The sequence below is a fragment of the Epinephelus moara genome, chromosome 24 (genome assembly GCF_006386435.1).
Source record: "Epinephelus moara isolate mb chromosome 24, YSFRI_EMoa_1.0, whole genome shotgun sequence".
Lineage (NCBI taxonomy): Eukaryota > Metazoa > Chordata > Actinopteri > Perciformes > Serranidae > Epinephelus > Epinephelus moara.
Window position 1 is genome coordinate 31889946 of NC_065529.1, and position 105645 is coordinate 31995590.

The window sequence follows — 105645 nt, forward strand, 5'->3', positions numbered from 1 at the left end:
TATAACCGGAAGTTATGGGTTCTTGAGGCAAATTTGTTCCTCATGAGGAGAGGCATCTCTGTGCAAAGTTTCATGTCTCTACGACATATGGGGCATGAGATATGCCCATTCAAAGTTTGCAATTTCAATCAGTTGCTATAGCGCCCCCCTTTGGCCAATTGATGTAATATTGCTTCATTCGCATCCTCCCATGACCCTCTACCACTGTACCAAATTTCACATGGATTGACCAAGTCAGTGAGGAGAAAACACAGAGTTTTCGAAATTTTATAGTAAGACAACCAAACCTCAAAACGTGGATTTTGAGTACAATTTCATTTATTGGTGTATACTCCTTTAAAGGATGCCAATCGGGTCCTTTGCTCCTTGTTAGTTTTGTATTGGCATCATTCATTTAACCAGTCATTCAGACTGTAATGTGGCTNTCCTCCCATGACCCTCTACCACTGTACCAAATTTCACATGGATTGACCAAGTCAGTGAGGAGAAAACACAGAGTTTTCGAAATTTTATAGTAAGACAACCAAACCTCAAAACGTGGATTTTGAGTACAATTTCATTTATTGGTGTATACTCCTTTAAAGGATGCCAATCGGGTCCTTTGCTCCTTGTTAGTTTTGTATTGGCATCATTCATTTAACCAGTCATTCAGACTGTAATGTGGCTTCTTGGTTACATTATACTTTTTGGAATAAAACCACTCAAGCTGTTTGGCTCTTGTAGTTAAACAGCCTGTTGAGGTGTAAATTTATGGAGATAGTAGGGCACGGGCAGTAAGTGCTGTGCTTATCTAATTGTCTTTACAAAATGTCTGCCACAGTGAGGAGGAAGAAAAAAAAAACAGCACAGATATGAAAATGTAAAAGAAAACATACTTACATACTGTATACACACAGAGAAGATATTTAACTTCCTGTCACGTCTAAATTAGCTAAGAGGCTAACTGCTTTCCCTGACATAAATGCAATGGGTGATCTTTAGCCCCACCAGGCCACAGGGATAAAAGCTCTCCTTAACGCTGGTTATTAGTCAGTCGGTATTGACACAGCCAGTGCTACAAATCTGCATTCACTATTAGTCTGGTCTCCAGGGAGCGAGCATAAGCCTTCTGTTTATCTAGGTACTCCTCGCAGAGACAATATGGATGCATAAACATTTTAATTAAAATGCATGAAAGCTGCCCAGTGAAACCAGCATATGTTTCTACCATACAGTAAAATATGAATATATATGAGTGTTCAAAGACTCTCAAGAACACAACATATAAATTATTTATGGATTTAGTTGATTTTTTAGAGAACTACAACTTGGTCAATGGGTCTTAATTTGTAATGCCAGTGATTATGTTTACAATCTGACACCTCAGGGCTGTTTGTTTCTGAGATGCCATCTAAAGATAATATGTTTAAAAGGAACAAGTCCTCCAAACTAAACAACAAATGTTATTTTTCATTGTAAAACAGCTTACATGAGGGGTTTTTTGATCTGACTTCACTGTAGGCAGGATGTTCTCTGAGTGCCTTACAAAAACATTGCAAATGTTAAAATAATTATTCACATGACCGCTTCGAATTTTGAATTTGACTTTTATTGTCCCCAAAGGGAAATTCTTCCTCACAGCAATGTACTTGTCCTGATCTACCACTGCTGCAGTAAAAGTTTGGTTGGGTTGGGCACAAAAATTACTTGGTTAAGGTCAGGAAAAGATTCTGTTTTTGATTACCGAAGGTCAAAGTTTAGGATCGGTCGGGCCATGACGTAGGCGTGGATGTTTCCAGTCGTCTCTCTGTCAGCTCCACTGAATTTGTGCCAGTTTTATGCTCTTATTTTGCAAGTGTTGCTTTTTGTCTCACTCAGGGGTCTTTAAACTCTCCTCCTGCCAACTTCTGCAAGCTAGCCAGACTGAGCTTTTCAAATAAAATCATGGAGGAAAAGATGGAGTAGATAATCACCAGTCAAACTAGCATCCTGCTAGCCATTGTGCAGGCATTAGAAAATAGACAGGATGACCTCCAGCTCCAGACCATCAGCTTCCGACAGGATATCAGGAACTGTAATATCCTTTGTTTGGCCACAACTCCGCTAAATCCTGGACAGCATTATTTAACCCAGAGGCTAGTTTTCTGTATGCCAATCTCATGTGCAGTGGACTCAAGCGAAAGAAGATGTGTGCTTTATTGTGAATAAGGCCTGGTGTAAGGGCTCATTTATGCTCCCTTTACGTACAAAAATGTATACGTCCGTTTCAAATGATGTTACCGTCACTGCCCACATACTTCCACGCGCCCTTTACGTTGGCATGGATGTTAACCAATATATCCACCAGGAGGCAGCCCAGAGTCAAAAGTTTATGACAACAACAAACTCAAAAACAAACATGGCGACTGTGGAGGAGATATTGATAATGTACCTCTTGCATAAAAGACAAAAACAGAGGCAGCGTTGTAGGAGGCAATGGTCGGTGATGCCGTTAAATACATCGCGACTGAAGGACGGAGAATTCTTTTCTCTAGTACTGCCAATGAGAGAAATTGAATTGTTATTTCTTCTTCGTGTCTCACTAGAGCTACGTATCGGGTAGTGACAGCAACACTGCCCCCACGGTTCCCGGTGGTACTGCTCCGTTTGGCCCACATCCGGAAGCTTTATGGAAACGTGCAGAAATACGGACGAAATGAACACGGAGCACGGACAGAAGGCTCCGTCCGTATCCGGATCCGTATTTAACGTTGAGCATAAATGGGCCCTAACAGTGAATGTGAGATGCCGTCCCTTTCCTGCTGTGGATCACTGCTATACGCTGTTCAGAGGTGGCCGTAGAGTGACGCTGCTTGTGTTGAGGAGGAGCGACCATGCAGCCGTCTTGTTGGAGTCGGCATGTGTGGATGGTTAAATCATTCCACAACCAGAAACCATGGATTACCAGAACCATCAGGAAACATGGGCAATTATAAAGCCAACAATGTAAGAAGACGCAAAAAAAAAAAAAGGATTTAACTACAGTGCACAAGTTAAAGGGGCTGATGGGACCACATTTCACTGGAGCTACGTTGTGTATTCATGTGGCAAATAAATGATTTGTTGATAAATGATTATTAGCGCTTAATTAATGATTAATGATTTCCAGTGGTGACTGAGACATAACTCACACGGCCACTAGAGGTCCTTGTTAAGCCAAGTTTACACAACACAGTCTTAAAAAGTGTCAGATTGCTGTGCTATTCACACTACTCAACTTGCTTTCTCGAAATCAGGAGTCGTTGTTTTCACACTACATGACTGACCAGTGACGGGGGGTCACATGCTACAAGATCTTTTACCAGGAGGAATCCCCAGTGAGTATGTCTGATTTCTAAACTATGTTTTATCACAAATATGCACGAGATGTGAGAGGACATGTGCGAGACAGGATGTTTTGTTTTCATTGGCACACAACTTCGATCCATGATGCAAATGCAAAGCATACAGGAAACAAACGCCCCCTCCTGGGGGTATGTATGTAAGTATGTCTGTTTTCCCCTCAACCTATATTTTGTGCTCTCGTCGGCTGTAGCTTGCTGACAAAGTCCCAAACAGGTCCGGATGTTTAACCTGCTGGATGCATCAGTGAGCTTCTAAGCTTTGGTCTTTGAACAGGTCACACACAGGGCTTGTGTGCTGTTTTGCGAACGTTGAGCCAACGCTGATTTGCCTCTGATCTCTGATCTTTTGCTGGGCAGCTCCAAAGAAAAAAATCAGGTCATGTCGTGTGAGCTAGGCATTAGATAACGTGAATTAGATCATATTAGCCAACCGATAAATGCTTTCATTTTTCTTATCAGGACAGACCCATTTGAACCCCCAAAACTAGAAGATTACAAATTTTACCTTGGAGTTGTTTCTGTATCATCCCATGGGCTGAAAATGCCACTGGTCTTGTAACAGCTGAGATGTACAAGACATCAGAAGGTCGAAACCATGAGGACCCTATAAAGTCAACATGACATCACCACCAGCTGTAATAAGGTCAGTTCTCAGCCTGTGTGTGTGTGTGTGTGTGTGTGTGTGTGTGTGTGTGTGTGTGTGTGTGAACAAGCAGCAGAGAACCATAATGGCACCGATAATTCCTAATAACGGCCATAAAATCATAACTACATCCAGAAGAAATCACGAGCACCCTTTAAACAGCGTGACCTGTTTACTGTTTATAGTGAATGTGCTGCACTGCATGTGGGTGTGTTGTGAAAAAGTGTTTTTAGAGTGCATATTTCTGGCAAATAACCTTTAAGAATGAAGTGCTTCATTCCCAAACCACAGTTTTATAGTAAACTCGGTCAGCAGACACGAAGAACTGCATATCACCGAAAAATGCTGAATTCTGTGTGAAAACACTTTTTGTTTTCCCGTCGTTTATAATTAGATGACGGGGAAAAGAAACAGAGCATGCAGGTGCTTGTAAATTCATGTGTGTGTGTGTGTTTGTGTGTGATGTTGATGGAGGTATACTCAGCTCCACCTCCCCACCTGCTCTCACTGTGTACTCCTGTCTCTGCAGGTGATGGAGAAAATTAAAGGCTTTTTTTAAACTCATGCATGAATGCAACCACACAGAGATGCACAAACCTAAAGGGGACCTGTTATGCTCATTTTCTGGTTCATACTTGTATTTTGATTTTCTCCCACAACATGTTTACATGCTTTAATGTTCAAAAACACTATATTTTCCTCATACTGTCTGTGTTCACTCCCCGTCTGAGCCTGTTTACACCTGGTATTAATGCATCTTGGGTAATCTTTTTACAAGTGGACAGCGCTAAATACAAGTGCAAACAAACACCAAGATGCATTATTATCTGATCACTTAAACCACTCACATTTGAAAACATCTCATTCAGTGTTTCCCAGAGAATTAGAATCTATGTGTAGCAGTAGATGATAGGGGGAGGGGGGGTTGTACATGGTATGCCAACAGCACTCTTAACGAATGGTCCAGCTCCAAAGATGAATGTGTAGGAAACCCTGAACACTAATGTGTCCTGATGCATCCCCATCAAGAACGACATCATCAATGCAGGACGTGTTGGCTGTTTTGGTGACAGGGTGCTGACACTCTATAATGTCCTCATTTTACAAGTTGGACTGAGTGTTGTGTAACTGTCCAATGTTTTGCCCTATGTAAGGAGACATGTTGAATTCTGCTGACGTGAAATCTCAGCTGCACCAACACAAGCACTTACATGACTAGCAGGCAGCTAGCGAGAGTGTGGATGTAATAACTGTGCGACTGGCCTTTTGACCTTTGAGGTGATGTGAAGTGATATAGGCAGTAATGTAATCCACACAAGTGGTCAGCAGGAAACACATGATGGACACAAGTGTGAACGGCGATGTCTCAGTTGTATAGAGTCTATACCTAGAGCATATACTTAGCTGGAGGAAAAACAGTTCTCCACAGTCATTAGTCAGTGCTAGCTAGCGAGTTCTTTTGGCTTGTTTTAGACAATGTAGAAAGATGATGCGAGTGGTGCATTCAGTAAATTCGTAACGCTGTCAGAATGTACAGTTCCGTTATTCAGAGCACCGCGCTCTAAGAAAGTCAGAGCACTCTCTCGGCACTCTGTCTGGGGAGATGGAGCAGCAGCCGAATGGAGCAAATGTGTGATCGACCAAGAGGGCTCTTATTTTAGTGTAGAGCAGCAAACTGAATTTACGAAGGCGTCATGTCACTCACCCTCGGGGACTCAGATTGTTACTTGAATAAGTAAACGCTGACCAACGGGACCAGACTGGACGACCCATGTGCTCTCACTCAGTGGATGGATGATTTGACAGGATTGCTGAAGGTGGGATGGTCGGCTTTGTGGTTGATTACTATGCCAATTTTACAACACTTGAAGTTTCCTCCAGTTTGTTTTGCTATCGAAGCTAACGTTAGCTAATGCACTAAAAAGTTAGCGTTACAGAGAAATCCAATATTCTTCTTAACACTCTTAATACACATAACGTTATTCATTCCTACAACAGTAAATACTTCTTACCTAACCTGATATGAAGTGTGTGCTGCACATGTGAGCATTTTTGATGATCGCCTCCGCCCAGTTCTTTCGTCTTATCACATTTAATCCGAGTTGTCTTTGTTTTTGTTGACAGTTTGTAGTGGCTGCTATGCACTAAAAATTATGTTTTGAGCCATGACTCCTTCTATTCTGGCTCAACAACACACCAAGACGACATTTTAAGACTCTTATGTAGCCTTCAGCCCTGGAGTCATGTTTTGTCTCCAGTTAACAAACTGACGTCATTGTGACGGGCTGTCTGAGACACTTCATTTAGTGCCTGTCCCCCTCCCGAAAAAGCCCGGTCTGCTATAATTGGTCAGCGTTTCCAGGTCTTCCATATCTCTGCACAGGCACTGCAAATGAGGAATGACTGTAACGGAGAAAAGCAGCACTTTCCAATAAAAGCTTGTAAACACAACTGGACATGTTCCAGCAGGAATATGATGTGAAATCGGGGAGAAATTAACAACATCCGCAAACAAGACTGTGTTTCCTTGACTTTAGTATGGAGTGTCACCAGTTGCAGTGGCATGCCTGGAGGAGATGACCATAAAAAGAAATCTGGCATGAGCTGACGCCAGCTTGTCTCAAAAGTCAGAAAAAACAAACAAAAAAACACTGGAGGTTCTTGCTCACTTTTACATATATTTACCACATTTTTTAAAACTTTGTCCATGTTTAATATGAATATCTGACTCTGCAACATCATATATATATATATATATATATATATAAAAAATAAGTAAAAGCAAAACAGGTTCCCATTAATGTTCCTGTTTAAATTCAATGCAGGTTGTTGTCATCATACTAAAAATAATTTAAGTTGATTAAAACAGCAATTTCTGCTGTGCAACCACAGGAAGCCAAAATAACCCCAACAGAAACATGGTGCATTTTCTCACATTTTTTGTTTTGATGCTTCTCAGACAGTTTGTGAGAAAACGACACAGTAGGAATAACTGATTAAAGGAACGTTTACACCCCCCACCATTTCTGTGAGGCAGTTTCAAATGTTTCTACTTGTTGGCTTATCAGTATGCTCTTAAATACCAACCAGTTAGAGCTTGAGCTTTTAACTGCAGGGCGATTGGATGACATTCACCATCAACCCCTGGTCGGCGGCGAACTGTGCGTCAACCTGCAGTCAAACCAACAACCCCCCCTTGCCATGAGTCATAACAAAAGCCAACAGTCCAAAATAATCTCCTCTGATGGGTACTTATGCAATATAGGTGATAAATATGCTCACTGGTACTCGGGCACAAGCTGCAGAGAACATACTCAATAGATAAACAGAGAGATAAAGAAACGCAGAGCATAAAAAGTCAGCGAGAGAGATGCAGAGAGATATAGAGAGCAAAAGAAAGAGAGCAGATGTGGCCTTTGGGCTGAAACTGCTGAATCACCACGTCTCTTCTCATTACTTCATCACATCAGGAACCCGGAGCACTTTCTCTGGAGCCACACACACACATACACACAGACTGTCACGATAAAAGGCAGGGAGAGGGAGGCAAGGAGAAAATAGGCGGAGAATAACACACAGAGACAAACAGGAAAGAGCATCACTTAGACAGCTGATAAAGGGAGATTCCCAGATATTCTCCCTCCATCTTCCTTCATCCTCCCCTCTGTGCCGATATCACCTTGAAAGGCCCTGGAGGACACCGTCTCTTCCCTCAGCAACCTCTTTGGCTCGGGTCTGTTACATAAGGACGACATGAGGCCACACATGCACACACATTCTGAATTGCCTCCAAAATGCATTCACTCTTTCATCTCGCCACTTTATTGCCAGAGTCCCATTGTGGTCTGTTTTTGTGGCACAGTCAGAGTACGCCATCATAGCATCACAGTCGATATTTGAGCGCAAAAAGAATGAGCAGACGCAGAAAGAGTCCTGATACCTGTAGTTGTACTTATGTAACTACCTGCTACTGCTTGCCAAAGGGGATGCCAGTGTTATTTGGAGTTATGGCATGTTGTTAGCTGCCTGTCTAGTTTACCTGTCGATTTCAAGATGCAAAGTTTACATCAATTTAGAGAGTAAAGTTCAAATTTGCCAATAGAAGAAGTTTAATTTCAGGGAAAGACAAATGAAGGCACACAGGACTAAAAGAAGACAGACAGAGCAAGAGAAAATAAAAGCCTCATCTCTTCTTATTGCTATCATCCACTACAAACATATCATCAGAACCACTGTGAGAGTGTGTATTATGGTGTTTTAGGTAATTGAAACTGACAGGTGGAAATGACCAATAATGACTGCACGTCCTTCCCATTTAGCCTTTCAATCAATCTGTTCGTCAAATTTGTAATTCATTAGTGAGAGTGTAAAATGGCCGTGTTTGTATCAGATTCTTGGATGACAAGTGGTCTGGTACTCAGTAGTATTACATTGCTTCATTCATAGAAACTTCTTCTATACCAAATGTGATTCCCAGCAGCCTGGTCTCTTTCCCAGGGCATCAAAAGCTGCTTGGTCAGCGGCCGTCTGCATCAGGAACGGATGCACAATGGACTCTTTAGCATCTGAATGAGATGCACCGGGCTTTCAGACAACTCTAATGTAAACCCATCTGTGTCATTATCATGGATGTATTAAGAGACTTGGACACAGCACTGGTGGCAGGGCTCTGTTCACTCCTATGAAGGTTGCTCAGTGACATGCCTAAATCGCTCTGTGTATGAAATTACCCGGATGATCAGCTTTGCTTCTGCATCATTGGGCCAACAGAGCAGGCGCACTGGAGACTTAAGACCGCCAACTGGGCCGAGCACGGCCAAGCAGCCAACTTACGCCAGCTAAGTTGCTGACCTCCAGTTTAGGGCTCCACTAACTTGAATGGGGATAAAATAATTTCATCTTGCAGCTGTTTTAGACTTCTCAAATGTTATTGGACCGAATGGATTAAATCTTGATAGTGAAAGGGTTGTGACACTCAAAAAATTCTTCCACTAATTTATGGACGTCTTTTCACATTGTAAGTCTGTAGGTAAATAGGTCTTTTTGGGCCCAATGGCATCACATGATGGATCCTGAAGTTGCAGTACTATGTTTGGCCACTATGAAAACTGGCTTCAAATCCCAGTGCACTTCCTGGGGGCCTGGTCATTATAGGACGTTTAGAATAACAGCCGTAGTATAAAGAGTGTGACAGTCTGCAGAATGGGTGGGAGAGGAGATGGATTGGTCCAACAAGCACAGGACTTTAACTCAGGAGACCGGTATTTATGTCCCATGAAAAACTGAGAATCAGCGTTGAGTGATTTTGACATGTCAGCCATTTGTCAGTCGTTAGCCACGTAAGTTGTTTGTCAAATCTTAGTCACTGTTTAGTCACTCGTTAGTAACTCGCTAGTCACTTGTTCGTCACGTGAGTTGTTAGTCAGACGTTAGTCAGTCGTTAGTTAGTTGTAGTTGAGGGAGTCATAAGTCACTCATTTGTCACATGAGTTGTTTGCATAGACTGTAAAAATAATGGATATTGCTATTGTGACCTCACCCATTGCTTTGTCGGCTCCCATTTTGAAGCCTCAAGTTCAGCATTTCAGCCACCCCATCTTGATGTTTTAGTGTCAAAATTGAGCATATTTGTGTGAGAGGCTGGTGCTGTGGAGGAGCGAGAGGTGGATGTAACAAACCCCCTAAGTATGCATTACTTTAGGCCTTAATAAAAATGTAAATAGGTGAGAAAGGGAAATTAGCAATAGAGACCACAATAATTTTTTGTACCAGGCTGTAAACATGTTTATTTTTGCTGTACAGTTGGGCATTTTGACATGGGGGTCTATAGGGATTGACGTGCATTCAGAGCCAGCCTCAAGTGGCCACTCAAGGAACTGCAGTCTTTTGCACTTTTATGTTGTTAGTCACATGAGACGGCTCATGTGACTCATGTCAAACATGATCTTTTCCAAACCCTTAACAAAGAGTTTTGTTGCCTAAACCTACCCATCAACCCCCTGTTGGAGTTCTTAAATCATGCAAGAAAGTTGTATTGAGTGTAATGTAGTAACAAAGTAGCTGTAAAGTAGTAAAGTGATGGCATCAAACCTCAGAAACCACAATGTGCACTAATTTGTAGTCGAACTTTTCAATTTCCTTCAAACTGAAGGACAGACGTTCATGATGATGAGTAAAAGTCTGGCTTCAGCCTGATGCTATCCATCAAAAACTCTAAAACATAATCTGTGTGTGCTGAAGTCAAACAGACAAATAGGTCCTCTCATTTCTGATTGATCAGAACAGCCTAGATGTGAACGACACACAGAATCTTTACAAGGGGGGACTTTTTGTTTTTCGAGGATATATTACAGAGAGTCTCAGGCTCCGCTCTTTGCTGAGTAGAAAATCAATAACATTTAGCAGAAGGCCTCTCTGGCCTAGATGCTTTAAGGGAAGCTCTGTCTGCAAGCGCTACCCCCCCCCCCCTTCCAAAGAATCAACATTAATATTTATGTTGAGCTCTTTGGATGAAATATTGTTTACAAACAAGATGGGAGGACTTCTGGAAGCTGCGAATTCATTGCATTACATTTCTTTTATGTGAAGCTTGCATCTGTGTATATATACCTAAAAATGTATTTCTACATTGGCTTCAAATTATATTTTACAGCAGGCTCACTTAATACCCGCAGTATATATGCATATTGTGCATATCTCACAAATGTAGAGCAATCACATCCCCTCTTTGTGAAGCCACAGTACATCATGTAAGTCAAACCACATCATCAGTGGTGGTTACAAATCACTCTAAATGATTGTCGTATGCTAAGAGAGGCTTCAGCAACGACAGGCTGCAGTGATTTTAGAAGGCAACAATCTGGTTGTAAAATCAGCTGCTGTGTAAGAATAAACTCTCAGACGTTTATTTGTTTTCTATGTACAGTTGGCACTGGTTCATGTGTTCAGCAGGTGCAAAGAGGTAGTAAACACAAATCTTTTTCCATTCAGATTTTACAGCTTAAAATCAGAGTCTGAAAAAGCGTTTCATATCCTCATACATATATGCGATCTTGATGTACATTCACTGTTAAGGCGACATGCATTCACATACAGTGTCTGACATTCAGACATCACCGCATCATGATGGTGGCAGCCATCCAATCATAAGCCACCAAAAACACTCACAGTGAGAGATGCAGGATTAGCATAATGTAGAGCTGACAGTCACATTCAGCAAGTACAGTGTGGTGGAACCTCAGCAGTCATGCATGTATCCACACATGCATAATGCTGGAGAGATAATCCTGTGCTGGGAATAATATCCACTGCACTAAACACTGAAAAGCATTCAGGCTGTTTTATATACAAGTGTCTGTAACTCTGACGCTGGTTCATCAATGGTATATGGCACCAGTTTATTTAGAAGAAAATGCCATCAGTACAGACAGGATTATAGATAGTAGTGTTGTGGCAATTGGAATACTAAAGAGAATGGAATGTGGGCCAAACTGGGTAATGGGGCATCGCATTCACAAGCTGTATTTGCAGTTTACACTGTTCAGACACTTAAATCTCGGGATCAGACACCTACAGTGACAAAATTCCAACGAGGGACGTATTCATATACTTTCTGTGCACTGAAGCATATTCAAATTTTCAAATAGAGTACAGCCAGCCTTCCCACCAAAGTTGACAAACCAATCTCAACTCAAGCTCTGTGTAAGCCCAGTTCAAAGATTTGTGATGAGACAAAACCGTAGAATGTCGCAGGAAAAGTTGCATTCGTGTGAATTGGCCTGCTACGGCTTGACTCAAGCCGGCTGCTGATGTCACCTGCCAGCGACTGGTTTTAGAATGCAAGGCACGTCCCTTGTTTCAACAGCTGATTAGCTTGTAGCGAAGTCAGCTGGTCGAGTCAGTTGCGAACTGTCCGCAGGCGGCTTGTACGCTTGCTGTGGCATTCTCTGACTACAGCCCTCCGTCCCCGCCAGTCCGTCCCATTTACATCCCTGCAGCTGTTAACACATATGTTCTCACGGTGTGTTGGTGTTGTTTGGTTGGCTGCATGTGTGCATGTCGCAGAGACATACTCAGAAATACAAAGTATGCTTTAGCCTTTTTCAGACCAAAGATTCGCAACGAGATGAAACTGTTTTAGAACGTAGCAGAGAAAAGTTGCAGTGGTGTGAACTGGCCTTCTGAGCTCGGCTCAAGCTGGCTGATGGTGTCACCTGCGACTCCGCCGGCAGCTAGTTTTAGAAAGTAAAGCTCATCACCTGTTCCTACAGCCAGTTGGCTTGCAGTGAAGTCCGCTGTACAAGTCAAAATGACCACAGACGGCATGTTCGCAGGTGCTCCGTCCCTGCCTAGCCCTTGGCTTCCATTCTCATGGGGTGCTGGTGTTGGGCGGTGGGTTGCTGCTGCAGGCTGTACTACTCTCGCTGACTAACCTCTTGGTGCTACTTACTTATCGTGGCGTATTTATTATGAATACAGTCCATCTGATGCTCGTTTGTTTTTGTTTTTCGCAGTTTCATCACTACTACAAATGCAACTGTAGCCAGTATCTCACTATCACTATCTTCATTCATATTTTAGGAAGTTACATATTATATTCAGCCACAAAATAAGCCTGAAAAGCATAGTGATGATACACTGTCTCATCTTGTTGCATTGGTGTGAACCGGCAGGTTTTTACAACGTTGCAGAACGGCGTGTTGCAGGTAGTTGCCTGTTTCAACTCCTCTCGTCTGCAATCTTTGGTCTTGACTTGGCTTTGGAGTCGTTAACTTGCACCTGAAAAGCCGGAAGTTAGAATGGAAGTGCAGAGAGTTGTTGCTATGGAGACGGTACACCATCTCGTCTAGTTGCATTGGTATAAACTGGCAGGTTTCACCATTGCATGCAGTTTTAGCAAGGTTTAGCTCGTCTCATAGCGAATCTTTGGTCTGAACTGGGCCTTACTCACATATTCCGGAGCTTTTAGCCAGATCACGCAGTCTTCCTCCACAGATGGAGTTTACTCAGTTGTCACTGAACTTTTCACACCCCTTTTATGGCGTAATGGCTTAAAAGCATCTCCACTCTTGACTCTGGAAACAGTTTGTCATTGTTGTTGACCATATCACATGGTTTTTGTCTGCAACAGTAAACACACTCAGTTTTATGTGGGCTAGTACACAATAATGGCCACATGACAACACTCCAGAACGTCCATTAAACTGAAAAGGTCAAAAGTGTCGCCACTTTGTCACATAGCCATCCAACACAGGGCTGACAGGATGAAACTACATCGAGATAATGACAGCAATGAACGGCTGTAAAATCCATCATCAACATCCACACAGAAAAGCTTTATAGCCTGAAAATGTGATTTTGCTGAAACAGAAAGCAGCGAGTGGGATGGCAAACATTATTACACAGCCGAGGGGTTACATTTCACTTGTGTTTGTGATGTTTTATTCAGAGCTACATGCTCCTTTATGACAGCGTATGATATACGAGTTGATGGCATAAGGATAATACCCTGGTAGCCAACTTGTGCAGTCAAGTGATGGAAACACTTACTCATAGCTCTCAAACACACAGATATTAGCATAAGCATGCGCGCACATGGCGTCATAAAGGTTCACATAAACACACAAAAACAGAGGCAGGTGACGGAGCTGGGTGGTGGGATGTGTGAATCCGAACCCCAGAGAAAAGCTGTCCTGTCTGTTTAGATTAATGGAGCTGTTTCTATTTTGGGAGCAGCTTTAGTGAGAGGAGAGGAAACATTTGAATACAAAGACAGAACACAAACAAAAAAGGGAGTAGGGATTCATTTCAGGATTCGCGCAAGATTAAATCAACCTCAATTACATGTGTCAGTCAGCTTTAGGCCAACGCACCCACACTTGAGTTTGCTTTTCAAATTAACAGTAAATCATATTCCTTCTGGCTGACTTTAACCCAAATATTTTTTACACTAAATCTGAAGAGCTTCCCAAAAAATGATTAGAAACAGCTTGCCAGCCAACACAACCACCCAACTTCCCATCATCATTTGGCCAACACTCAACCCATCACTAAAGTCATTTGCATCTTACCACTCATGCTGGGGCTCATCAATGACCAACAGGATCTTGAACTTCTTAGAGAGCGACGGAGAGGGAGCCGACTGCTCCACGAACCCGGCGGCGGACGCAGCCGTCTGTTTGACCACGTTGGTGATGGAGCTGAAGGAGCTGAAGAAGCCAGAGGAGCCGCTGGAGGAGGAGGTGGACTGGGCCTGTTGAGGCTGCTGAGCCGGCTGGTTCAGACGCCGCTCCTGTGCTGCGGGGGAGCTGGCGGGCGCCTGGGCTGGCGCTGGAGCTTTGGTCGGGGACAGGGCAGGGGCAGGCGCCGTAGCTGGGGGTGCACCTTGCTGGGAAGGAGAGGTGGCAGTTGGGGGAGGAGGAGCAGGTGGGTCAGGCCTCTGGAGGTCTGTCATGTAGCCATTGGGCAGGTTGGACATGAAGCTGCTGTCGGAGAGACGGCGTCGGAGGAAGTTCATGACTGCGGTTGAAAGGTCGGTCGGTTAGTTGCCCTCCAAGTGTGTCTCTTGATTTCTTCTTGAATGAACTAAAAGCAGAGGTGGCTGCACAGGGAGACACACTGATCAGAGGTTAGATGAATGACAGAGAGCAAATCGGTCCAAATGATGGAGGAGTGCGTGACGGAGAGCTGCTCCAGAGTTGGAGAAATGGAAAGCAGGAAGGAAGGAAAAGGATGGATGAAGCGATGGATACAGCTCTGGTCCAGTCTTCAACAGACAGCTCTCCAAAGCGCAGCTAAGCCAGCAAAACAGCGTGCGTGCATGTGATGTTCCTCCTCCTGAGCCTCACGCCTCCTCACTAATGCGTGTGTGTGTGACGCGTGAGAGTGTGTGTCCGAGAAAGAGAGAGACAGAGAGGTGTGGTGTCGCCCCCTTTGGTGAGGTGCAGGTGCTCTCCCCCCTCTGCTCTGCCGTCCTGCCTCCTGAGCTGCTGCGAGCTGAATGTGCTCAAGAGATGCTGCTCTCTCTTCTTATCTCACCCTTTCACTCTGCCCTCACTCCCTCGCTCGGCACGCTCACTGGCTGACTCCCCCTCCCCACCCCCCTCGCCTCCTCCTCCCTCCTGTCATCATCCTCCTACATCATAGGCTACGTGTGCGTGTGTCGTGCTGCAGCCTTGTAGCGCTGCGTGCCGTGTGCAGCCACTGGAAGGGGTTTCCTGCGAGCGCGCATAAGGTGGAGTTCAGAGATGGAAACACCATCCACCCTGCTCTGCAAGCCCCTCCTCCTTCTCCCGCCATCCTTCCATCCATCTTTCCACCCTCATTCTCAACCTGTCTTCCTTTCATCCTTTTTCCTGCCACTGTGGGCTCGTGTATGTCACAGTGCTGACACATTTTCTCGTGGATTCATTCTCATAGAGCTGAAAAAATCCCCCCCCCCCCCCACTCCCCTCTGAGAATGTGCTCATACCAATATTTTGCTATTGAAAGCATGTGGCATAACTGAGGGCACGGCTGATTTGTAATTCAAACCGCTCTGGGTAGAGGACGGCAGGAAAATAGAGACAGGATGAGAGGCAAAGGACAGAGATTAATTGCTCTCTCATGGTTTCTATTGACTTATTTAATCAGTCAGATGATTCCCTCCAGTAAAACGTGTTGCTCCTCAGTAATGTGCGCTCTTCTGCTGCATAAAGAAACAGCACATGGAGGTGATGATGGCGTTACTTAAAGGGACAGTCCACCCCAAAATCAAAAATACATATTGGTCCTCTCACCTGTAGTGCTATTTATCAATCTAGGCTGTTTTGGTGTGATTTGCTGAGTGCTGGAGATATTCGCCGTTGTTATGATAGCTTTATTGGTAGTTTAATGAATATCTTCTGCGGTTTAGGCAGGTGGTAAGAGGCAGGGTCAGCACTGATGTCACACTTGGGGGTTGGTGGTAATGACTCATTAGCCACAATTAGCCACACCTGGAGGGAGAGCTGGAGAGGCTTTTGGGCTGAGCGGGCAGCCACAAGGGAGACGCTGGAAGCAAGACACTCTGAAGACAAAAGAGACTGAGAAAGGGTTTGACACCACGAATAATCCATGTAAATACACATTCACTCCGAACAACCATGAAGAAGAGCGAGCTTGCCAGCCGACTGGTCTGACAGAACGGCGAGGAGTGAGAGCAGTGGCCTGGCAGGGAGTCAACCACACACACCCCCAGATAGGAGAGGTCACACTCACCCAAGGAAGTCAAGGCACACTTCTCAAGTCTGATGCAACACGTAGAGAGAGGCACTAAGTAATGGGCTTGCTAGACTTAGTTGATGACGTTTTACCAGCCAGGTTTAGCATAGCAGCGTAACAGCTGTAGATGTGCCTGCTGCCTATTCAATATATTGCAACTAGATGGCACTCGGCTTGTGGTGCTCAAAGCGCCAAAAATACATTTGAAAAACTCAACATCAATGCCTCTTTCCAGAAATCATGACGCAGTTATTCAAGATAATCCACGGACCTTGTTGTGAGCAGTTTCATGTTGGAACTATTTTCTTTCTACCAAACTACACCTGCCAACCTTATCACTGTGCAGAAGGAAGCGTGCATCTACTCATGGACAAGAGGCTAATGCTTCTGACGGTGTAAGATGAAAACATTATTGGTGTCCTCCTCTGCTGAGCTGTAATGTTAGTTAGCTCAGTGGTGCTAGGAGAGCTAGCAGTAGCCTAGATGCATGCTTCCCTCTGCATGGAGTTTGTCATATGCAATTTGTTTTGTTTTTTTGGCACTTTGAGCACAGCAAGCCGAGTGCCATCTGGTTCCATTATATTTGACAGAAGGCAGACGTCTCTACAGCCGATACCTCCAACACTCGGCAACTCACACCAAAACAATCTAGCCTGATAAATCGCTCTACAGGTAAGAGGAAACGTGCATGTTTGATTTTGGAGTGAACTGTTCCTTTAAAGAAAATGTAGCATAAGCATGTAAAGTCTATGAAAGTCAAATGCAAATAATATATTTTTTTTACATCTGTTTAGCCAGCAAATCCACAGTTTCAGCAAACCTTAACTTCGAAACAAAACACTCCAAACAACTGACGACGCATCACAAACTCAAATACATACGCTCCTCTCAGTTAAGGAGATACAGTTTATTTTCTACACCCCTTAATGCGTCACGCTTTTTGTTTTGGTGTCTCTCCCACTTCTTATTCCCTAACAAACATCTCCTCCCTATGCCTGGCTTCATTATACAGTCACTATTTCAGGGCATGAGAGGAGTATTCTTCCTAAATGCCAGCAGCAGGCTGCGTCCGCACTGTGTGCAGCTCCAAGCTTTGCTTCAGAAAAAAAAAAACAGCCGACGATGACAGTACAAAAGAGGGAGAAAGGAGATTATTCAAGCGGGAAGAAAATCCCACACACGTCTGAAGCACATGAAGTAGAAAAGAAAGACTGCAGTGGAAGAAAATACAGACTCACAGAACTTCCATATTGACTTTGAAGGTCAATTATTCCTTAAAGGATGTTGAGTTTTCACTAATTTAGAAATATTCTCTGAGCATTTATCAGATCTGACACTCACTCAGTATCGAGCTTTGAGATTTCTAGAAGCGAGCAGCTTTCAGTACAGATTGGGTTTGCACTGATGCTATCTCAATTGATGGAAATGTATTCCTTGACCTTTATGCCATCAAAGGGCTGCTTTTCAGCTACACTCTAAACCACTCACACGGCCACATCTCTTTTGAACCACAGCTATTTTTGAGTGACTCATGATTTGGGGTATTTTACACAGGCAAGGAGCGAGTGCCGTATAGATTACTGCACAATATTGCACCGCATTCCATCAGCCACCAGCACGCACTTTCATTCGCACCTTATGTTTAGTGTTTAACGACTGAACTGCTACAGAGATGTGGACTGTGCTTTTAAATTTATTGAAGACAAATGCCTCGAGGGTGCATCCAAATTTATGGCACGCAGGATGACACAAAATGTGGGGAAGCCACTTTTCTTGTCATAAAAAACATCCAAAGAGACATAAATTGTTCTTCAGACTCAAGTCACACAGCGCTGCTGTCGAATACAGTGTTGTAAAATAATGAATAAATCGACCTGTGTTCAGTCCTCAAAAGGTTTCTTTTTTCTTCTTTTTTCTGCATAACATGCAGGATGCACATTTGTAGTCACGATGTGTCGAGCCCAGTGAGGAAGGGGGGGCCGTGTTTAGTCAACCAGAAGAGAGCTGAGTGAGTCACAGAGCTGCAGTGTGAACTGTAGCGACATCCTAAGCTCATCCTGGCCTACATGTTTCATGACACACATACACAACACATAGCACATTTCCAAACAGCTATTATATAATACGTGTGTGCATGAATTCACGCAGGCGACGGAGCCAAAGATTAAAGAGCGGCAATTTGTGCATTAGAAGACACACTCTGGAATTTACGGCATAAATAATCTCCTTCTAACAAAGTGGTACCCTGACTGAGAAAGATTACGGCCTCCCGACCTTCCTCACCTCCCCACTTTTGAGTTTGTGTTGATAAGTATTGTGTAGCTACGGTATAGCTGAGAGGAGAGTGTGATATGTTCTGCCTTGTGCTGCTGCGTTGGAGGAAACACAGAAAGAATACACAAACAGCAGATCCACAATGCTGGGAGCATCACTCATCTGTCAACACAGGCACGCATATACAACAGAGACTGAGATACACATGTGCGCACACACACACACACACACACACACACACACACACACACAGATGCTGACAAACAAACACATTCTCTTCCCCTTTTTAGTGTTGTTATTAAGACCAGCATGTAGCTGAGTGAAAGGGTGGGTAAATTAATTCATTATTTAGCAGAAATGAATGAAATGAATCATTATTAAGTCATTTAGTAATGAAAATACTAATGTGATCGTTTTTATCAGCAGATGAGATGAGAAATTTAGAATATAAAGCACTTTTTTTGATGGAGGTAGAGCATTTGGTGTGTGTGCGTGCATGCATGTGTGTGTGTGTGCACAGGCCTGGTTAAATGCTGCTTTGAGGGATTTTCTGCAGATATCCGAGCGTGTGTGGGTGAGTATGCCAGGGTCAAACCTCCTGTGGCTTCACTGACTCAATTTAGATAATCCATGAGAAATCAGTGCATTTGGGCTCTGTGCACATCTGGCATCGACAGTAGGTGCTCATGACACGGTGTAATACACACTAAAACCTCAGTGGGGGCACGTGTATGAATGCAAATTCCCAAATTTTAATGAATAATTCAAGTCGATTTCAACTCAATCCAAGTTTTATTCAATTGATACATAACTTTTTAATGACTAACTGTAATGGGGCAACTAACACTGAAGCATAAAAGTGAATAAATGGAAGTTTTATTGCTGGGAGCAACCTCAGATGCACCGGCAGGTTAATTGAAAACACAGGGGGCTCAACCCAGGAAACAACAGCGTCATTATGCGCCTGTGCTATTATAAAGTTACAGTCTGAGTCTTTCTTAACACAAAGCCTTACAATGGTCAACCTTCACAGAGGCCTAACTGTGCCTCCTGCATTAGACGTGAGTCTTGATGCTATGACTCAGTTGAAAAACAAGTAAAAAAACATGGATTGAAATGTCTGTCCTAGCCTCTGAAGCTACTTCAGAGAATAATGCGGATTCAGCCGGGCTATTATAAAAGATAGCTCTCTGAATGAACTTTAACAGCTCTGTGTGGATGGATGGAGCTACAAGATTAAAACACCCACACACACGACTCAGATATCTGCAGCAAATCCCCCCAAAACACCATTTAACCAGGCGTGTCCGCACCACACCTGCATGCACATGTACACACACACATACAGCAGAAGTTACTCTGCAGAGTGTGTTGCAGCGGGGAAGAGAGATGATGTTGATATTTCTGCGATAGGCCGAGTTGTGTTGTGCATTTTTAGGCACAACCCAAAATTCAAGATTCAAAACTGCCATGGCAACGACTAGAAGAGGAATTGGCTTGGGAGGGATAACAATAAAAAGCACAACAGGAATGATAAATCAGCATACTGATGAGCCGTTTTCATACCACAAGCAAAGAGAGGCAGAAGCAAAGATTTAGTAACACCTCCATGCATCACAAACATTTCTCAGCTAACCTGGAGTGGAATATTATATGAATGCAGAATATCTATAAATAATTGCCGGTGTTTGGGGCCCCTGACCTTGTCACCTACCATGATACACAAACCTCAGCACAGCAGGGATTTGGGGAGCAGTGATAATGACTGTCCCCCCTGGAGAACAGACCTACAGGTGGATGCTGTGGTGGAGGTGGACGTGGAGGCGGAGCAGCGGCAAAGCTTTCCGGTCAGTGGTGCAGCAGCGGGCGAGGTAGAGCTGAAATACAACAGCATACTGTGAAAAGGTTTGTTGGACTTAAACATGACTGAAAATATAAAGATGCCCAGGCATTACACACTCACTGTATGCAACAGTGGAACATTAAAGAGCATTTCCATGAGTCCACTGATTAAATAAAATGGCATATGAAAAAAGACAAAATTGTTTACAGACTACTTAAAGGTCCAGTGTGTAGGATACAGGCGCATTTATTAGCAGAAATAGCATCTAATATTTATAACTATACTTTCATTAAAATTTTGCGTTTATAATCACCTGAAACAAAGAATTGTCAGCCATGTTATTCTACAGAAGCCCAGAATGGACAAACCAAACACGGCTCTAGACAGGGCCATCCATGTTTTCATTTCAGCCGCTGTAGTTCTCCTACACTCTTTGTACACAGGAGAAGTTTCAGTTGGTGTCAATCTGTAGCACCACCACTAAATGCCAATTAATCTAACATATTAGACCTTTACAGTACACAGTATTTTACCCAAATATTTGCATTAGAGGTCCAGTGCTTATCCAGTTTTTAAGAGTTAAGAGTTTAATACCTTTTTACATGTGACACCACAATAATGGCATTTATCTGTCTCAAAGTAGTGCTGGGACAAGCATCAATATTACACTGTAATCATGATATGAGACTGGATATTGTCTGGGCTTGGGCAATATGATGAGATCATCATTCAAAACAATGCTGGTTGGCCGTAATTATGATCCCCACACGTCCACAATAACAGAGCAATATTCAAAGGCTGTTATAATTTTTGCGCTGTTTCACCTGACTGAATGAGGTATTTGGTCCAAAATACTGTCATATTTGATTTTCTCCATATCGCCCAGCCTATTCTCAAAGTTTTCTCATCACTAATCAACAGGAGCTACATTGATCTTAAAATGCTTGAGGAGAAAATATGTATAATACTACAGAGATGAGACCATGTAACAATAATGCCACTGACCAAATTGAGCATCCAACTGGGCTGTGTTTCATGCTGTTATTCAGCAGTCTGATGGTCTGTGGGTAGAAGCTAGTGGTCAGTCTTCCGTATAGAGTTGAACAGGGTTCGGCAGGACATTCAGGGTTACAGCTATGATTACGTAATATAGTAAACAAGGAAGTTAGCTCTTTAAGCTAATGAGTGCTAACTATGCTAATAACAGATGGGAAATGTTTTTGCCAACACCAGATAATAAACAAAAGCCATAGACTGTTTAGTTTAAGGTGTTGTGAGCTGTAAATTTACCACCTCTACACAGAAAGCAGAAGATAACGTTACCTATGGGCCTGAATGCCACCAGAGAGCAGTGTGGAAGCGCTCACTCTGCAGCTACATCTGGGGACCTGCTCGACCTCAGTCAACTGAAGGGTCTCTGACTGATGATTCGAATCTTTGACTTTCAGAGGGCAGCCTTAAAATGTATTGCATAGTCAGAATAAAGGTGTTCAAGCCATTGACCTGACATGCACTAAAGTATGCACTCAATATGCATATCTATCTTCAGAGCTGTCAACTATGGATAAAGGGTCTTAGTGTTGACAAAGACATTCAGGTGACTGATAGGAGAAAACAAGCAGCTGCCTGCTGGAGGAGATGGAAAATTCATTGGGTCTGATAGGTGTGTGTGTGTGTGTGTGTGTGTGTGTGTGTGTGTGTGTGTGTGATGAACCAATGTACTTGGAGCAATGCAGCCTGGAATCACATCAGCTATTGATTTTATGGCAATTTCTATTATGTGCCTCTGTCTTATTGTTACATTGATTTTTTTTCCCACTACAACGTTTACCCATAAAATGCATTTAAACATAACAAACCTTACTCACCGAAGACATTTTGACTTATTACAGTAGGAAAAGCGCAGGTGTAAATAATGAAATTAATGATGGCTGAATTCCATTTAGCTAATGTGATTTCAGTTTCCTGGTATGGTGCATGCTGGCTCACTGGGTAAGTTTACATGTACACTAACATTCTCCTATTAATACGAATATGACAATATTCAAACTTTGATAAGTCATGTAAAAGCATGCTCTGTTTGTATAATCCAAATTAGGCCTTTTTCCAAATGTAGCATTACACCCATTAAGACATGTGGGATACGCTGGCACATTCGGAATATGCATCTTCATAGCTTCTTTGCATATGACATCATACATCGGTGCACTCTCCAGATGTAGGGCAGGCAACTGGAGGCAAAGACTACAAACTCTGCCAAAAACAAGATGGCAGGACCCAACTGTACACAAAATTGTATATTCCACCAGACTCTTGTACTCAACATGAGTTTCAATTTTCTGACAATACCTGCTGCCTTCAGGTTCATCCAACCCTTTAATGTAGTCACTTCCCTCTATATGCAATTCATGCAGTATAGCCTATGGATTCATCAGTTCCTGCTTCCATCTGAATTTTGCACGTCATAATAGTCACGTAATTGAAAACACACTGTGTTTGTTTGTTGATGTTTTTTACCACAGTTTGTGACACATGGCCTCCAGCCTATCTATGGTCAGCTCTGAGTGATGTCATGGAGACGTTATACACAAACTAACTTGCCAACAGTTTACAAGGCTTTTGAAGAAAAGTATCGCAACACCCGACTTTTCAAGGTGGTTAAAGAATGAAAGAGGGAGGCTGAGTTTGTACGGTCCATCTATGGCAGAAAAATGAAGCCAAGATGGAAGAGCCAAAAACTGCAGTTCTTTGAACGGCCACTTGAGGCTGGCTCCAGAAGTGAGTCAGTCCCTGTGGACCCCCGTGTTAAAATGTCCAACTTTACAGCAGAAATAAACATAATTACAGCCTGGTACAAAAAAAAACATTTTTTTTGTCTCTATAACTAATGTCCTCGTTCACCACAACTGTACGGGGGTAGCATTTTTATATAACTATCTGTTTACATTTTTTTTTACAGCTTAAATTCATGCATTGTTGAGGGAAGGCTGCTTTGAGTGGCAGGCTGTCTGCTGATAGTGTCCTTATCTTCTCAGTCAGATCCACCCCTCACTACTCCATAGCACCAGCCTCTCCCAAATAAGATCACTTCTGACTCCAAAAAACCAAGATGGCGATGACCAAAATGCCGAACTTGAGGCTTCAAAACAGGAGTCCACAAACCAATGGGTGACGTCACGGTAACTATGTCTGTTATTTTTACAGTCCAACAAATCTGCCCCCACTAGGAAACTTTGAAAAACTCGTATTTTAATGCAAAGAAGCAAAAAGGCACAAGCAGTTCCAGTCGATCCACTGTACTATATTGCGACGTGATAACCACATGTTAGGGCACATTAATCAGAATATGCACAGCTGCATGTAACAAGGTTGTAAGAGCCAATTTTCCTTGTGTTTTTGTTTCCTGTAATACTACTAATGAACACAGTGTGGCAGTCACCTACACACAGGGTCTTATTTAGATGGGCAGGGAAATGCAGCCAGGTGTGTTGCATGCCTGGGAGACACACGATTTTTTTTACTGTGGTCACGGTGTCAGGGAGAAAGATAGTGAGGTGGTTATCAATGCGTTTAAGCTACCTAACTCTGTTTGACCATCTCTGGATAAAAAGTTGTGTTGAATGTAAGTTAATAAAAGCAAGAAAAGTAAGAGAAACATGTGGACTCAATGAATGAACAGAACAGCTGATGCCTACACACGCGTCAGTTAGAACTCATTGACATGCAACAACGCAGTGACTTCGTAGAAAGCCACTTTAGGAGTATAAGTGAAATATTCATTTTCATTAGCCATGTTACCAGCTTAGTAGGACTATTGTCTTTTTTTGTAACAAGGGCAAAAAACAGAATATTTTGTCTGTGTAAACGACCACGTAGTGACTGCCTCTCTTACTTGAACAGAACAGAGCCATCGTTAGTGTGATTGTAACACCTATGCTTCACCTGCCACAGGTAAAAATGTCTGCTGTGAGGAAGGTCTATCAGTTAAACATCAGTCTCATAAAAATCAGCTGAAGCTAGTTAAATCTAAATTTGGTAGGATATTTAAGTATACTATTATGATTGTCACTAATTTTACCTCGAGTGTGCATTTTGGTTCAGCTCCTGACTCCAGCAGCATGAATATCTTTGGCTCACTCTCTGCTCAGTGACACTATAACCCTTCGGTGGAGTGAGATAAAAGTGGCTGCTTCTGTTTGTGTCTTCTTGTGCCTGGAACAGCTGTGCATCTACAGAGGCGTGTGTCTCTGTGTGACTGTTTGTGTGGTTAATGGTGCATTTTCTTTTGATGTTCCTTCACCAGGCATGGGCAGCAATGGCAGTCTCCATGGCAACAGGCATGCAAAAGCTGAAAAGATTCCCCTAGTATGTGCATGTGTGCGTGTGTGTTTGTATCTGTGTTTGTAGTCATACATGACAGATGTGTGTGTGTGCAAGCTGGTGTATTATTTCTGTCAGGTGAGCTTTAGCGTGCCTCAGAGGATTTATACCGTTCACTATAATTTATTCCTCTTCCTGTAGTTGTATTATAATACACCTGCTGAAATTCCTGTGAACTAAGAGATCTACTATTTATGTTTCAACAGCAGCAGTAAACTTGAGTCTGGGTCTTCGCCAAGCCATACAATTGAAGCTGCTGACATCCAAATTAACTGCTCCTGAGGCGGCCACTCAAACTCAAGGAGAGGTACTGTAAACTGTAAATCATGTGCCACTCCAGACCAATCCAGGGGACAGACACATCGGCCAAATCACTTCAAATTAGAAAATCAATTTGCAATCACCACGAACATTGATTGGATTTAATTACTTGTTCTGGAGCCAAACAAAAAGTTACAAAGGCAATCTTCTCTTTCACTCCAGTCCCCTCACTTTTCATTTTCACACTGGCCCACACAAACACTGTGTGATGGGAAGGATTATCACAGGAGTTAGCTATGTATATTTACAAGCCTTTGTTCCTGTTTACTTGCTTGCAACCACATTGATGTTGCTTTATAAGCTTTACAAAAGAAGACAAATAGACTCAGCTTGAAAGAAAACGCTGTGAAACCATGATCAATAGTTTTATTCTTCTTCTTTATCTCACTGTGTTAAGCCCTCTAACCCCTATGGTTAAGTACTGGTAACACTGAGCATGAAAGGTGTTGAAAACTGAAGCTATTTTAGTCTTCATTTTCACATAGTTGACTATGTTGTGTGCAGAGCCAGATGGTGCATAAGTGAACTAAGCTGCTGCCTAGGGCCCCTCCTGGCTAAAAGAGGGCCCCCAAGAGCGCTTGAAATGTCCCACAAGCAAGAACTGCAAGACCATGTCCAGAGGAAGCTACAATACCTGCTGCTTTTTGGAGGATTTGTCGAAAAAAGCAACAATTTTGATGAGAGGATGTAACGGAGGTATCTGTTCTCTGCTCTCCAAGTGTGAGGTCAGCAAATAACAGTAACCATAATAATAACAGTCATGTTAGGTTGATGTGTTAGCCTGCAGTGCATCTCTCTCTCGTCCGTCTTGCTAACCTAGCTGGGCAGTGCATGTCTTGGTCTGTCTGTGTCCTGCTTACCTGTCACCTTCAGACTGTGGTCTGTGACTCTGTGACCAGCTGCTGGTGCATATTCCAGCCGTCATTGGGTGAGAGGCGGGGGACACCCTGGACAGGACACCAGATTATCACAGGGCTGACACAGGAAGACAGACAACCATTCACGGTTCCATACATACTTACGGCAATGTAGAGTAATCAGTTAACCTAACGTACATGTCTTTGGACTGTGGGAGGAACCACAGAACCTGGAACCCCGCTTACCACTGCACCATAGTGTCACCCTCTGTGGAGACCAGTGCAGACAATATATGAGATTAATGGTGCTCCTCATAGGTGCTCTCTCCGCTGAGGTTATAAGACTAAACAACCAGATCAAACGAAAAAGGCCCTGAGAAGGACCTTTCATGGGGTGGGGGGTAACAGACAAATGCTGTAGTTTCTGCAGTCTATTTAAAGACAGTGTTGCTGCTAAGAGGTTCCACTTTATGATACGATACGATGCAATACAATGTGATACAGCTTTATTGTCAGTTTATTCTGAAATCTATTTTGCGCCCTCAGAGAACTCTGCTCCAAAAGTTCACCAACAAATTAGACATACAATTACACAAACAACACATACCCATAGATACACACCACACAGTCATGACCATGGAACACATCAAATAATGTCCTCAGATTCAGATCTTGATTAGCGGCACACTGATTTTGGTTTAACAGAATAGACTGATGCATAAACAAATTTTTCAGCCTGTTGTGTTTCAAAGGTGGGACTCTGAATCACCTGTTGAAGGGCAGCAGTTGGTAGTGTCTGTTTAGAGCATGCGAGGGGTCAGTGGAAATGCTGTTAGCAAGTCTGAGCGTAGTTAGTTGAGTTGATTGTGTAGTTTAATTTTAAGTTGTGCTTAAACTACAATGCACAAGTTGGTTTGGTGCCATGTGTAGTGGTAGGCGTTACAATAATCTGTGCCAAATCCTGCTTAGAGCTCCCAAAAGTCGAGGGCCGACCCTGATTGTGTGGTTTCTTTATAGCATCTGTAATCAATATTTTTTCCAATAACAATGTGTCAATGGCAGCTTGAAGAGGATAGGTGAAGGGAAAGGGGTGGTGCATGGTGATGAACTGACAGAGAATAGACCTTTTCCACAGCAGACATTTTGACTTGTCATAGCAGGAAAAGCACAGGTGAAATTGGGGACATTAACAATGGCTCAGTTCCAGTAAGTGTCCGGTGAGACAGCGTGGATAATACAAGGGCCTCCCTCAGTGGAATGCAGCTATTATTATTGTTATTGAATACACCTGTGCTTTTTCCATCATGACAGGTCCAAACGTCTGCTGTGGAAAATGTCCATTATCACCTGAATCTGTGGCTCCCCTTGACATCGAGCTTTGGCGAGTTTCAGCTCATTGTTTACAGAAGCTGTTTTGCTGTGTCGCTTCCACCATTCTCATAGTGCCATTTTCTGCCACATCACGCAGCTGTTTCCAGTGAAAAAGCAAAAAGCAAAAAACAAAACACTATACACTACCTGCTCAACACCAAACAGCAGCCAGACTCAATAGGAACCCAGATGGTGAACACAGTGGAGCACTTCACAGCCAAAGAGCCACATATTTCCTTCAGGAGCTGGCAGACTGAAAACAAAGCTAAACACGAGTTAATACTGGACTTGACTCAAAAATATTGTTGCTCTTTATTTGCTGGAGGTCTAAATAAGAGACTCAGTAGACAAAACGTTTTTGTAGGTGCACTAGCACTGTGATGGTCTGGTGACCTGTCCAAGGTGTGCCCTGTCCTTCGCCCAGTGTCAGCTGGGATAGGCTCCAGCCCCCCTGCAACCTCTAACAGGATAAGTGGTTACGGTAAATGAATGAATGAATGAATAAAACTGCACTAAAGAATATTTTTACATTAACAATGTAAAAAAAATTCCATGTGTCATGGGATCATCACCCAGCTCTGCAGTTCCCTCCAGCTCTACAGAGGATTTTAGTGCCTTACAACTCATTGGTTTGGTTCTACAGTCGAAGTTGTAGCTCGTGTACGTAGTTGCTAAAAAGTCTGATAATTTCTTTGAGAAGGGAAGAGCAACAGCGAAGAGCAAACCAGAGCTAACAGAGGAGTGAATATTGTGAGAGTGAATATAACCTAACCTGCATGCCTTTGGACTGTGGCAGGAAGCCGGAGTAGTGCAAGCATATTTTAGTGTACTGTTTAGTTGTAAAATGGGAATGTTTCCTCTCGCTGGTGGGCAGTGTTTGGTGTTTTCAATATGGTGGCTGGGTCACAAACGTTCCTATTTTACAACAAAACAGTGCACTAGAAGGACTCCCCCACCCCAGAATTCGATGCCCCCATCCTGGGTCCAAACTAGGAACCCTCTTGCTGTGAGGCGACGATGCTAACCACTGCACCACCATGCCACAAAAGGAAGAAGTGTATACTTATAAAATCTTACCCCCTTCTCACTATTCATCTCTCATTTAAAAATGAAGATGTCAACAGCTATCCCAAATGTACTTAACAACCATTAATATAGATAAATAAACAACAATCGTAGATATTAAATATACAAACCCCATCTTAACTTTATTGACATCCTAAATAACATCCAGAGCCAAGATGAATAAATAAACCAGCCCATCAGCATAACCCATCTTTGTCTGTATACTTCCTAAAAAACCCTTCAGCCTTTGTCATATTTGATGAAACTGTCACTGAATCCTGACAGTAGTACATGAGACAGATAATTTGTGAAAAGCAATCACATTCGTCTGTCTGCCTTTAATGGCATTTGCATGACTCCATCGCACATAAACAAAAACAACCAGTAAGAGCTGAGGATCACTGCTCGTGAATTGTGGTCAAACTGTCAAATAAGTCAGCGCTGATCAAATATGAATCAAGATTTCTTGCCTCAAATGTTTTCAGGAACATATTTTAGTGTACTGTTTAGCTGTAAAATGAAAACGTTTGTGACCTGGCCGCCATATTTAAAACAGTTGAGTATAAACCAATCAATGCCCACCAGCTGGAGGACAACATTCTTATTTTACAGCTAAACAGTACACTAAAATATGTTTCTCAAAATATCTGAGGTGAGAAATATCCAATCCAATGACATAATCTTGAGTCATATTTGATCAGCGCTGCCTAATTTGAAAGGTTGACTGCAGTTCACTAGCAGTGATTGACATGACTGACAGCTGTTTCCTGTTGTTGCCATTAGGAGCACTGGGAGGAGGCAGAAGAATATGTTTTATTTTCACAGTTTCAGCAAATAAGACAAAAAGTTCTTTATATATATGTAAAAGTTACCAACTGTAGCTTTAAACTTTAAGTGAATAAAAAGTTTTACCTTGAGAATACACAACAGAAAGACTCCTATGAGGATGATGATATAGATTCACAGAGCCACACTGACTATAAAACGCAGGGAGGAAGAAATAACTGGAGGCAAGCAGAAAGCATATTGGACTTAAGTACTTCTCCAGGGTTAAGCATTAATTCAACACGTACATGATGTAGCATAGGATGAACAAATCCAAAACTACCTTTTTATTCCTACTGCTGCTTCACAGTCCCTGAATTACGGTCCTTTCACAGAGTGAGTGAGCTTGTTAGTCAGGATTCAGTGACCTTATAAATATTCATCTGGCTGAAAAAGATGGCTCATGGCAATTACTAAGAAGATAATATTTGTTCTACTCTTGACAATCCCATAATGAGCTGCAGACGTATCGCTGGCTGTCATGGGTTCACATTCAATATTAATTCATTCAAATAGATGTGAGAATCGGGCCCATAAGAGTAGCGACTAATGCAGGGGAAAAGACGGATGATGGCCTCAGAAGCTTTCTGGCTTTTACTGCTGCAATAGTAATTTCACAGGATTCCCACTGTCACGATTAATTCTACTTTCACGGATGTGCGTTGTGTCTTTTCATTTTAAGCAGGTATTTGGTTGTTAAGAAAAGAGAGACTTTTTAAGCTGTCAAAATATGAATATACAGGTTTAAAGATCAAGTGTGTAGGATTAAATATAAGTCTGTTTTCTTTGGTGTATAATCACCTGAAAATAAGATTGTATTTGTTACTTTAGAATGAGCCATTTATATCTACATAAGGGGCGGGCTCTTGTCCACAGAGTACGCCATGTTGCACCGCCATGTTTCTACAGTAGCCCAGAATGGACAAACCAAACACTGGCTCTGGAAAGGGCCACTTTTTTTTTCTTTTTTTTTATTTGCGAAAAAATCCCCTCAGCAACAAGGCATAGAAAAAACACAGCTTTTTATTTTATTTTATTTTATTTGTATTTATTTATGTATTTTTTTTTTTTTTTTTTTTTTACATAAAACTGCTTTAATCATTGTGTTTAGTGGTTTTAGTCATAGGGTCTGTTTGTTTTGGAGAGTAAGAGATATCTGCAGATAATTAGGCTCCTGGTAAAAACCTCCTGAATGTCTGGATCTTAAGTTACCAGAGAAAAAAGGTGAGAACACATTAGCAGGTGCTGGGCTAGCAGCCTGTCTCTAACATGCTGCATAGTGTTGGAAAAACACTGATTTGTAATGTGACACTGCTTAATTAAGTGTTATTACCGGTTTTAATCACCTGGTCTGTTTGTTTTGAAGAACAAGAGGCCTCTGCGGATAATTCAGCTCCAGGTGAAAACCTACTGCCCAATGAACACTGAAGGAATTCTAACGGGAAGAAGTTTTAATGGGTTGAAATCTGCAGCTCTCACTGCCAGATCCCACTAAATCCCCCCCCCCCTAAATCTCACACACTGTTCCTTTAAATGCAGTATTTGCTGTTATTTGCTCTCACAGGTTTTATTTAATATTACCAGCTGCAGTTAAAGCCCCAAACACTGACGCCAAATGTGGCTGGATCCTGACAGGAGTGATCATCATCATTAAGTCAGGATGATTAGATTCTCATAGATTTTTTTCCCAAGATGTGTAATGCAATAGGGAACTTAAACACCTGAGAAAATGAAACTTGAGGATAGAGGAAACCTAATTGAATCTAAATAATGACCTGCCCTGACTTTTACGGAGTCATCCTGTTCTCTCACAAAAACAAAACAAAATCTGACTCTTTAGCACTTAATAGCACTTTTATGCCGCTAAATGTAAGTCAAACATAGGCATATCTGTGTGTATTTCAATAACCTCTGAACAATGCATGCAATCAGTCAAAAGAGCAGAAAATAAACAGTGACATGTTTACCAGACAGAGGGAAATAAAGGCATTAGTCAAAAGCTTCATGTTGACTTCATATGATTGATGTCTTTTAAAATAATTTCCCCTTTGATAGGACTTTCACGCTGCATAATACAGGAGAAGCTGATTGTTGCAGTTGCAAGGTGACTGATCTGATCTGGGTGTACACAACCATCCATATTAATCAGCATTACCTCATCGCCAACCAGCTAAACTTGGTCAAAAACCACCCTCTGCTGGCTACATTTAGAGCTGTTTGAACTTGAAAAAGTACTAAAACGATGCAGTGTGTTGCCCAGTTTATATTTCACGACTGCATTTAATCATAAATGTAGTTCCGTGCAAAATAACGCACAAATTAGTGCTTATTTTAGACGTTAAACGGCTCAGTTTGCGTACCTTCCATCTCTGACTCCATTTCCCGTGAGCCTCCAGCCCGCAGCGCAGTCCGTGACGTCAACTTTAGTCGACTGTCAAACACACCACAGAAACAAACTGACCTGATGGACGTATTAAAACGCTGAAAGTGTCAATTTTAGTGCTATTCAGTAGCGGTGGTCGTGTTTGGTGGCACTCAGCCACTCAGTCTGACATGTATCTGTTATTTTATGCGGCCGAAACTTCAGTTTATATTTTATTTGGTTAGTTATTCCGCTCATAAACCAGCTCGTGTTATTGCTGGAAAGCTGTCTTAGCTAGTTCAAAATGACTCTTCCAGCTGTGTTCAACACTGGTGTGCTCTACAGACGGATTCTGGCTCAGTTTCCTCAGGACATCAGTTTAGCTTTTGCTTATGGGTCTGGCGTTTTCAAACAACACGGGACCAACCAAGGTCAAATGGAGGTAGGTGACACCTGTCCTGCCAGTTCACTAAGTCACATTGGATATTGTTGTGTAGTCTTTTTCAGCCACACCAATGCTCCATTTTCCTTGAAGAAAGACACTTATCACTTATAATTTTAGCTGTTCAGCGCCTCACTTACAAACTAATTGCATGTTGTTGTAGGCCAGGCACTATCTTAATACCAGGGTGTCTACAGGTCCTTTAAAAGCCTTAAAATGTATCAAATTCAGTGTAACAACAGCCTTAAAAGTCATTGAATAGTCTTAAATTTGAATTTGTAAGGTCTTAACTTCTACAAACATTTTATCTAATATCATTTATACATTTTTTAATGTCTTTATGTGAAAATGAGTGAAGGCTTTCTTTGTAAAAGTCCACATTTATAATGTTATCTTTAAATAACTATTATACTGTCATTTTTACTTCATACTTGCACTTACCTGTTGGCAACATGTAGATTGACTTAACTCTCTGTAATAACCATATTCCTACATAACACTTACTTCTGCTCAAGACCACATATGTACTAATTACCTGCAATGCTTAAATAAGTAAAACATGTTTTGTCCAAAAAAATCTGTCCTGAATTTAGTTAAAAGTTGTCTTGAACAGGTTTTATGAAGCATTAAATTGAACTGTCTGATACCAGTAGACACCCTGAGTACATGAAGGGATGGCAATGTGGTTAAAGTCAATATCACTATATAAATATCAATATTTAAAATCAGTCTCATTCTATGAATAACAATATTTGAATCAATATCACTGTATTATCCTGACTTTTTGAAATCAATCTTACTATGTTATTATGAATATTTCTCTGATATAGGCCTAAATTCATTGTGCATCACAGTATTACAAATATCTATCGTCCAAACACCTATTCCATAAATCTAACATAAAATAATCTAAATTGTTTAAAATGTCATGAGCTCTGCTCCACTGTTACGCATTATGTCAGACACACCTCTTCACATATGTGTAACAATAATTCATTTAATTAGTTTAATTTGTTTTGTCTTCTTTTGTAACAGTTTGCTCAGTTTTCTTAATTTGAGCAACAGAATCTAATTAACACAGTGTCATTATGTCATCACAATTCGATTCCAGTGAAATAACAATATTGAGTGTTAGAATTTGAAGCTGTATCTGTTTTCCTTCGATAAGAAAATGTGATGCTGTTGTGTTTGCCTTTGATACATGTAGAAGAACATGCTTGACTTTGTGTTTGCGGTGGACGACCCAGTGACATGGCACACCATGAATCTGCTGCAGAATCGCAAACACTACTCCATCCTCAAGCTGCTCGGGCCCACGATGATCAGCTCCGTACAAAACGATCACGGGGCTTCGGTGTATTATAACACGCTGGTGCCTGTGGATGGGAGGGTAAATGACTCTAGTTTCTATATTTCAGCATCTTTTCTAAACCAACCAACTCAGTCCACCATGACTGCTTTTTCTTTGAGGAACTAGTCCAGTTCTCACTTAATACTGAAATCTTCACAAGTGTTTCTTCAGTAGTCACAGTTTGCAGTGCCTGTTTCTCACAGGAATTCACTGTTGTTATTGTTCTGATTTTAGTGTTTGTTTTGACAAACAATAATTGTTTTAAGTGGAGATAAAGTACGATTAGCTGCTGAGTTTGAGGCATAAAACTTATGGATAACAGTAATTCACTTCATCTCTTGCTCTTATTTATTCAACTTTATTTAAGCTTGTTGTATTATTTTATCTGACTAGACTTTATTAATTATGTAATTTAACGACCTTCTCCTCTTCTTCTCAGATAATCAAATATGGTGTGATCAGCACAGAGTCTCTCATAGATGACCTGATGCACTGGAACACCATGTATGTTGCTGGACGCCTTCACAAACCAGTCAGTATCACAATCATTACATTTATTTATTGTTTGATCAGACTGTTATGGATCAATCCTAACAACCAAGCTGTATAAAACTTATTATTTTATTGTGCAATCATCAGGGTTCTCATGGTCAAGGAAAACGTGGAAAAGTCACATTGTCCAGGCCTGGAAAAGTTATGGAATTAGTAAAAATTATTGAAAGTTTTTGAAAAGTCATGGAATTTATTTGTTTGTGTAATGAAATTATTACAGTTATCATCCATGGATAACCCTACACATAATGTAGCACAACAGCAAATGTATATTCTGTAGCTGTTTACCTAACATGGCTGTAACATGTATCGATATGTGACGTTTTTTTTACCATCACATGTTTCTTCATTTTCCCTCCCTACTCAAGTATGCCAGCTGAAATTATGTTTGAATAGAGTTTGAATCTGATATTAAAAAAAACACAGGGAAAGTAGTCATGGAACAGTTTTAAAATCCTGTCCATAAAAATGTGTGGGAACGCTGAATCATTTATTGGACAAAATAATTTTTGTCAAACCAGTCAGATGTTTTCTTATATTCCTATGTTTTCCATAATCACTACCTATTCAGTTAAATCTTCAGGTTTTGCTCATGTGCACAAATGTTTCCATATTCATGTGTGTTCGCACATTTTTTTATGTGTTCCCACCCATCGCAGGTGAAGATGTTGGTGCAGAATGAGAACGGAAAGCTCCGCGCTGCTCTGGTTTCCAACCTGAAGAGTGCTGTGATAGCCTCCTTCCTCATGCTGCCAGAGAGCTTCACTGAGGAAGACCTCTTCCTGCAGATAGCTGGTCTTTCTTATGCCGGTAACCACAGAAGAAGATTGAACATGTACACATTTCTAAGATGCAGGCACGCTGAGACACAAATCTACCAAATCAGATTATAGACACAAAAAATAATTTTCCTTTCTATTCTTTCTCTCCCACATAGTGCACACACACACAAATACTGTTTGTAATAACAGTCGGGCCTATGTGGTTCAAAACCTTTAAATGCAAGTACAGTGTGATCCAACATGCTGGACGTTATTGGTAACCCATCTCTTAGCAGCTGAGTTAGTTTTCTGATAGATGAATGAAAGTAATTAGACTGATGGTGAAAGTTCCTCACGACACAAAACTTATCTGGTTAATATATACAAATGTGACGTGAAATTGAAGCAGATAAATGAATGCTGACCCTACGACTGTCAGCATGCAAACAGTATGCTAATCTGGGGAGAGTTATCACAAAGGTCTCTGTTTCCTCTCTTGGGATCAATAAAGACGTATCTTATCTCAGTTCCTACAGCAAGAGATTAAACACTTTAAAGTCAATATATTACACTTAAGGGAAAACATTTTGTCTGTGCCTCTTCAGGGGATTTTAGAATGGTGATCGGAGAAGATAAATCCAAGGTGGTCAATATCGTCAAAGACAACGTTCAGCACTTCCGGATCCTGTACAGTAACATCCTACGAGACTGCCCTCAAGTGGTCTACAAACCACACCACGGGAAACTGGAGGTAAAATACAAAATATGGCTCCGAACACACACACACACACACACACACACACTTTTATAATCTCACGTAATATGTGAGCAACAGAGAGTACATTGTGCGCTCCATCTACAGTTTTTCCTCGTTTAACACTTACATTTTATTACCTGCCAAAAGTATGAGTCAAAAATCCATGGGTGTCAAGGTGACGAATTAATCTCGAGTTTCATTACTGAGAAGCAAAGTTTGTGGCGTTACAAGGCGTCTGCTGCAAAATCTGAAAAACATCTAAAATTAAAATGTATAATGTGATACCTTGAAACTCTTACATAAAAACGTCTCAGTGCCAGGTGTGTGTGGGACATGTGTGGGGAACAGAGAGTGCAGGTCAGGCTGTGTATCCAGTGTGTGTATACATGACAGTGGTGAGATGAAGGGAAGATGATATGTTACATAAGAAAGTTACGTTATCAAGGTGTAACTGGAGCAGACAGGTTATATGGAGACAAACCTCAGACACAATGTCCAATAAAACCCTACCTACGTCTCTCTCCTCCCAAACAAAGACGTGTTGAATCTCACTCATTTGTCCCTCCCAGCTCCCTTACAGTCAAGATGGCGGTGGAGATAACAAATACAGGGATTAATTCATCCTTTATTTTGCCTAACTTTAGTGGATCATAACAATTCAGATGTGGAATTAGTTAGAAGATGCTCCAGTTCAAAATGAGACTTAAATTTTCTATGGATGTTAGGTTTTTAGCCACGTCAAAGGGGAAAATGTGGCTTGCAACACACGGTAAGGCTTGTTCTTAGGCTAAGTGATTGCGGGACATGCCTTTTGCAATGTGATTTTGTTGCCTAGAGGACGAGAGTAGTCAGTAAAACAGGTAAACTGTGAATTACTGCAACAAGAGGTCCTTGAGCCTACAGTCATAAATTTGAACAAAACATATTAGGCTGTTGGGTCCAGTAGTTTGTGAAATAAGCTGCGGTCAGGCAGACAGACAGCTACACACGAACAACCGAGCACATGATTCTCTCCAGGCTTACACCCATTGGAGATAAATAACAGGAACACAGCTTTGACCTGAACAGCACAGAGTGTACTCACAGCCTCGGTAGTAAACATTAAAGGGGGTGTGACTCACCTGGCACTTTGCCCCGTTACCTACGTTACATACATTATCAACCAATACAACCTGGAAAATGTGTCTGAAAATGTTTGCACATGAAATGGCATGAATACATATTCCTCTCCATTTTTATAATTGTAAAGTTTTATCTTATATTTTTTTTTATTATTAAATGTTTACACCAACAAGAAACGACTCATCACACTATCCTGGAGTAACAGGAATAAGTGGTTAGGAGTGTTTAAGTGTGTGAGTAACACATTTTGCAGTGAATAATGCTTTTGGAAAGTGTGCGCTGTGAGCCCTGCATATGGGAAATTAGGGGTGTATGAATGATTCAGCCCCCCCCCATATGTAAAAAGATCTTAAATTACTAAAACCACTACAAACAACCAAAGGTCATTGAAAACATGTACGTCTTAAGATTCGTCTTAAACGTGTCAGTGGAGGGGGAGCATTTGATTGTGGTAGCTGCTACAAGGCTTTGGAATAGGCTTCAACTCTCAAAGTATGATCTCCCTTACCCACCAGCCTTGATCGTGGGACAGTTAAAAGACATTGTTCTGAAGATCTTCGAGGTCAGGAGTTGGAGTAGGGACAGAGAAGTTCAGCAAAATACTGGGGTGCCAGCCCATGTATGGCTTTAAAAACAAATAAAAGAACCTTAAAGGGATAGCGCACCCAAAAATGAAAATTCAGCCATTATCTACTCACCCATATGCCGAGGGAGGCTCAGGTGAAGTTTTAGAGTCCTCACATCCCTTGCGGAGATCGGCGGGTGGAGCGGGTAGCACACCTAATGGTAGACGGCGCCCCAGACTAACGTCCAAGAACACAAAATTGAATCCACATAGTACCTCCATACTGCTGATCCGTAGTGATCCAAGTGTGCTGCAGCTGCGACATAAAAAGTTGTTTCGAAAAACGTCATATGAACTCTGTTTTTAGCCTCACTGTAGCCTGTAGCTCTGATTGTTTCTCTGTGCTCTGCGTTCACGTGTGCGCGCCTGCGCGAGACCAGCGAAAGCATGAGCTTTGCTCACTCGTGTTTACATCACGTGACACGTGCACCGCCGGGAGAGACAACGGTAACCACAGTAGCTAAAAGATAATTTGCACTACGGTCTTTTAGCAAAGGACAGCCCAACATGTCTGAAGACTTTGCAATTGAGGAGGACCAGCATTTCTTTGTTGAGCCGCATTTGTTTGAGCCCGAGTATACGGACGGAACTCAGGGTACTGGACGAAGCAGCAGCCGCAGCTCATGAGCCTAACCCTCAGCCAGCCGCAGAATACCGGAGTCGAGCACTGGAAACCTGGTGGTGTAGTTGTTTCAAATGCAAAGCAATGCCAACGGATGAGGAAAGTCTTTGCTGCTCAGACTGGGAATTGGTGATGAGGCTAAAAACAGAGTTCATATGACGTTTTTCGAAACAACCTTTTATGTCGCGGCTGCAGCACACTTGGATCACTATGGATCAGCAGTATGGAGATACTTTGTGAATTCAATTTTGTGTTCTTGGACGTTAGTCTGGGGCGCCGTATGCCATTAGGTGTGCTGCCTGTTCCCCCCGTCGATCTCCGCAAGGGATGTGAGGACTCTAAAACTTCACCAGGGCCTCCCTCGGCATATGGGTGAGTAGATAATGGCTGAATTTTCATTTTTGGGTGCACTATCCCTTTTAAGATCAGTCCCGTATTTAATAGTATTTGATTTCTATGTTGGACTACATTGTGTCTGACCACTCACATGTGACATGGACGTGGCTGTTGGCTCTGCTGCTGGTATTCAGTCCACTGTGTGCATCTCTGTCTACATTTTTCTTGTTTCTGCAGGTTGACAAAAGCCCAGAGGGACAGTTTACTCAGCTGATGGCATTGCCTCGGACCCTCCAGCAAAGGATCACGAAGCTGGTGGATCCTCCGGGGAAAAACCGAGACGTGGAGGAGATCCTGCTGCAGGTTGCTCAGGACCCAGACTGCGGAGCTGTCGTGCAGCAAGGTTTGGGATACAGAATGAGTGGAGGGATGTCGAATAGAGGGAGAGGCAGGCAGGGAGAGGGATAGATAGATGGATGGGAAAAAGTCATTGCTCTCTGATGTTTCATTAAAACTCACACAATGCGATTTGAGATACATGTTAGTTGTTCAGATCAAAGGTGATATCGTGTGTGGTGAATATTAAATGAAGTAGGATTATGTGACAAAATGAATAATGATAGGAATCCACTGAATCAATATATTAACAAAGATTATATATTATTAAAACGTGCTCGGAATAAATGTGCTGTGATAATGGACAGGAAAACAAAACAAGTAGTAAATCAAATAAACATGTCATCCTTTGGAAACTAAGGCCCATTAGTTCCAAGATGCATCATCACTCCTGGGTTCATTTAAATCTGTACTGTAGCAGATCAGGTCGTCATTTTGAGCAGTAAATGTAATTTTAATTATGGGAGCACATTCCTTAAAACGTATTCCCGATTGTCCCAGTGCTGTCTGAGATACAGCTTCACATCTGAATAAACAAATCTAACATTATGTAATCATGGTAATCTGTCACTAGATTGAACAGTGTCATTTTTTAGGACATTATGAGTGTGTAGCTGTTTCACGTCATGTTGAAAGAATTAAGCTGATTCAGAGTAAAGATCAAGTAAATGGCAAACAATTTATCCTTAATTGATTCTTGTGTTGACTTTGTCTCTTCATATGGTCTGTAGCCATACGTAGCATATCATACAATCATATTTCAGAGTGATTAGATATTAGTTGTTGTATAACTGCATGTTTGAGCATGTTCTTGTTCCTCCTCAGGTATTGCATCAATTGTGAAAACCTCCAGTATAACACAGAGTATCAAAGGCATTGCAACAGCTGGTAGGCATCCTCTTCTTCTTTGTTTGATGTTTGGGGAAAAATCCTAAATTATACATTGTCATGTTTTGTTTGTAAAGGCTGATTCGTCTCCAGATCCCTTTACTTATTTGCTTTCTTGCAGATAAATACATAAAAAGAGTGACTATTTCTGTATGCTGTCTTTGGAGATATAACCTGCCAGCACCTCTAAAGCTTTCTAATTTACACATTATATTGCATTTGTAAAAGAAACAAGGTGCAAAAATCACAATATATGGCTTCATGCTGTATTAGCGTTAGGTGCTGGAAGGTGAATTTTGTTATCTTTGGACAGTCAGGCTAGTAGTTTCCCCCTGTTTCTAGTCTTTGTGCTAAACTGACTGATTGCTGGGTGTCGCTTCATACTGTACAGATATGAGAGTGGTATCAATCTTCTCATGTAACTCATGGCAGGACAGCCAAGTAGCTTATTCACCAAAATGTCAAACTATTGCTTTTACACGGCCTTACCTTCTAATTAGAAAAGAAATGGAAATGATACAATGGATAAATTGGACACGTATGAGGGTGTCTGCAGGTCCTTAAAAAAGTTTTAAATGTCTTAAAATCAATTTTATAAATATTAGGCCTTAAAGTTATTTAAATACTCCTTAAATTTTGTGAAATCTTAATTGCAACAAACATTCTGTGTAATATAATTTATCCTTCTTCTATTTTTTTGTCAAAGTGAGTCAAGCTCTTTGTCCACATTTCTGATGTTACGAATCTTTAAACCTACCACAGAGCATTATATTGTTGTCATATTTTTACATTGTTTTTTCACTTACCTGGTGGCAAAACTCAACCTGATAAGCATATTCCTAAATAAAACCTACATCTGCAGGGAACTACATATATATACTGCTTACCTTTCTACTTACCTGCAATGCTTGAATAAGAAAAATATGATTTGTCCAAAAATCAGTCTCATATTTGGTTAAAAATTATCTTGAAAAGGTCTTCAGAAGCATCAGATTAAGTTCAGTCAGGAACACTTTAGTCAAAGAAAACTTATTTGCGTTTGCAGTATTATATTTGGTGGCATGGCTCTGTTCTGGGGCCTCTCTACTTTTCCTCGGGCCTACGCAGAAAGCCTCTTCCACGTGCCTATGTGGAAAGCATAAGGCAGAGAGAGCACACCTCTCTGCCCTTCCACGTGCAAACGAGGAAAGCCAGAGGCAAAGAGAGCAAATCTCCCTGCCCTTCCATGCGCCTACATGTAAAGCCTAAGGCAGGTAGAGCAGCAGCAAAGACCCCTTTGGAACAGAACAGAGCAGCATCAATGACAAACAGAAATGACACTGATAAGTCAGACACAGCATGAAAAGGAGGAGCTGGGGTGGAGGCAGGTTGCAGAGTGGCTTGCAGAGGAAGCAGCAACAGTAGGCAGGCCAGAGCAGTGACGTGCCTGAACTAACGCTATGCTCAATATGTCTGATATTTGCAGACACCCTCTCTATAGTGTTTAATTAAATTTCCCAAGAACTAGTTTAATATAGAAATAGTGTTCTTCTAATGTGGTTGTTAAAGTTAATGTCCTGTGTGTCCTTCTCAGGAATGTGGAAGACGGTGTCGTACAGCTCCAAGAAACTGATAAAGATGTGGAGGGGCTGGAGGAGGAAGCCGTCAGTCTCACAGATGTCCTGATCCTGATCCCGGTCTTTCTCTTTGAACTCTCAGCCAGATAATCCACGTCCATCCTCTGATTTTTACCCCGACAAACTGTGGCTGGAAGAACCACACATTCACCTCTCCTTTGGTTCTATCACTGCGTCGCCTCTATGAACGGGATCGCTGAGCAGGTGTAAGTCCGTGTCTTGAATAGCGTAGAATCGTCTATACAGCTGCCCGTTATCATGCAGTTCATAAAAGCTGAAGAAAAAAGGGTGACATTTTACGAGCGTGACTGAATTACGGCTGACATTCAATGGTACTAAAGACCTTTCTGCGAGATGACTACAGTGACTGGCGGGGAGCTGCTGAATCGGCTATCTCTGGAGCCACAGCACTAAATCAGCGTTAGCACAGCGTACATCAAGTACCACAAGTATAATGAAGAAAATACTTTGGTGTCTTCTGCCACGTTTTGAATTGAGCGTTGTGAGAGGGTTTCGTTGAACTCTTTCAGATGTGGACCACTGTTACATGTCACACTTGTTATCCTCCTCTCACATTGCCAAAGATCAAGAATATTTCATCTCTTTGCTCTTCAACACCATCTCAAAAAGGTTGTGTGATATTTATGTCTGTATTCATGAAATAGAAAATAGGATCACATTTATTTTATCATGAAAATGTTCCTCACTGTTACATTTTATCTCTTTGCTGCCCTGCTGTTATGAACTGGTCATAGTCACAACCGGAGGTCACCAATACTGGCTGTGGTCTAATTCAGTTCAAAGAAATGGGTTTAATAAATATTTTAATACAACAGCATCTATTATGATTCTGTTTTCAGTAGCATGGTTTTATTTTTACCTCATGTTAAGTCCTAAATGTGAGGAAATGATCAGAAAAGTCTGTGCTGTTAAACATTGTCGCCATCTGAAGTTAAAACTCAAACTTTTCCTCCAAGTTACATCACTACTGCTTCACTCAATCATACACACTGCTGTTCAAAAGTTTGGAAAGTTTGATCAGCCAGTCAGAAATGCTTTTTGGTTGTAGAAAGTTCTCTTTACAAGTAGATATTTTGTTATTTTGTGTAAAGAGTTTTCAATCAAAGTAATGCTTTGTATGTGGAGAACAAAACGCTGCACAAGGTTCAAGCAGACTGACAATTGAGGGAGAGACATGAAGGGGAAAAAAATCAAAGGTTTTAAAAAGAAGGATGCAAAATCTCACAAAACCTTTTCAGGCTCCAAAAAAAAAAAAAGAAAAGAAAAGGTTAATGTACCTCTGTTCAGTTCGACACCATGGAAACAACCATAACAATGGAGCGCACACACCAGAGAGGTTTAAAGGATTTTATTTTGAGATTTGCCTCAAATATAAAGACATTAAATCAGTGCTCGGCAGTTTGTACAGCTTTCATTTATGATCACAGTGTGCTGACCACACACGTCTTTCACTGACATGATTCAGTTTAACATTTGTGCAGTCCACAGTCAATCCAACACTTCTCCTTTAGTGCATTTCAGAGGGAAGTGTTCTGACAGCTGTAGTTATAAGTTACTTTGCAGGATAAAATTTTATACACAAAACTGACAATAATTTTGTTAAACATGTATTGAGGTAGATTAAACTACCAATCAGTATATAACGTAGCAAAAATGAGCTTTTCTGAAACCAGCTACAGCAGGAAATACTCCATACACAGTGATGCATCAGTAACAAGCCAGCTGAACAGGGACGGAGATCACTGCCTGCATTATAAGTATTTCTTCTCAGCGATGGATGAAGCACTCAGATGTTTAACTGATTGTGAAGCTGTGAAGCACAAACCAGTTGGAGAGGAAGGCTGCGCACAGAATCAGCATGAACTGATCAACAGAAAATTACGGTCAGTCTGTTACCAGATGCGACAGCTGGGCTGGTGTTGTTTTCACCTTGTGAATATGTGTGTGTGTCGTGGTAAAATGTGGTCCTGGTGACACTTATCATAGTGGGAACTACCACAGAAGCTGTTTTGAGTATTCTGCCACATGTTTACATGTCTCTCTGTGGACAGTTTTTTTCACCACCATTGCGTCACAACCATGCAAGATGCTGTCACGATACTTCAGAGGTGTGTAGTTGAGATCATAATGAAGGCCCAGTTTGAAGATGGGTGTGGTCAGAGCAAGGATGCTATAAGTAGGGGGGTAGGAAGTAGGGAAGGGGCCATTTGCCGCCACTTTACATCCTGGCCCACCTTCGTTTTAGGGTTGCAGATTGGCATTGCGGCTCTTCTGATCACACTGCAAATGGTCTCTAGTTACATCAGCAATTTTTGAATGCATTTCATAAAAAAAATTGACAAGTGTGTCTACAAACAGTAACTGACAATACTGCATCTTTTACCTTGAAGCATGTTTAAGGAAAAATGTGGTACTTAAACTGGGGCGACCTCACCTAGTAGTTTGTGTTCTCCATGTAGGCTGAATCCTTGCAGCAGCATTTGTTTAAATTCAGTCTGCGGCCCTTTGCTGCGTGTCATCCCCCTTCTCTCTGCCCCCCCCCCTGTCCTGCCACCCTCAAGCTGTCCTATAATTAAAAGGCAAAAAGACCAAAAAAGTTGAGATTGTTGCAGTCTGAAATGCCTGATTTCACTGCAGCTTTTCTACAAAAATGTAATGCATGTTGTAATGTATAGTTATATGGTTTTGGGTTTTTTTTGCAATGAAATTGTGGGGCAAGGGAAAATTGCAAGAATAGTTGTGATGCTGTCACGTGCAGTATGTAGATCTTATTATTATGGTAATCAGTGTTTCCCACAGAATTAGAATCTATTTGTGATGGCGGGGGGTGGATGGAAGGGGGCAGCTAAACGACCCACTGCATTAGCTGCTCACAACACAACGTGATCTCATCAACATTTGTCATATTTTGCTGCTTGAGCCGAAGCAGTGTTTAACACCTGTCACCGAGCTGTTAATCTCACACTGAAATGGCTCAACTCTGTCATTCGACCTGTTAATAACCATTGGTAACATTAGCCATGTGATGCTAACAGTTAGCTCTGTCATTGCGTGTATGTGTGTGACTCTGTCCCACATGTGGAGCTCACACTCCCACAGCAGCAGTTTCATGATAAACAGAGAAAGAGAGGGGGATGCTGAGTAATTCAATACACTGCATGCAGCACAACAGTGAAATGAGATTTTATCCCTTTTAAAAAGTCAAATTTGCAGTGATTGGACAAAATTGCAAGGTCATGCAGAATTGATTGGCATCGGCTGAATTTGTGTTAAATGTTGCAGTGGCAACATCCTTGAGGGACAGACTAACTAACTTAAAATGTAAACTCATATCCCCATTACCAGACCAGGAATCTAAGTCTTCTTCGTGGCTCTTATTCAACTGGACGCAGGTACACAAAATTGTTATATTTATTAGCCCAGATGCCAGGGTAAACAGGCTCAGTGAATGTGTTGTGGAAGGTGTAGAGGTGACTCAATGTGTTAGAAGAGACTCTGTAGAAAGACATAGTGCCAGCAGGCCAGTCCAGAAACACCCCAATTACATTGCAGCAGCTTGAGGGAAAAGCAATTTCCCACACCATACCATCATGCCACGCCCTGAGTGAGCGTATTTTAGATGATAAATATTGGCCAAAAGTCCACGATATGGTATTAGATCCAAAGACGCTCTCTGGACCGCTTCCTTTTCTTTCAATTCTCTTGTACGAAGCAGCGACATAAGAAGATTCAATGGAACCAGCGCTCAACTCTACCTCCCAGTAATGGCGCTTATTTAACTTCTCTTTGCACAGCGCCTGAGGGTATTTACTGAACCTCTCTGGGTGATCAGGATATGTCTGCCACGCTCCACACGTTGCCTTCTTGTTGCCCTCGGACAGAGTGATGTAGTTGTTTGCAGTGTTCGGGTCCAGGGTGAGATCGCAGGCATCTGATGGAGAGACCATAGCAAAATATGGTATTAGTCATTCTGACGGTCGAACAGGTTTCTGTAATCTGTACAGTGTATTTGTGGCTATGTTCACATTAAAGGCCTCAGTGCTCCATTCTGATCATTTCCCCAGATCTGCCTCGACGGTTCACATTCATGTTTAAAGTGACCCAGATGTGACATCAGTGTGAACAGATCTCTGCCCTAATGACCGATGACACCGTTCTGCATAAAAAATAGCCATGTGCTTCAGTATGAGAGAGTGTGTAGGGCCTTTTCGGAGAAATGGCCCTTTGGAACAATGTGGGTTTGTTTTGGGGTTAATAGGCTGTGGTACAAGTGGGCTTTTGGTCCAAACCTGGAGGTCTCGACCCCCACTAGGGATCACCAAAGCTTCATGGGGGGGGTAGCGGTACCTTCTTGATTTTAAGGGGTGTAAGGAAAGTTTTTAAAAAATATACAGTAGGCTTATATCTCAGCATTTTATTCATTTCTAAGAAAAAGACTAAATGAAATTAAGGTGGCCGTTTCAACATACCACAGTTCCTAGGCCACTTAGTTCATGAGGTGTCTCAGTTCTGACTCGTGTTTCTGTTCCTTTTCTGGGGATCCACAGTACTCACATGAGGCAGGGATGCATAGCCAGTGACTGAATATGTATCAGATTTAGGACCACACATGAGAGTGGCCTGGATTTAATTGGAAAAAAATTGGGTTTCTGTGACCACGCTGCTTTGAAAAAAATCAGATCTGTGTCACATGAGAGCAACATTTGCTTATAATGTGAACATAGCCTATGACTCAAAGGAGCATGAAAATGACTTACACCAGATCAGATCTCTTCTGTCTGTGATGGTCTCCACATCAGGGAGGTCAGGCTTTGAAAAATCCTCAGTGTCCAGAATGCCGTCCTTGTAGTGGTAGATTGTTGCTCCTGTGTATTTCTTATTTTCTATGGCTGCAACAAGGAAACAGAATCTGCTGTTTTTCCTCAGTGCTTTGGCGAGGTCCCTGAAAGCTTCGGCTTTTTTTCTCATTTTCATCACAACACCATCTGAGGAGTACCACTGCTCTTCAGAGTTCAGAATGTCACCCCTTTTCATGGAGGTGAAAACAAAGCACAGAACGTGCTCTACACCTGGAGCCAGAATCTCTCTGTCCAGCTCGGACTGATTCAGGACGACCTTTGCTCCCTCCATGGTGTCCACACAGGATCTGATGACGTTAATCTCTCTCTCTTTGCGATCCAGCCACTTGCTTAGTTTGTCATGACTGAACAGTGACTTGTCTCTGTCTTCAAAGAGCTGTTCAACTGAGCTCTCATCTTCTTTACCCTCACGGATAGAGGGAAGTTTCTCCGCCATTGTGTTCTGGAGTTTACATACGTAATCGCCACACAGTTTTTGGAAAGTGCTTAACTCTTCCTGAATGTGTTGAAACTTCTCCACCACTCTGTCTTCCTGAGAATCATTGCATCTGATTCCTATTTCCCTCAAATCTTCCAGGGCGTCCTGAGCCTTCCTCACCAGTCCAACGCTGATCCCACTCGTCAGCTCAGCAGCCTCAGAGTCCAAATTCTTCAACGGCATCAGCCAGACCTTCACTGGAACCGCATTCTCTCCATTTTGTCCCAGTAGCTTTGGCAGTTGTGCGTAGGTCTTCACTGCCTCTTCAAATGTTGCAGGATTGCTTTCAAGAATGAAGTCTCCGTAGAATTTACAGGAGAAGGTCTGGGTCAGGGCTTTTTCTGCTTCAGTCAGCTTGATGTCAACTTTTCCCTGAATATTAAAATCAGGAATCTTCTGTATCACAGCTTTCATTTTGACCTCTTTGTCCCTGACGCTGCTGGCTTCTAGCTTCTCACTGTCAAATACAAAGAAAGCATTTGCTCCATAAAGGATGCCCGTGACTACATGTGTTGCCAAGCCCTTCTTAATGACATTTATCTGTTGTGGGTTCATAACTGAAAGGTGCGTCAGTGACAGCTCTTTGAAGTGGGTGGTAGCTTTGTACTGAAACGTCACTCTGCTCTGATTCTTAAATTTCTTCTTGTCATTCAGATACTCAGCAGATCCCTCGACTTCAAACATTCCACACATGAAACTGGCCTTCAGAGAAGCATCGACCTTCAGCAGAGAGGACTTGGATTCAATGGAGTCAGATGCAGAAATGGCAAAGGCACTGCTGCGCTGAGGACTTTCAGTTATCCTCTCCTGTAGAACTTTACCGTCCCACAGTCTAAAACCTGCGGACAGTGGAAAAAACATTTGATAAAGCAAGAAAACAATTTTGTTAAAGCAGCAGTATGCGACATGCAGAGCACATCTATGATTGAGGGGCTGTCTGCACACTGCTCTCAACACAGAGGTGGCTGAGCTTGCGCCTAGCAGCTAATGATGCTAGCAACGGTAACAGTGCTGACAGAGCTAACAGAAAAAAGAAGAAGAAAAAATTGCAAAAATAGCTGTGGTGCTATCCTGGCTTCAGCATTCAGTGTTTCCTAGAATTAGACTATAACTGTGATCAGCAGCTGTTGCTACCATTCGACGCAGCGCTGAAGGTGAGCCACACTCCTGCTCTCTTTGCCTGGTTAGCACGAGCTAACACAGCAGCGGCGGCTAACATCCGTCTCCGAGCCATTTAACGACACCATCACCGAAACAGCTAGATTTTGTCATTAAAGCCATTAATAACCATTAGGTAACGTGAGCTGTGTGATGCCGAACAGTCAGTCCTGTCACTGTGTGTGTGTGTGTGTGTGTGTGTGTGTGTGACTCTGTCCCAGGTGGGAAGCTCAAACTGCCACAGCAGTCAATACACTGTGTGCAGCTCTACAATGAAATGAGATTTCATGCAGTAAAAATAGTGAAATTTGCGACACAATTGCATGTAACATGTAACAGGTAAGCGCAGCCACAACAACAAACAGAGAAGCTCGGATTACAACACACACAGAAGGAGTGTGACTATTCTCTGCGCAGGATGTCCTTACTCTACTATAACTTAACATAGAAATATTTGTTGCTGGTATTATTAATGTTCTGGATGTCGCATAGAGCTCCTTTCATATAAAGTCACAGGGAAATAAACATAATCATTAAGTGTGGGGTAAAAAAATGATACAGCATTGTATCGCAATATTTTTTTAGTAATACCGTATCGTCACACAATGCCACGTATCGATTTTTTATTACGTAAATTATTAATATGACGAATACAGATAAACTTTAGGTAGCCTACTTGAATAATAAAATCAATTGCTTTATCTTAGTTTTCCTTTGGGGACATTATTTGCAGATGAAAACACGTTATAAATCTCAATACATCAGTAAATATTTTATCGCAATACTCAGCATATCACAACACGTTTAAAATCGCAATAATATTGTATCGAGACTAAAGTATTGTGATATTGTATCGTGTCAGGGAGCCCTGATAATCATTTACATTTCTGGAATGTTGCAGCTTATCCTGCCAGCAGCGTATATATTTATTGCAAAGAAATACAGGATACAGGGCGTATGGAAACCTAATATGACAGGAGGATAACTGTGCAACATTGGAACAATAAGACTTCCTGTATGTACCTTTAGACCTCTGATTACAATGGGATCATTTGAAAACATTTCACAATAGTTGGGTATCATAGTATTTTTGAAAACACAGTGAGTAATCAACTCGAGTAAAATATAATCGCATCATTCTCTCTGCCATGGTCTCAGCCGATGCTCTGTGTGTGCGTGTGTGTGTGTGTGTTGCTGGGTAGAGGAGCTCGGCCCCAAACTCATGCAAATAATGACATCAAGCCAGGGAGCATAGAAGAGAGGAAGAGCAGCCAGACTGCACACACAATAAACAATTGCACCGAAATGTTTTGAGCTCTTCTCACTCCCTGTTTAAACGTTTCTCCAGTAGGGCCTACTAAATCAACTCACCCTAAAAATATGTTTTCACTGATAAAGAATCGACCCCTACTCACAGTCTAGTTTCACAGGGTAACCCTAAACTGGGGCTGTTGTGAAATGGCTCAATGGACGTAATTATGACCTGAAATTCTGCAACAATAATGACTTTAGTTTTCCCTTTTGCTTCAGGATAATACATCGGTCACCAATATATCATGGATCCCTAAAATGGTCACAACTACATTACAGAATTAAGAAGTATTTGCTAATTGTTATTAAAGTGTGCATGAAAGTTAAACAGGTGAGGTTAAAATAGTGTTACTGCTTTATTAAATGATTTCCTGTAAGCAGAGCTGTGACAGGTAGATATAGTTAGACATGTTCTTTAATAACACTGTAGTCTCAGTCGAGACTTACCTGGGATCAGTTCATCTTTACGCGCGTCATAGAGCATTCCTAGGGTGAAAGGTCGACCCAGGGCCGCAGCCGCCATCATATCTGAGGCCATTTCTCCAACCTGTTGAGAAAAAGTAACCACACAGCCTTCAGGACTTCATTTAAACTTTCTTAAGTAGTAAAAGTGCAGTCAACTTTCCTCCTCAACACAATCACACCGTCTGTGGTTAGGAGGTATGTGCTCAGATAAGTCGGCACAGCTTAGCACAACAGGTATGTGCCAATGTGCCCGCCCACAAACTGGCACGCATGCAAGGTAGAGAAGTTAAACGGGCGTGTGCCTGCAGGACTGCAGTCATGCAGATAGATCCAGGTTTAAGTAAGTTTTGAGTGAGCAGACTTTGAAACTGCTGATGAGTTTAATGGAACACTTTTGTGTGCGTGTTGCTCAAAAAGATAAAAAAAAAACCTAGAGAAACTATACTGTGACTTTTTTATTACATATAATGGAGAATGTGAAGTTGACCCCATGTCATGTTAAAGTTTGTCTGATGGGGCGCCATTTTGTGAGGATTGTGCTTACTCACAAGAGTCCTCCCATGCCACACCTTAACACACCTGACTCAACCATGCTTCAATTCTGCTAGAGTTTGTTCTAGATATTGATACTGTCCATGATATCTATGCTGAGATCTGCAATAGAGTACTATAATAAATGCATGAATTACTCTGATCACATACTCCAGTCAAAAAATAGAAGTATGGATCCTACATATTGTTTTATAAATGAGACCCCTGGATACAGTATTGATGGGACATCGTGTTTGTTCCTATGAAAATGAAACGTTGTGACACTGAAAAAAAAATTAGCCACTGACTCACAGATGTCTCTTTCCCAACGTTAGTCAATGAGAAAGAGTGATTTGGGGCCCAATGGCATCACGTGACGGACTCAGGTGTTGCAGTACCACTGTTGTTTAACCATTTCAAAAATTGGCTTCATAACCTGGCTCACTCACTGCGGTGTTTGTCTTGTCTGTTCTGGGCTACTGTAGAAACACGGCGGTACAACATGGTGATCTCAGCAGACGCGGACCCGCTCCCTATGTAGATGTAAACGTCTCATTCTAAGGTAACGAAAAACACAACAATTCTTATTTTCAGGAGCTCATACACTGAAGAATTATATTAATTACATTATTATATTCCATTTCTGGTGGCACGGTGCTGCAGTGGTTAGCACTGCTGCCTCACAGCAAGAGGGTTGAGGGAGCCCTTCTGTGTGGAGTTTGCATGTTCTCCCCGTGACAGCATGGGTTTTCTCCGGGTACTCCAGCTTCCTCCCACAGTCCAAAGACATGCAGGTTAACTGGTGACTCTAAATTGTCTGTAGGTGTGAACGTGAGTGTGAATGGTTGTCTCTATGTGTCAGCCCTGTGATAGTCTGGCGACCTGTCCAGGGTGTACCCCGCCTCTCGCCCAGTGTCAGCTGGGATAGGCTCCAGCCACGAGGAGCTACAGCCAATCACATGACAACAGCCACTATATATTCTACCACATTTCAGTATAATACACATTTTTTTAGTTCACCATACTCAACAATGTTGAAATACAAAAGTATTGAACAGATTAGTTATCGATAGATAGCAAAAGTTAAGGCACCAGCTCTAAATAAACATCATGAACAACTTTACCTATATATCCCATAATTCAATAAAGATGTACAATTAAAAAATTATAAATTAATTTTCAGATATTTTTTGAATGTATCCCCCTAAATCCTACACACTGTACCTTTAACTTGCTGAGGTCAGATGGACCCCAAGGATAAAAGCTCATACATTTTTAAAACAACAGGAGTGTGAGAGTGAAAGTGCAAGTCATGCTTAACTGTTAACTGTTTCTTAATGTATAATAAACACACAAAGCACTCAGAAATGACTGTAAATCTGTGTGCAACCACATTATAGTGTGTTATTGCTCATTTATTAAATATTCAGTAATATACAATATGTTTAATATAGATCTTAATAACGATTAATGTGCATTCAGACAAACAAACAAACAGAGAAGCTAATTGTTTACAGCCATGATCAAAGGTGCACATAAAGTGGTTGTTAAGGGCGGGAGCTGTGCTTACTCACCTCCTAAATGTTTCATCAGCTCTCACACGCACACACACACAGACACACACACTCCTCCCTGTGCAGTAAACACGGTGACAGCAGCCTAACCTTCAGAGGATGTGATGCAATGCGTCATTATCATAATATATGCTGATATCATCGCTGCGGCCCTCCACCAATCAGCGCGCTTTACTTTCACCACCTGCTAGGAACTGAATTCCATCATTCCAGGCATTCCTGCCCTCCTCCCTCCTCCCTCCCTCCTCCTCCTCCTCCCTCCTCCTCCTCTTCCTCGTTTAGCCTACAACCAAGTTTGTCCCGACAGCTCTGCTACTATTGTCTCTGCCTGTACAGCTCCGTGTGACCGCGGCTTGTGTCCCGTGTCTCTGTGGAATATACTGCTTTGTTTTTGTTTGTTTGTTTGTTTTTTCTGTGTGGATATTATCACACTGGAAGATACCAAAGTGGCGCTTGAAGGAGGTATGTGTGCTGTAAACATGAAGTTGTGTCTGACTGACATTGTTTCGGGGGTTGTAGGATGAGAGTGCGCTCTTTCTGCACATTCAGAGAGTTGTGGAATATTCAGCTTGTAAATAAAGACTGGGGTGTAAACACACAGGGCAGAGCTGGAATAATATCTGCCTCGTAATGTGACGGGTGAACATTTCATTCACGATATGAAGCGGGTCTGGCGGGTTCCCAAACTTTGTCACGTCAAGAAACCCCTTTAAGCCACATGTTGTCCTCCTGCAGGGATCTGGGGACATTTACGGTGTCTCTTGTACTGTGAGTGTAGGACACATTGAAGTTAAAGCTGTATTTCGCCTTTTATTCTGTCTGGACACCTCTTAAAGGACCGATAAGGAAGCACTGAGTCACGCTGATATAAATACAGCACTGGTGGGAATAACAAGAGACGCACTTGCTCCTATTTCTAATAATAAAAACAATAATCGGCGTCATTTTTACGCACGTTTTCAGTAAAAGTTTGTCACCTTTCTTCACGCGCACCACGTAGACAGAGCGGTGTTGTTGTGACGAGTTGCAGGACAACAACCCTGAAAGTGTTTGCAGCTTAGTTTGAGGCTGCAGGAAGAGTTTTTAATGATAATCTTCCGCAAACGCTGTTTTCCTGAAGAAATGAGGGAAAGGTATCTCAGGAATGCAGAAAGAGGGAAGAGAAGCGCGCTGGAGCGTTTTTCTCCACAAATACCTCTCATAGCACAGCTACACTGAAGGCTCAGCACTGAGGGACAAAAATCCACCAAAAAATGCGGACATTTTTGGAAGGATGGGGTCCAAAACATCACACTAAGGTCATTATTTATGTAACAAACTGTAGGACAGTAACAGTAAATATGTAGGTTGTTTATACCCTGTCAAAGGAGCAACGCTGACCTTAACCCTCATCAAGAAATTCATACAGTTCCACATTCAAACATAACTTTAGTGTAAGTAAAGAAGTATCATCGGCAGTACTCATGCAGAATGGTCCCTGCAAGTCTGTATTTGAACTGCATTGATTAGTCAATTAATCAATTAGTTGATAATCAGAAAATTAATCAACAATTATTTTACTAATTGTTTAAAGATTAAATGATAATAATGATTAAACTTGAAGTATTTTTAAGCTAAAATGACAAATATGTACTGCTCCCCGAATCTTGTTAAGACACATTCCCACTCTGACCTCGTCATACATTAAGGTTTTGGTCCAGACTTTCCACGTCCACATACGCTGTGAAAGGTGCCCTGGGTGCGTGGGTTGTTGACGTTCTGGGACACCTTGTCAAGTTCTACCTGTTACATGCATTGTCTTCATTCAAAATACACTTCTTTTCACGCACTACGTCGGTACAACACTGCAAATTGCCATTTTTTTTTTACTTCAACAATAAACACGTGGTTAGGTTTAGGCAACAAAAACACGTAGTTAGGTTTAGGCAACAAAAACACCTGGTTAGGTTTAGGCAACGAAAGCACGTGGTTAGGTTTAGGCAACAAAAACACCTGGTTAGGTTTAGGCAACGAAAGCAAGTGGTTAGGTTTAGGCAACAAAAACATCTGGTTAGGTTTAGGCAGCAAAAACACCTGGTTAGGTTTTGGCAACGAAAGCACGTGGTTAGGTTTAGGCAACAAAAACACCTGGTTAGGTTTAGGCAACAAAAGCACCTGGTTAGGTTTAGGCACTTTTGCCGCCTTAACTTTCACTCCCCTCCAGTGTGTGTTTATACACTGGCATCCTGAAATCAAAAGAGGCATGACGGGTGTGACATGTGTGCATGTAACATACACATCGGTAGCGCTTTCTAAACAACAACAATGGCAGAACATGCCAGTCACAATCATTTACCTTCTCTGTTATATGGTAGCTGATCTCATCCTCTGCTCGGAGGGTGAGGAGCTCCCGAATCCCATTTTTGCCCAATTTACCACCGCTGTTCTCCTTCTATGAGTTAGCTGCTAACTGCTAACAGCTAACAGCTTTTTAAATCTCCCGTTGTGGGTCACCAACATAATAAAACGCCTGCTCCACCCATGGTTACATCTTTCCGGCTTTATGTTTGACACAGACCTTGTTTTGGGGGGGCTCAGAGGCGAGACAACTCTGTCCTCTCTTTCCGCCATCGTACCTTATGTACAGAACGGCAAGGTGGCATAACAGCAAGATATTCCTGCCTTCAACAGGCAGTGTAAAATTGGCTATTGGCTCGAGATAGGGCCATTTGCTTTTTCACACTTTGGCCTCGGCCGATGTAGTTCTCCTACACATACAGGAGATGTTTAAATTCTGCAACGTCACCACTAGATGTCACTAAATCCCACAAACTATCCCATGAAGACAACACTTAAAACTGCTGCGCTGAGAAGTTTGGCATATTTTGTGAAACGGTTGTGGAGAAAAACATAATTATTGTACACCTATGCCACCAAAAAAATGTAATTTTGGTGTCTTCATTAAAACTCAGGTATCATATTGGTTTGGGTGCTGACAAACATCAAACTGCTTAATAAGAATTAGGGATGGGATGATTCGAGATTTTAATGCGGAAAGTGATAACAAGCAGTCATAAGAAGTTGATCATGATGAAATTCCAGTATTGGAATGATCACGAATATTGTGTCCAGCAGCAGCAGTCAACAGTAAAAGAGACTCTGCAAAAACAGGCTGCATACACGACAACCTAAAAAAACGAACACAAAATCAAACATCGGCATATTTCATATCAAAAGATGCTGACATTTGAAATAAAAGTTTTTTGTTTTCTACTAAGAAAGGTATCTGTCTTCTCCGTGATGCAAAAAAAAAAAAGTTTCTTAACAAAATGTAAAGTAAAGTGATTCCTGTATGTTTCCTGTGTGCCTTTTTGAGAGTTTCATTTTGATGATTATGGGCCTAATATCATGAATTGCAATTATTTTGGCCAGGAATAATTGTGACGTGAGATTTCTATAACATCCCATGCCTAATAGGATAATAGTAATTTCCTTTGTGATTGTAATGGCAGGCCTGTGGAGCTCTTAATGACGTGACATCTATCAAATGTGAACTCCTCTTTTGTATAAAATGCTCCGTGGAGACAAAAAGCCACACAGCTCTCATGTTCAGCACAGCGTCCTCCCCTCTTGTCCCGCAGGTATCCAAGCATGGAGACACCACTGGATGTTCTGTCAAGAGCAGCATCATTTGTTCATGCGAATGAAGAAGAAAGTAAGTTTCCTCTTGTGTTTGTGTGTCAGAAGAAATTTTGCTCCCTCTGTCTCTGTCCTGCTGTCAAAAGTTGTCCTGTGGAGGAACCATCTGTATGATTACAGTCGCGCTGCATATTGATGAAGTGCAACATAATGTTCAGGCATAAGCCTCGGCCCTGTTTTCTGCCATAAGACAAAAGCCGTCTTTGTGCAGTGCAAGCTTGAGGTTGCTGATACGCAGGCAAATAAGACCAACCGCACTCAACGGCCATCAGCACTGCTTTTAAACAACTCAGCTGCCTGCCTGTGTTAACCTGCTCTCACTGGAATCAGGGTGGGGTGCTTCTCTGTCTCATTATCTGTCTCTACCTCTGTTTAAGCGTCTTTCTGGCTCCATCTGTATCTGACTTTGTGTCTGCGTCGCTGTCTGGTTGACCTCTCTCCATCTTCTCAGTCTCCCTGCCTCCGTCTTCCACTCTCGTTCCCTCCTCCTCTCCTAATCATATCTGAGGACTTGTGGAGTTGCTGAAAAAAAATTCCTTCCGAGATTAAGAAGAAATGGCCAATCCTTGTCAGCAGGCCTCTCCACGGCCAGTGGAGTGAAGCCTATAGGACACCTAACATTCAGTAGATACTAATCATAATCAATCAGCACCGTTTGGAGCTGAAAGTTTAGTTTGTTGTTTTATAGTATTCTCTTTGACAGCTTGGCAGATGGTGTGTCATGGATTTAATAATTGCTCTGTGGCTGTGCAGCACTTTATTGACTGTTGTAGAGGAGACATTTAAAGAAGCTGGGAGTGACAAGCAGGTGGATTTGTGACTTTTTTGTATATACGTGTGAATTTGTTGGTGTGAAGGAATTTGAAATCCCTCAAGCATCACAGGAACAAAGTTACTTAACTCCATTAAAAGAAATGAATTTTGAAATCTGGAAGAAGTGCATGCTAGCTGTTGTTACGACCATTTCACACTGAAAAAACAAGTTTTTCAAGTTCCTTATCTAAAAGTAAATGAAGGAATTGTTAACCACTTTCTGTTTACAGTATCGCCAACAAAAGTGAAAGTAAAAGCAACCCCAGCTTTGTCTGCTTGGCATATTGCCCCTCTATATTTGTGGGTTTTTTTGGCGCTGTGTCTGAGAGATTCATAGCTTCCTCTCAGATGCGTGCTGCTTACTGGCACCTGGTCGCTACCTTTTTATAAAGTCCTGACCTTACCTGTGGCTGTGCCCAGGAACGCCCCGAACACAGCAAAATATAGCTTCTTTCCCAGTGGAGAAAAAACCCACTAACACCCGCTAACATCTGGCTTTGGTATCTAAAAGGAAAGTTTACAATTAGCATTAATTTCCAGGACAAATGACACTGCAGCGGTCATGGATATTTGTCAGCTCCAGCTCCTGTTGGCTCCGAATCGCAATGGTAGAAACATGAAACACGGTGGTGGCTCTAATTTTCACCCCTTTTCCGGCACATCATTACATTGTCAAAGATGCGCCTCCACAAAATACTGTTACTAATACTATTGATCTGCACTAAGTTTTAAAGAAACTATGACTGTCTGTTGTGTGACCATGGCACATTTGGTTTTCCATAATTTGAAACACACAGTACTAACAATGAGTTAAAATATAAAAGTTTTTATATTTTGGGGGCGTCTTCTCTTCAAAGAGTCCATACATCATGGAGTTGTCACATTTTCACTGGCCTCCAAGCTGCAGTCTACTGTTTACTAGCCCTGTTTTCCAGCGCGTTAATGATGCTGAACACGGCTCTGGTCTACAGGCAAAGGAGTCTGTCGGCTATTGTTAGTGGGTTTTCCTGCTTTAAATTTCCTGCGTACATGTGCTAATTTTTTTGTGGAAAAAGGGGTATAAGAAAAAATAAGAAAATACAGGCAGAGGGCGGAGTCTGTGCAGATAGATACACTGGTACACATCTCTAGTGGGTCATAAGTGATGACTGAGAGAGATTACTTTTGTAAAAGTCTGTACACTGTTTTTCTTTTTTCTTTTTTTAAATTCTGCATAGAAAGTCTTTTTCAGAGATGCAAAATAATTGAACAACTTACTGTGTATATATAGAGAAGTTATAGATAATCAACTTGTGTTCATTGGCGTATGGAGACACTGGGAATATTTAGAAAGACCTTCAGCTGTAATGTCTCCCGTGTCACCGCTTTGTTCCCATAATGCTTCGGCTTAAATGAGCTGAATATGAGCTTCCTTGCACTCATGAGTAAAATGGCCTGGGAGCTCTCCTCCCCTCCTCCTCTGCTCCCTCGCTCCCCTGCAGTGTTTTTGTTTTTTCCTCTGGGCTGATGTCACTTTTTGTTTTGGGTCGTGCATGGCCTCTTTGTCCAAAGACAATGCACTCGACCTGTTTCCACAATAGTGCAGGAGGAACGGGCGAGCCGGCCAACCCACTCAGCTAGTCAACCAACCAGCTAGTCTGCCAAACTAACATCGAGTCAGTCGGCCAACCAGGTCGACCAGGCAGTTGAGTCAATAGCCTCTGCCTACTTGTTTGCATTTATGACAAGCCTTTGTGCTGCCTGTGCAGGACTTAATAGCAGAGTGGAGAACAGGGAGAGGCTTGCCTTCATGACAGCCGCTGTAACTCAGCAAAACCGAGTGGGGCTTGTCAGGGCTGGCGCTGCAGCTCACAGCTTTTAGAGGCTGAAGTGAAAATCATTGTTGAGTTTATTTAAACGGCACTCCTGCAGATAACCCATCTCTGCTGGAAATGAATTTCTCAGAAAATTACACAAATGCTGTCTTGAGGAAAATGGAATTACAGGTCATGAATAATGTATTGGTCCCAGGTCGCTCTGCTCGGCTCCAAAGGGGGAAATATACCACAGTAATTTCCTAAAACAGAACTGTTGGCCTGGTCTGGATTAATTAAGGCTGCTTTGATATGAGCGCTTATCTAAAATGAAAACTCTGTCCACGATAGCTTTTATTAAAGTTTGGACTTTTGTTAAACCTTTGAGATTTTTCCTGCTGTCAAATTTCAAATTGCTATTTGCACACAAAATAATTAAAATAGGTTGATAGCAGCAGGAAGTGTGTGTCCATCTTACTTTAACACTTCAGTTTGGTACACTCACTAAATTCTCTCGTGTTGTCTAACCAGCCACCATAACCCAGATGAGGAAAGAGCGGAGGTGACAGAAATGTTTATTATTATTATTACAATGTGCTCACAGGACTCAAGATTTAACAGGAAGTAACAGTGAGTGTTTTTTTCCCTGGGGTTTGCCAGTTGATGATGTATGTCCCAAACATACTAGATCAAATGCAGTATGCCAATCTGTATCTGGTAGCATTTTGCAGTATAAAAGCCAGCATGCTTTTCTGGCTATTCAGACCCACAATCCTCTGTGCAGTGGAAGATATACGTAACAAAATAGGTAACATTCAGTGATAATGTTAAGATCTGCTGCGTTCCTAATCCCATACTCATTATTTCCACTTCAGATTTCGTGCCATGGATTGTGTCGTATATATGAGCTAGAGGGTCAAAGTTCTAGGTGCAATATTATGACAAAGTAGTATGTTCCAACTGTATGCATACTCCATGTGACAGTACATATTTTGTAAGCACTGCTGCAGTTCGTAGTGAAAGTAAAAAGAAAACTGTCTACTGGTTGACTGCAGAAACATTTTGGGGAGATGCTATAATGTCTTAGTTTAAAAAGTCCACTGAGTTTGGTGATGTTTGAACAAACCTTAACTGATTAATGGCCAAATTTTGCAAAAGGCAATTGGAAATGATGGCACTGGTGGCGCCCCCGTGTGGACTGATTTCAAAATAATTCTACACATGCGGTTCAACATTAGAAATCAACACTCCCTGCAAGTGCTGTAATGACTGGATCAACAATTTGTTATTTATAGTATGATTTGTATTATCCCACTTTTTTAATTTTTATTTATTTATTTATTTTTACATTTGTGGTGCCCCCTAGTGGCCGATAGATTAACTGATGATTTCGGCTGACAAGATTTAACATAAGTCTTTGGCACTTAGACACCAGAGGGAAATTATTTGTGATCATGGGACATCTGATTGGCAGCAATATAAATATAAATCACCCCATGGAGTCTAGACACTAGTGGAGGAGGTGGTGGCTGATGACTTTGGTTGATGACTGATGAGGCAAAATGAGGCTGCATTCGGGAAGACTAGGTGGTGATGGGGAGGTGGAGGGTACGCACAGCTGCAGCATCCAGCAAGGACTGCGGGCAGAAAATGAACCAAATGAGTAGCAGTAAGATGATAGGCTAATGGAGAAGGTGTGTTGCTGTGCTACTGGTTGATTGTAAATCAGCTGTAGAACAGCAGATGACTTGATTGACAGCCCTGAACACTGACAGCGTGAGATAGAGCATGAGCATGCGAGTGAATGGCAGGGTGAGAAAGAAAGTTACAGCCTAAGCTTGAAAAAGTGTCGTCTTCCTGACAGAGCTTTCGCTTGAGATTCATTTCCTGCAAGTTTTGTGATGATTGGCTCAAAAGTTGGTCAATATCATCAAAGCTTGATGAATCATCAACAAGCTTTTGATCATTTTTGACAAACTTTGTCCAGTAATGATCCACTGAAAATTTGGTACGAATCGGATATATGGTTTAATAGGAGATGTCAAAATGTCTTTTTTTTAACACCTGCAGGCAACACTCGGGGCTTAAAAAGTCATCAACAAAACTAAAGTTGACGTTATAGGGCTTTAATAACGCAGCAATTTACGCAACCTTTTTTTATGCTTTGTTCGAATAGAAAAAGCGTGACAAAAATGCCATCATAGTTTATTTTCTACATTGATTTGAGTGTACACAAATAAGTGAAATCTCCTCTACACACACACACACACATACACACACACACACACACACACGCACATACACGCACATCTTTGCTGTCAGTGAGTTTGAACTCCCACCTTCTGGCTGGAGGACAGGCTGTCTGTGAACAACACTAATCACAGGTCTTAAGTCAAATAGCAGCGACCTTGAGTGTACAGTAATTACACACACACTAAAAAAGCAGTGAAGTAATCTGTGCCTTATATTTAATGGTGAATGCGGAGAAATGCTTAATACTTGCCGTCACCCCTCCATAGCAATTTTGGTGGCTACTTGGAAGATCTTGCCGTGCGCTCCACCCTTCCCTGGAAGCAAACCTGTATTTGAGATCAACCTTAAACAGTCTGTTTTCACTGCAGGCCAAGCTCCAAGGACACATCGAAATATTCTTGTTTGTACCTCAGAGTTCTCTAGAATATAGACGTTTTCAGAGTAATTTTTTTCTGGTTTTAGTGTGAATTGAGAGACATTCCCAGGCAGTAAGCCCTCACTCTGCTAGTTGGGTCTTGGATGTCAGATCAAAGCCAGTCTTTCCAAACAGAGCTGGTGGTTTAGGGCCCAACTGAAGACATGGAATATGGACCTTTTGTTTCTGACAGGAACCACAACAAAAGATGAAGTGGTGCCAAGAGAAGGTGGTGGGCTGAGATCTGTACGGTGCCCTCTGCTCTACTTCTGCACACGCATAGATTCACATGCTGTACTCTGAGATCCTGCTTGTTTGTTTGGAGAAAGTACACACACACACACACACACACACACACACACACATTTACAGAATCCCCCCTTCATTGTTATAGTTTCCATGGTTTGTTCAAACACCCCCAGTTTTCCTAGCTCTCGGTGAAGGGAAGCAGTCCATTAAAACAGACCCTTCTGTAATGCTCAGTCTCATTCTGGCACTGAATAACACTATGAGAAGTCCATATTGTAGGTTATGGACAAACAACCATAACAACAGAGTCCACAACGTTGTTCTACAGCAGTCTAGAACAAACAAACCAAACACTGGCTCCAGATAGGGCCATTTGTGTTATTGCGTCGGCCACCGTATTTCTTCTACACGAGAAATTTCAGTTGGTTGCAGTCTGTAACCTCAACACTAGATGCCACTAAATCCTACACACTGGACCTTTAAATGTATTGTGTTCAATGCAAGGCTGCATTGGACTGTGTGATTTTAGCCACAGCATCTGTTGACACTACGCTATCCCAGCTGACATTGAGCGAGAGGTGGGGTACACCCTGGACAGGTCACCAGACTATCACAGGGCTGACACATCACGCTCACATTCACACCTACGGGAAATTTAGAGTCACCAGTTAACCTGCATGGACTGTGGGAGGAAGCTGGAGTACCCAGAGACAACCCACGCTGACACGGGGAGAACATGCAAACACCACACAGAAGGACTCCCTCACCCTGGGTTTGAACCAGGAACCCTCTTGCAGTGAGGCGACAATGCTACCCACTGTAGCACCGTGTCACCTCAGTTCTATCACGTGGCATTATAATATGTTCGGAACAAACGTACTTATTTTAAGTCAATCCATGATGTTTTTTCTAAACATAACCACTGCTTTTGTTGCCTTATCCTCGGGAAGTAACCCTAAATACAAAGGTTTTTTTTCCTATGTTGTAAGTCTATTTTGAAAAAGACTATACATTTAACAAGTGTTCCCGTGGAAGTTATTTAAAAAAGAGACCATGTATGTAAGGAGCATAAATTGACCTACTGTCCCTGAACGACAGAAACTGACACAGTAGGGGTAAGGAGAGCGTCATATTTTGATGTGACGGGCCACTAACCAAGCGTAGGGAGTGAGAATGTGTTGCAGATACTTCATACCCACTGTCTAAATTTCCTCATCACTGTTGACATGGTGTTAAAATGTTTCCCTTTAGCATTGTGGGTAATCTAGTAAAAAATGTACTCACACACTAACATGATATTTCTCAGCTCAGAATGATTCAGAGGGGTTAACATCGCCATGGCCTTATGAACCTTCTTTCATGTTTTTAGGCCATGCTAGCTGCATGCTTCAGGGGATGCCAGACGTGTGTAGTCTGCAGGGGAGGATACCTATTAAATATGACTTAAATACACATTTAACACATTTTAACATGAAGCGGCTCATTGGAAGCACAAGCTATGACTGAACAACTGAACTGTTTTACAAACATTTAACTGAATACTTGTCAAACATGGACAGGCTTTAGGGCAAAGGGTTAGGATTGTAACATTTAAATTTCGTTTGATGGCCAACTTGGGGCAAAATTTGGACTGTGGTGTAGGGACTATGTTTTGCATTGAACAGATTGTATGAAATCAGATTCTGACACTGGGCAAGCAGGCAAACCCTAATTCACTCCTGCCGTAGTCTTAGTCTCAGATGCCCTCACTCAAAGCGTGCGCATGAACTACTGTAATCTTGGTTAATCAGACTTTCCACATTATGAATCTTTTAGTGTTGTATGGACGCCCTCTCAGTAAGTAAGCAGTCGAGACTCGTCAGAGCTTGTCAGTGCTCAGTGGTGTGAAGTCAGATAAACACTGAAAGTGAAATCGGAGCGATTGCATCATTGCACTTTGTCTAAACTCTGCTGGAGGCGAACATCATTCAGTGTAAGAGGTAATTTGACCGAGGACTCATGCCTGTGGGTGGAATGGGTTGGGTTTTTGGGTGTGTGTGTGGAGCTTTACAGCAAGGAGTGGGTTTGCCCTCTGGCTTGTCCACGTTTCTGACAGGTATTCCTCAACGTTACGTGACACAGGTGTTAAACAAGGAGACGTAATAGTGGCAGCGTGCAGATGGTGAGCAACAACTCCACCTCTGTAACTCATCTCCCCTGCAGGGCTTGTTAAGGTGTTTTTGAAGTTAGGGGAGATTAAACTTTAACACATGGTGTGGTCTGTGGATGTTTTAGTAACACAGATAAGATGGTGAGCTTTGAGGAAATTCAGGCAGCCAATGATCTTTTTGCAGGACCACTAAAACCTGTGTGAGCAGTGTGAGTGTGTTTATCTGTTCAACAGTAAGGGAATACTTCCTGGAGTCTCTGCTGGTCTGTTGCAACTGCATGATAACAATACTCCAGCCCAGCCAGTCCAGCACATAACCTTCTGTAAAACGGCAACATGTGTTTTTTATGCATTGGTTTTTGTATGAATTAAACAGCTTGTGAGCTCAGAGGTGCTTGAAGGTAAGCTAGCGGCTCTCTGGCTGTAGCTCCAGTACTGCACATATATGAAAGTGGTATCAGTCTTCTCGTCTTCTAAATCTTGACCACATAGTGAATAAGCATGTTTCACAAAATGTTCCTTCACAGGAGATGGCACAGCTTGTAGTACTTTTACAGATAGCCCTCTTAAAGCCAAGTGACCCATTCAGATGTAATATAACTTGTCTTGGCCCAGAGTGTGAGCAGTGTGTGTGAAGGTCCTGTCAGTATTGACTCTTTACACACCGTGACATTTACTGTGTGCAACTGTGCAACTCCCTAATGTTGCCCACTGATTCCTGAGAAGGAATTGACTGCAGCTACATTGCTCTTTTAAATAATTCTTTGCACCCGAAAGTTGATTGGTTTGGTTTGGAGTATTATAGACTAACTTATTTTTTCACTCATCTGTCATTGTCATCCGAACTGCCAGAAAATTGTTGGCATTGTATGTTTCTGCAAGGAATGCATACGTTACATTTGCATGTTATTATGTAGCAGATACATTGAAATTTTATGTTGTAACAATGCTGTGGTTAATGTGTGGTTACGTCTAGGTTCAAAAAACACTTGGTTATGGTTAGGAAAAAACATCTTTTGGCTCAAAATACATTTTTTGGGGAGCACAGTCCCTGCCACCAAAAAAGCCGCTGGAAAAACAGTGACGGGTCAATAAAAATGCCCACGTTTTATACCTAAAAAGCAGCAAAGCAGTAACTTGCTATATCAGTGGTTCCTTCCAACTGGTTTCAGCCACAGGGTCCAGATTTCTTCTTAGTCATTAGTTCATACTTGCATTTGGCGGAGTCGTCAAGCTAGTTTGCTGTCTCTGTCAAGTAGCTTTCTTTTAGTCACTCACTCTACGGCAGGAAACGGCACTTCACAATAAAAGCTCAGTGCTGGAAATTCACTGTGATTCAAAATAAAGTGTGTTTTTTACAAACTTGATACATTTGCAAGTCACTTGCGGTCATTCAGAATGGACTGGCGACGCACCAGTTGGGAACCACTGTGCTATATAACCACCCGGGCTTGTTGTGTGTTGGTTTCCAACAGTGGTCTGCAGCTTGGCAGGTGTCTCGTTTTGGTGTCACGCCATCCAGTGTGTGAATCGGTGATTGACTGTAATTCATGCCTAAAAACTGATAGCGGAAAGTCTGCAGCACAAAACACAACAGTCATGAACAAAACAGTAGGGGGCAGTGTGGCGCACACTGGCATCTTGTGTGGTCGTGCATGAACGCTGTGGCTCTGTGTGTGCGTGCAATAAAAGTTGAAAACACAGGTGTATGCATGAAAGACTGCATGCTCTATTGTCTTGAACACCACCAGTGTTTTATTACCTATTCCCCTATCAGTCCTGCAGTCAGTGCCTGTTGCCGTTTATTGATAAATGGAGCACTATGATGTCATTAACTGTTAACAGTGTTTGAGTTATCGGCTGCTATCAGTGTCTGTGTGGGTCAAGGAGTCTGCAGGAGATAAATCCTGGTTATCAGTAAAGTTTTATGAGCGCTAGGCTATAACGATGTCATGGCTGAACAGGTCAAAGTGATGTACAGGCGGTGTAACGCTTGTCCCACTTTAACACTGACTTCATTATTACACTCCTGCTGTTGTTCTCTCACACCAGCTTTATCTCCCTTTTTACTCATCACAGAAGACATTTACTGTGTGTGAGGTATTACTGTAGGAATGCTGCCATTGCCCTTGGCTGAGACACTAATCCTTTAAACAGGAGTTGAGGGACTGTGGTGTCCACCCCTCTGCTTCTAAATGGTTTTTGTGGGTCAAATAATAAAGTATCACAGAAGTTCCCTGTTATGAATCATAGTGCAGCAAGGGCACACTGCGTCTGTTAAAAGAAAGCAAGACCATAATGCACTGGCCACACACTGATCTTTCTCAGGGTCAAACTGTTTTACTTTAACACATGATAATGACTTGTTGTCCAGTTCATCAACTATTTGGTGTTTGTTAGAACATTTTCAATTCAGTACTTCCCAGCCAACATTTGTATGCAGGCCCCATGTGGGTAGCAAATGGGCTGAAAAAATGGGCCCTATATGTGACCGTTCACAGGCACCATATTGGCTCCAGGCCACATGCCCAAGAGTGGGTTTACCCAAGTGGGCCCCATGTTGGTTAAGCTAGGGCTACCTAGGTACCAAGTGGGTATGGGCCCGAAATAGGCATCTGTTCTGGGGCCCACTTGGGTAAACCTGCCCATGTGGGCAATTGGCATTGGAGCAATATGGAACCTGCGTACAATCCAATATAAGACCCATTTCTATTCCATTTACCACCCACATGGGCCCCACAGACAAATGTTTGCTGGGTTGTACTTTGTATCATTGGTCATTCTGCTCTTTTTGTGGACTCCTGACTGTTAAGAAAAAAACTGAAGTAACTTTTTATCTTGTTCGTCGTACTATTGGTAAAAAACTTTTAATGGCAGAACATTTTTTCAGTGTTGAAAGCACTCTTCTATGTGTCTGTTCAGTCTGAAGCTGGAGCCTGCAGCCAGTTAGCTCAGCTTAGTACAGTATAACAACTGCAAACAGGAGGAAACAGCCTGCCTGGCTTCTTCCTGGAGTCTGCTGGTAACCTCACACTGACAACAAGACTCCAGGAAGTCACTGTGCTGTCCCCAAGAAACACTTTGTGTGTTCCAGTACCCATACTAACACACTATATAGTATGCTAGAAAATGTTTCAGTATGTCCCAACACATATTATGTCAAATACAGTATGCCAAAAGTACCACGATGTTGTACTACATCCAGTCCGATTTTGCAGTATGCAAGCCAGCATGCCTTTCTGGCTATTCAGACCCACAATCCTCTGCGCAGTGGAAAATACGTAATAAGATAGGTAACATTCAGTGAGAATGTTAAGATCTGCTGCATTCCAAATCTCATACTCTTTATTTTAACTTCAAATTTCATGCCATGAACAATACTTCACATTGACTGAGCCGCAAACAGATGAAAGCTTGTGACGGACAGATGACTGATGACTGATGACCAGTGGAATAGTAATAATAGCAATATTGATTGTTGAAGGGAACAAAATAATCATAAATATTACAAACAACCAAAGGACATTACTATAAAAATAACAATGAAAGAGAACTGCAGATGTAATTTCACTGTCGCAAATATATTAAAATCTACAATCTGTGCAGTTATAACTTTAAAGTTAAACATACACTGCAAAGTAAGCAGAGCTCTCCGTCTCTGGCAAACCTGGTGAGTGGAGTTTGTTTTATCTCAAAAATGACGGATATAAAAGCAAGAGGGTCAAAGTTCAGGGTGTAACGTTATGAGAAAGTAGTATGTCCCGACTGTGTGCACGCTGCATGCAACAGTACGTACTTATTAAGGGCAGCTGCAGTGCCTACTAAAAGTAAAAGTAAAAGGTAAAAGATTCGGAATGCACCCACTTTTGCTGCAGACGAAATTGCATATGCACCACACGGCCAATATGTTGTTCAACCTTCTTTTGTGTACATACACAGCAGTATCTTTTTGGACCCACTGCGCTGTGTTTACCATGCCACTTCCTGAGAGCCTCCTTACTAGCTGGATACGTATTACCATGATAATCCATACCAGTTCAGCTCTACTGACACCTGCAAGAATGATGACCCTCTGGAGTTTTGTTTTTTCATCACATCCATAGGAGTAATGTTACTAGGGCTGTTATGCGAACTGCAGGTGAATTTGTGTATTTCCTCGGCATTCTTGTCACTAGATAACGCTTCAGTTTGCTAAATGCTAACAAGCTGATGTTTAGCAGACATAAAGTTTATGTGTGTGCCAAAGTTCATCATCCATATAGCTTTTGAGATATTTAGGTCAGGATTATAGTGGTGGATAGACCAGCTGACGTTGGCGTAGTGTCCACTGTTTGCATACTGTAATATTTCAGTGTAAATAGTGTGCAATTCAAGTACTAATGGTTTCAGTCAAAAGTGCAATTTAGTAGGCTGTTAGCCTACTAAATTGCATGATAGTATGGGATTTAAAATGCAGCCTATGCTAAGCTACGCTAACTGGCTGATAGCTTCATATTTAGCGGACAGACATGAGAGAGATATGGATCCCCTCAGTAAGTGCATTTCTCAATATGTCGAACTATTGTGCTAACAAAGTGAAGCACTATAACAAGTGTATATTTATTTATTTATAAGTGTATATGTAGTTTCTATCAAAAAGAATGGGGATTTAAGTCGTTACATGCACAGGTCTCTCTAGAGGTGAGTTGTCTGTGCAGCTAACTGGACAGTCATGCTGCTCAAAGAGCGCTTGACTTGGTTTAAATGTGAACATTGTGTAAATAAATCTGTTCAGTGCTTCCTATTCAAGATAACTGAAAAGCTGGTTGTGGGAAGTGACAGTTTCCCAGTCACTCCTCCTCACCATCAGTCTATCTCTTGTTGTCTTACCCTCCCACATTCATCTCTCTGTGCCTCTAGATACACCTCCCACTGCAGTTTAACTCACTACTCTGCACACACACACACACACACACACACACACACACACACACACACACACACACACAGGCACTTACGTCAGTGTCACAGCTTTGTTAGTGTCTTGGTTCAGTGGGCGGCCATTAAGAATTAAGAGGGGCAGAGGGTCACCATGGTCACGGGGTCAAAGGTCAAGTGTCAGAGGGTCACAGTTGCAAGTCACAAGGTTAAATACAATCGACCCCTGTTGTTCAAGCATTTCTGTTTTGCACTTCGACAAAAAACAAAAAAAGTAAAACTGTGTTGTTGTTTTTTCTCCAGACGTACATTTACACACCAGTAATCACTTCACACTGTTTAATGGTTTGTTCATGTTTTCTCACTTGTGGAAAGACAGTTGTCTCATTTCTTAAATACTTGTGTGTAGCTTGAAAACATGTGGTTTAAATGATTTACTTTTACCGGCTGTTTGTTGTTCCATCTACATTTAGATATAAACAGTAAGTGATTTTTTTTTCCCCTCCCAAATTTAATTTGTTAAATTCCTTTGTAATGCCTTCCCTGTCATTGTGAACTCACAGAACACTTTTTGCCCCAGCTGATGCTTTCCACCTGACAGCAAGAAGTTTCTGTGGACACTAATATTCCACTAATATTACAAATATGACAATATTCCGAATTTAATGCAAACAGCATATTCTGTGTGGATTTTCCGAATCAGGCCTTTTCCAAATGAAACATTTTCCGATGAAGACGTGGGATATGCTGGTGTTATTATGACATGTATCCAGTGCATTCAGAATATGCGTCTCAGCTGAGTTTTTACCGCAGTTTGCCACACACGGCATCTTGCATGTTCATGGTCAGCTCTGTGTAATGTCATGGATTTGTTGTACACAAGCCAACTCAGCAACAGTTTGCAAGGCTGTGGGGTAGAGATGCATGCTCAAAAGAAAAGCCCACATTTCTGGTTGGAAGGAGAAACACACTTTTAAACATTATGAAAGACCTAGATAACAGTAGGTTTTGGATAAGTGCAAATATCATTATTCTGACCTTTTCTAAAAGGTTGTTGGAGGAATGAAGGAAGGAAGCTGTGTTTGCCAATGGTGGAAAACTTTGTTTAAAAAAATCCTGGCAATGACCGTTCCACTTTTCCATATTTTGACGTGATAAACAACATGTTAGGGCACCATAATTGGAGTATGCACTTTTTTCTTAACAGTTGTCTGAGTCAAATAGTCAGATGCTCAGGTTTTTATGTGTCCTCACCTGACAAGAGTGATTGCTTCTTGTACTCAGGGCTCCGACTACCTCTCTCAATATTGGCTGCTGGACTGAAAATGTGTAAGAACTCATGTCCTACATTTGCTCTCAGTAAATGCCACGCTTACTGGTCCCATACCAGCTCTGCTGTCTTAGCGAGGGAACTTTTCTCAGAGCCGTGCTGACCACACATACTTTACATTCCTCTCTTTTTGATAGCATTCGCCATAGTTACTGAGAATGAAATGAAACAGGACTGCAAAGCCTCCCACAAAGGAAAAAGTTAACCTTTCATAGTGCTAAAAAATATTCCTGCTGAGAGTTTTTTTTGTGATTAATGAGGTCAGTTGATTTGATTAATGACTCCAGGGTGGTATTTATCCCACAGTATATGGTATTCAGAAAGTATTCTCAATGTTATTTTGTGCAAGAATATACATTCCTTTAAAGAAGATAGGACGGGTGGTACATGGATAGTCTGTGTGAACATACTCCTCTCAGAGAAGTATGTATTGTATTTGTAGTCTTGGCATCCAGCGATAAGGTTGTGTTGACGGCATCTGAACATGCCGAGGCTGTAATCCAGGCACAGATGCAGAACATGAGTGGTAATGGCACCGAGCCTGCTGTCCCACGTAGGAGCTGTCTTGGCCAATAAATGATAAGCCCCCTGGGGTCAGTTTGTACCAGCTAATTGTTAGCACGGCGAGAATGTTGTCATAGGTCTCACCGGCCTATGGAGGCACGGCTCATTTTCCATTACCAGAAATAAGATCTGCTTGATGTTGCGTATATGAAATGCTTGATCTTCCTTTAGTTAGAAACAAAACAGACACTGACCAGAATTTGTCTATGTCAAAGTTAGATAACATTATTTTCCCAAATTTTAGTTTGAAAGAGACTTCTCCTTTGCACCTGTCCTGTCATCATGCGAGACGTGAGAGTCTCAGCCTGCTGCTAAGAAAAGATTTGCATCTCACAATCAGATCTGAGTTGTGTTCCAGGCAGTTGCATACTTGTAATAACACAGTCGATAGCCAACCTTGCATCGCCAAACGGTGAGAGCGCATCAACCGTCTGCCTTATGTGTGTTTTGTTTGTGCTGTAAACAAAATTTGGCAGGCTAGGAGGTAGGAGGAGATAGAGGGACGGAGAGCACTTACAATTAGAGTCGGAGAGTTGGAAGAAAAAAAAGATTTAGAGGAAAGAAGAGGCTCAAGATGGACATTTAACAAAGGCTGCCAAGGCTCAATGTTGCATTGTGAGGGAAGAGTGGAGTTAAATCAATAGAGCAGTGAGTTCAGACTGTATAAGAGAGGAGAAAAAAAGTACACGCAGACAGCAGGTCAGTTTGAAAGAAGAGTGAGGCAGGTTGCTCAGCAAACAGACAGACTATAGGACACAGATGATGTCTTGGCTGTGAGAACATTTTGCCATGTGTCCATGTGGTCCTCATTCCAGCTGGATGAAATGTGTCGACTCTGGTTGAGGATCACAGCTTCGGACTTTAATGAGACTTAGAAGAACAATATTATGACTTCAATCTTTATATGAACAGATCAGATGTTATACCAGCATTGACGATTAAATGGAGGGTCACTAATGCTGACCAAACTCTCATAAGGCATACACACATTTTATATGAGAGGGCGCCTTATGGCCTAGTGGTTAAAGATTTACTATGCAGGTTTTCCATAAAAAAAACCAATTAACTCATTCCAAAGTAATCTCTGTTAATCATCAGTTACGACCCACACCAAGTGTGTGGCGGCCTATTTTTCTGCAGAGACTCTGCCCACTGGCTGTATTTTTTTATTTTCTGTGTTCGTAATGTTTCTTGGCATGTACCCCCACACTGCGCAGGTGAGGTCGGAAAAATGATTTTGCGTCGCGGAGACTATCGTAATCTTTTGAGTGTTCATACCTGGCGACGTGTGTTTCTGTCAGCGGGAGTCTCGCCAACTGCGTTACGACCTGTGTGTGCACACCGCAAGATTTCTCCACTCAGCCCTCTCCGACAGAGCCCCAGATAACGCTGTGACGTCACCAAACTTGGAGACGACACATCGTAAAGGCATGGATATTCTTCCCAGTGTTGAATCAGATCTGCGTCCAGGGCCTGGGTGCAAACACAACACGCTCCCTGTGATCCTGTGCACACCGCCATTGTTGTTGTTGTTGCTCGCTGGCTTGTCAGTGTTGCCAGATCTTGGGAGAGAAACAAGCAACCAGGGCTATGGAAACAAGCCCAAAAGATGCAACTATCATGCGTATAAATAACTAATTAGACATAGAGAGAAAGGTGATGTTTAGAGAGCAAGCCCAAATAAGCAACTCCACTTTAGAAACAAGCCCAAAGTCACGGCTAATAAGCGGACCTGGCAAGGGGCAACCCTGCAGCTTGTCCTCCTCACATTTCTTCCGTCCTCCTGCGTGCTGGTGTGGGACGTATCCTGCCTCTCATTGGCTGATGCTCTTTGTCAGTCGTATCACACTTCTCCAGTTTTCTAGCATGCCAGATATCCAGTCCCAGTCACAGACGAGGGGGCGACTTGCTCGTAGGCTTGTTCACACATGAGGACTCGTTGTGGCAGACTATCTGCTGACTCACCTCCGACTCAAGGTGGCTCTCAAGATCCTCAGAAAGAGCCTACAGTGTCTACAGTGAATACTTGGAAGTTAGCCCGGCAGTTAGCTTAGTTAGTAGGGTTGAGCCGAGTACTTGGATGAAACGAGTATCCAGTACAGGAAATGTACTTCTTCCGAGTATGAGTATCAGCCGAGTACAGTGTGTCAATATCTGTACTGGTGATGAAGGAAAATCCTCATATGTGAAGCTGCGTTTTATATCTTACTCTTGTGCTACAGATGCTCAGTCGAATTGGGAACTGGGGAGCTTTGAGGCCAGGTCAATGTTTTGACCTCACGTTCTTTGGGCCATTCCTGAACAGTTTTTGCTGTGTGGCATAGCGCATTGTCCTGCTTGCGGGGCCGCTGCCATCAGGGCCGCTGCCATCGGGGAGTGATGTTGCCATGAGGGGGTTTGCTTGGTCTGCAACGGTGTTTGAGTGAGTGGAGCGCGTCAAGTAGCATCCATATATATGCCAGGACGCAAAGTTTCCCAGCAGAACATTGCACTGTAACAAGATGATCAATGTCATTCATTTCTCCTATATACATATGTAATATATAATATACATATGTGTGTGTCTGCGTGTGTGTGTATGTACACGCACACACACACACACACACACCACACTAGGCCAATAAAGCCTCAGATTCTACTGTAGTGATACTGTACCTAGTTTTACAAGAAATAAAAAGTTCCTGGGAAATGATTACAGCAAACAAAACTTTGGATTTGTTAACACTAGGTTTCAATATTTGCCACACACACACACACACACACACACACACACACACACACACACACACACACACACACACACACACACACACACACACANCACACACACACACACACACACACACACACACACACACACAGACAACAAAGGTGGGAAATGACGAATAGCTTCACTTCCACACAATCACCTCTTGTTGTCATTGTTTCTGTGGAGCAACCTGATATTTCCTCTCCTCTGTGTGTGTGTGTGTGTGTGTGTGTGTGTGTGTGTGTGTGTGTTGAGGATCTTTTCTACCCAAACACTCCCAACAACCTTTTGGTGTCTGGTTGCTGCTGTGTAATTGTGCTTTTGAGTGCCACAGAGGTGATGTAAATGTCTTCACAGAAAGCCAACCTTGTGTTTGTTTGCTGGCGGGATTTATCTGTATGGACTTTGTCAAAAGTTTGACTTCTAGATGGTTTGAAAATTGTGGAACACCACAGTATCCTAACTTGTAATACAGGTCTGTCCTACTCAGGTGTTTGTAGGCATTATACGCGTAATCAAACCTTTTACGGCCTCGAAGTTTGTGTAAAAGTCACAGCTGAGTAACCGCCCTGACGCTAAGAGCTGAGACTATGAATTTCAGAGGGGATAAATGTCTTCAGTGCATGATGTCACCATGTAAACAAAGCCGATAATGGTGTGGTGGTATTTCAACAGAGGGCGCCATAAAGTAATCAAGGATTTGACCTTTGATCTCTGCCACAGTGAAAGTTGTTAATCCACCCTGGGTTAATAAAGATTGTGTTTGTGATAAAGTTTAGGCCCTCTTGAGAAACCTACAACAAGCTGTTCCTCCTTTATTCATTTTCAACCAGGCATAAAGTTTGATTAAGTAAACTGAAAGACAAAATTCAAGGTTGGGAAACTCTGAAGCACTTTTTTGTTCCACTCAACCATCATTTTACGATCTTTTATTCTGTCAGTGTTTGTGTCACAACACGGGAGCGTGTTAATAAAGCATTAGGATGAATCACTACCTGGCCTGTGCGGTGTTGTTATCCAGACACACCCACTCTCCAGAGAAGCCCAGACCTGTTCAGAGAGACACACAACACTGCAGGGGATTTAGTAGGTGTGGTTGCGTTGTGGCATGATAGATTAGATAAATAAATATACAGGCAGGAAGTAAGGGGGATAATGACAGGAAGGGAGTGATGAAAAGCAGTTGTATACCCACACCACTTATTGAAAGATGGGTGAATGGGTGGGCGCAGTCATAGATCCTAAACCCATCTCATTTTAAAGTAAACTTATAGGATGAATGAGGTCCAGAGCTTATTTTTATAAGGACAGAGGATATTATAAACCTGCTCATGTCTGTAGCAGATGAATTATTCATCAGTAAAATGAGGTTAAGTGAGCCAGTGATGCTTTTCCACAAAGCTTTGCATTCAATTACGTGGACACTTGAATTTTTTATAGCAGCGGTGATGCCACAGCCCGCCTTCCTCTGCAGCTGACATCACTGTGGGTCATCAGCCCCATAGCGAGCACCTCTCTCTCCACGTCTGAGTCATGCTGAACGGAGCAATTTGGGGAAACAGTGAGGAGAAATGGTTATTACCACAGTGGGCTAAGTTATGTGTAACAGCGTGTCCCTGCCTATGGAAGAAAGATGTGGAATTTCACCAACTTGTTGTGTAACCATTAATCTCCTTAGTGTACTTATTCAGTCTTACAGCATGCCAGCCCCAGAACAAAGACTTTGTGTTAGAGACTGTTTCCACTTTTTAAGCTAATTTGAAGTCAAGTGTGTGTGTGTGTGTGTGTGTGTGTGTGTGTGTGGTAATTGCAAGACAAATGAGTGCACTGAAGTAAACGCAGCAGCCACAGGGAAACAAATTAAGAAGCTAATAACCAGCAGCAACACCAAACCGAACTGATGTAGAAAGGCTCCCAAAAGCAAGCTTTTATTAAACGTTATATGAGACAAAAGGCAGTAAAACAATTTTATATGAATGAATCAATGATTGACTTTATTTCGAACCACAAAAACACAATAAAATACAAACAAGACAAAGATAACAGTGTCCAAAAAGGAGTAGGTACAGTAGAAGTAAAACTTACAAGTCCCTGCCCCTTTCTCACATTTCTTCTTTTAACTCATATATTATTTCAACAAATTCCCAAATTTATTTTCAACTATCCCCAGTCTATTTACCACCAAATTAAATAAATAAGTAATAAACCCAGTTTATTTACAGTCCAAGTACCACCCAGTGTTACAAGATAAATATGTACTCCCCTAACACAACCTCTCCTCGTCAAGTGAATTATTTCTCGCTTTAAACATGATCATTGCAGTTTTAAATTTGACCAGGTCTAAAAATTTCAATGCATGTGATTTTAAAAACAGTGTATATACGATTTGTTTTATTTAGATTGTGATGTTTACTGTGATATGAACCTAGATATCACCTGAGACTTTGGATATCGTAGTATCCTAAGTGGTGTCTTTTCCTGGTTTTAAAGGCTGCATTACAGTGACGTTATGTAATTTTTCTTACCAGACTGTTCTAACTGTATTATTATGTGCCTGCTTAGCACAGTTTGTTCTGTAACCTGACCCGACCCTCTGACACCAGATCTAATCCTATACTCAGATGCACTTTTCAAGTAATTTGGTTAGGCAGAATGTTTATAGTGATCATTATAGGACAGTAAATCTAAGATATTTTAGTTTAAAATGAAGGTAATTAAATGATTTTTTGCTTATTTTTGTAATATGGAGCAGCACATCTCCACAATGGCTATGTCTGTTCATAATGCACCTGATGCTTTTATATTCCAGCCGGCACAGAAGACAGAGCAGACACACAGAGTCACCAGTCAAAGGATTAAATGTTAAAACATCAAATTAAATTATTATTCTCAGTTTATTGTAATATATTCATCATCCACACCCACAGTCCCACCCGCATGCTCCTTGTTTTGTCACCCAGAACTGAACCTGGATATGAAATTAAGACAAAACACCACCTATGAATCCCCTTTTTGAGGGTCAGCTGCTGGATATCCGACCTGATGCAGCTCTCTGCCACTTAGTCCTTGTGTCCACATTACTGATTATTATTTATAAAAAATCTAATTGTGCAGGCTAAATACTTTGTAAGAGCACTAAGAGTCAACCCTACTGTAAAATTTCAATATCGATATTGAGGTTTCTGGTCAAAAATATTGTGATAATTGATTTTCTCTATATCGCTCAGCCCTAACTGAGAATGTGAAAACTGCATGGTGTCTTTTTATTTATAATGGCATCGTTAGTGCTTTTTTGAAACACACCTTTTGTTGTAAATATAGACGAAAGGATTGTTGATGATTTACTTCTGAGTTGACTAATTCACTGCATGAGAGACACAAAGGTTGGGCAGTTGAGGAGCCAGACAGGTGGTCAACAGCTCAGAATGGAGACGGGACATTTTGCCATCTTTGACAGTCTTAATCATCCAGAAGAAGATTTTGGAAAGCTATTAAATCTTTATCTGCCTGAGGGAGCTCCAAAATGCCTCGTTGCATGGCCAAGGACAGATCTTATCTGTTAAATTGTTTACACTTTGTATCTTTTTTCTCTTTGTTTGTCTGTTTTAGACTCTTCTAAAAGTTGCTTCAGGTTAAATTGGTTTACCTCTTAAAAACATTTTAACTGCACTGCATAACAAGTTAAATTTGAAGGAATCCAACATTTAAAGGTGGAGTTGTCATGTCTACTTTGTTGTTTTTGTAGGAGTCAGAATGTTTATTTAACCTCTGTTTATTATTTGTGCAGGCCGCACACATTCTTTTGGTCACTTTCACTTCTGGCAGTAATTGTCACAGGTGTGGGTGTGGTTTCACATTATTTTACTTGTTCATTCACTGCACTGGTGTGGCAGCTTTTAGACAAAGAGGATGAGTTTTGGCTCTGATATTTTTCTGCTGACCTCTGTTGACCTAGTGTAAAGATGTTCATGTGACATATGAGTTTGTGTGCATGGATGGACTTTGCCTCCCACCTGAACCAGTTGAGTGGTTTGATCGCAGCTTTGTGGTTTATTCTTCCGGAAAAATTGTAAAATGTGGAACTTTACAAAGCCTGCAACAATTTAATTCTGACTTCCTGCAACAACTTTTTTGTATGTTATTTCACACATGAGCAACATGTCTCGGCTTCAGCCTCGTACTGTTTCAGATGCACTGCTCTGAGTTTCAGCCTGTGAGTTAGTTGTGACATGCGGCACCAGCTGTAGTAGAAGCAGCCACACTGAATGGACTCTCTGTCTGCACTGAGTGTGTGTGTGTGTGTGTGTGTGTGTGTGTGTGTGTGTGTGTGTGTGTGTGTGAAACTGAAAACAATGGGTATCCAATGAGACAAGAGCCATGTTCCTTTAGTTCAGAGCCCCCGTTAGAGGGGTGGGAGGGGAGAGGCCTTTTGTGTGTGTTTGTGAGTGTAGGAGAAATAAAGGGGGAGGTGTAAGGGGGAGTTAGGGTAGACGTGCATGTGTAAATAGATGCGTACACTCCGTCTTCGTGTTGTTTTGAAGTTGTGTTCTGCGTGTGTACGTGAGAGAGAGGGTGAGACGGGGGGTAAAGTCCTCAGTGTAATTAGTCTGTTAATCCAGTGTGGAGCTGTGTTAGAAGTTAGGAGAGGCCTGTGTTAGTGAGACAGAGGTCAGTGAAGCAGCCATAACTTTGTCTGATAGACGTAGTCTGCAGTGCTGCATGGAGCCCAGGGTATAAAAGCAAATCCACCTGGCTGAAAACTTCACTTCTCCTTTAGGTTCCCCATAATTCACTGTCTCCCTTGCTGTTTTTCCTTGTTGTGTTTGACTGGATTTTACATTTTCTGTCTCTCTGAGTCATTTCCACTGCTTTGACTTCAAAGCTACGGCTAACCTCTTGAGTTTGCAGTGACATCGCAGGTATTTACTATCCTACTTTGAGCTTTCCTTGACGCCTCTCATTTCCCGGTCTGTGTGTTTTGCGGGGTATGTGTCGCACGAAAACATGCACATGGCAAACGTGTGTTTGTGTATAAACTCACGCTCTGCAGCGTGGCCACACCCTGCTCATTATGTTCTCACTCAGATACCCAGAGGAAGCTGTTCTCTACCCCTCTACACACAAACCATGTCATCTGATTACAGCCATATTCACAGTCTATACCTTTATCCTCTTCTCATCCCACGTGCCTGCTGCTTTATTCCACATCAGTCCCCTTTATTGAAGACTGAACGTGGGTGTAGCCCATCTCAAGCACCAGGGGGCAGGAGAGAACCACTCTGAAACTGTGGAGACTTTACTGGGCCTGGATAACTTTGAATATCTGTTAACATCAACATCAGCTTTTCCTTCATTTATAAGACAACTGTAAGACATTTGCACAGATTTTTGTTGTCATATTACACATAGAATATAAAGATACACTGTTATTTTTCCTATTCCTATTTGAGGAGGCATCATGGTACAAGAAAAGTCCGTCTACTCTAGTTTTTGTGCTGTTGTAACAAACATGGCACATAAACTCTCCAGGGGTTTTTCAGGAGGAGTTTTCCCTAATTTGCTGTGAGGGTCCAGGGATAGAGGGTGTCATATGTTGTAAAGCCCTTTGAGGCAAATTGGGATTGAAAAAATTAATTGAATTAAGAAAAACTATGTAGATTCAAGAGGTGAAACCTTTAAGAGAAGCACAGTTTCCTTGCTATCTCCCCCACTTCTTATTAATTTAAATCTTTTCCTTCTCTTATCATCTACCATGTTGCTTTTTCTCATGTCCCTGCCACCATATCTATAAACAATCACTACATTATTCCCATTCAGACAGGCTTACACTGACTTATCAGACTTTATAGCTCCTATGCGTTCACTATAATATTCACAGCAGACAGAGACTCATGCAGTCATATAAGTTTATAGCAGTCTTAACATACTTTTATGGCACTTTTTAATCTCCCCACCTATCATGTCTTCATTCCTAACAGCACTTAATGATGTATTTCAACTATATAGGGCATACTTGCAAAACTGCAGTATTGGTGCTGGTTGCACTTTTTTATATGCTTTATGCCTTCCTATAAATTTAATATGGGATTACTGCAGCTCTTTGGGTGTCTGGATGTGTTTGGAGAGGCTGATCTTGCGCGTAAAACATCCCTGATATTTGAGGCGCTCCAGGGATTTAGCGAGCATGCCCAGTGCGCCCCTCTCAGCACCAGAGGAAACCACTGGTGCAGCATAGGAGTCATACCAAGCATAGCCTGCGTGTCAGTGCAGTCGACTTACAGCTGGCTGTGAGGAGAACTGACGCTACTCTTTTTTCCACCTCTCTATCACCGCGATACGTTTATTGTACTCATATTTCAGAAAAAGTATCCTAAACTCGGTGTCAAGCCTGTGCGCGGGGTTTTTATTTTATTAAAGGGGGGTTTGTAGAAAACTAAAGTTGGAGGCTGGGCCTTTAGCTTTTTGACCGTCGACTTGAGAGAAGAAGAAGAAGAAGAAGAAAAAAAGCTGGTCTTTTTGTGGTGTTGTTGTAAAAACTCGATAAATGCTACTAACGAAAATGGACCTGTTGAACTACCAGTACCTGGACAAGATGAACAACAACATTGGCATTCTCTGCTACGAAGGTAAAGTGAAGGAGAGCTGTTTGTTTGTGGCCGTTAACGTTGTGAGTGAACGTTAGCGACGCTGCTCGAAGTTTTCACTCAACTTTTTAAGCTAACGTTAGCCGTTAACTTACTTTATTCAAGCTACGCAGAGTAACCTGTTTCTTTAAACATATATGTTAATTAAATAAATGTCTGCTCGATTTATAATTAAATCTACTTCACATTTTTAATTACTTTTAAAGGGTTTGAACGTGGTGCCAACTTCTTTCCTCCACGGGACGTTGTTTTAACCGTTAGCAACGTAGTTAACGTTAGCTTAAAATTTCACTTGCTAGTTTATCTGAAAACAACCGGAAGTGCTTTTTAAAGCCTGTCTTATCATTTTTCTGTGCCAGTATTGACCCATTTTCCAAAGGAGGATCCGGCTAATGGTTGAGATCAAAGGCTGACTAACAGGCTGTGAGTTGTGTGTGTGAATTTCATGGCTCTCCTCCTATGGCTGACTCACTCCATATTACTAGTAGCTCAGCTATTTAGACTCTCTGCTCTCTATTATTCATCATCCTCCTGCATTCCTGACTTTGTGATATTCGTGGTTATATGTCTGCCTTGAGTTGAATCAGATTGTGACAGAGTCTGAAGGATTGACTCAGTGTGTCGTTTAACGTTAGTGATTTGACCCAGTGTCTTTCTGATAAGGCTGGGGTTTATCTTGTCTTTGCTCTGGTTTTCCTAGCATGCACCATGTGTTATTTCTACATACGCAGTGTTGGATTTTGTGTTATGTCATGAATGCACAGAGCAGGAGCTTTCATATATTTGCAATGTGACTGGCTTTGGAGGATTGTAACTCCAGTCCTGTGCCCTACAGTGAGTGCTCACATGTCAGGCGTTGTAATATCATCCAGTCTTTTTGGGGGCTAAATACAAGTTGCTTTCTGTGTCCCTCTGCAGGGGGGAAGAGTAGATGAGAGTTGTTCTGCAGAACAGGGTTGGAAATTAACTTTTTTTGTCCACCTGCACCTCCACCTGGTGGCTTTCCAAATCCACCAGCCACTCAATAGATTGTTTTGTCTTTTTTGGTTGGAGAGTGAAGCTAATCTAGCAGCCACTTGAATATTTGGTGCTAATTTCCAACTCCTGATTCACAACCAACTCCAGCATTGAAAAGAAAAAAAGTCCACTCACAATTTTTAGATTCTGTCATGAACCGCAACTGATATCTTTATAAGCAAGGAATTTACTACGCAGGATATAGTAGGAGCAAAAATGTTTGGATTGCATGATAGGATTGTTGTTGAAAAACGGTGACTAATGATTAATCTCCATCCCAGGTTGATACAAAACACAAAAGCTCCAGCCAAAAACATTTTCCTGAGAAGCTGATCAGCAGGCTTCCTTTTCATCTCTTCTCTCCCTCTCTGCTGTGCATTAGCCTACTTTCCCCTTAATGCCACTGTGCCACAGTTAGCACCTCCTCTCTACATCTAACATATAATGAACTTTTAATAGCTCTCCTATTCGGACTGTACAACTGAAAACCATTTCGCAGATTTGCAAGGGAGGGTCAGAGAGGCAGTTTGGCAGGTGGCCAAGTACCATTTTACAGGAGCAGGTAGTGGGAACATGTTTCTCTTTAAGTAGTTGTGCATGTGATTATTGTGTCTGTCAACATACATGTACTTTTGTCTGTTTCTAATGCTTTGTTGTTTTGCTGTAATTCCTGTTTGACAATTGTGTGACACCAAACTGTAGCTTTAAGCATGTGACTTTTCAAGTTTAGCTCAGGAGTTTGGGCACACATGCCATTTTTGAGACATTTCAGTGACTGTAAAACTTTCTCTTTAGTGCGGTGATAGTGCTGCAGATAGGACTGCCCCAGGCCTGGAATTGAAGCCAATCTGAAGGGTTCGCTGTGTCACTGCAAAGCTTGGTCTTTCTCATGTTTCATCCTGTCCATCTCAGTGAAGAAAATTACAGGAGTGAAGAGGGGAGGGGACTACTTTTAGTGGTGTTCCTATCCTTGTATATCCTCTGGGTGTCTCTTGCATGTGATGGGTTAGACACAATGCTTTATTTCTATCTCGGGAAGCACATCTCTGCAGGCCCATTTATTGGTTTTTCTGGTTTTGTGAGTGTTGCTTTTAGCTGACTGAGCTAAAATCTGACTCCATCATGTGCCTCATGATAAGAAAACAAAAGATAAAAGAAGAGGGAGAAGAGGGAAAAGAGCCAACCAGTAGAAAGAGTGAAAGAAAAGCCCTTCATGTTCAAACATGTTGAGCCAAGAAGGGGGTTGGAGGAGCTTTGTGACAGTGTGGGTGTGCTGACTTGTTATTGTATGCTTGAGCACTCGAACTCATACATTCTCAGACAAATGCTCACATAGCTGCTCACACATAGTGGTACACTGTCTCAAGAGCTTCAGATCTGTTCTGACGCTTTCACGCTGCTGTCATCATCAACATTTATTAGCAAGTGCAGATGTGACACATGACCAGTTATCTCATACCCTGATCAAGACAAGTGTTAGGTGTGTTAATACAATATACAGCATATTTACAACTACATACTGCAAATCAGTCTACATAATCTGATACTTGTATAAATATATTAATCTAAAAATTTGATTTAAGTGTGTAGTTAGCTTGCATTATCCTGTCTTTCCCAGTAACCTGTGGTTTAATGATTTGTTTGAAGATCAGGTCGATTTGTGGAAGGATGTGAAGTGACATACAGTAAGCATAATGTCAGTGCCATAAAAAGAAACGAAAGATAAATAGAACAAATTTACTGAAGTCTATTTTGTCTCTTGGCTGATGCATTAATAGTTAAAGTTAAGTAAGAAGACTTTGGTATTACTCCAGTTCCCTCCACAATTTTTCTGGTGCATGAATGTAAAATGAAACGACATAATGAATCAGACTTGGGTGTATATATTTGCTATAGTAAAAAGAAAGATTGATAGTAATCCCAGGTGTGTGAACTGGGTTATAGTCGCTCAATTCTGACCTTAATTTGACTGACTGAGTTTGGTTAATATAATAGAAAAATGACTTTCATCCACTTTTTCTTATCTGTTTGGGCCTGTTTTTACCCCTTGTGTGAAAGTCTTTACTGGATAGATGGAGTGCTTTTGCATACTGAAAACTGGCTTTGAATAGGAACCAGTTCTGTGGATTAAGTAATAAAGTCATACGTTGTTGTTGCCCTTGAGCTGCTGGCAGTCGGTGCTTATGATGCCAGGTAGCATGGCAGGAAAGGAGCTCTGAAGTCAAACCATGGTGTCTTGCTAAAGAGTCAAACCATGGTGAATGTAACCTTTCCCAGTGTGCACTTTAGCACCCATTACATCACATGGAATCACACAATAACATTGTTACAGTAACTGAGGAAGGAAGCCTGTTGATTAGCTATTCAGCAATTCCACTACATGTGCAGCATTGTAAACAATTGCTCCAGTATCCTGCAATCCCACACCAGCTGATTGCTGAAATTTAATTTCAAATCATTGTATCTCCCAACCACATTTAACTGTGCTGTTGTTTGTATTTTTAGAAATTATATGATGATGTTTTTAGTCAGTTGTGTGAGGGATTTGCTCCCAGACTCTGTTGGAGGATATGTGCTATATGCAATGTTATCTCTCTCTTTCTCTGTTTGTCTGTTCTCTCCAGCTCTCCCTTTCTCTTTCTGTAAAGCTGCTATCAGTTGTAGCCTGGCAGGGAGCGGTACAGGGGAATGCTGACTGTCCCTTTTTGCAGCTGAGCAGTAGAAAATAAACAAGGTTGAAAACCTCCTCAAAGCCACGCACTGTACTTCTGTCAACTTCTCTCCCTCTTTGTACGCCTGTCTTGCTCTCCTCTTTCCTCTCTATGTCAGAGATCAAACCAATCTAACATCCGGTTAAAAAGTTCAGCTCACACAGACAAGAACTCCTGTGGAAGAACCCTTTTGTATGTCCTTTTAAGTATTTAAAGCCTAAAACCTCTATGGACTTAGAAAATAAAGGCAACCCAGTGGGCGAAGTTCAGGTTACTGAGGAACCCTGCCAAAAATAATCACTTTGCAGCTTTGCAGAGAGAGAGAGGAGGACATGCTTGGACTCATCCTTTTTTTAAGTATCTGAGGGGGGGAAAGGAGAGTGGGAGAAGGAGAGAGGGAAATGAAGAGATAGAGAGGTTCACCTCTGTTTGTAATCCAATCTCATCCTGATTCCAAGCTGTTTGAAGTTCTGTCAAGAGAAATAGGCTTTGATCATGTGGACCTAATGAACTGAGGGAGCAGAGAGGGGATAGAGAGGAGTTTTACTTCTGTGCTGCAGCCGTCATTCCACTGATTGTCTGCCGGTTGGAAAAAAAATCACAACATTGCAGTATTTCCTATGTACTGAACAAATATATTGAATAGATAGACAGTAGGGTAGAGCTGAGAGAGCTTTCTGCATTTTATTTTTCCTGCTGCTGTGCAGATATCATTTCAGAATCACCAGTACACAAATTTTACCAGTAAAAGTCTGTTATTGTGTTAATTAAAATTAAAATGTCAACTGTCAACAAAAAACTGAACATTATAACCTTCATGAATGTAGGAGTTATTGCAGGGCTGCATTAGTTTTAGATAGGTGAACCTAAGTGGTAACTGAGTGTAATGCAGGTTCACTGTTGAGCAGCAGTTAGGTCAACAGCGTCTGACTCTATACGGTCAAATGTCTTATTTGTTGGCCGGGGAAACCCTCACAGATTCACCCCCTTGTTGAGCGTTTCACTCCTGAACCTCTAACAAGCCATTATGTGTCCTGGGTCCTGATTGGACAGAGTGGTGTCACAGTCTCCCTTCTTTTATTGCCATCCCTCTGTCCTGCCAAAAACAATGATGTCACCCTTGTTGCCATGGTACACAGTGGGGCGAGCAGGAACATGCCAGAGAGAGAGGGAGAGAGGGGAGGAGCTGCCGTGTTGTTTGGGAGGCCATGCTAAAACTAAACATACATGGAGGAACAGTGGAGGAATAGGGCACACATTTTATCACAGTACAAAGCCTTTTCAGTGTGTGTGTGCTTGCACGCCGGCCTTCTGAATGACTTAATGATGTAATTGTTTTCAGATCAGTTTAAACTGGTATTTACCCTGATTTTATGGCTTCGTGCATCAAGAGGTCTCTCCTCTTACAAAAAAACTGTCGACTGTAACTTACAGGAAACTTCCTCTGGCAGTTAACATGGCTGAGAAAATGTTAGCAGTGAACAAACAGTACAGTGTTATACTGCTAACCAGGGGTGGGGGGAAAATTGATACAGCATAGTATTGTGATATTGGTGATAATATCGTATCGTGGATCCTCTGGTGAATCTCACCCTTACTGCCAACAGTAATTAAAGTGCCAATTTCATATTGAATTTTTTAAAAACGTGCAAAATAAAAATGAAATAAACGCTGTTTATTTAGCTCACTGGAATCTTTTTTTTTTTTAAATGAGCAATATCCAGCAGGTTAATTACTACTTAGTGCCTTTGGTTTATTTATGACTGATTGTCCAAATGGTAGGCCTAAGTCATGTATTTTTTGTCCAGAGTAGAATAACATTCGGACATTCAGACTAGAGATGTTAGTGGTTAACCGTAGATCAGTTGCTGCTCATCTGGCGATTATCGCTGGTTACTCCATCCCAACCAGTGGTGGCATTGCTTTGGAAACATTGTGGCCACCCTCTGGTCTCCCCTCTGGTTGCCCCAGTGGCTTAATTTTGACCTGCAAAACCTGTTAAATCATGGGTATGTTAACGTGGCTGGCTAGCTGTCTGTCAGCAGAGCTAACAGAAAACAAAGACCTTTACAACACAAAACATTATAATTTGACCACTTCTAAATGGACAGTGCTTCGAAATGTGGCGCTAAAGCTCATGGAATCAACAGCGTGCTGGACCAAAAGGAACAGTGCTGCTTGTATTTCTGGTCTTTTTTTTTTTTTAGGTTAGATACTGGTTCATGGATGTCGGGCTACTGAAAGCAAAATTGACATCCCTAATCTAGAAATGTAAACAGTACTGTTTGAATGATTTCATCTCAACTGTGAAATAATCACTACTGTGAAACAAATCTCTGAAACATAATCAACACTACATTTGAACATTATTTTGTAATATAAAACTGAAATCAAACAGGAGTAACCAATTAGTGTTGCAGTCCAAGGGGTTGTGTTAGTAACTAAATGTTGTATGGGAGTAGTTATGGAGAAAGCTGCACGTAGCATGGGAGTTCTGGTCTGGGCTTTGTGTTTTGTTTGGGAAAAGTCAGACAGATACATGAGGTCGAAGCAGTGGAAAGTCCCCGTGCTGAGACAGAGCCAGTGGTAGTTTTCCTGATTCTCTTTTTGCTCTTACTCCCACTCACTGACGCCTCTGTAGGCCTCCTGTACCCAGGACAAGACTGGGGGTTCGCAGAGAGAGTCGTACACACAGAGAGAAATAGTTCACACCACACACACAAACGTATGCAGAGCCCATCCACAACTATTTCTTCCAAAACATTCCTAACCAGATACTCCTCTGCTTGTGCCAAAAGTTTGTGCCTCACTCAGCAAACTGTATAAGTCAACAAAATCCAAAGTTTGAGCTGGAACACAACATGTATAGTAACACTGTCGAGAAGTAGTTTATGTGGTCAGCTTGTTTAAAGTGGCAATAAAACAGTTCTACTTGCAAATACCATAATTTTGACTAATTACCATAATTTACACCCATGGTTAAGCGATGTGTTGTAAGCAGAGTTGACAGCAACGACACAAGTGTCAGTTCATTCTGACAGTCATGTTTGAAATGACCAAAAGTAGAGCCAAATGTTGTTCTGCAAACTTCATAAATAATCTGACTGTATAATAACACAGTTCTTTGCTTACTGCACCGGTGCTATACTTTTAAATTTGTTCTTGTTTTACTGTATTTTCATCTTTGTGTAAAGGTAGTGCTCATCCAATCTCCCCCTCAAATTGATGTTTAAATTCTCAAACTTCTCAAAATAGAGGTTCAACATCACTAAAAACTCTCTGTCTTTCCTTTATCTTTTCTCTTCTTCGCTCTCCCCTTCTCAGGTGAAGCAGCTTTGAGGGGGGACCCCAGACTCCAATCCCTGTCTCTGTCATCATCCTCTTCCTCATCATCATCCTCTTCATCATCGTCGTCCTCATCTTCCTCCTCCATCTCCAACCACCGGACAGGTCCTCCTCCCATCAGCCCCACCAAGAGGAAGCTGAGCGGGGACCAGGGGGACAGCGACATGGATGACAACGAGCATGTGGCAAAGATGAGCCGACTGTTTGCCACACAGCTGTGAGTACACACACTGAGGAACACACATCTGTTGTCGCACAAGTGGGCAGGCACTCAGACACTTTTTAATAAAGTCATTAAAACTGAGTTATTCTCTAGATGCTCATTTCCTGAGGTGCTACTAAATATGGATCTCTAATATTCTAATCTTTTCTGTCTCTGTCTTCTGTCTCGATCACACGTACAAATTCTTTTTTACTCGTGTATGCCAGTGTTTCTTTTGGCCATGTGTTTGCGGGCTCCTCGCTCACTGAAGCTGTGCACAGGAGGGCGTTCTCAGAAGTCCCAGTTTGGACTCCAGGGTTCTACGCCAGGTTTAGCCGGCTCCACAGTGTTCTCCTTATAGCCGCAGATCTCTGGAAGCTTGGAAACAGGGACTGCACAACAGAAAGATTACTCACATCTCCAACGTTCCCACATTCCCACTTCCAGAGATTCCAGAGATTCTGGAGCGCTGATTGGCGGTGAAGGAGTGCTGGGGCCGGGGGCAGTGGTGTCAGAGGCCCCCCCTCCTGCTCTTTCTCGGTTTGACTGAGTCAGTCATGGGACTCCAGCCATTGCTATTTATTGCAGAGGCAGTCAAGGAGGTGTTAGGTAGAGCTGTGCAGTTTTGCATGCATGCTAATTCTTCAATATGTCCCGCTGCTGAAAATACAAGTAATATTACGAATTAGTGACAGCTGTTGTTTGTATGTCACTCGTTTCATCGCAGTTATGTTTGTCAGTCAACATGGCTCCGAGGTGACACAATGGAACACAGTAGATGATATGCTGGATATACTGGAAGCCCAGGGATTAAGAGAAGAGCACAGTTACTGGCAGTGTATTTATGTGGTTAGGCATGTGCAAACACACAGATGCATGTGTAGATGCACACACATACTGTCTTGTGTGCATGCTTGCACCAACACTTTCTGCTGCACATTTGCACATTAGGCAAATACCTAAATTAAAATCACTGTTAAAGTAACAGCCAGTACTTCTTCATAGTGTCAAACACATTTAGACTTTAAAGGTAAGTGGAAAGTTTGCAGCTGTAGTCGGCTTGTGCTCACTGCAATTACAATTAATTGCAATAGACACAGAGGCAGCAAATGTTGAAAATCACTCCTGCAGTATAATCCACCCCTCTGCCAAATGATCTGTATGTTCAGCGTGTTCCCAGCACTTCACAACATGGCATACAGATGATAAATAAATTGGCAATATATCTGAGAGGATCCAGTTTTTAAGAGCTTTTACCTGGTGAGTCTCACCATGACAAAGGTTGCATATGTTCAGTGCAGGGGTATTTTGGCACAGCTTGTGGTGCAGGTGGGAAATCTATGACTTCTGAATCAAGAGTTCTAGTGGCACAGGGGGAAGGGTCTTTGTTCCTTCATCTTGTGACCGTCTGGGCTCACGTAACAAAGGATTAGCTTGTGCATCTTGACATTTGTGCAGAGTCATCTTGTTATGGATGTGTCAGTGGTGGGAGAATTATCATTATACTCTTTAACTAGGCAGTAAATCCATCTTCCCACTTGTTTTTTTTTATTCTGTTGTCTCAGTTGTTTTTCGCTCTATGCAAGACATTTTTTCACAGACGCTGTGGTTAACTTCTGCATACATTGATAAGCAAATGCTCCTACTCGTGTGTCACGAGTTGGATTTTATTTTGTAAGTCGCTCTGACAAAGTACAATGGGACTTATTGTCATATCAGCTTACAGTTTGTGTTGCAACTCCCTGCCACAGCTTCTAAATGCAACCATTTTGTGGAATTAAAATTAGGTTCTGTGAAAGTAAAAGTTATATAAAAAGTCTGATGTTAAAGACTTCTCAAACTGCTCATTGTACCATGATTATTTCCTAGAAGTAACCCATGATAAGCCATAATCCCTTTACTTAATCTTTATTTTAATTATAACCTTGAAGTCATTTGACTCTAGGTGCTATGGGTTAATCTCTACCCAAGAAAAGTCAATTGCTAGTTGACTTGCTGCAACTTGAAGCTAAATCCAGGGCTTTCTCTAAAGCTTCATCAAGATATAATTTTTTTTTTTTTTTTTAAAAAAAGCCATTTGCCTCGGGGCCATCATAAATGTATATTTTATTTTTAGTCATTTAATTTGAGGTTTCTCTGAGGGCATTCTTTCCCTGGCAAAGGTAACTGCTGAGGGACTTGTTGAAACCTGCAGTCAGAGACAGCCTCTGAAAAGTTTCCCTCCTTGTTTGAACTGCTGCGCCCGGCCAAAGAACAGTGATTACGCTAAAGTGGAGAATGATGGGTTGTTGTTACAGAAAAAGTCAAGCTAAAAATAGCGGGTAAAAACAGCCTCTATAGAAAACACTGTAGGGTACTTCACCGTCGACTCGTCTTTAACGTCTCTGAGCTTTCTGCTTCGTTTAACTCATCTGTCAATTGTAGGAACAGTGATTAGGTTTAATTTGAAAATGATGGACTTGATTCTTGGGAAACAGCTCGACAGAAAACCAGAAAATGAAGCCCTGCAACCCCGCAATGCGCGCACACACACACACACACACACACACGTACAAGCACACACACTCAGTTCAAATGTCCGGAGATGGTTATCTGACACCATTCTAGCTGTTGGAGTTTGCTGGCTGCTTCTGTCTGTGTAGCTTGTCTTTTTTTGTCTGCACTGATTGCTCTGCTCAGTGTTGACTGTTCCTGCATGTATAGGAGCTTTTGTGTTCATTCTCCTTTTTAAAAAACAAAAAAACGTTCTCTGTTTTGCTCGAACGGCAGTTTTTCTTTCTGCTGACAACACCAGTCGCTAAATAACGCACTTTGTCGAGCTGCTTGTAGTTTTGTCTGTAAGTTTAGTCATATTTTCGGTGACTGTACACACAGACGGACACCTGACACCTTAGACTCGAGGTGGGGCTATGAAGGAGGAAGCTCGGGTTTCTTTTGTTGTCCAATCACTACAAGCTGAAATCGGTGGGGGAGGCACAGGCCGGAGTGAGAGACAGAAAACTTTCTGATCCAGCTCAAGCTTCTTTTTAAATGTGGGACAGTATTAACAGGCATGTTAAATGAGTGGGTTTGCTTTTATCATCAGCCTGTGTATTTAAGTGTTTTAATAGCGAAGTCACTATTGCAGTACAAAAAAGTTTATGGCATGGTAAATCTGCATATAAAAGTCTGATTGAAAACATAGGCAGTCCCAGTGGCAGGCTGATATGTGGATGTGATCAGTACGTCTATACTACCTGCACAAACACATGCGGATTGCATGTGTTTGTGCAGGTATGCATGCGCATGTGTCATCCTGTGTACTGTCCATACATGCATGTGTGCTTGCCCATCTGTGATTATCTGTGTGTGTGTGTGTGTGTGTGTGTGTGTGTGTGCGTGCTGAGAGGACTCCTTGTCAGGCAGCAGGGGCTACTTTCTCATTTTCTCTGAGGAGTAGGAGGAGTCTTGAACAAAGAAGCCTTATCCTGTCCACTGGAGCCTGCGGGCTGGAAGCTTGCTGCTGCCTGCTCGCCTGCCCGCCACTCCGCAGTTGTAGACCCACCAGTATAAAAAAAGTCCTCTTGCTCAGCTGTTTCATTCCTCCTCAAGAATAAGAGCCAGTCACAGAGCGAGGTTTTGTTCAGGCTTTTAATTGGGGAATATGGCTGCAGGAAAGTGTATTTGCAGCAGCCTGTTACATGTGACTAAGTGGGTGCTAGGTTTGTTGATTTTCTCAGACAAAACAAAACATTTATTGTCTTTCATCATAACCACATTGTTTTTTTCAATATTAACTGTTTTGTTCAGTAAATTACTAGTAACACATAGTAACACAGACTTTCAGCAAACAGTGTCTGGTAGTCATTGCTCGGAGCAAATGTTCCTTTTTCGAGTTCTTGTTCTTGCTCTTTAGCGTGATAATCATGAGGAACTGGCTTTTCTTTTCACACCATTATTTGAGTCGTTAAAAAATCCGACATATGGACAATGATTCAGAGATTTGAAATCAAGCCACATGTTTTTCACAGTAGTATATAATCTTTCTTTCACATGCTACTCTGAGAGGTAATTCTGTAGATATAGGAGCTAAAAGCAAACCCTAATTCAGTCAGTGTAATGCCGTAAGTACTCTAGGACACAAACTACAGCTGCTTTCTACTGGGAACTTCATCAGTAAGTTGTTCTCATGGAAGTTTCCCCATAGGCCAAATGGGGAGAAAATGAGAGAGGAGGAGGAGTCTGTGTGAGCGAGTGTGGCCAAGCCAGGTGAAGTCATTGTTACCCTCTTGTTTTACATGGGACTGGACTATTTATGTGGTGTGTGAGCATGTGAGAAAAGGAGGGGAGAGCATGTGGGTGTTTTTGTTTCCAATGTGTGTGTGTGTGTGTGTGCGCTCTCATGTTGTTTTCTTTGCCTTCTTGTTGTGGTTGTTCCCATATCCGATCGGTCCCAGCTTTGATAACAAAGGATTTTCTTCAGTTCTCTTTCTCTGCAGTCAGTTAACTGTCAAATATAGGCTTGATTTTTATCAGTAGTTCTGCATGAATGGAAATCTGACCGATTTAAAACGGCTGTGTGAAAAGATGTTTGGAAATGGTGCACTAAAGTTTATCTCACTTGTTGTAGATGTTGAATGTAATGCATGATTTAACAGGGCATTTAATGAATTCATTTTAATATTGTTCTATGTCAAGGACGATCACTTGATTTATACCAGTCATAGTCTGTAAATGATGTCTGTTAGGATATATTTCCTCTGGGTTTTGACTTTTCTTTTTTTAAAGGATACAAATATTATTGCTAACTTCCGCTCAGTCCTGCTACTAAAACCTGGACTGAGCAGAGTAAACTGTGTTGAGATGTTTGTATACTTTATATACATAGCCTGGGTAGGCCCTGTGGCTCACTGTGTGTGTGTGTGTGTGTGTGTGTGTGTGTATATATATCCATTTTGTGGGTTTGTGCAGACCTCGCAGAGCTTGGGCCTGGTTGTAACCTGTGGTCGAGCCTTCATCCTCCTCTGCTTTTTTTCTTTTTTGTCGTCCTCTCCTCTCTATGCCCTGATTCTTCCCAGATGTTTCCTGTGTGTATCTCCCTCTCTCTCTGTGTTCTCGCTCTTTATTTATTTCTTAAAGGAGTAGGATATGAACCTCTGCCCAACCAAAGATTTATAGTGAGGTTTTCTCTGAAGACCTTAGAGCACAATTGTGAGAAAAGGCGTAGAACTTTTATAGCTCCTGTATCTTTGCCTCAAAGTAAAATATAGCTAACTCACCAAATTGGCAGTGCACTGTCGAGCTAAAGCTGGAAAACTACACCATATTTTTAAAGTATTCAGTATATATGTTTATATTTGCTTTATTTAGCGTTTCATTGTGATAATTAGGTGAGTTAGCTCATACAAAGCTGCTTGTTAAGCCAGCAAGAACAAATTACAAGTTTTGAGATTTTACGAGTACAGCCCTGCAACAGTTTTTTTTTCTTTTTAAGTCATTCAAACACATGATCACAGTTGTGATCTTTAGTTTGAGGTCGACTTGAAGACAGGGTGTCATGTGAATGGTTACTTAAAAGGCTGTACTTAATGACAGATCTGAGCGGTGTAATATTGTTCGAGATATATGACTATATCATTTATGTATTGAGGGTTGGACTCTCTGGGTTTTAAATTAAGGGATCTTCCAGTGAATGCCCACCACAGTGACTACCACTAATGTCAGGCTACACATAACCCAGGCTCTAGTAAAATAGAATCAAATAGATATCTGCTCTCTGTTTCATTGTGTCAAGATGTCCATTCTGACGTCAGTCACACGGTTCTCAATGTCAAAACATGAACTGGTGAAAAAGTCACTCTGAGATAGGGAGGATCACGCCTCTGCACTCTTTGTACATATAATTGCATACAACATAGAGGTGGTCCACAATAAATCCAAAATGTAAAAAACTGTCAAGCTAGGTTTTATAGGTGTTGACACTAGGAGTGTCACGATTCTCCAAATCCAAAATTTGATTAGACTTTCAATTTTAAGGTCATGATTTTATCCAAATTTGAGTCTTGATTCATGAAGATAAACAGATTATTGATTTTATTTAGAACGGTCATACACATTTTCAAATCCTTCTTTCAAAAGATTGGTTACATGGTATCTGGCAGAATTACAGATCCTGGTTTTGATTTTGAGTATCAAAAATCTAAAGCTCATTTAGATGAATTTATCATTCAGAATCAAATGCTGACACCTCTTGACAAGTCTGAAATTTATATAGAATGGGTGAGTAAAACAAAATGCACTCAGTGTTCTACCAGTTGGATAAGGACAGTGTCATGAATGATACAATCAAATTATTCATCTGTAGGTGAACAGTGCACTCCAATGTGATCACATAGTATGAATCTGAATCTATTCTACACTCTAAAACCGATCAATAATCAAGCCAGATCTGTCACCAGCTTTTGTTGAGATACAAACACCACTATGTTGCTCATTTATAACCTATAAGAACTATCTATTGAAATCTCCCATAAACAATAAATACACATCACTTATCAGAAAATTGTGACTAAGGTTGTGCTCCCATATTTAAATATGAAATACATATTTACTGTTTGCCATTTTATTTGAGCATCCACATTCTGAGTGTGTAAATTTATCCACTATGTCCCCTCAAAAACACCACAATGGAACAAAAAAGTAGAGGACCATGCATGTATAAAGAGAATCAGATAAAGCGTCGGAGGCCGGCCCCTGCTCATTCATATGAAAGTTGCTTAGTGGCACATAAGCCAAAAAAGCTCAATTCCCATGGTATGAAACTGGCAAGATCTTCCGCATTGTTAGCCTCAGAAAGCAAGGGCACTGGAGACCTACAGCAACCAAGCACAGCCAAGCAGCTAACTTCTACCAGTCAAGCAGCTAACTTCCAATTAAGCCCTCCTCTTACTTACATTGGGGTAAAAATGATTTAATTTTGCAGCCCCTCTAGACTTTCAAAATGTTATCTGATTGTAGGAATCAAATCCCGATCTTGAAACAAGGCATATGCGGGGGTACTGACATTTAAAAAAAAAAAATGTATCCGCTGATTTACAGACATCGCTTTCACAATGTAAGTCTTTGAGGAAAACATATTTTTTGGCCCCATGGCATCATGTTACAGACACAGAAGTTCCTCCTAATAATCCTACAATACAATGCCCCACTTTTTACAGATGTGAAAAGGAGTGTTGAGTGATGACACAAAATGATTAGTGTCTGAAATCTCAACTTACTGCTCACCTTTGAGTGAACTGTTGAGTATCTGAAATACAGATAGAAGTGAATGAGTAGAGATATTTAGCCACAGCTGGTACAATCTGCAGGGACAGTCACTTCAGCAGGAGGTTTCTTGCTATAAATGCCTGCAGTCTACATGCTGGTAATGAGAGCTCACTTGGGTTTTGTATAATTGAGTGCTTTCTCTCAGTCTATACATGCATTGTTAGATCTGAGCTCCTCTTTGTCTGCCCCACTGCTGTGTGATGTTAACTCCATATTGATGCTTGATCCAAGAGTTATAAGTAACCCAGTGAACATTTATTGTGAAATAAGATTAAGCTGCGTCCCCAACCTCTTCCCCCGTCTCCACTCCTCTTGCCTCTTTTTAAATTCAGTTTGTCTCCCCATACCACTTGTAGATGCCAAGTCCCAGAGTTCTCTACTTTTCAAAGGCTGTCCCCCTCTCTCCTCCACTTTTAGCTCTCATCCTCTCCTCTAGCCCCAGACCTGGCAACCCTCTCTGTTCAGCTCTAGCCCTCGTTACCACCCCCATGCCCATGTCTTCTGTCTACCCCTCGTTGTCCGCCCTTTGCGTCCTCTCCCTCTCTCCCCAGCTGCGACCCTAACGATAATTGAGAGGTGAGTAAGAGAGACAAAGACTCGGGGTGGGTTTTGAAAGCCTGATCCCTGGCATGAAATGCGGTCCTGGGTTTGGTGGGCAATCAGGCGAGGGGAAGGCGGGGGCGGTGGATTCAACAGCTACGCCATTCATTGGTCGGATTTGTTGATCCCGTTCACTGGCTTCTGCGACGGCCCCTCTTGTGTGAGGATGTGGGCATGCCTGCTCTTTGGCAATGATTAAAGTTTGGAACAACTTCCACAACCTAACTCGAGACCCAGCTGCTGGGAGGGGGATGAGAGAGGGAGAGCGTTATTATCTGTTTGCCTCCAAGCTAATCTGCTGATTGTTTTTATTTGAAGATAACAGAGTTATACAGGAGTGCTGTGGTTTGTAGCATTTGATTAAAAGTTGATGTTCTCTCTAGAAATAATTCAAACAGTATATTCACTGGGGCACACTTGTGATTATTCCGAGCCGATATTTATGTGATTAACTCTACAGTGCAGTTATTTTTTGACTATTTGATAAAGAATGAAACAGAAAAGTGATGCCACTATGGGAAAACATAAAAGCTTGTTGGTGAGCCGTCGGCCAGGGTTTATAAAAGGGCTGCCAAGTCTCTCCCTCTTTAACCCTCAGGAAGTTTGCAGCCGATTGTGAGGAAAAAAAAAAAAAAGAAAGACAAAGAGAGAAAAAGAAAGAGGGGGGTCTCTGCTAATGTAAGCGCTCGGCACAAACGAAGGAAACTACCGACCTCAGTCTTTCTTATAGTAGCGGTCCGGACCATTCACATGCAGCAAACCCCCCCCCCCCCCCCCTCCTCCTCAGCTCTTCCTCTCTCCCGCTCTGTATTCTGTGGAGACTATTTATTTGTGTAGGACGCTGCTGTGGGCTCCAGATGCTTGACCCAGCAGTCAGGTTGCCTGGTCACATGGATCTACAACTGTTTGCCTGAACTTGTTGTTTTGCATCCAAACAAACCTTAAAGGGCTGCTGCAGCTTTTTTATTCCAAGTCTGTTGTGTGTTCCCATTCAGACTTCTTCTGGAGAAATGCCTCCACATGGTGAAGAATAAAGAGGGAATTTCACGTAGTATTCTGTCCATTCTGTATAGTAAATGTGACTGCTTTCCCCCCAGTTGAGACTTAAGTGTTTATGTGTAGTGTTTTTGTCAGTGAGGATGTATTAATTTGTGAATGGATGTGTCTATGCATGTGTGTATGGAGTTGGAGAGAAAAGAGGAGATAGCAAGAGAGGAGTACAGTAAATCCTGCTCCCTGTAACTGGGCCTCAAAGTGTAGAAGGGGAGTGGAGCTGCAGTAAGGGTGTAATACACAGTTGAACACACACACACAGAACACAGACCACATTTGACGCACTGAGAAAAATAATTGCTACCTGTTAAACTGCAAGCAAGTGCACGGTATCAGGCACCACCACTTCAACACATATCAAACATTTCAAAGTCACTATCGTCAGAGCTGGGAGGAGGGAAATAAAAGAGGCCAAAATCTGTGTTGTGTCAAACTGTCGTTGCTTTAATCCCTTATCCTTATCTCTGCTTTTTCAATGATTACAATATGAGCTCACAGTTTGGGGAGAGCAGAACGATTTCTTTGTGGTGAGAAGTCATTTTCTTTCATATGGAAAGTGTGTGGCCAGCCGGCTGTCTTTCACCTGAAGCATTCAGCTCATGGTTGTGAGTGTGGACGATGTGTTGTGGAGTAGAAGAATGAGAAATATACAAAGAGGGATGTAAACTTCATCAAGTGTTGAGGTGCAGGGAGACAACTTGTCAGCTCGCGTCTATGCTGTTATTAGGACTGCAGGATTTTCGGATCGCACAGCAGTACGTGCAGCCGGCTCCAGGCTCACTGGAGAGATAAAGTTGATTCACTTTACTGAGGAAACCACTTTAGAGCTTTGAACTTTGTGCCCATTTGCCCCTCTGTGCAAGGACACGCTTGGAGTCCATCCATGTTGGATAAAGTTAGGAGAGTGTTCCTTCCTCCTTCTTAGACTTAGAGAGTGTGTGTGTGAGCATGTGCTTGTATAAAACAGTCTTATCAAACCCCACAGCAATCTGAGAAGAGTGTGTGTGTGAGGTCAGTATTAATAGCTTCTGCTGGTCCTGCAGTGTTTGACACAGAGCCCCATTTACAATTGCTCTTTTGTTTATCTTCCCTCTTTTCTGCCTCATCTCAGCTCTCTCTTTCTCTAAGCCCCTCTTTATCTCGCTGTCTTTATTCATCTCTCCTCTGCTCATCTTTTTTTTCCTCTGTCCATCTTTCTGCTTTGACACACCATCTGCCACCAGTCTTTCCTCATCTTTCTTTGAGCTCATCCCACAAACTGAGGATTGGGTTTCGGGTAACTTGGGGTCATGTTGGTAAAACAGAAAGATTTGTTTAAGCTCTGGATTTCTTATAAAATCTCCTCTTTGTAGTAGTAAAGAGCAAATTGGAAAACATTGGGGTTGTCTTTAATCCAAAGAGCAAATATGTTAACTATTAAACAAAACTTGAGTTTTCTTTTTTACTTAGAATTGTTTGAGGCTAAACCAAAATTGATTCAGTACGTCTTGTAACTGGATGCATAGTCAGTAGAGCGCTATCAGATCCCACTCATAACCCAGTGTGCAGATTAAATTCATGTGCCTCTCTCTGTTTCCCAGGAAACCTAACGGAGACTACCGCAGCTCCCCCATCTCCAAGGACCGGAGCCGGAGCCCCATCGAGCGCGTGGTGGTGCCCAGCGCTCTGGGAGTCCACAGCAATCACCTGTACAGCCATGCCCACCACCACCACCACCACCTGGCCAGCTTAGCCGGCATGGACCAGCCACTGGCGCTCACCAAAAACAGCATGGTGGAGTCTGCACGCAGCAGCACAGCAGCTATGGCCACAGTGCCGCACACAGTCAGCGCAGTGGAACGCCAGCAGGTAACTTGCACATCCTGTTCCTTTGGTTCTGGTACTGACTACACATCTTTTTGCAAATTGCTGGGTAAAACCTCATCTCTGGTAGGTCCCCCACATGATGTGACTAATGTGCTCTCAATAGCCAGGCTCTTTGGATGGTGGGGAGTATAAATTTCCTATTTGGCTTGTTAACCAAAAATGTTTTAAAACCCTGGTGGTCACTGAATCATTCGCTCTCCCTCAAGCTTCAAACCTCCCTTTGGTCTGCCGTCTTTACTTGAATATTTGCCATTTTTCTAATGCTGGTCTCTTTTTACTTATTCTTCTTGCACACACTCTTATCACAATTGTCTATGTTGTGTTTGTGATCTCTGAATGTAGAATTGTGTTTTTGTGTTGTAGAATCGTCCTTCAGTGATCACATGCGCCCCGGCCAACAACCGTAACTGCAACCTGTCTCACTGTCCAGTGTCCCACAACGGCTGCGCCAGCCTCGCTAACAACTACAGGAGAATCAACAGTGAGTGCACTCATGCGTCCTGATCAACAAACACAAAACACACAACATCCTAGTTCTCTTTACTTTATTCAGTTTTAGCTTCATGGCAGAGGGAGCGGTGATGGATGAACGTATCTCAGTAATTAATTGACACAGATTGTTACTAAGTAACCTTTGCTGGGCCCATTTGTCCCTAAAATTGGATATAATTTTGGAAAAATGAGTTTCCCATACAGTGCAGTTTGTGGGAAACCTCTCCGTGAGTGCAAATCACCCTCCAGAGAAAACACAACTGCTCATACTCTCCACATTCAGACCGACTTATATAACTAGTGATACTAAAAAAAAAAAAAATCATCCCAGTTTCCTGTCAGAGAGTCTGAGGCCTCAACATGCTTTATTTACTACCTTGTCTGTTATCTTTGTACTGTAAAGGAGGCCTGAGCCAAACTCATGTCTGTTTTATTCAGCCTGTCTGTGAGTGTGGGTCATGTTTTCTGTGGGTTGATAACTTAACTGTGGCCATTTTTATGATCCCAGTGAAATCCCTATGATCTCATTGAGGTTAACAGTGAAATTTAAAACAGTGATTTAATATTAAAAAAACTGCAATGAAAAAGTGAAGTAGATGTTGGAGTTGGTATTTTTCCGTTGACCTAAAATGCACATTACCAGTGTTTAAACTGATGCTAGGCAATAAATTGCCCACTGAACTTTATAGAAGTGAGTTTTAGAGATGTTTCTGTTTTTATCATGAGAACTAAAATCTCTCTTTCTCTCTTGTCTTTTCCTGTCCTCCCTGTCCTAGCCAACACAGCCTGCGACCCGGTGATAGAGGAGCACTTCCGCCGCAGTCTCGGGAAGAACTACAAGGAGCCCGAGCCCACCAACTCTGTGTCCATCACAGGCTCAGTGGACGACCACTTCGCCAAGGCGCTGGGCGAGACCTGGCTGCAGATTAAGAACAAGGGGAGTCCCTCGTCGTCCGGCAGCAGCCCAAACTCCTCCCCCGACAGTCACATGGTCAATCACAACCACTCCCCTTCTGTGGTCTCCTGAAGGAGGAGGGGTTGAAGAGGGATTTGCCCCTGTTCCCCCAGCCCTCCCGATCATCCTGGCTCCAACACCCATGTCCTTGTCACTTTGCTCTGTCACCAGCATCCCAGAGGGAATGCCTGCCTGCTGGTCTGCTAAGAACATTTAAACCCTCGAGCCTGCTCTCTCTCTCTATGCACTCATAGAGGATCAATCAAGCAATAACAACATGGCCGTTTCTTTTTCCCCTTCTGTCCTCTGGTGTGGTAACGCCAGAGAATAATCAGTAATGAGTGATGAGGGTTCGACTTTGGGACTCGACAGGAGCATCGAGCTGCTCCTTCCAATCATTCATCCTCCCTGCATGTCCAGCTTGGAGCTGAGCAAGTGTCTGTAGTTATATGTACATAAAGAGAGAGAGGAAAGGCGGTGTTTTAATTATTAATTTTCTTCTTTGTTGTTTTTTTTGTTTGTTTGTTTCTTTAACAGTAGTTTTGTGTTCTGCTTTTGTGTTACGAGATGCCCGACATTTGAAAGAAAAGATAAGTGAGAAACACTTTGGAGAAAATCATCACAAACCACCTGACTGTGCTACCAAAGAAACCTCAGACACTGATGTTTATCTACGCCCGCCTCGAAAACAACAACAACAACAACAACAAAAAGCCATCTTGTGATCTCCCTCTGTTTTCATCTCTTCTCACCTTCCTTCTCTCTCCCTCTCGCTCCTGTGTATGTGTTCTGGGGGTTTTGTTACTGTATGTGTATACTTGGGTGATCGACTTGGTCTGATTTGCACTACTGCCGTAGAGGGTAAAGGGTGGCATGTCAATATGGTAATCTGGCACTGCACACACTGGGACTGATAAAGCTGGTTTTGACGCAGTCTGGTTATAATCCATCTTTTGTTGGAACCTCTATTTGATCCCATTTACTGTTTGAAATTCACCTGGGCGTAACTTTCATCCTGGCCCTGATAGAAAAGTACAAGCCACATTATGATGCATAATTTTTTGAATGCATTTTGGAAAAGTGGAAAATTCATACCAGTGCGGCCGGGCAGTGTAAACTGTTAGAGATATGCAAAGTAATATGGATTTGGAAACCAAGGCCCAATCCCAATCCCCTGGCCCCTACCACTTAGCGTTACTCCTCCATATTGCGTGTTCACATCTAACGGTAGGGTGTCCTGATTCCTGTATTTTAATGTTGTTTTAATGTATTATGGCAACAAAGAAATTGCTACCATGCCAATATCTTGGTAGCTAACTAGCTTGCTAGCTAATATTACATTGTTAGTGCGTATTTGTGCATGACAGTCCTGAAATCAGACATAATTTCATGTCACTTTCCCCCCTTTTGACGTCATCTGACCCCGAAATTTATCATAGGTCCAGCTGTGAAGATGCTGCACTTGTTCTTACTCCTCTAATATCAGTGCAGACTGACAGGGCAGCAGCACCGGTTGCTAACGTTAGCTTACAGAGCACTGCTGGTTGCTCACTAATGAAGCAGTGTTGATGACTTATTTGATGGATTGATAGCTGGAAACTTAAAATGTGAACCAATTGCGAACATCCTGACAACTGCAAAAGAATCCGTGTAGCCTGCGCAAGAAAAATCACTATAACAATAGACTGCATATTTGCAATGCCCGTAAAAATTAGAAATGGGATTGGGCCCTTGTGTTTCAGTATAAAGTGAATTTTGTCACATCACTGCATGTTGAGTAGAGCCGCTGTTAGGTGGGCGCTAAAAAACAAAAGGCTGCTTGTATTGCCACCTCTGGCAGCCACTCACTGTCAGGTCTACACTCCTTCACATGCTTAAATAGTGCCAAACTGTTGCATTTCATTTCACAAGCACAGTCAGAGCATCAAATCAGCCGACTGCGGTGTCAATGGAAGTCAGAGCCATTATGAGAGCAGGTCAGGGGCTGAAAACACAGCTGTACGACTTGCAGCGTGTTGCTTACTGAACAATGAGCTTTGATGTGTTTCACAGGCTTAACTGCTGACAGCGATGAGGGGATAGATGAAGCTGCATGTCACTTTGTGGTTGAAAAAAAAAAAAAAGTCTGGTTTCTCGACCGGGGGAGAGAAGATTATTCAGATCTCTTCAAACACGCCTTTGTTTTTGTATCTCTTTGAACACGGGTGTTGTAATTATATTTGGCTTACACCCTGCGACCCCTCCCTCTCTTACACACTGTGGTTTGGTAGATCTCTACAAGGTTTGAAGGGTAAACTAATGCTTTTACACATGCATGTTTTTCTTTGTTTTTGTTTTTAATAGCTGGTATCTATTAATGTTTTTAAGCATTTCAATCTTAACTACTATTAGCCTTTTCATTCGGACGTTAGATGTTACTTCATTTGTTGTCAGTAACAGACATAGACACTATACACTCACTGCTGGGTCAGTCGTACTCCATATTATTGTTATTGTTATTACAATTTTGTATTTTTTGTTTTCCATTAATATCAGTATGGTAACAAACATCTATAGTGGGACAGCCTCCGGACAGGCTCTGTTTAACAATGAGAGCTGCGTTTTTCAAAACCATCTCAGCACGGGAATTGGTGGAGTTTTCAGTGTCGAGTTGGCTTTGGCACACGCAGCCCGTAAAGGTTTTCTTAAGATGTTGATCCATCGGTGGTACAGGATGCTACAACCTTTAGCATGAGTGAGCTGAGACACCAAGTCAGCACAGATTAGTCAGCAGGGCCTCGTTTTCCTGAAAGGCATCTCAAAGTGGCTTTATTTTAAGTCTGTTTGGCCGCCATCTTAAAATCACCACGCCACCTTTACTCACGTTCTTGCTGCAGTCTGAAAAGTACACAGGCCAGCATGCTATGATGCTTTTGGGAAACAAGGTATTTATGGTAAAAGCTAGTGATGACGGCTCTCAGACATCTTGTCAACGTTTGAGAGCTGTGAAAAACCAAGCAGCAATCACAACACTTGATGATAATTATCTAAATTCAGACATTCATCCTCTGGCTTTTTGTGTCCCGACTTGGTGTCCACGCTTTTTTCTGTCGTTGTACGTCAATGCTTTCTTTTCTGAACAACATTGTTTTGTGATGCAGTTAAGCTAGACTGCTGCAGTCTGAGAAAATGAGTTCTCTTCTGTTAAAGAGCCTGCGCCACGGTGGCATACATTCCTCCTATAGGGAACTTTGTACAGGCCTCATACACACTCAACAGACAGAGCTCATAACCAGCCAGGGCCAACTGTCCCAGAGGTCCCTGCCAACGGGGTTGTTGTACAAGGTGTGTACTTTTTTTTTTTTTTTTTTTTTTAAATTTGCATCAAGCAAATTGGCCATAGATTCATACCATATGACAAAGGAAAAAACAAGCATTTATGCCATAAATACATACAGCATTTTTGAGGACATTCAGAGCGTAGAATTTAGAGACGGTGATGTGAGTCAGTGTGTTTCAAAAGTACAGAATAATTTTGTGTTTCTGAGCGGAGGTTGAAAGGTGACGAGGTTCATATTTGTTTGGTTTAGGTCTTTTGTTTTTGTTTATCAAGTACATTTCTCAGTGTTCTAGAATGTCCACACATTCCATCCTCAACTGAACAGATGTGACACAACCGATGGTCAAAGTTCTACAAGCTTCAGATACACAAAATTCGTAGTCAGAGCGCAACTGCCAGTGAATCAATCTCCCAAACGAGTAAGTGCTGGGTGTGAATGTGCTTTTTTTGTGACAGGTTCAGAGTGGTTTGGATGGTGATTTTGAGCAGGCAGGAGGTTCGGAGGGGGCGGAGCTTCAGGAGCTGAGCTTCTGTAAGCAGGAGACGTTCAGCTGCCACTGAAAGTCTCACAGCGATGCCACTCCCCCTTCCTCCTCTCACATTCAGTTGACCCTGATTAAGATTTGTCGTAGCGAGCATCATGCTAGAAAACACGAGGGAAAAGGGCTCAGTGTCCAGAGGATTTTTGTTTTTCTATTATTATTCTTTCTCATTATCATTTCACTACCACCCTGTAGGTAGGAGGCTCTCTTTCTGCTTCGGCACACACTCCCTACACACTGTAGGAAAATCACTTAATAAAAAAAAAAATACTTTTTTATAATAGGTAACTATAAGACCATCATTACGCTGTGCGTAACGAATGTACAGAGAAAAAAATCGTAGGTATTTTTTGAGGAACAATTAATTTGTTAATGATATGTAGCTATTTAATTGTTGTTTTTTTCCCTGTCCTTATATTGTAATCATTGCATTTTCTTTTTTTGTGAAAAAAGTTGATCTTTTTTGTTTATAGAGTTTTGTCTTGTTAGAGTAAAGGTTCAAGTGCAGGAACACAGTAAAACATATGAAACCACAATACAAGCCACTGGTGTGTCGGTGACAATCGCTACTTCCATTGGTCCCCACTGTTCTGCAATCATTTAACTTGTGTTCGATCATGTGTCTTCTGAGACATCCGAACAAAGGAGGGTGTCCGTTAAGAGGCCTCTTCAGTGAGTTGCAAGTTTTGCATTGACGGAACGTAATAATTTTGCCACTAGCCCAGTGAGTCCTGCCGAGCGTTTCCATTTAACTATTAAAAATGAAATATAAATCAATATTAGTTATGGGCTAGCAGGTAGATAAAATTCCTGTCACTACAGGTGAGGAATATAAACTGTAGGAACTGAGCTGTTTGAGAACATTTGTCAGACTGGTTCAGCTTAAGTTTTATCGGTGAACTAACTAAACCCCGACAGCATTGTCATACCTATTTTGTGCTCAAGTTCATCTGCAGCATATAATCTTTGGGGATGTCTCCCATGTATCTGATGGCGCTGTTCCCATTTATGGTGGCCATTTTGCGTCTGTAATCGAGTAAACAACATGAAAATTGTGCAGATAAATCAAAGAGGAGTTGGTCTTTACTCTGACTGTACCACATTTTCCAGGTCCTTTTTGAAGTGGAAGTAGCATGTACTTAGTGGTAGTAATACTCTGAACTGTAAAAAGAAAAAAAATTGTATCAAGAAAACAACAGTCAATTTGTGGCTCTGTGTCTCCTCCTACTAAAAAGGTTTTGGCAGGCCACCTTTTTTGTACGTAAAGTAGCCTTGATGAACAATAAAGTGCTTTTAAACCACTGTCTGACTGTGTGGGCCTGTTTCTTACTGCTGTGGTGTGTTATGGTGACGACAGATGGAAAGATGCAGCTGCTGTGAGTGTAAGGATGTGAATTATGAATTCCACATTCACCTCTGTTTTCAAAATAAAGGTCAAAGCTGCAAACAGACATATAAAGAGACATTTTATTCCAGTTTTTGGTTAAATACTTACAGAAGAAAAAAGCGTGACAAAAACAGCTCTGAGAATAATGTAAACCACATCAGAATCCAGAGTTTAATCTCAATTTTAAAAATAAAATCTGAGGACAAAGTCTGAATTCTGGTTGTTATAGTTCTCGAAATTCTGACTAAACTTCTTAACTTTAAAAGTTCCCAGATCTCTTTTCCACATTGCACTTAAAGTCTTCCACAAATATCCAAACAGCTGTTGAAATTAACATGTCGTTACACTGAAAGTATTGAACGTTAGCAGCTCAGACAAACAGCACACTGTAGAGTAAGAAAAGCAACATAACTGCACTGACAAACACATGCATGCGTCAACACAAAACATAAAGACCTTCACTTTGTCCATAGGCTCTTTCAGATTAAACTGCAGTTGCAGGTCCCAGGTTGTCCCCAGGAACAGTAAATCATTTCCATATCAGAAGCTGCTCAGTAACATCTGTGTGCAGGTTTCCTACTTTCACAGGAACAAAGCTGGTTTAAGTATTAACTGTACTGTATGTATCACAGTCTCCAGTAAACAGACAGGGGAGATGGATGGACGTGCTGAGTTGTCAACTGTGTTTTTGTAATTTCGTAATTTATCTGAAGCAAGTGAATGAGCGAGCAGATGTAGTTGGGCAATATCTTGCCAAAGGACTCAGCAAACCCATTAAATGTGTTGATGGAGAGACCGTGGAGAGGACTGAATCTATGGGGTTCAGCGAGGCTTAAAACAAGTCCCATAATACAAATGCAGAGTGTTTTGTTGTGTTTGGTCTCAGGGAAATGAACCGACTCCAAACACTGAGTGAATGTGACTGATTACACATCATGACGTGATAGAAACATGTACATTCTCCTCAAAACACAACAGCTTCATACACTCAGTGGAAATTAACTCACTGAGCTATGATCCTGTTTCTAATTGAACAGTGAAAAACATTCATTTAAGCAGTAAATCTATTTCTTTTGCTGTTTCATTATTATGAAATCCAACGCTTTGGTTGATCTTGATTCGACATGTAGACCAATTAAAACATTTAAAGCATGTCTTTCAGGCTCTTTTCTGAAAAATGTTTTGTAATGTGCTTGGTTCTGATTACAAGAATTTGATCAGTGTGTCTGCTGTTGCCTGCAAAGCTCTTGTCCTTTGTAAAGTCCTTAAAGAAAACAAACCAGACAAAACAGAAGGAGTGGAGTGCTGAGTTCTTTCGAGGCTCAGGGTCGGGTCCTCCAGTCCTTCAGATGCTCTCGTCATCGCTCATGTCCCAAATCTAACGAGAAAAAGACACAAGAGAAAGAAACAATTAAAATGGAATTCACTATTTGTGTCTACGCATCAATGTTCGACTAAATAGTCTCAACACGGGGTCAAATCATGTTACAGCCTTCAGTGGAGTTTACTCAGTGAGTGGCAAGAGGACCCAAAAGGTGCCATGTGAGAATTTTAACAAACACAAGTTATGTTTATGGTAAGTATGTCCCATAACAACACATCAAAGGCACCCTTGAATCGGTACTATGAATTTGTTGTCAAAAGTAGGACATTTTTATGACATACTATACAATGACTTTTTTTGACATGCTATACTATTAAATTTTTTGACATGCTATACTATTACTTTTATTGACATACTATACTGTGACCTTTTTTTGTCATACTATACTGACGTTTTTTAAACATACTATACTATGACTTTGTTTTGACATACTATACTATGACACTTTTTTTTGACATACTATACCATGACTTTTGACATACTATACCATGACTTTTGACATGCT

General features: G+C 41.9%; 5 protein-coding genes across 7 annotated transcripts in view; 2 read left to right on the forward strand and 3 right to left on the reverse strand.

Moving 5' to 3' along the window:
• Positions 1-15008, reverse strand: part of syn2b (synapsin IIb) — a 147067-nt gene extending 132059 nt beyond the window's left edge. The window contains exon 1 of the mRNA XM_050037489.1: positions 14076-15008. Within this exon, the coding sequence (XP_049893446.1) occupies positions 14076-14521 (446 nt within the window). The 5' untranslated portion in view covers positions 14522-15008. The remainder of the gene's footprint in view (positions 1-14075) is intronic.
• A 16598-nt stretch (positions 15009-31606) lies between these two features.
• tamm41 (TAM41 mitochondrial translocator assembly and maintenance homolog) lies at positions 31607-41844 on the forward strand. The gene is made up of 8 exons (XM_050038692.1): positions 31607-31985; positions 33193-33375; positions 33776-33868; positions 34548-34698; positions 35255-35400; positions 38349-38514; positions 39333-39395; positions 40969-41844. The coding sequence occupies exons 1-8, from the start codon at positions 31848-31850 to the stop codon at positions 41058-41060; spliced, it is 1032 nt and encodes a 343-aa protein (XP_049894649.1). The 5' UTR covers positions 31607-31847; the 3' UTR covers positions 41061-41844.
• Positions 41845-42520: 676 nt separating this feature from the next.
• On the reverse strand, positions 42521-51479 carry LOC126386386 (neoverrucotoxin subunit beta-like). 2 transcript variants are annotated; one of them, XM_050038691.1, is made up of 4 exons: positions 51409-51479; positions 49286-49385; positions 45790-47208; positions 42521-44963 (listed from the first exon to the last, which is right to left on the reverse strand). In XM_050038691.1, the coding sequence occupies exons 2-4, from the start codon at positions 49374-49376 to the stop codon at positions 44407-44409; spliced, it is 2067 nt and encodes a 688-aa protein (XP_049894648.1). In that variant the 5' UTR covers positions 49377-49385; positions 51409-51479; the 3' UTR covers positions 42521-44406. The 2 variants fall into 2 exon arrangements, with proteins under 2 accessions (XP_049894648.1, XP_049894647.1); XM_050038690.1 differs by lacking the exon at positions 51409-51479 and adding an exon at positions 50461-50576.
• A 234-nt stretch (positions 51480-51713) lies between these two features.
• On the forward strand, positions 51714-101862 carry vgll4b (vestigial-like family member 4b). 2 transcript variants are annotated; one of them, XM_050039380.1, is made up of 6 exons: positions 51714-51870; positions 55029-55102; positions 86015-86252; positions 96776-97043; positions 97425-97542; positions 98330-101862. In XM_050039380.1, the coding sequence occupies exons 2-6, from the start codon at positions 55039-55041 to the stop codon at positions 98578-98580; spliced, it is 939 nt and encodes a 312-aa protein (XP_049895337.1). In that variant the 5' UTR covers positions 51714-51870; positions 55029-55038; the 3' UTR covers positions 98581-101862. The 2 variants fall into 2 exon arrangements, with proteins under 2 accessions (XP_049895337.1, XP_049895336.1); XM_050039379.1 differs by lacking the exons at positions 51714-51870; positions 55029-55102 and adding an exon at positions 78538-78944.
• A 1960-nt stretch (positions 101863-103822) lies between these two features.
• atg7 (ATG7 autophagy related 7 homolog (S. cerevisiae)) overlaps positions 103823-105645 on the reverse strand; it is a 121082-nt gene continuing 119259 nt past the window's right edge. The window contains exon 19 of the mRNA XM_050039375.1: positions 103823-105134. Within this exon, the coding sequence (XP_049895332.1) occupies positions 105102-105134 (33 nt within the window). The 3' untranslated portion in view covers positions 103823-105101. The remainder of the gene's footprint in view (positions 105135-105645) is intronic.

What these genes read in the sequence shown, in the direction of transcription:
- LOC126386386 (XM_050038690.1), bottom strand. An exon ending in TAAAGATGAACTGATCCCAG is followed by an intron (nt 47,209 to 49,285) that starts GTAAGTCTCGAC and finishes CACTGTCCGCAG; the next exon opens with GTTTTAGACTGTGGGACGGT. An exon ending in CAGAAGAGATCTGATCTGGT is followed by an intron (nt 44,964 to 45,789) that starts GTAAGTCATTTT and finishes TCTCTCCATCAG; the next exon opens with ATGCCTGCGATCTCACCCTG.
- tamm41 (XM_050038692.1), top strand. Translation starts at nt 31,848, where the DNA reads ATGACTCTTCCAGCTGTGTTCAACACTGGTGTGCTCTACAGACGGATT. An exon ending in AGCTGGTCTTTCTTATGCCG is followed by an intron (nt 34,699 to 35,254) that starts GTAACCACAGAA and finishes GTGCCTCTTCAG; the next exon opens with GGGATTTTAGAATGGTGATC. An exon ending in CACACCACGGGAAACTGGAG is followed by an intron (nt 35,401 to 38,348) that starts GTAAAATACAAA and finishes TTGTTTCTGCAG; the next exon opens with GTTGACAAAAGCCCAGAGGG.
- vgll4b (XM_050039379.1), top strand. Translation starts at nt 78,863, where the DNA reads ATGCTACTAACGAAAATGGACCTGTTGAACTACCAGTACCTGGACAAG. An exon ending in CGACTGTTTGCCACACAGCT is followed by an intron (nt 86,253 to 96,775) that starts GTGAGTACACAC and finishes TCTGTTTCCCAG; the next exon opens with GAAACCTAACGGAGACTACC. An exon ending in GCGCAGTGGAACGCCAGCAG is followed by an intron (nt 97,044 to 97,424) that starts GTAACTTGCACA and finishes TTTGTGTTGTAG; the next exon opens with AATCGTCCTTCAGTGATCAC.